General features: G+C 52.6%; 1 protein-coding gene and 1 long non-coding RNA gene across 4 annotated transcripts; one reads left to right on the top strand and one right to left on the bottom strand.

Moving 5' to 3' along the window:
- The first annotated feature begins 3,367 nt into the window (after nucleotides 1-3,367).
- Nucleotides 3,368-10,728, top strand: LOC130541148 (uncharacterized). Of its 2 annotated transcripts, none has more exons than XR_008955193.2 (2): nucleotides 3,368-9,736; nucleotides 10,402-10,728. It is a non-coding gene; the product is annotated as an uncharacterized LOC130541148 (long non-coding RNA). The 2 variants fall into 2 exon arrangements; XR_010111753.1 differs by having other exon boundaries at nucleotides 9,516-9,736; nucleotides 10,494-10,728.
- A 3,283-nt stretch (nucleotides 10,729-14,011) lies between these two features.
- FBLN1 (fibulin 1) lies at nucleotides 14,012-112,856 on the bottom strand. 2 transcript variants are annotated; one of them, XM_034948367.4, is made up of 17 exons: nucleotides 112,426-112,677; nucleotides 96,626-96,731; nucleotides 89,729-89,864; nucleotides 87,397-87,559; nucleotides 84,090-84,149; nucleotides 82,290-82,391; nucleotides 81,556-81,693; nucleotides 80,136-80,273; nucleotides 74,057-74,200; nucleotides 73,144-73,272; nucleotides 71,902-72,027; nucleotides 68,209-68,328; nucleotides 66,670-66,801; nucleotides 64,799-64,922; nucleotides 40,445-40,587; nucleotides 37,998-38,129; nucleotides 14,012-14,849 (listed from the first exon to the last, which is right to left on the bottom strand). In XM_034948367.4, exons 1-17 carry the CDS (start codon nucleotides 112,502-112,504, stop codon nucleotides 14,710-14,712), a joined length of 2,112 nt encoding a protein of 703 aa, XP_034804258.1. In that variant the 5' UTR covers nucleotides 112,505-112,677; the 3' UTR covers nucleotides 14,012-14,709. The 2 variants fall into 2 exon arrangements, with proteins under 2 accessions (XP_034804258.1, XP_034804259.1); XM_034948368.3 differs by lacking the exons at nucleotides 14,012-14,849; nucleotides 37,998-38,129; nucleotides 40,445-40,587 and adding an exon at nucleotides 52,079-52,529 and having other exon boundaries at nucleotides 112,426-112,856.
- Nucleotides 112,857-113,646: the final 790 nt, after the last annotated feature.

Here is a 113,646-nt window from a genome sequence, read left to right as displayed (position 1 = left end):
GCTGCTGTGTACTGCCACTTCAATCAAAACTGCTGTCTAACACCACCGGCTCACCCTCGAACTCTTTCCTGGATAAAATCAAAACCCTTCCTGGGCTAAGCCCCAATTTGGGGGCTCACCTGCCCTGCATCATTGCTACTGCACTCCAGCCTGGATGAAAGAGCAAGATGCTGTCTCAGGCCCAGTGTGGTGGCTGACACCTGTAATCTCAGCACTTTGGGAGGCCAAGGCGGGTGGATCACTTGAGGTCAGGAGTTCAAGACCAGCCTGGCCAACATGGCAAAACCTTGTCTCTACTAATAATACAAAAATTAGTCAGGCATGGTGGCACGTGTCTGTAATACCAGCTACTTGGAAGGCTGAAGTAGAAGAATCACTTGAACCCGGGAAGCAGAGGTTGCAGTGAGCTGAGATCGTGCCACTCCACTCCAGCCTGGGTGACAGAGCGAGACTCCGTCTCAAAAAAAAAAAAAAAAAAAAAAAGATGCTGTCTCAGCAAAAACGCTAAAGCTAAGACCCAAGTATAGAAATCACCTTTTAAAGAAATTTCGTAGCAAAAACAAACAAAGAAAAACAAACAAAAAACTTTCTATGAGGTTGAACAAGTGTTTTCTTAGCTTCCTGCATGCACTCTTGTGGGAGAACAGCTCTGTCCTGGCCTCTGCGTGTGTGCGACCCAGGTCACATGGGCTGGGTTTGAAACACAGCTGGCCTGAATCTTGGCTGGATGTCTTGGGGTCCTCCTGGACCATGAGAACTTGGGGGGCTTGTGAGGAGCTGCGACAAGACTGTTTCTCATTGGCTTCCCTCTCTACCAAGGAGGTTGTCATGAGACTCTGGATGTCTGGTTTCTCCCAGATTCAGAGGAGGTATGAGACTTTCTCCCTGGTCTCCCCACCCCTTGGGGTATAGCCAGAGGACCTGAAACCTCTTAGCTGCAGTCTCAATGGGCTCCTGCGCAGTGGAATACCCTGGCGTCTGTGCCATTGCCCTGCACAAGGGCCATGGGGAGCTGGCGCCTGCAGCTGCTCTTCCCTTCAGTCTCTGAGCAAGCAGTAAACCAAGGCCAAAGAGGACTATTTGCCCCTGTACTGCTGGTTCTGCCAGCCACTGGCCTCACCTTGCCTCATGCTTGACAGTTTGTTTTGTTTTTTTTTTCTGAGACGAAGTTTCACTCTTTTGCCCAGGCTGGAGTGTAGTGGTGTGATCTTGGCTCACTGCAATCTCAGCCTTCCAGTTTCCAGCAATTCTCCTGCCTCAGCCTCCCAAGTAGTTGGGATTAGAGGCACCCGCCATCACACCGGACTAATTTTTATATTTTTAGTAGAGACAGGGTTTCGCCATGTTGGCCAGGCTGGTCTCAAACTCCTAACCTTAAGTGATCCGCCCGCCTCGGCCTCCCAAAGTGCTGGGATTACAGGCGTGAGCCGCCGCGCACGGCCGTGCTTAACAGTTGTTATGCATGAAGTGGATTGTTCATATTCCAAAAGAAAAGGAGAGGTTAAGCCAGGCGACTGGCATCGGCTATGTGCTAACTGCGTACTGAACACTGCGGTAAGCATATACGTGTCACTGAGTTTACTTGTCACAGATTTGCCTTTAGTTATCTTGGATTGTGATCACTGGCCATCTCCATACTGCTTCACTCGCTTCGTTATCATCACTGCTGATTTTGGGGTCACGGCCTGCCATCCAGCAGAGACTAGATGGACAGAACACCCAGGCCATGTCCTTAGAAACTGGCCCTTCGGTGTCTGCAGGATGCCAGCCAGCACAGTTCTCAGAAGGAGACGGTGATCATTGTCCCTTTGAGGCTCCTTTCTCCATGAATGGAGGGAAGTGCAGAACCGGTCCGAATGGGCAGGATGGTGTCTGGAGTTTTGTTACCAAAACAGACAGGACTATTTTTCACCATAAGCTGAAGGGGAGGAGGATGGTGGACGGTGACCAAGCATCACCGAGCCCTCACTAGGTCTCGGGTACCATGCTAGGCGCTTCCACCGGTGCTGCCACCATATCCGTCTCAGAGAGGCTCAACAGCTCGCCCCCACCACGCAGCTTGTCAGTAGCAGAACTGGACTCCAATCCAGGCCATTCTGGCTCCCCGGTCCGAGTTCTTCCCACCACTGTGCTTTGGCTAGAAATGTACATCACTGTTGTTAGAGCCGGTTGCCACGGAAACGGTGTCTCTGCCCTGCATCAGGCTGGCCACAGTCACCTCCCGCTCAGGAAGCAGCCCACAGACCCACCGAGTCAGGCACCAGCCAACGGGCGGGCCTGGCCTCTGTCCACAACTGTGCTGTTTCTGGCTCTGAGGGCCCCTGAGACCGGGAAAAACAACAGCAAGTCCCCATGGGGTCCTGACCAGATGAAGTCTCCCACTTTGCCTCGTCTGTCACCAGCCACAGCTACGCGGCGGGCGCACCATCATGCAGCAGCCACCCTTCCTGTTTTCCTCCTTCCCCAGAGAAGGATTGCTTCTTTTTTCTTTCTTCCATGCCCCTGTATATTAATGGTAGCTCCCTCCCCGAGTGGTTGACAAGCACAATTGTGGCCGATGATATAATATGACTAATAATGGGGAAGCGGTGTGAATACCCAGAGGCGAAAGAGAAAATAAAACAGCGATGACAGTCGCTGCTACATTTACGGTATTTCTTTCCACCGAGGCCTGCGGGCTAGCCGCTGCTGGGGCGGGGGCCGGTCACGAGGAGTTGCTAGCAATAGGCTGCGTCCTGTTGTTGCACGAATGATCTCAACTCCTGCTCTGGGACAGGGGTTTGCTCGCTCATCACATTACAGCAGGCTTGTGTCGGCTGCAGCTGGTAGCCGGGCAGCATTTGCACTCTGGGTGCCTCCTGGGAGAAGCCTGGAGCGCAATTCACTTCAGTAGGAAGGGCGGTAGATGAAAACCTGGAAGCTGCGACAGGAGCCCTCTACTGAGAAAAAGAAATTGCAGAAATCGGCCTAGGGCAACTCTCCGTAAGACAGAAGTTTTACAATGTTCATTTTCAGGTGATTTCTTTTTTCTATTTTTGAGACAGAGTCTTGTTCTATTGCCCAGGCTGGCGTGCAGTGGCGTGATCTCGGCTCACCGCAACCCCCACCTCCTGGGTTCAAGCGATTCTCCTGCCTCAGCCTCCTGAGTAGCTGAGACTACAGGCGCCCGCCACCACGCCCAGCTAATTTTTGTTTTAGTGGAGACTGGGTTTCACCATGTTGGCCAGGCTGGTCTCGAACTCCTGACCTCAGGTGATCCTCCTACCTCGGCCTCCTAAAGTGCTGGGATTACAGGCATAAGCCACCTCATTCAGCCTTTTTTAAAAATTTATTTTTATTTATTACACATTTTTCAAAGTGGTAAAATATACATAAGATAAAATTGACCATTTTAATCATCTTTGAGCATATAATTCAGCAGCACTAAGTTCATTCATATCGTGGTACAGCCTTCACCACCATTCACCTCCAGAACTTTTCTCATTTTCCCTAAGTCCCCATTAAATACCAGCTCTCCATCCCCCTCGCCCCAGGCCCTGGCACCCACCATTCTATGAATGATTCCTGTCTCTACGAATTTGACTCCTCTAGATTCCTCATCTGAGTGGAATCATACAGTATTCGTCCTTTTGTGACTGCAACTCTTATTTCACTGAGCACAATGTCCTCAAGATTTATCCATCTTGCGGTCTGTGTCCGAATTTCCTTCCTTTTTAGGGCTGAATGATATTCCATTGTATGAACAGACCACATTTTGGGTTTGTTTGTTTGTTTTTCTTTTTTTGAAACGGAGTCTCACTCTGTCACCCAGGCTGGAGTGCAATGGCGCGATCTCGGCTTATTGCAGCCTCTGCCTCCCGGGATTCAAGTGATTCTCCTGCCTCAGCCTCCCAAGTAGCTGGAATTACAGGTGCATACCACCACACCTGGCTAATTTTTATATTTTTAGTAGAGATGGGGTTTCACCATGTTGCCCAGGCTGATCTTGAACTCCTGACCTCAAGTGATCTGCCTGCCTCGGCCTCCCAAAGTGCCGGGATTACAGGCAAGAGCCACCACGCTGGGTCTGGTTTTGTGTTTTTTTGAAATAGGGTCTTGCTCTGTTGCCCAGGCTGGAGTGCAGCTGCGTGATCTCAGCTCACTGCAACCTCCCACCCCCCAGGCTCAAGTGGTCCTCCCATCTCAGCCTTCTGAGTAGCTGGGACTATAGGCATGCACCACCACATCCAGCTAATTTTTTTTTTCTTTTTTGGTTGATATAGGATTTTGCCATGTTGCCCAGGCTGGGCTCAAACCCCTGGGCTCAAAAAATCTGCCATCCTTGGCCTCCCAGAATGCTGGGATTACAGACATGAGCCACTGCACCTGCCATAGATCACATTTCGTTTATCCGTTTGTCCATTGGTGAACATTTGGGTTGCTTCCGCCTTTTGGCTATTGTGTAGGGTGATTTCTATTATGATACTCTTTACCTTTTACAAAATTATTTGTATACTAAAAGCATAGGCTGCTTTTATTCAAGTTAGTGAAGTTAAATAATGGCCGACTTCATTGGACCCTGCTTCTAGAATTCATTTCTCTTATGAAATTGAAACGAGCTTTGTCTTAAACAGTTTGGTGCATTGAGAGAAAATTAAGAAAATACAAACGATGAAAACAAAATGTAGTAAAGTAAATTTACAATAAACAATGAAAGAAACTTGCTTTTACTGGGCCTGAAAGACCCCGTGCCAGCCTTCACGTTATCCTGCTGGTAAGTCGCGTAACCACCACTGCGTCTCATTCATCACTGTATCTCTGGGCCTGGCCCTGTACCTGGGTTATAGGAGACATGCCAAAAAAATTTTATTTTTTTAAAAAAGGAGAGTGAGGTGACATTTACTGAGAACTCACAAAGGCACGTGCCTGAGAAAGGAAGAGAAGAACTGGAACAGATATTTTCTGAGCTCCTCTTCCGGACCAGGCACTGTGCCCACGTTTTGTAGTCACCATCTTGCTTCATACTCCCCAAACTCCTGCAAGGTAGTAATTATTAGGCTCACTTTTCAGATGAGAGAACTGATACAGATGAAAAAACTCTCGGGAGCATCTTGAAAGAGTTGGTAAAAAGTGCTAGATATTGGGTTTGGTCCTACCAGGAGTAAGCGAGGAAAGGGCTCTTTTCCCCGGGGAGTTAATATCAGACTTGCCCCCTCCAGAATATTGGGAATGGTCTCCTCGGCTAAGTTGATTTAGTGTGTTCATGCCAAGCCCTTCCTAGGCCTTGTGTCCATGCCTGGTTATTGTTGTGTGTTGTTTTAATTTCATGCATATTTTATTTTTTAATTTTATTTCATGCATACAGGCATTTGCACATAATAAATGTTCAATAGAGATTCACCAAGTTGAACTGAATGTTGTTTGCAAGGAGGAAGGATTGGTTCCACAGTGTCAAAGTTTATCGAGACCTTAAACCAAAGGTAGCCTCTTCTTTCTGCTTGTCATGGAAAGAGCACAGGAGGCCGGAGGGTAAGAAACAGCTTGGCCGTGTCCTACTCTGGGGGAGTTTCTTCGTTTCTGAGGCTCACATTTGTCCTCTGCAAAATGGTAGTAATGATCTCAACCTGGCAGTGTTGTTTGGGGCTGGTGAAGGCCAAGTTGCTGCTGTTTCTCTAACGAAGGTCATCCTCGTCCAGCTGGAAATGTCCTTTCTTCTTCTTTCTTTTTTTTTTTTTTTTTTTTGAGATGGGGTCTCTCTCTGTCACCCAGGCTGGAGTGCAGTAGCGTGATCTCGGCTAACTACAACCTCTGCCTCCCAGGTTCAAGCGATTCTCCTGCCTCAGCCTCCTGAGTAGTTGGGACTACAGGCATGTGCCACCACGCCTGGCTAATTCTTGTATTTTTAGTGGAGGTGAGGTTTCACCATGTTGGCCAGGCTGGTCTCGAACTCCTGACCTCAGGTGATCCGCCCGCCTCGGCCTCCCAAAATGCTGGGATTACAGGAGTGAGCCACAGCGCCCGGCCAGAAGTGTCCTTTCTTTTTAATGTCTATTAGAAACAGGCTGTGCTTCTACCTCTGAGCTCCACATGCCTCTCTCCTCTCACCCCTACCCCACTCCTACCGTGCCTCTCACTGAACACCCAAGGTACCCATTCTCCAGGGCATTAGCCCACCAAGCTGGGCCTCACATCCAGCTGCAAAGATCACCCAAAGCTCTCTGTGCCATGATGAGCTGGCATTGGTCTCACTGTCGTATGACAAACAGGAAAGCTAGCAGGAAAGCCACAGACCGACCTAGTAAGCTTTCTCATGTTACCCTAGGTTAGTCATCGCTGCCAAGTTTTTGTGGCACAGAAAGAAAAAAATAAGCCCCCTCTTAAGCCCATGGAACTGAAGAAGACTGGAATGTGGAGAATGCCCAGTCCTCCTAAATCCCAATTGGAATAATCATGCTGGAATAGATTTCTTCTTGTTCACTCAAAACACTAAGGTTCTCAACAGCAAGTCACCATCACCACAGGCCAGAGTGGATTCACCCTGACCTCAGTGCCATTAGCATTCGGTCCTGGGATGCCAAAGGCTTTCTCTGCTGGGATCTGAGTTTGGGGGTTGAGGTGCTCAAGTTTCCAGGGCGATGCTTCCGGAGGGGTTTTACCAGTTTCTAATACCGAAGGCTCAGGGGAAGCAGTTTCAACTGGGGGCCTCTTTAATCTAGGGAGACAATGGAGAAATAGTTTCTTGTGTGCAAAGCCACTCTTCACACTGGGACGGGCTCTGCTCCCTAGAGCAAAAATTAAACACCTGCTGTGTATGCACAGGAAGGGATGTTCAAGAGAGTGCTTTCTGGGGAATCTGGAGATTTCTTCTCAGATCTGTCTGACTTTTCCTGCAAGAAATGCAGAAAAGGCTGTTGCCTTTTAGGAATGATCAGGAGCACTGTCTACTCCACCGGCTGACTTGAATAACTCACCCTCAAAGGTGCAGGAACCAGGACAAGGTGGCCAGGGTGTGGGACTCAGAGAGCTACAGTCTCACATGACGATAAAACGTCAGGTTCAAAGTGGCTGGCTCATGTTGCTGTCATATTTGGCTCTGCTAACTGCGTAGATTTCCCCATGTAGGATGTTAGGACTTGACTGTTTCCCACTGAGGACCTTAGAAGGGGTGTTCAATGGCCATTTCTGCTGCGACATTTCAATAGCTTCTGGGTCCCACCCTCCAGGCAACCTCTTCTTCCTCAGCCTAGTTCTGTGACCTTGTGCCCCCTGCCACTCCTCCATTCTTAGCTCCACATGGGGCACCCACATCTTCCCCCTCCCAGAGTCCCCTCCCCAACTTCCCACCCCTGTCTGTCCCGCTTTTTTTTTTTTTTTTTTTTTTTGAGACAGAGTCTCATTCTGTTGCCCAGGCTGGAGTGCAATGGCGCGATCTTGGCTCACTGCAAACTCCACCTCTCAGGTTCAAGCGATTCTCCTGCCTCAGCCTCCTGAGTAGCTGGGATCACAGGCACCCACCATCTCGCCTGGCTAATTTTTGTATTTTTTTTAGTAGAGATGGGGTTTCACCATGTTGGCCAGGTTGGTCTCCAACTCCTGACCTCAGGTGATCCGCCCGCCTCGGTTTCCCAAAGTGCTGGGATTACAGGCGTGAGCCACCACGCCCGGCCAGCTCTCTGCAGACACCATCTGGGCGTCCTACACTTCAGTTCAATTCTGACGCTGGCCACCCAGAGTTAGCACAGGCCCGAGAGGATATGGGCTCCGTCCTGCAAGACCATCCCTACTTCAGATGTCAGTTGCAAAGATTGGGCGCTCAGGTTACCCACACTTCCGTCTGACTTGGCTACACATCAGGGGTCCCCAGAACGCCCTCCTCGGGTTTGGTAATTGGCTAAAATGGCTCACAGAACTCAGGGAAACACTTTGGTTACATGTATAGGTTTCTAAGACCTTATACAAACTGGGCCCATTAGTCTTTGCTCCCTGATACTATCTGATACCATCTGGTCTCATTCCTTCCTGAATGGAATAATTCCTTCCTCATTCATTATTACAAGGACAATAATGTCCTTGTAAAGGACATTATTGATGATACAGATGAACAGGCAGACGAAGAGGCACACAGGGCGAGCTCTGGTAGGGCCCGGGCACAGGAGCTTCTGTCCCCGTGGAGTTGGGGGGCGCCACCCTCCCAGCATGAGGATGTGTCCACCAGCCCAGAAGCTCTCTGGATCCTGTAGTTCAAGGATTTTTACGGAGGCTTCATCACTTACGCGTGATGGATTATTAGCTCAATCTCCAGCCCCTCTCCCTTTCCTGGAGGGTGGGGGTGGAGCCAAAAGCTCCAGGCTCCTCGTCGAATCTGGGTCTTTCTGGTGCTCAGCCCCCAACCCCACCCAGGAGCCACTGAGAGTCACCTCATTAAACCAAAGACAAGGGATTAGGAGCTTTGTGTCAGGAACCCGGAAAGAGACCAAATAGAAGTGAATGTTTCTTATTATGTCACACAGCCACACCACGAGGTTGGTGCAGGAGCCCTTGAAGGCAGCCCTTGGAGGATCTGAGACCAAGAGGGCCTGATCAGATCGGAGTTTTGGAAACGTAACCTGGCAGCCTAGGGGAGGACTGGACAGAGTGGGGAGGACAGAGGGGAACTGATTCACCAGAGGGAGGGTGTGAAGTGAGTGAATGAATGAGTGAACCAATGAATGAACAAGATGGGAAGGAAGGAATGAGACCAGATGGTATCAGATAGTATCAGGGAGCAAAGACTAACGGGCCCAGTTTGTATAAGGTCTTAGAAACCAGATCAAGGAGGTAGGATCAACAGTGCCTTCCTCTAAAGAAGCACATTTCCGGCCGGGCGCGGTGGCTCACACCTGTAGCCCCAGCACTTTGGGAGGCCGAGGCGGGTGGATCACCTGAGGTCAGGAGTTTGAGACCAGCCTGGCCAACATGGTGAAAACCCATCTCTACTAAAAATACAAAAATTAGCTAGGTATGGTGGGAGGTGCCTGTAATCCACACTACACAGGAGGCTGAGGCAGAGAGCATGGTTTGAACCCCCGGGAGGCAGAGATTGCAGTGAGCTGAGATCACGCCACTGCACTCCAGCCTGGGTGACAGAGCGAGATCCTGTCTCAAAAAAAAAAAAAAAAAAAAGAAGAAGCAGCAAATTTCCAGGAAGAAGCAGGCTATGGAGATCAGGGCAGGCAAAGGACAGAATTAGGTTAGTGCATCAACTGGGTCCAACCAGGAAGACACATGTGTTTATCTCCTGCAGCACCAAAAACCACCCAGAAGACAGCTCAGTGGACCCTAGCAGTGGATTCTACATGTCTGCAGAAAATGAGCAGAAAACAAGCCAGAGTTACAGCTATCTGCAGAGAGACTACATCCAGGAGGTCTGATGACTCAAAGTAATCACTGCAGTCTGACTTCTACCACTGACACCCTTCCCATACATAATTTAAATGTGTAATTATAATACCATTGCTTAGTTAATGGACACCAATTCATGCAGTAGCTGCCACAAACAGTAATAAACCAGCTGTGTTAGAAATGGATCACTTATCAGTGCGTGCCCAAGCCTCCTAATGCCTCATGATGTTTAATAATTAAATTGTGACACCTTGAACTTGCAGCTGACACCATGAATCACAGTGGAATTCTCCAAATGGAATGCAGCCACACCTCAGCTTCTGTGCTGCGTGCTGCCACTGAGGACGTTCGATACCATTGAAGCCGTCAGATAGAGGTGGGTTATTTCCCTGTGCCCTGCACCTCCCTTCTGGCAAGTCCCTGGGAAGCAGTGGCCACAGATGAGCTGCTGCTCTCTTAAAGACTGAGATCAGGCCGGGCGCGGTGGCTCATGCCTGTAATCCCAGCACTTTGGGAGGCCAAGGCAGGGAGATCACCTGAGGTTGGGAGTTCGAGACCAGCCTGGCCAACATGACGAAACCCCGTCTCTACTAAAAAATACAAAAAATATTAGCTGGGTGTGGTGGTACGTGCTTGTAATCCCAGCTACTTGGGAGGCTGAGGCACAAGAATTTCTTGAACCCAAGAGGCAGAGGTTATATGGAGTCTCGCTCTGTCACCCAAGCTGGAGTGCAGTGGCTCATTCTCGGCTCACTGCAACCTCATTTCAGGAGATGAGACCGGCATCCTTGTGGGAGAAGATGGCCCTGAGCTGGGCATGGCAGAGGGGCTGCAGAGTGTGTGTGTGTGTGTGTGTGTGTGTGTGTGTGTGTGTGTGTGTGTGTGCGCGCGCGCGCACATGCGCACATGTGAGTGTGTGTGAGAGAATGTGTGTGTTGGAGATGATTACTGAAGCCTTCCTGGCACATAGTAGGTCTTTTTTCCCACAAAGAGTAATGTGATTATTGGTAGTAATGGTGACTGTCACCGTGCTTCTCACAGGCCATATTTCAAAAGGTCTACGGTGGCTCCGTTTCTTCTCTGAGACTTCAAAAGTCCTTCAAGAGTGAGTTCCCCTCTCATTCTATGTCCAGGATGAAGACGGATGGCCTCTTGGCACCCATCTCTTTGGCATGAACGATGTGGGGAAACGTGAACGGAAATGGGGAACTGTTGCTGGCACCCAGAAGTCATCCGGTCCGGATGAAGCCAAGTCACACGGAAGTGCCTCCAATTATTCTTCATAAATTCCTCTGAGGTTTCACTTCTTGTCCACACAAGACTTTAATAAAATGTGGCATCTAACTGAATAAAGACTATCCTTTCGGGTGTGTGTGTCATGACAGTACTGTTTATGGAGGCCCTCCTGTGTAGCCGTTCTTGCACTGTTTTACGTAATCATCCCCTTTCATCCTAACAATCACTCCTGTGAAGTATGTGTCCTTATTTTCATTTCGTTGTAGAGAAAACCAAGGCTCTGAGACATTAAGCAATGTGCCCAAGGACACACAGCTAGCAAGTGGCTGGATTTGAGCGCAAGCCTACAAGAAACTGTAAGTTTCTTATTTGTATTTATTAATTCATCATATTGTCATTTCTTCAAAATGCAACTCAATCTCATAAAAGGTCAGTGGCAGAATCTAGGTGGAAGGTGCCCTGGTATTCACTGTAAAATTCCTTCAACTCGGCTGTATATTTGAAAATTTTCATGTTACAATATTAGGAAAAAAACCCTTGATTTCCAGGTGTTTTTTCACCTGGACAAACTTGAGAACTTTGGAAAAGCTGGCTTCCCTCCTCCAATTCTAGTTGGCTGGCTTGGCTGGGTTGGCTGGGTGGGCCCTGGCACCCTCCACTCAACGCCCACCTGCATGTTAAAACGGGTCCTGCTAGGACCCTGGGTAGCCCAGGCACTTCTGACACATGCCACAGACTTCCTCTGTACAGTAGAATAGATGTCCCTTAGGAATAAAAAAAACCAGGCAGCTTTCTGGTCGAATACCACTCTATGAGACCTTCTGGGACCTTCCCTCCAAGTTTCTTCTACCAGATCAACAAGAAGGATTCAACTTGGTGTCTCTGTGTGTTTTGCTGTCTCATGCTGCTTATAAACTGCTTTGCCTTTAGCAATTTCCCTCAGTTATCTTGTTCTAAGGCTACAATTAAGAAGGAATCACTGTTGTGGAGGAACTCAGAGGCACCTCCAGCTCCCATTAGCTGGTCCCTTAATGCCGCTGATGCGAGGCTCTAACAGTAATTACTTTGCAAGTATAATGAGATACTTATGGGTCCCTCAGGTGCCCAACCCATAGCACGATATGAAATACGAAGAGTTAAGCTGGTGGGTAATTTACACAACTGTCTACCAAGTCTCTCCACGATGATTAAGAAAAGGAAATGCCGGATTGAAAAGATGCCAAGCTTCCAGAGCGCATTCACGTGGCTCGATTGACAGTGGCAACCATTATCATCATCACCGTCATCGCTGCTTTTAACGGTTAATGATAATAAGCCTTCACACACGAATGCAGCGCTTTGCAATGCACAAAGCCCTCTTGCACTCATGCTCTCCAGCGCTCCTCACTGCCATCTGGGAATCTCCACTTTGCAGATGTGGAAACTGAAGCTCGGACGATGGCAGTGACTCGCCCTGCTAGCCCTGCCGCGAGAGGTCTGCCTTTGCCTCCCTGATTCTGAATCAGATAGGGTCAGGACTCCCTCTCTTCCCCTGGGCTCCTCAACCTGGCGCCCTCACCGCTCACTTGCGGGCCCCTCCTGCCCTCTTCTGCTCCAGACGGACACGCCCTCTGAGGCAGGACTCTGATTGGACAGCTTGGATCATGTGCTCATTCAAAAACCCAATCAGCAGCAGGGGGCTTGGCTCTGCATTCACCCTCCCCATGGCAGCTGCCCTAACGTTTTTTTTTTTTTTTTTTTGAGACAGAGTCTCATTCCTGTGCCCCGGCTGGAGTGGATCTCAGCTCAATGCAACCTCCGCCTCCTGGGTTCATGTGATTCTCCTGCCTCAGCCTCTCGAATAGCTGGGACTACAGGCGCCCGCCACCATGCCCAGCTAATTTTTGTATTTTTAATAGAGAGGAGGTTTCACCATGTTGGCCAGGCTGGTCTGGAACTCCTGACCTCAAGTGATCTACCCGCCTTGGCCTGCCAAAGTTCTGGGATTACAGGTGTGAGGCACTGCGCCTGGCCTGCCCTAACTCCCGTTAGGAGTATGGGAAACTCTTTTCCCAAAGCAGCCTGCACCTCGGTCTTCCCACCCCACCCTACTGAAGAAGGCTCCCAGAAACCAGCTTTGCTGAACGGCCTGGCTCTGGCGGATTTGCCCCCAGGCTGCAAGTGGGCGGCAGCACTCCCCCTACATGTCCCTTTCTATTTCCTGCCCCTCGCCCTGAGGCTTCCTTTCATTCTTGCAGCCAGCTCCCAGCCCTGCTTCCCTGCCAGGACCCCAATTCCCTAATTCCCTGGCATCAAGAGCTGCATGGATGTTCCCTGCACTTGTTTTGTCCCCGGATGTGGCTCCTTGGACCGTCCAGCCCCACACCTGGCCTCTTCTTTCCCACCAGCTACAGCGGCCAAGCCTCCAGCAGGCCTTGTACTTGGCTGGCCCAGGCTTGGCTTTGATGGACCAGTGACCCAAATAAGTGACCTTGGAAAGGTCTTCCTAAAGGTGGCGGAGACCATGTTCTTGAGAGTTGGAGTGGTGTTGGCTTGAGTGTGGGGCTGAGATCTCACCCAGTGCTAGAGTCCAGGCTGCGAAATGAGGCATAGGATGGGAGAGGTTCTGAGCCACAAATGGGGTCCATACCTAAGAGGATGGGATCAACCTAGGGAAGGATTTGGAGGAGAGGCGTGTGTGGAAACAGAGCCTGGATGCTGAGTCCCTGGAGGCCGGAGTGGGTCCTGGGGCACAGGGAGCCCCTGGCCCCGCCACTGATGCCAATTGGGGTGTCAGTCCCCCAACAAATTCAGTCTGTCCATATCTATTGCTGACACAGGGTTTAGAGAGGGCTTAAATTCAGATAAATGGAATTTGAATTCCCTCTTTGTCTCTCAAATGTGTGAATTTTGGCAGCCGAGTTCCTCTCTCTGAGCCCAGTTTGTCCATCTCAAGATCGTGTGTGATCATACCCACCGCACTGGGCCACCAGGAGGAATGAGCGAAGCACCTCATGTCAAATGCCTGGCCCAGGCCTGTGTCTGGCAGGGACTCATGGCTGCGGATGGGTCATTATTTCCCCCCAGGGATTTCTAGAGAGGATCAGGATGCCACGAGGGATGCTATTGGAAGCAAGTCACACAGAAGCCAGAGCCCTGGGCTTTCCTAGCAGCACCGGACATGGGGCAGGGAACAAACCCGAGCCGCACTTCTCAGAGGGTGGGCATGGCATTGAAAACGACGTGTGTAGGAAGCTTTTCCAATACACAAGCTGGGCCCCGCCCCAGAACCTTGAGGGGCAGGAGGAGCATTGAGACAACCTTGGGCGGGGTGACGCAGGGGGACGGCGGGGGGAGATTTCCAGTCCCTTAGCTGGCGGAAGACTCCTGAGCTGGCAGAGAGCCCTCTTCTTGAAAGACTCTCATGCACAGGCCATCAGGAGGATCACAAAGTTGTTTATTTTCCCACCTATAAGAAAAGATGGATGATGCAGAGTGCTGAGAAATTCCAGCCATTCCCCTGGTGAACATACTGGAGGCCCACATGAGCCTAACAGGCTGTGTCTTTACCAAGGGATTTTCCTCTATTTCAACAGAACTGCAATTTCCCTTCCAAGTGCTCCCCGAGGCATTCTGTCATGCTGCTTCTGGGGATAATTTATCGTCCACGTCTGTGCTATTCTACAGCAGCCATGTCCTTAGAACATAGAAAATCTGATTGGCCAAAAAAAAAAAAAAAAAAAAAAAGTACCAAAATGTCAAATTTCATACAATCAGGACAAGAACTGGTCTTCTTTTGGCATTTGGACTGGCTGCCCCCTAAAAAATGTCTTTCTTTCCTTGGCCCTTAGCCAGGCCCAGCCCAGAGGCAGAGAAAGGGGGTGACACTTAGCCTTCGCATTAAAAAATGAGCAAGGTTTTCAACCAAACAGTTGAGCAATTGGACTCATTTTTTAAACACCGAAAATACATCAGATGGACTTATTCATCTGGCTCAGCTTAATACATGTTGGCCTAATGCTACAAATACCTAACATTAAAAAAGTCTGAGGGTATAAACAAGTACAGGCCACAGTCACTGGCAGCAATGATTTGGCCTGGAGGTGCACCTGCGGCTGTGCGGCAGACCAGCCCTCAGAACCAGTACTCAGAGACGAAGATGTGGACGTTGACAACATTTCGGTGGGAGACCACGCCCCCGACCACATAGTTCATCTCCAGCTTCAGGACGGCATGAAATGGGCCCACGATGGGCCGCACCTGGCGCACGACACCTGCGGAGAGAGCAGAAGGTGTGCCGGAAGTTAGAAGGGACTGCAGCAACGTAGAGATCTGGGAAATGGTTTCCCTCGAGGAGTTTCAGAGCTAGAAGGAGGCGTAGACCTCATGGAGTCCCATCCTACGCCAGATGCTCGAGTCCCCTGAATAACGTCCCCTTCCAAGTGGTCAGCTCAGGCTCTGCTCCTGCCTCCAGGGAGTGGTGAAAGTGAACTCACTACTTGCTGGGACAGCCTTTCCATCATGCACTGCCCAACCTGGAGGAAAGTTGCGGGTGTGAGCTTTGGAACTGGATGGCTCTGGGGTCAATGCCAGCATCTGAGCCCAGGTTTTATGCTCTACCACCATTTACCTGACAGGTGTTTTTTGTTTGTTTGTTTTTTGTTTTTGCGACAGAGTTTCACTCTTGTTGCCCAGGCTGGAGTGCAATGGCATGATCTCGGCTCATTGCAACCTCCACCTCCCGGGTTCAAGCCATTCTCCTGCCTCAGCCTCCCGAGTAGCTGGGATTACAGGCATGCGCCACCATGCCTGGCTCATTTTATATTTTCAGTAGAGATGGGGTTTCTCCATGTCGATCAGGCTAGTCTCAAACTCCTGACCTCAGGTGATCCACCCGCTTTGGCCTCCCAATGTGCTGGGATTACAGGCATGAGCCACCGTGACCGGCCTACCTGAAAGGTTTTAAGGGAGCCTAGAAGAGGGCCTGGCATGCAGTGGGTACCTGATAGACATCTTTCTCCCTCCTTCCAACCCCCTGTGCCCAGTTCTGACCCCTGAGAAGAAATGAAGCAGGCATATCCTCTCCCCCAGAACATCTGAGGATTGTAGTGGGCCCTGGATCCTCCTGCAAGCAGAGCACCCCCAGTTCTCCATGGTGCATGCCTCCGGACCCCTTGCTGTGCATGCCTCTGTGGAGGGTGACACCTGAGCTCACTGTTCAGTGTTTGTGATAACAGGGAAGCAAGAGGTGGCTGGAGTGACAGAGGATCAGAGCAGCAGTGGCATCCCCAGGGCAGTCAAAAGGAGGATGGGTGGTGCAGGGAGACTGGTGTCAGTTCTGGGGAAACAGCTGGGGGTTGCAGGGAGCTCTGCCTGTACCAGGATAGGGATCAGGCAAAGACTGTGGCCAGAGGACAGGGCACAGACAAAGCTTAGCCACGGCAGGGTAGAAGAGGAGCAACCCCAGGCATTCTGAAGATTCCAGGGGATCAGGGTTGGTGGGTAAGGGAGTGGGTGCCACAAGTCCTCCCCAGCCTGGGCCCGCCATCTCCATGGCCCCCGACCAGGCCCAGCTGGCACTGCCTTCCCTCTGCAGGGCACCCAAAGCCTCACAGAGACTCTCCCATACTCTGTACGTGGTGAGAATATGGGACAGTCCTCACTGCACTGTGGAGAGGCTGAGGCCCTTTCGAGGCCTAGGTTCCCCAGCAACAAACGGTGCCATGCCCCTGTGCTCCTGCACTGCACGATTCAGATGCCCAGCATCTGCCAAGGCATCAGCTCCAGCTGTGCAGAGCGGCCTTCCCACCAGAGCAGAGCACTCAGCAGATCCCCTTCGCATGCACACATGTGCTCAACAGGCGCTGGGACAGTTCCCAGGGTTCCAGACATCATGAACAGGATGCTGGTTTCAAAGCTGGTGGGAGATCTAGGATGAAAGGTATGCACCATGCTCTGATGAAGGGTGTGCATTGTCCAGCGGGGGCGAGAATGGAGGTGGGGAGGGCTGGGGAGTCAGGACCGGTTTCTTGGAGGAGGCACCCCTCCTGCAGAGGAAGCTGCACAAGCCAAGGCTGCAGGCTGCTCCCCAGTGTCTGCGGCCAAACAGGCACAGACCTATGGGTGCTGACATTTATGAATGAACCGCCAAGGTCCCTTCTCCGTTCCACATGTTCTGACAGTAGGATTTGTCTAAGGTGGTGTTGAGGGTGGGGATGTGGGGTAACTATCTAACAGGTGGCTCTCTGGTCGTACCATCGGCCAATTTCTATGGCCAATTTCTGGTACCACGTGGCATCACTGAAAGTGACTTGTGGAGAGATGTGTACAAGCAGCTCTCCAGAGCTGGTGTGAGCGGTGTAAACGGTGTGAGCTGGCACTGAGACACCTGCTTGGATGCTCTGTGAAGAGCGAATATGGAGCCTGCAGCTTCACAACCACACGTTGAGAAATAGCTACTGTTTGCCACAAACGGCTGATTCCAGGCTGGATTCTGTGAACAGTTCCTCTGCAGGTTTAGGAAACGTGCACGGGGACAGCCTATCTCCAGCTCTTGGTGCCCAGGACACAGCAAAGGCTCAGGGGAGAACTGAAGGGTCAGGAAGGCCTTCGGTACGAGTGGCTGGTTCCTGGTCAGGAACATCAAGTTCACGCTCAGAAAGAGAATCTGGGCACAACGTTCCCCCCTTTCGCTCTCTAGGCTTATGTTTCAAAAGTGAAAGGCCCAGCAGCTGGGGTGGAATTTCAGGCTGTTCCCTAAGCAAACATGGGCTTTAGCTCCGATGGAGAGATAAGCACAGGCTTCTGCAGGCTGTCAGCACCCTTGCTCTGCCTGCTACCTGGTGATGACATTGAAGCTTTGTCCTGCTTGAAAGCCCATGAACATCTTCAGCTCCCGGCAAAAGACGTGGGCCTGTCACCACCCTGGGCTTGCCAGCAGGCCCTGATGACCGGGTCACTCCTGCCTGCCCCTCCCTGGGCTGGGTCTGCCCACCAGGGTCAGTGTGGGCTTACAGGGCTGAACCTAACACACCCCCGTGGGCCCCCTGTATGTCATATTTTTCTCTCCCCAGGCCCGAGGCCAACAATGGTGCCCCCGCTAGCCACAGTGACCTGCCAACTTTACTGGTACTAGGCACAGAGACACTTTTTACCACCCTTCCTGGCATTCAGAGGTTTGGGGCTTGAAGGAGGAGGAGGAGAGGCTGGGTGAGCCTTGTGAATCACTGTAGGGAGGAATGGCAGGCACCTCCACAAGCAACAGTCAGATATGTCTTTGTTTCAGCTGGGTGCAGTGGCTCACGCTTGTAATCCCAGCACTTCGGGAGGCTTAGGCGGGCAGATCACAAGCCCATGAGTTCGAGACCAGCGTGGGCAACGTGGCAAAACCCCGTCTCTACAAAAAATACAAAAATTAGCCAGGCATGGTGGTGTGTGCTTGTAGTCCCAGCTACTCAGGAGGCTGAGGTGGCAGGATTGTTTGAGCCCGGTAAGGTCAAGGTTGCAATGAGCCAAGATTGTGCCACTGCATTCTAGCCCGGGTGACAGAGCAAGATCCTGTTTCCAAAAAAAAGAGATCTATTTCTGTTATTATTATATTTCTGTATATTATATAGTTTCATATATGATATATAACTATTATACATATAAAACAATATATTATTAAAAATATATCTTATAATGTCAAATTTATATAACTGTATTTTAAATAGTTTAAAGTGTATTTTATAAATTTACATATAAATTTATATAATTATTAATTATATTTACACCTAAGTGTATTTATATATAAATATAATTATATATAAATATCCATATTTGTTCATATAAAATGTTTACATTTACTCTAAAATTTATATATAAAATACAAACATGATAAATATATAATTATCATATTATGTTGATATATGTATATAATTATATTATGTTGATATATGTATATAATAATTATCATATTATGTTGATATATGTATATAATAATTATCATATTCTTATGTTGATATATGTATATATTTACCTTAAAAGTCTATATTTAAATACACACTCCTGGTGCATGTGGGACCATTAATATTATCAACAATTCCAATGCACAGAGGGTCTGCGCATGCTACGTGTGCCTGGCACTGGCTAAATAAGAATGTAGAGAAACTGAAGGTCTGTCCTCAGGGGTCAGTCTGGGGACAGAGAAAGAAGAAGTGCTCATGCAGTGAGCTCCATGTGGGACAGGGACCTGCCACAGACGTTCTAAGTAGGCCCTTTGAGACCTGCAGGATACGAACTGACCTGGCTCCGTGGTAGGACCCCCAGATGGGTTATTTGACCTTCCTGAGTCTCAATTTCCTCTTCTATGAACAGGGATTAAAAACAGCAAACTTTGTCCGGGCGTAGTGGCTCACGCCTGTGATCCCGGCACTTTGGGAGGCCGAGGCGGGCGGATCACAAGGTCAGGAGCTCAAGACCATCCTGGCTAACACGGTGAAACCCCGTCTCTACTAAAAATACAAAAAATTAGCCGGGCGTGGTGGGGCACGCCTGCAGTCCCAGCTACTCAGGAGGCTGAGGCAGGAGAATCACTTGAATCCAGGAGGCGGAGGTTGTAGTGAGCTGAGATCGCGCCATTGCACTCCAGCCTGGGCGACAGAGCAAGACTCTGTCTCAAAAAACAAAACCAAAAACAAAACAAAAAAAAACCCCAGCAACCTTCAAAATCAGAAACAAATCAAACTCGATGTCATCCTTTTTCTTTCCACTGAGAAATGACCACTGGCTATCAAAAAGCATTCTAATATTTAAAGTGATCTGACTCCCAGCCAAAGCGTGGCTGAATTCTTAGAAACATACAGCAGGTGTTAAGTATTTCTCTTGGACTGATTTATGAGAGAGGAAAGCCCTGAACATATAGAAAATGATTGTCCCTAAATACATTGCACCAGAGTACTTCACGAGGTTTGGTCTCTACAATGGCTGAAGACCGGAGCTCCAAGCTGATTGTAAACAGCTGCGTGGTGAGACGAGTGACTCGAAAGGAAGTAAAGGACCACACTAGGGAAAAGGGTGCTGTGAAGGGGAAGGGAGGCGCTAGGCTGAATCACTGATGGTCAGATTCGGGGCCTGGATTTTCTCAGGTTCTTTGCATTTAACACGAAAAGTTATTAAGGTAGAAGAAGTAGGGATGCTGCGAGGGTCGAACAACAGACTGTACGGCTGCACACAGCAGGCGCTCAAGGAATGTGCACCCCTTCCTGCCCTTCCCAAATCCGCTTCTCTATCCCTCCCCTCTGACCTGAAGTCCACACTGCATCTCCCAGTCTGTGCACAACCCCACTCAACCCAGGACCCCCTTTCCCAGGCCATGCCCTGTCAGCGGACCTGCCCACACTGCTCCAGCCTAGCCACATTTTCCTGGGCTCTGGTTTGGGGAACAGGTTTCCTCCATCTCCAGGCTAGTTCAAGCATGACTTCCACCTCCTTGCCCTCACCTCGACTGAACCCAGGCCAGTGGCTGGGGAGGACTTCATGAAAGAGGACCTAAACAGTTCAGCTGGTCCTCAGTTCCTGGCACATAATAGATGCCAAATAAATGCCTGCAGAATCAAGATTCTGATACCACTTTTCTTCATAGCTTCCTAACTACCCATCAACCCATCCATCCACTCACCAATCCATCTATCCATCCATCCATCCATCCACCCACCCACTCACCAATCCATCAACTCACCTACCCATGGATCCAACCATCCATCCATTCACCCACCCATCAACCCAACCATCCACTCATCCATCCATCCATCCACTCACCCATCCATCCATCCATCCATCCGTCCGTCCATCCATCCATCCATCCATCCATCTATCCATCCAACCATCCATCCATCCATCCATCCATCCATCCATCCATCCATCCATCCACTCACCTACCCATGGATCCAACCATCCATCCATTCACCCACCAATCAACCCATCTGTCCATCCACCCACACACCCACCCATGGATCCACCCACCCATCCATTAGATGCTACCCACCCATGAATCCACCCACCCATCCATTAGAGGCTACTCTGCACAGAGGAGCTTTAAACAGGAAGCTTTAAATTGGGTTTTGAGGAATAAATATGAGCGAAGAAAGCAGGAAGGACAAGTGCAAAGCCCAAAAATATGAAGGTTCAGGCCGGTTCTGGGAACGGTGTCAATCTTGGGGAGAGGCAGGCAGATGAGGCTGAGCCATGTGCCTCATCTGGTGGGGACTGCCCCAGGACCTCACTTCGTCAGTCTCAGAGAACCAAGAAGCTGGGCCATTTCCTGGCTGCCTCCCCAACACCAATTCTACACCACTGTTCTTTCAGAACCACCACCAACTTCTCTAACACAGGGAGGCAAGGGAAGGAGGAAGTAGCAGCAAGGAACACTCGCTGCCCACATGCAGCATCGCAAACATGAGACAGCTGCCACCAGGGGCCTGGTTCCATCCATCCACTTGATCCTACAGACTCTGATTTGCCATGTCTCATGTGCCAGACACTGGGACCAGCTGGACTGCTTCATAGAAGTCTTCACAGAAGTCTTCCCTGGACCCCCTATGTCACCTGACACCTGGTCTCTTTCCACTGCAACACTGCACCTGCTCATTGCAGGGGACGCTCACAGTCGGCCTCCTTGTTCAGGGACAGTGTCAGCTCATTTCTGCCCCACCATCCCCAACCCAGGCCCTGGCAGGCCCATGGCAGGCCTTCTGCCATGATCACGTCGTAAGATGAAGGCAGAAGAAGAACAAGAGAGAGTGAAGGAAGGAGAGAAGGAAGAAGGAAAATCAGTCCCTGAAGCCTCACAATCTAGGAACGAAGACAACACTTTGTCCTGAAGGAAAGGGGAGCCACCGAAGGCTCCGGGCGAGAGCAGTTTCATTTGGAAGGACCACCCCAGCAGTAAAAGGCAGGACAAAGAGGTGCATTTCCATCACGCCTGGCTTGTCTGTCTTACCTGCCAGGGTGTTTGCCTCCTACCTTTCCGAAGCCCCAGAAAGAAAAAAAAGGCCACAGTGCTGAGTTCAATTGTGTTAATCTTCCAAATCCTCATCCCTGGCATTTCTGCTTCAGGTCTCAGACGCTGCTGGTATCCCTTGGCGTGTCTGTGCCTCTTAAAGATATAATTAAGCACTTTTTTCTCCCTGTTGAAAAATGTAGGTCCCCTCGGGCGCTTCACTTTCATGTCTTGGCTCTGCTCTGTAAGTTGCAGCTGATGTGCTGGGGATCCAGGATCCTGAACACGAAGTGCTCGGGTCCAGTGGGGAGACCTTCGCTGCCTCTTGGGCTCTGTGGTCCACATTCTCGGCCCCATCTCGAAGCCATCTTTCAGCTCCTGCTATTTGATGTTGCACTTGATTGTCTCTCCATTGTTTGAAATGATGAAAGTCAGTGGTGGGGGGTGCGGGGCGGGGGGGTCTCTCTGCCTGAGTCTCATGTCTCTGACTCTAGACACTGGTTTATAAAGAGACCTAGAGTTACAGCCTCGAGTTCCTAGGTGGCTCTGCATCGACCAGCTGTGTGACCTTGGGCGCGTCATCTTCCCTTCTAAAGTGCAGCCTCCAACGTGAGGCTTGTGATTCTAGCTGACAAAGTGTAATGGAGTGTGCAGGGCTGTCAAAGAGCATTTTAGCAAACCAGATGATGAATCAAGAGACTGCACAATATCTCATACCAGTGCAAATTAACTGTGGCCACCATGTGGGGCCAGCCATGAGCAGAAAGGAAGGGAAGTGTAGGGCTGTGTGGACAAGGTGCTGAAACAGAGAGGCCAGGAGCTCAGAGGAGACCCAAGCAGGCTTGCCCATCACAAGCACCGCAGGCAACTGCGAAGAAGCAAACAATCACCAGCCCTCAGTAAATTCACCCCAAGAGGCTCCCCAGTTCCTGCAGGCGAGGACGAGCAGCACAGACCAATGGCAAAGAGGAAACGTTGAGAATATGTGCGGCCAGGCGTGGTGACTCACGCCTATCATCCCAGCACTTTGGGAGGCCAAGGTGGGTGGATCATCTGAGATCAGGAGTTCGAGACCAGCCTGGCCAACATGTCGAAACCCTGTCTCTACTAAAAATACAAAAATTAGCTGGGCATGGTGGCAGGCGCCTATAATCCCAGCTACTCGGGAGGCTGAGGCAGGGAGAATCACCTGAACACGGGAGGCAGAGGTTGCAGTGAGCCGAGATCACGCCACCACACTCCAGCCTCGGTGACTGAGCGAGACTCTGTCTCAAAAAAGAAAACACAAAAAAGCACATGGAAGTACTGTCAGCACTCACAAAGCCACCAACTAGAGTGTGGATGGGCTGGAAAGAGGCCACACAGCAGGAGACATGGGTGGAGACAGAGAGACCCTATGTGCCCACAGCCGCATTCAGCCCCCATCGCAGTTAGGGATGAGACACGGTCGCCCTCCTTCTCCTGGGGAGAAAAATGAGGCGCTACTAGTAGCACCTTCCAGATCACGGAGCTAACAGGGCCGCAGGTTTCCGTCCAGCTGGGACTGACCTCAGAGCCCAGATCTTCCCATCCCACTGCATCCCCTTCCTCCTGTCTGCAAAATGGCGCGCAGGACACTTCCTTCCTCCTGTCTGCAAAATGGCGCGCAGGACACTTCCTTCCTCCTGTCTGCAAAATGGCGCGCAGGACACTTCCTTCCTCCTGTCTGCAAAATGGCGCGCAGGACACTTCCCGACTGTACTGCCCTTAGCTGACTCATAAACACACGGCAAAAACAGCAGAAAGCAATTAGAGAGAATCGCATCAGAAGCTGGTGGTGCAGTCGAAGGGACTGAGCTCCCGAAACCTGGTCTCTGCTTGGCTGAGAAACGCCATAAAAGCCGGGAAGCAAGGGGGACAGGTGTCTGGGCTGCATATTTAAAATACCAAGTGTCAGTCAACATGTCTCAGCAAAACTCATCATCCGTATTTCTTGATGGTTATAAATGTGCTCCTTCCGCAGGTCTCCCGTGAGCTAAATCAGACAGTTTGGAGGGGACAGCTGAAGGTAGCTGAACGAAAGAGACAGCTCCCAGGGTGCACCTTTCCCCTTCGGGAAAAATATGAAGGGAAATGTCAGCTTTGGACTAAAGCCCTTCAGCCTTCACCTGTGGCGAGGGAACTAACATTTCTGCAGTGCTCCGTCATCACAGAGCTCACTCACATCGACTGTCTCTCCTCTCATCGCAAACGCAGGCAGCGGGGGCTCACCGGGGAGAAAATTTGGCTCTGTGTGGTTACGTGAGTTGCTGACAATCACACGGCCAGCAAGCAGTAAACCAGAACTGGAGCCCAGGCCCTGGGCCACTGCCCCTTCCACCAAGCTCTGTGGCCTTGCCAAAGGAAGACAAGGTCTGGGAGAGTTCTGGAAGGATCTGCTGTCTGAGGCACCTCCTTTTAGGAGAAATGAACTTGTGACTGAGACTAGAGGGATAAGAAATCATGTCCCCTCCCTCCGTGTGTCTCCTGAGCCGACCTCAGCCTCCACCCACCTACCTGCTGGGTGGGGTCCTCCTGGGCCCCCGACCCAAACTCGGAGTCCACTCCAATCTCTCCAGACGCCCCTCCCAGATGGACAATTCAAATCCAAGCACGCCAAACACTGACCCACCCTCCTCCCCTAAACCCACTTCCCTTCCTCCCCTACCCCTCACTCTCCAGGCAGGTACCCCCAAGCCAGGAACTTGGAGTCGCCCTCGACAGGCCCCTTACTCCCATCCCTCAGGTTAAACCATCACTGACGCCAATGGATTCTATTCTTAAAGGTCTCCAGACTCTCCTCCCTTCTCTCCCCACAACCCCACCTGGCCTCAGTTCCGGCCTCATCGCATCTACCTGAACACGTGTACCACCTTCCTTTTCACCCCTCCCATGCCCCTTCCCACTGTGCTCAGAGCCAGGAGGTAAATCCAACCGTGGGGGCCCACTGTAGCTCTGCAGCGGGCTCTTCTCACCCTACCCCCACCCGGGCTCACAGCAGGTGAGACACTTCTTGCTGAGGCCCATGGCCCCGTCCAGCCCAGCTCTCAGCACACTGCCCCAGCCACACTGAACCCCTCGCAATCCCCCAAGGTGAGGGGGCCACGAAGGGCAGGACGAGTTCAAGTCTTGCCAACTTCACTCAAAGACCTGGGCACACCAGAGGGGCCAAGTCCTGCCCTCTGCCTTCCGGAGTGAAGGCTACTCTGCCTCCTTCTACAGATGCAATGAAGGTCTGGAGGGATGGGGGGAAGAGAGGCTGGCCCGGCGGGCAGCCCTTGAGTGCAGAGAGGGGGTCCTGAGCCCCAGGCCTGCAGGTCAGAGCAGAGCCCTCTCTTCTCTATCTGACAAGCACAGAGCGCTTGCTGTGGGTGGCTGCAGTGCTGGGTGCTGGGGTTACCAACATCACCTGGCCCTGGTCTGGCTCTTCATGCGGCTCTCAGCCACTGGGAGAGCAGGCACAGGGGATTGGGGCAGCAGAGGCTGATAAAGGTAAGCAAAGCTCCTTTGGGAGAGCTTCGGAGAAATACACACCCCAAACCGGGAACTGGTGTCATGGAAGCTTCCCCAACGGGTTAACCTTGAACTGACTTTGAAGAACGAGGTGCCCAACAAGAAAAGGGCGATGGGAGGGTGCTCTGCGGGGAGGGTGGAGACATGAGGCAGCTTGGTGCTCTCAGTTTTCCTGAGCAGATGAGAGTAAAGGAGGGAGGGCGAGGGGAGAGGCTGATGAGAGGGGCAGGCCAGTCATGCCCCTTCTCTCTCCTGGAGCCATGGGAGCCGCTGCTGGAGTTCAGCAGGAGGGGACAGGTGAAGTTGGTGGAGAACCATCACTTTCTTCTCCTTTACTCCTGAGAGGCGCCATGAATGAGCCAATTCAGGGCAAAAAGGGGCCCCCTGCTTCAGGGCCATGGCACAGAGTCCCCCCAGGCTGGAGCAAGGCCACGTCCTCAATGTCCCTTTTCCAGGCCATCATCCCAGAGGCTCGCGAATCTGCAGATGACTGTCTGCGCTGCCATGGACTGAACATTTACGATACACCTACGCTATGGACCGTGCTCCATGTTGTCAGGATGCAGAAGTGACAACTGAGATTTCAGGACCGGGTCAGGCCTCAAAGAGTAGAACTCTGCCCTCCCCAAGGTCGCTGGGGAAAGTCATGACAGCAGGAACCCCACAGAGTCCCAGCATGATGTGTGCATTCTTAATTCATGTCACCTGAGCCTGGAAGCTCCTGTGTGCCTCAGTTTCCTCATCTGGAAAATGGGAATAATGATCTACAGGGTTGCTATGAGGAGCAAGTTATATATAAAAAATATATTTTTATATATTTTATATATATAAAAAATATATTTTTATATATTTTTATATATAAATATATTTTTATATATTTTTATATATAAAAATATATTTTTATATATTTTTATATATTTTTATATATATAAAAAATATATTTTTATATATTTTTATATATATAAAAAATATATTTTTATATATTTTTTATATATATAAAAATATTTTTATATATATAAAAAATACATATATATGCCCAGAAGAGTGCCTGGCACACCACAAGGGCCACACAGGGTTTGCTGTTAATTTGAGGACTGCGATAGCCTTGGCCACAGATGGAATGTTCCTAGCAGAGTCCGCCTGGAAGCACCTGACATCCTCCCGGTGCTGGCTGGGTAATGGCGGGCACTGAGATCCTTTCACAGATTTAAAGACGGTCAGGAGAGGCCACCAAAAGATTCATATCATCGTCATTCCTTTTTTTTTTTTTTTTTTTTTTTTTTGCTAATATTGCACAACATGCCTCTACTGCTGTTTGGCTAAAACATTTCATTTTTAAAAAAGAATAATTTATGAATGTGCCCAGTGATATTAAAGGCTTTTCAGAAGGTGCAGACCAGCAGCCTAAGAGGGTCACAAATCATTCCTGCGGGAGGCTCTGGAGACTAAGAGGCTGTTCCCAGCCCCTTTTAACCCCTTGGTGACTCTGGAAGTCAGCAGGTGTGTGGGATCCTGCGGCCAGTTATGGGCAACTGCTGGGGGCTGGGTTGGGGTGACCCCAGTGGGTGCATCTGTTCTGTGTGTGTGTAAGAAGCAAGGACAAACAGGGTGACAGAGGGTAGCCTTGCACGAATAAACCCCTGGAGGCTCTTCCGTCTAGGAATTGTTTGGTGGAATTGAAAGTCAAGTGAAGAAACTCCCAATGCCACAACTCCTGGTGTTTCCCTTTTCACGACACCCCTCTCCCCAGCACAAGCATTTCTCTGCTCTGGTTCATGACAGACTTTCCAGAAGGAGTGCCCCAGGCATGGCCACTCCGGCGCTCTGCCATTCCCTCTGCCTGGAGCCCTCTTCCTCCAGATCTCTGTGTGGGTCACTTCCTCAGCTCCTGAGTCTTTGACAAATGTCACTGACCACCAGATTTAAAGCTGTACCGCCATGCTGCACCCCGCCTCCCCATTCCCCTCCCCTGCTCTGCACAGCCCTCACTACCATCTGACCGTGTATATATTATGCTTGTTTCTCGTCTGCTCCTACCCTCTGGGATAAAAAGTGTATGAGAGAGGCGTTCATGTCTGCCTTAGTCACTGCTGCATTCCTCAGAGCAGGACCTGCCCCCAGGGATACACACATTACTCGTTGGGAGAATGAGTATGAGGAGAGTTGCAAAAGGGGCTCATCTGGGGCCACTGGAGCACAAAAGAAGGAGCTGCACACTCTGCATGTGGAGCATGTGGAGGGCATCCAAGAGGAGGTGACAGCTGACATCAGCTTTGAGGGATGAATAGGAGTTCACCAAAAGGAGAAGGAAGTGAATGTCACGGCTACAGTCCAGGAGAGGAGAGAGGCCATGGAATATTTGGGGTCTGAGGCCTGGGCTGGAGTGGCTAAAGCAGAGTGGAGGGAAGAGGAAGGAGTAAGATGCAAGCGGCTCTGCAGAGCCGGAAGGCCAGTTGGTAGATCTGGGTGCTTCTCTCCAGCCTGGAGCCCAGGCATCCTTGAGCGCTGGGCCCCCAGGGGTAAGCCCCACTCTAAAAGATACAGCAGTGACCACAACTGACAGACAAGCACAGATTCCCTACCTCGTACACATTTTATTCTGGAGGGTAGGAGCAGGCGAGGGAGGTACGAAGCTCTGGGCTGAGGACGTCTCTCTGGCCTGGCAGCGGGGATGGATGTGAAAAGTTCTGGGCTGAGGACGTCTCTCTGGCCGGGCAGCGGGGATGGATGTGAAAAGTGGGGCTTAGAACACAGACACTGCAGTCACAACAACGCCGGCTGTGGGTGTGGGGAGTGGGTTCGTGCCTTCCAGCATCAGGAACCAGTGGCCAGGCACATTTTGCCATGATGCGCACGTACATTACGAGGGGAGAGGCTCCGTGACGTGCTCGTGAACCTCACATCCCATTGACAACATCTGGGAGGCGGGGTACCCGCAGGTCTGAGAAGCAGCCCACATGCCTCGCAGGAGTCCCCCAGAAGCTCACGAGAACAGCAGCATGTCAAGGTCCCAGAATAGGGACCTCTGTCCCTGTACTGTCCGTAGACCCTGTCCACATGGCCTGGCCCAGCCCTTTCTGCTGGCTCCCGGTGCTGTGGATGGCCTGATGTCACCCACCGACAGGCATCACTAGGACCGCATCCTGCCTGGGCCCTCGGGCTGACTCCAGGGTGAATGGATGCGGCCCTTTCCCACGTGGCCCCATTCCGGGCCCTCCTCTCCTCCTTCCGAAACACTTGCTCACCCCCCACCACCTTTCACCTGCTCAGTGTGTGTCCCTGTCTTCCCACCCCTGTGATTCGCAGTCCCTGATGGCTCAGGCATGTGTCCGTGGGGACCAAGCAGGCACGGGAGATGGAAATTTTCAGATGCCCGCCAGGTGCTAAGTCTTCCAGCCCAAACCTTGACGAGCACCACTGCCTTTGTGCAAGGCAGACGTCTCAAGTTTGGCTTCCTTCCACCCTTCCGCTGGGACCATGACGGTCCCGTCCACGGTGACACCGCACATGTGGAGCTGTGTAATCTCCCAACCTCTCTGGCTGCATCGTCTCACCTGCGCTACACCAAAAAGGCCTGTAGAGAGGGGTGTAGCCGACCCCTGGGGGTTCAGCAGGGCAAGACAGTCCCCTCTCCCCACCATGCTGTCTCTTCCTGCAGAGGCGGCCACGGCAGGGGGTGCTGAGCGGGCTGTACCCCGCCAACCCTTCCTAGCCAGGTCCTGGGCTGGAAAACCAATCTCGGATGTGCAGTGCGGCACTCACATGGACAGGGCGTCTCCTGGGGCTGAGGCCTTGAGCTCTGAATGAATGCTGTCCACGTTACTGCAGGTCCAGCCCAGGCTGTCCAGGGGCCACCCACTGAGCAGGGAGGTTTCCGGGACTGGTCCCTGGGGCCCCCTGTGTGTCTCACTGAAGTAGGCTCAAAAGCAGAGACTGTACCCCATTAAATGCTACCAAGCCCTCTGAGGGGTCTGGCCTGAGCCCAGGAGCTGCTGCAGGGAGGGTCACCAGCTTTGTGACGGGGGTGACTTCTGAGAGTTTTGGTATCTGGGGAATTGGGGGGCTGATAACCTCAAGGAGGGATAACAGCAGCTGTTTCGGGGGACTACGCGCCATCACGCAGGGCACAGGGCCTGATGCCTCAGAGCCCATCTCTGCCCCATGGGGTCACGACATAGGGAGCAGAAAAGGTGTGTGTTCTCCTTCCATCTCCCAGTCTCTGAGAGATCCTCATCCCCATGCCCTCCACCTCCTGGAACCCTCGGTGACACCCCCAGCTCAAGATGGAGTCAGGCCGCAGCTGATCCCAGCCCAGAGGAGGCCAGGCCCAGCACCCTGGGAAAGAACTTGGCTGCCGGCCAGGGTGTGGCCCCCGGGGTGACAGGGCTGTGTCTCCCAGAAAAGAGAAAGCGCGTCATCCCTGGGATTTGCTGTGAAAGCCAGGACAGGGCAATCACTCATCGTCGGGCAGGGACGGCTGCGCTGTTGTTTTTAGGTGGAATTTCTGAATCTCATTTGTAATGTGTACTGATCCCGGGCAAAACTCTCCACATGGGCTGCAGGACGCGGTTAGCGGCACACATTTAACCCCTTAAGAGGTAATAATTTTAACGAGGTGATCTGGGCCCTGCTGGCTGGGACAATGGATGGTCTCAAGCCTTGACTGAGGCCTTGCCTGGCCAGGGGGAGAGGTACAGCTAGGTAGATATCTCCATTCATAAGCCCTCGTACCGGGGCTGCTGCATACAGTTGAGCAGGTTGTGTACTGCAAATAGACTCACCGGTGGATGGTGCTGCCTAGATTTTGCAGTGCACAACACATTCAACTGTACATAGCAGCCCTGCCACACGCCACTTCTCTCTCTCTCAGACATGAACTGGGATGACACCAACCCCTAAACCACAAGCACTTTCAGCTGTGGGAACTCTGGCAGGATGCTATGGATGCTGGTGGGGAGCTTCTTAAAAGCAGGATGCGTAGCTTGGATGTAGATTTGTTCTCCAATACCCAGTGCAGGGCCTGGCATAGAACAGTACCCCAGGATGTTCTTGTTGAATGAATAAGATAATTCAAGGATGATAGGACTTGGGAGGCCTGCTTGCTGACTTGCTTCCGGCCAGGCCAGCCTCACCAGCCCAGGCCGCGAGAGCTGCCTATTAAGTAGGTCCTGGGCAGTTGGAGCCACTTTGGGCTGGACGGTCCTGGCCCTGTCCCATCATCCTTGATCTGGCCTGTTGTCCCCTAAGAAGGCTCCGGGCTCCCACCAGCCCTTCATTTCCAAACTTCTTCCTCCCAGCGGCTCATTTATCCTCCAGACTAGACCACTCTTATGTTAAAATAGGCACAAACCTCAGTCCCTATTACCCTGCAGGGCAAATATTATTATGGCAATTTTACTGAGAAGAAAGCTGAGGCTCAGACAGGTTATGAAACTTGCCTAAAGTCACACAGCTGGAAACAGAGAACAAAGCCGCGAGCCCAGAGCAGTTTGCCGCAGCCACACAGACCCAATCACGCTTTGCCTAAAAGGGGCCCCTCACGCCATTGCTATTTTTCAAACGGTAAACTTGAAATTGGGTAATAATCCTTATACACCCACAGATGGAATTTAAAATGCGATTTCAAAACATAAACTGTGGTAGTTCCCTTTAAGGGGGGGTGTGAGTGCTGCAGGAGCGTGTTGACACACTGGCAAAACTCAGAGGCTCCCACGACTCAACACAGACAATGTGGGAAAGCGGCTGTCAAGTTCACTTTCATGGAAAAGCCAGGGTGTTGTGCCGGCTTCTCATCCTATGTTGCCTCGGCACGCATTCTGAATGTGCGTTTAACTCTCACACCAGAGCAGGGCTCAGTCACCCTTGCTGCGGGTTCCAGTTCTCCACCTCCTCCCAGTTCCTCAAGGCGGTTGACCCAGAGGACTGCCTTATACCACCACCTCCTGGGGGCCCCTGCCTTATGGGACAGCTGGATACAACCCAAAGACCCTCACACCTACATCGACAGTGCAGGCCTATGCAGAAGTGACTCCCATCCGCCACCGCATGACCTCAGGGAACTCCTGCCTGCTCCAAGCCCCCCAATTAGAATTCCTCACGGGAAACCTGCCTGGATAACACCCTGGACCCCAGTAAAGGCTTTGGTCCCACAGGTCTCTCTCTGTCTCTCTCTCTCATTCTCTCTCTCTCTCATGCTGCAGGCGCTTCCCCTTCCCATTGGCCCTGCAAGGGGTGCTCCCCACCTCTCTAGGACCTGTGAGTAACAAGCTGCTTCTGTTACTTCCTGTGTTGATTGTGCTGTCTTCTCTGCGTCTCACCTGACTGGCACACCAAAACCCAGCTTCCTTCCTGATCAGGGCTAGGAGGTACAGCCACTCTCAAGAGAGACGGCAAGGCCAAATTAGGAAGAACTGATATTTACAGAACATTTAGGTTTCCATCAGTATTTACATCCTGTGCACCCACTGTGTGCCAGGCACTGCTGGGAGCTTTCACATACATCGTTTCATCTGATTCCATTAATGAGACGCAGAGTCTCCAATTAGGGCGTTTCCTTCCTAAATGTAATATAGGTGACCATGTCTAAGGTGAGCAGCTGGTCATCCACCCTTCGATCATGTGGACTTCATCACTGCCATGCTGCTTGGCAAGCCTTGCCCCTGCCAGGAGCTGAGGATCCAAACCCTTCAGCTTCTCTAAGGAATCCTGCAGCAGCTGAGCCCTTAGAGCTGCCTAGGGGGCTGAGGGGCTTGGGGGACAACAGAGAGCTGACTTAAGGACCTGCTTGGGAAGTGCAGCTCCAACTCGCTGGCTGTGGGACCCTGGGCCAGCACTTCCTTTTTTTTCTTACATAAATGGTGATACCAGCCCCAGGGTGGCTGTCCCACAAGGCTGCTCGAGGATCTAACAGCATATGGTGCTTGCGAAGGGGCTCTGGGCACAGGACGGGTGGACGTACAGGGAGGCACCAGGTGATTCCAACGCAAAACTGCCAGCAAAGTCTCCAAATACTGTCCCTGGGCCCAGGGCAGCCTTGGGCTGGGGACACAAGGTCTGGTCTTGATACTACAGGACTGTCCTTTCTCCAAGCCAGAGAGTATAAAACATCTCAGAGATCAAACCCTGTGCATACGCACTCACCACTCACACGCACCCACACACACACACACACACTCCACACCCAGCCACACATGCACTAAATCATATCAGAGGGCTTGCCCAGAAACAACTGTGCAGAGTGGAGCGGGTCTGAATGTCTCCTAAGACGCGTAGGTTTTCATTAAAGCCCATTCCCAGCCGTGAAGCTCCTGCCCCAGCCTAGAAAGATCCTCCCTAAATTGCAGCCAGCCCCAGCATCTATCTGCACCGGGTGCGGCTGTGGCTGTCACTGGGGAATCATTGAGGCTGGGAGGGGTCCTGGAAAGGAGGCAGGTCTGGGGGTCCCAGGGAGCAGCATGATGGGTCGCCTGTGTGACCAAGGATGAGTGGGCCCTCGGCAGGTAAAGAGCCGGAGAGAGACCCTCCAGGACCTCGCCATTCTGCAGCATGGTGACATCTGAACCTCATCTTTTGACTGCCTGGACATACAGGGAGGTCTTTCCTCATCAAGGGCTGGCCCAGGACCCAAGATCCCATGGCCGGGAGCACTGTGACTGTGTGAAAGGAGGTGCTTCACTACTTATCCTCTCCCGCTGGGACTCAGACTCAACCACTGCTGACAGATGCCAGCCAGTGTAGATACCAGCTAGTATAGACCAGAAAAAATAATCAGGGCTTAACATAGGCCATGGGGATGGGGAGTCCCGGATCTGGGCAGTTCAGGTCTAAGCTCTATCCTCGAACACTTCCTAGCTGGGAGATCCTGGGGACTTGGCTCCTCCGGCCTCAGTCTTCTTACCTACTGAGTGGGTACAACCTCAACCGCAACCTCAAGCTGCAGGAGGCCCAGTGGGTTAAATAAAGCAGCGGGATCTGGAAGCTCCATGGGCAGCACAGACCTCCCGTGGCTCCCGTGGTCCCCAGGACAGCATCCACCAAGGCCTGGCCCTGCAGCCCCTTTCGGCCTCCCCTCGACCCTCCCTGCACCCTGGGTGCTCCAGCAGCCCCAAACCGCAGGCTGTGCCCTCCCTTCCTGGCTCCCTGCCTCTCATCGCGCTGTTCATGGGCCAGCCACAGACGTGGCTGTGAGTTTGGGTGTCCCACTTGTCTGGCTCACCCCTCAGCCTCAAGACCCAGAATGTGTGTGACCTCTTCCAAGAAGCCTCCCCTGACTGCCCCATGGTCATGCCCGTGCGACAGGAGGGGCTGGCCTGCAAAAAACTACAAAGACAACTCCGTAGCTCCCTGCAACCCAGGAGGCCCAAGGGTCAGGAGGTCCACATGCAAAATTCGTCCGTAGGCCAAAGAATTACTTCACCTGCAGGCTCTCTAGCTCCTGTTGGCATTGGCAGGGTTTTAACAGAAATGTGGCCACAACCAAGCCTCATAGCACACAGATTTCCCTCCCTGGAGAAATAGGGAGGGTGTATTTGCAGGCCAGGCCCTCCTATCACACAGCCATGACCCTGGAGCAGTCAGGGGAGGCTTCTTGGAAGTGGTCACACACATGCTGGGTCTTGAGGCTGAGTGGAGTGAGCCAGACAGACACAGATGTGGCTGGCCTTAGAGTTAAAAGGAAGTGGTGATCTGGAGGCTGGAGGGGAAGTCTGAGGCTCAGACAGCAGCCACAGCCCAGGGGCCCGGGGAGCCCGGGTGGCCTCGAGTTGCCTTTCTGTCTCTCTCATCCGCACGCTGATGATACACAGCCTGCCCCTGCTGCAGCCAGGGCTCCCCCATTAGTCATCACTCAGGAGATACTACCTGAAAGATCTCTTCCCAGAGCACCCCGGATTACAGGCTGCAGAGCTGAGAATGAATCCAGAGCCAGATAAGGAAAGCTTTGTAGTGGCCTGAGAATCCCTCGGGCATTAATGGAGCATTTTTGCACAGGGTGAAAACGCATTCTTCATTTTTCTTTGACAGCCGGTTAAAGAGGAATGCAAGGGGGCTTTACAAAGACAACGGCGCGGGCCCTGCTGCGGGCTCCTCCATCCCCGCTAAGAACGGGTCTTTCAAGGCTACATGAGAGGAAGACCCGGCCCTTGCAGGTTCTTAGTGGACTTGGGGCATTTCTCCCTCTTCTTCTGTTACTCTGGGAGGACTGAACACGGCGAGCCCCGGGGCCTGTGCGCTGATTGTTTCTCTGGGACACCCAAACTCACGGCAACTTAGCCCACCACAGCAGCAGTCAACCCTGGGCTCCGGCTCTGGGTGGGTGTGGTGTTTGGGGAAGACCGGGCTCCAGGTCCGCTCTGGCCCCAGCTCTGAGTGGCCTCGGGCAAATCTCTTGCCCTCTCTGGCTCTCGCTCTTTCCTTTGTTAGAGGAGATAATCCCACCGTGTCACAGGGTCCTGGCGATGATGAAACCCTGGCTCCTGGTCATCACAGGTCCTCACTAAGTGTCACTCCCTCACATGCAAGGACACTCAGCTCGGGCCTCACCTCCCCCAGGAAGCCCTCCTGATCCGGTGCCCAGTGTCCACACAGGGCATGGCCTAGAACAGACAGGTGTAGAACACCTAGAACAGGTGAGTAGAACAGGTGTGTCTACTCACACCTAGAACACCGTGAGTAGGCGGCGTTCCCTGCCGTGTGCTGCAGGCAGCACAGAGCTGCACGGGGCTTCCCAGGAGGCTCAAGAGCCTCCCACGCTCCCCACCAGGAGCAGCGGCCCTGGAAGCCGCTTTCTTTCTCTCTACCACCGTGAAGGGTTTCTGCCTAAGTCACTGCTTGAAATCAGAACTGCACTGCTAAAAACAAGTCTGAAAACATCCCAGGCCCTGCGGTTTTTCAGTTGCACAGTCTCAGGCGGTCATTTAACTCAGCTCCCTCCTTTGCCCAAGGGAGACAATCATGACCCGTCGCTGGCAGTGTCTGTGAGGACTGGGGAATGCGGGGGTGAAGGTGCCCAGCAACGGTAAGGAGCCGGCGAGGGTTCAACCCCATGTTTTCAGGGCTGCTTCAGGCTGGGCTCGAGTCCAACGGTGGAAGCATCTATTACCAGGTGGACAGGCCAGGAGCCGTGTGCTGGGATGGCTGCCCCTAGGGACCAGGAAGCTCCCAGGATGTATGGAAGTTATTCTGGGCAGAAGAGGAGGGAGAAGGAAATAGGGATATGGAAGCCCAAGGACGAGATCTCAGACAGAGAAATAAGATCAGCACAGTGGGGACAGAGACAGGAGCCAGCCAGCAACGCAGCCTAGGTCCCAACACGCAGGGCTTGCCTCCCTGGTCTCAGTCCTCCACCTGAGATGACATGGGCACCAGGTCAACTCCAGGAGCCCAGCCAGGTGGGGCATCCTGCACACAGACCGAGGTGTGGAAGAGGCAGGGGCCTCCCCAGCACACAGGGCTACAGGCACGACAATTCCAAGGGCCAGGCTGGGGCCCTCCCCCACGCAGCCCCGGCCCAGAATTCCAAAGACCAGGGCACCCGTGACCAACTGTGCCGGGGGAAGCCGCTGGGTCCTTGTGGCCTCATCCACATTCTGTTCCCAGAAGCCCGCTGCCGGGACGGCACCTGTGGTCATCTCTCATACCCTGGGACTCCTTTCCATTGCCCACTGTGTCCCTGATTCACTGTGAGAAGACTGGCAAGCCCCCTCGCCCTTCTGGGCCTCGGTTTCCCCTCCTACGAAAGAAGGAAGGGATGGTCTCTAGGAGCCTCCAGGCTCTGACATGCCAGGATTTTCTGCCCCAGTGGATGGGAAGCTGAGAAACAGACACTCCCAGGTTGGTTCTGTCTGGAGCAGATGCAGCCAGAGAAAGGCGCTGGTGGGTGCTGGTTCTAGGCCCAGCAGCTGCCCAACCTCTTGGCTTGGGTCACCCCAGGAAGGATGTAGGTGGGAACTAAAGACATAAAACCTGCCAGGAGACTTCCCCTGAGAGAGCCTCCACAGGCCATCAAGGCCCATCTCTGTGCATGCCTATTTCGACATCATATTTTGATGATCTGATACGGGGTGGCTTCTCCCTGCTGCTGAGATGCAAAGTCCTCAGGGGCTACGTGGCATTTATCCATCTCTGTATCTGCAAGGCTCAGCCCAGGGTCAGGCACAGGTAGGGGCTCAAGAAGGGTTCAGAAACGGAAAGAATGAGTGAGTGAACTAGAAGGTCCTAGGATTCCAAACTCCCATGTTCCAAGATCTAGAAATCACCAGAGGGCCATGTCCCAGCCACACCTGCAGGCCCAGCATCAAGCACAGGGCTGGCCCCTTTGGTTGCAGGGCCGCACGGCGGCGGCTGTGGGCCAGTGTCAGGGTGCATACCCCACCCACCCAGTAGGACAGGACAAAGCCCTGACCCAACCCCCTCCCTGCCTGCCCTCCTGCACAGGGGCCTGAAGGACCTCAAGGCTGTCTTCATCTAAACTCTCATTTCACGATGGGGGAAACTGAGGCCCAGAGTGGTGAGTGACTCAAGGGCAAGCAGCAAGTTTCACAACTGCCCACAACCAAACCATGTGCCTTCCCCTTGGAATCACGCGAGGGCTAGTGCACCATTAATTGTAATTAACTAATTATTCCTGCTGCCAGCTAGCGCAGGAGGAGGCTGGGGTGGGGAGCCCCCCAGTGACTCAGTCATGTTTACAACATGCAAACCCATTTAAAAGCTTGTAAAGGTGCTATAAATGGCTCTTTGGCAAGACGGGAATAACGATTCCCTTTCTCCAGCTGCCAGTTTTAACAACCGTCGGGTTTGAGGCGCAGACTGAGCTTCCAAGGTCCAACAGCGCCACCTGGAGGCCAGGCTCCAAAACGCTCTGCGCTGTGCGCACCGCACGCTCGTGGGTTCTGGTTAGGACCTCCCGGAATCCAGCGCCTAAGGGACTAGGAAGCCCACTCCTCCCAGTTCACAATGGGGAAACTGAGGCCCAGGGGAGGTCAGGGACTGTCCGTCCGTTGCTCAGCTGCTTTGAAAGTGTTCAGAGTATAAATCCGAGTCCAAAATGGCAGATGCCACCGTTTTCATTTCCCATGACTGTAAATCTTTTAAAATGTGACAGTTCAGGAGAGGGGCTGTGAATGACAGAAACAAGCGTGCGGAATGGAGTGGGCCTGGATACTTTTTCACACGAGTAGGTTGTCATTAAAGCCCGTTCCTAGCCAGGGAGGGCCCTGCCCCCGCCTGTAAACATCTTCCCCAGCCTGCACCCACCAACAGGACTTCCACAGTCCCCTCATGCCCCAGTCTCCCTTCACGCTCCCCAAACACCGGATCTCCAGGGAGAAAGAGCAGTGAGCTCCCCATTCAGATGGGCTGTGCACACAGAGTGGCCTTGGTCCTCTTACCAACTGATGCGTGGGGAGGGGACGACTACTGCTCAAGGCCACACGGCGAATCCAGCTAGTTCCAAGGCTGAGAGACCAGAGCTCAGGCCCTCTGATTCCTACTTTGCTATCCCTCCCATTGCACCCCAAGAATAACAATCCCCTTAGCTCCCACCGACCGCGGGACTGTGCCAGCCCTCAGGACAAGCACTTTACTTGGGTGGTATCATTTGAAATTCATGGTTGTGAGGCGCAGCGCTCTCTGGAACCCACCCATGTTATAGGCAGGGAGACTGAGACCCAGAGGGGTCACCCAGAGAGCGGGTGGCACAGCTAGGGTCGGATCCCAGGCAGGATCCCCCACTCTGGCTGTTCCTCCGGCCGAGACCGATTGGGAGCTGTGGTGGCCTCGGCGCTGGGCCCTGAAGGTTGGGTGGGCTTGGATTTGGGGAGGGGACTCAGACGGGAGTTGGGCTGGGCCAGAGAGGGTTTGGGGGTGGAGGGGGAGGGGTGCCTGGATAGAGCTGATATTCCCAGCCACTCACCCACAGTCATGCCGTCCATGTAACGCTTGATGATGTCAAAAGAGTCCCGCAGGTTCCCTTCCGTGATGTCGAAGATGATGTTAGCCTGGCTGGCAGGATGCGGTGGCGTGATGGCCCGGAGGAAGATGATCTCTGCAGAGGCACAGCACGGACAAGGGCTCAGCACAGCCTGGCCCCAGCCCCAGTCCCAGCCTCGTCCCCAGGAACTCACCCTTGGGGAATGAAGACCTAACCCAGGGCCCTTTCATGAGACAACATCAATGAAGCCAGAGATCCCCTGTGTGGGGAGGGTGGAGGGGTCTGGATCTTCCTATATCATAGCCCATCCCTGTTTTATAGCAGGGGAAACTGAAGTCAGGAGAGATTTTGGATCTTCCTCGGGGACACAGAGCTAATCAGAGGAAGGGCTGGTGAGAAGTCATCAGTCACTGTGCATATTCATGAAGGTGGGGACCAGAGGAGGAAAGCGAGTGAGGGGACAGAGGGAGAGAGCAGAAAGGCCAGAGGGGTGGGCTCCTCTCCCATCTATAGTGCCACAGGTCAGGGGGGCCACCCTGAGCGGTGGCCTGGGTTCTCTGGGGGGGTGTGTCCATCTCCCAGATCAGACAGTGAAGCAGGGCAGCCCCAGCTCTGGGCTGTCTTGGGGGAGTCCTCTCTGTGGGCCTCAGTTTCCTCACCTGTAAGGTGAGGAAGGAAGCCAGCGGAGACCCACTAAAGGTCATTTCAGCACTTAAGCTCAGGGTGTGGATTTCCTGGGCCCAAGATGCTAACAGGTGTCCCAACGGCACTCGGCTCCCTGCGATAACCAACACTCAGATCGGGGCTGGCCGGAGAGGCCACAAAACCAGCCTCTGGGGATTTGGGAAGGATTTGTATGTGGTTTGGTGAAACCCCATCATTTTGCAAAAGGCAAATACCAGTTAGTTATTTTCTCTGACCCAAGTCTGTGCCACCCTGTGACGATTCAGCGCTATTCCTTTTCGGGAGGAGCAAGCCTAGGGGGACTGGGACTGGGGACGGCTCCTTGGGCAACCACGTGCTGGGGGAGCCTCTCCTCCCCCCACCCCCCCTGCATGGTTGTGTCATGGTGTAAACACTGGTGTCCTCGCGGCTGGCTCCGTTGCATGCCTCCCCTGAGAGGGTGGGAGGACCCCTTCTTATCACCATGTCCCTAGAGCCTGACACAGAGGGGCTCCGTCCATGGCTGCTGAATGAACTCATCATGGCATGCTTCTCCGCAGGCCAGGGATAGGGACTCCCTAGAGGGCGGGGGTGGTTGGGGACCGGGCACACGGGCAGCACAGCCAGGAAGCGAGGTGAACAGGACAATGCTCCATCCATAGCCTTCTGCCAGGCTTGGGAGCACGCAGCCCAGGCCCTGCTCCAGAGAAACGGTGCAGTGATGGCAGGTTACACAACATGACTACACTGCATGCCAGGAGCTTCCTAGAGAGCCAGGCTGGGGTGTGGGAGCACTGACTGGGTTATACCTGAGCTTCCTGCTCCCCGTCTGGCCCCTCCAGTTCACCTGGCCCTGGATCAACAGGATGATGTTTCTATATGCAAACCTCCTCCACTGCAACCTTCCGATGGTTCCCCCAAAGCCTGGGGGTTGAAGGCCCAACTCCAGTTTTAGCCTCCTGTTTATCCTTCCAGCCCACCTCTTGCCAAGCCTCTACCGCTCCAGCAGAAAACCTTGGCTCAGTTTCTCAAACGCCCACACCACCCCCCCCATACCTCCAGACCCTTCTGGCTATGTCCTGCTCCACTGGGCACCCTCCTCTCCGCTTCTCCCCCTTTCACTCAAATACCTCACCACTCAGGACCCAGCCTGGCCATCACTTCCTCCCGGAGGCCCTCCCTGATTCTCCAGTGCTAGTCACAGAATCAGCGCTTAATGGCTCTCTGCAGAACAACCATTACCCATAAGAAAAGACCACCTGAACGGAAAGCTGAGAATGGGCCAAATGCTGCTGTGCCAGGTGGGTGTGGGGGGGACACAGACACAAAGAAAGTTCTGCATGTCAAGTTGCTGGGCACGGTGGCTCATGCCTGTAATCCCAGCACTTTGGGAGGCTGAGGCAGGTGGATCATGAGGTCAGGAGATTGAGACCATCCTGGTGAACACGGTGAAACCCCGTCTTTACTAAAAATACAAAAAGATTAGCCAGGCGTGGTGGCGGGCGCCTGTAGTCCCAGCTACTCGGAAGGCTGAGGCAGGAGAATGGCGTGAACCCGGGAGGCGGAGCTTGCAGTGAGCCGAGATGGCGCCACTGCTCTCCAGCCCGGGCGACACAGCGAGACTCAGTCTCAAAAAAAAAAAGAAAGTTCTGCAATTCAAAGCCTGGGCCACATCTTACAAGGAGCGACTCCTGTAGGCCAAGCCCTCAGCTGAAGCCGAGGGAGGCCCTAGGGGGCCCTGGGACCCCCACACCCATTCCACTCACCTTCAGGGCGGGTGAACTCGCGGAAGGTAGGCAGCGAGATGACGGTGTGGGAGATGGTGTGCACGGGGTCGAACACGCATGTGACATCGTTGGGGCGGCAGGACTTGATGCAGCGGACTGTGTCTGTCTTCTCCTGCTGGAGCCTGAGGGGAACCACAGCACACGAGGCTGACGGGGAAGCTGGGACAGCAGCTCCCACAGGGGCCGAGGTCTAGGGAGGAGGAGCAGGTGGCCAGGGCAGGGGCATCTGTCCCAGAGACAGCTCCATCAGAGAACGACAGTGGTCTCTGCAGCCTGGCTGCTCTGTGGGGAGGCTTCATGGCCCTTCCTGCAAACTGGACCGGGACCTAAATGCCAGAAACACCCTCCAGCTTCCATGTGCCCTGGCGGATAAGCACAGCTTGGACATTTGTCATCAATTCGTCCAGCTTGGACGAATTGAGCATCAATAGCTACAATGGCAAAATAGAGTCACAGGTTCACTTGCCCAACAAATATGTTTTGAGTGCCAGGCGCCAGCTGCTAGGGACAGCAAAGTGAACAAGGGACACATGGTCCCGCCTTCTCAGAGCCCACAGTGAGGCTGGGCAGCAGCGTAATAAACGAAGGAGCAGATAGAAAGCGCCAAGCTCGGTGCCCAGCACAAGGCAGTCAATTCCACATCACCAGGTGACGGGGAGGCAGGAGAAGAGGCTACAGTCTCTCAGAGGTCTGGCTTCCAGGTACTATGCTAGACAGAGTTTTACAACCTCTTGATCATAAAATAAAACACGGATACAAAATTACACAAAATGAAAGTATAGTTTAACGAGTTATTACAAGGCAAACGCCTTTATAATCACCACCCAGGTCAAGAAAGAGAACTTGGCCAGCCACCAAAGGCCCCGCAACTGCCAGACAGAACTCAACCCCTCCTGCAACCCAACAGTGACCCCTAGCCTGAGTCCCACGGCAGTGCTCTACTTGGGTTTTTTTTTTTTTTTGAGACAGAGTCTCGCTCTGTCACCCAGACTGGAGTACAGTGACACAGTCTCAGCTCACTGCAACCTCCGCCTCCCAGGTTCAAGCGATTCTCCTGCCTCAGCCTCCTGAGTAGCTGGGATTACAGGCGCGTGCCACCATTTCCGGCTAATTTTTTTGTATTTTTTTTTTTAGTAGAGACAGGGTTTTACCATGTTGGTCAGGCTGGTCTTGAACTTCTGACCTTGTGATCCGCCCACCTCGGCCTCCCAAAGTGCTGGGATTACGGGCCTGAGCCACCGCACCCGGCCTACTTGGGTTTCTTTATAGTTTTCTCACATCAGTGTGCGTCTCTAGACACAATCATTCAGACTTGTCCATCAACAAGTTTTTGCTCTGCCTTTTAAGTCCATTTTAAGCTACAGGTTTCTTCTCTGTTCCTTTATTTTCTTTTCTATTTATTTATTTATTTCAGACGGAGTTTTGCTCGTCACCCAGGCTGGAGTACAATGGTGCAATCTCAGCTCACTGCAACCTCCGCCTCCTGGGTTCAAGCAATTCTCCTGCCTCAGCCTCCCAAGTAGCTGGGATTACAGGCATGCACCATCATGCCTGGCTAATTTTTTGTATTTAGTAGAGATGGGGCTTCACCATGTTGGTCGGGCTGGTCTTGAACTCCTGACCTCAGGTGACCCACCCACTTGGCCTCCCAAAGTGTTGGGATTACAGGTGTGAGCCGACGTGCCCGGCCTCCTTTATTTTCCATACAACTTATCTATTAAAGAACCTGAAGAATTTGAGCTGTTGTGTTTCCTACAGGCTGGACTTTGCTGATTGCATCCTCACGGTGCAGTTCAGCATGGTCCTCTGTCCACTGGATTTCTTGGACATTGGCAGCCAGATCCAGAGGCCTGATCCCATGCAGGCCCGGTCCCTTTGGCAAGATGGTAGGTGGTAGTGTGTCTTCAGTGAGAGCCACACAGTGACTGGCTGTCTCTGTGAGGACAGCATCTACTGATGCTCAAGGCCTACGCCCAATGATTCATCAAGGATTGCAAAATGCCGATAGTCTGGTTCTACCACTTCATTTCCATTTATTAGCTGGACTACTCCTGTAAACAGATGCTTCCCTTCATGTGCTCTTGTGATTTAATTACCAGGAAATAGCAGATCAATACTTGGTTCTTTCCTTGAATTTTCTAATTTTCAGGATAATAAGCTAACTAGTGTGCTATGATTCTCCAAAGGATTTTTGGGGAAAAAAAAATCAGTATGAACCCATGATTGAAGCCACTCCGATGAGGTTTGATCCTCTGCAATTTTTATCCTTTGTTGAAACTCAAATTTTCCCATCTCTTGCCAGAGGGAAAATGAAGTTGGCTCCTGGGTCCTTTTGGCCCAGCCCTTGTCGTCTTTCACAGCTTTCTTGCTATCTGATGTGACAAGATGATCCAGCCTCATTTTACACTTTTACTGCCCAAGACCTGGAATCAACCATTTCTGCAAGAAGTCCTGGATTTGTATTTCTGTTTTTGTTTTTCATTTATTTTTATTTTTATATATTTTTTGAGATGAGTCTTGCTCTGTCACCCAGGCTGGAGTGCTGTGGTGCGATATCGGCTCACTGCAACCTCCACCTCCCGGGTTCAAGTGATTCTCCTGCCTCAGCCTCCTGAGTAGCTGGGATTACAGGCAGGCACCACCACAACCAGCTAATTTTTGTATTTTTAGTAGAGATGGGGTTTCATCATGTTGGTCAGGCTAGTCTCGAACTCCTGACATTGTGATCTGCCTGCCTTGGCCTCCCATAGTGCTGGGATTACAGGTGTGAGTCACCGCGCCTGGCCTGTTTTTGTTTTTTAGTGAGAAATGGCTTATCAAGACCAGTCTGGATACTAAGGAGGCTCAGTGCTAGGGGGTTGGTCATTGTTTCTAGGCCTCTTCAGTGAACATTTAAAAACTAATATACACCAAGAGTTCATACTGATATCCAATTCAAAAGAAGGACCATATGGTTTTTTAATTAATCTCTTCTGTATTACAAAGGCATATTCTTTCTTCCATATCAGAATCCTGGTCCTCAAGGACATGCAGTATCCCATCATTATCCCACATTACCTACACAGTAGCCTCAGGATAACAATTCTAAAGTTACCATGACTAACATAATTATTGAAAATATTTTTTGATATGCTCTCCCTATTTGGCTCAGAGTTTAAAAATAAATGTGCTATGTCTACATTGTCTGAGCTATCCAGTAATTCATACTATACTCTTTTCCTTATAACACTCATTTAGTTGTAGTTTTAGAAGTAACTGAATGTTTAATGCTTGCATGGTCATAATAGTTTGTGCTTTTTGTACATGAAAGTCAGTTTTGCTAGGTATAAAATTCTGGGCTTAACTTTTCTTGAGTGTCCTTAATATGTTATTTATTTTCTTTTAGCATAAAGTGTTGCTGTCAAAGAGTCTGATGAGAACATTTTTTTTCCTTTATAAATCACTTACTGTTTTTGTTTAAATGTTCATAGTTTGTTTTTCCCTCCTTTTCTTTCTTTCTTTTTTTTTTTTTTTTTGAGACTCTTGTTGCCCAGGCTGGAATGCAGTGGCATGATCTCGGCTCCCTGCAACCTCCGCCTCCCAAGTTTAAGCGATTCTCCTGCCTCAGCCTCCTGAGCAGCTGAGATTACAGATGTGCACCACCATGCTATTTTTTTGTATTTTTAGTAGATATGGGGTTTCACCATGTTGGTCAAGCTGGTCTTGAAATCCTGACCTTGTGATCCGCCACCTTGGCCCCTAAAGTGCTGTGATTACAGGTATGAGCCACCACACCCGGCCTTCCTCCTTTTCTTTAAAGTACAATAATTTCACAAGAATGTGTTATGTGTCTTGGTGTTGGTTGTTCTTGTTGATATTCTCAGGTACGCTATGTGTTATTTCAATGTGGAATTTCAAATCTCTTTTTTAATTTATGGGAAGTTTTCTTGAGATCACGTATAGTACTTTCCCCCATGTATTCGGCTTCTTCTGCAGGGAGTCCTATTATCTAAATGTCAGATCTTCTTACAGATTTTGAATATTTGTCACTTTTTCTTCAAGCCTTTCATCTCATTATTTCTTTCTTGATTTTTAAAACTTGTTGTTCTTTTCAACTTCTATTTATCTGTTTATTCACTTTTGTGTTCCATCTAGTTTAGTATTTACATCTGAAATTTTTAACTTTTTGTTTCTTTGGTCTATTACTTCATTTCTCAGTTTTCTTCTAATTCTGACTCGATTTTTCTATTTTCCTTTCTTTCTTTCTTTTTCTCTTTTTCTTTTTTTTCTTTCTCTTTTTTTTCTTTCTTTCTTTCTTTTTTTTTTTTTTTTTTTGAGACAGTCTCGCTCTGTCACCCAGGCCAGAGGGCAATGGCACAATCTTGGCTCACTGCAACTTCCGCCTCCCTGGTTCAAGTGATTCTCCTGCCTCAGCCTCCTGAGTAGCTGGGATTACAGGCACCTGCCACCATGCCTGGCTAATTTTTGTATTTTTAGTAGAGATGGGGTTTCACCATGTTGGCCAGGGTGGTCTCGAACTCCTGACCTCAGGTGATCCACCTGTCTCAGCCTCCCAAAATGCCGGGATTACAGGGCACCCGGCCCCATTTTTCTTCTATGTTTTGTTTATTTTCTTAACACTTTTGGTTTCTTTCAAGATAGAATATTAGAATTTTCATTTAGTCTGGGCACGTCTTTCTGGTGTGCTTTCATTACCCAGAGGGATATCATTCTATCTCTTATTCTCTTTTTTGCTTATAATAGCTGTGCATTTGTTTGCTATACAACAGACTGGGTGGCCTAACCAACAGAAATGGATTGTCTCATGGTTCTGGAGGCTGAAAGTCCAAGATCAAGGTGTTGGCAGGTTTGGTTCTTTCTGAGGCCTCTCTCTTTGGCTTGTAGAAGTCTGACTTCTTCCTGTGTCCTCCTCACATGGTCTTCCCTCTGTGCATGTCTGTTTCCTAATCTCTTCTTCTTCTTCTTTTTTTTTGAGACAGAGTCTTGCCCTGTTGCCCAGGCTGGAGTACAGTGGCATGATCTCGGCTCACTGCAACCTCCATCTCCTGGGTTCAAGCGATTCTCCTGCCTCAGCCTCCCAAGTAGCTGAGATTACAGGCACATGCCACCACACCCAGCTAATTTTTGTATTCTTAGTAGAGGTGTGGTTTCACCATGTGGACCAGGCTGGTCTCAAACTCTTGACCTTGTGATCTGCCCACCTTGGCCTCCCAAAGTGCTGGGATTACAGGTGTGAGCCACCACACCTGGTCCCTAATCTCTTCTTATAAGAACTCCTGTTGTATTGGATTAGGGCCCATTCGTATGATCTCACTTTTACCTTAATTACCTCGTTGAATGTGACTGCATTTGGAGATAGGGACTTTAGAGGTATTAGGGATTAGGAATTCAACATATGAATTTGGAGGGGGACACAATTCAGCCCCTAACACTTTGTATGGGTGTCATGGTTTGCATTACATCCTTCCAAGAAAGATGGCAAAGTTCCATCCCCAGTACCTCAGAATGTGACCTTATTGGAAACTACGGTCATTGCAGATATAATTAGTTAAGATGAGGTCACACTGGAGTAGGGTGGGCCCTGATCCAAGATGACTGTCATCCTTATAAGAAGAGGGCTATGTGATGACAAAGACACACAAGATCATGTGATGACAAAGGCAGAGATTGCAGCGATGTAGCTGCGAGCCAAGGAACACCAATGATCACCAACAAACCACCAGTAGCTGGGACAAGTCATGCTCCTACAGAAGGAGCATTCTCCCACAGAAGAGGCATTCCCTTACAGAAGGAGCATTCCCCTACAGAAGGAGCAGTCCCCTACAGAAGGAGCATTCTCCTACAGAAGGAGCACTCCCCTACAGAAGAGGCATTCCCCTACAGAAAGAGCACTGCCCTACAGAAGGAGCACTCCCCTACAGAAGGAGCATGCCCTACAGAAGGAGCACTCCCCTACAGAAGAGACATTCCCCTACAGAAAGAGCACTCCCCTACAGAAGCAGCACTCCCCTACAGAATGAGCATTCCCCTACAGAAGGAGCACGCCCTACAGAAGGAGCATTCCCCTACAGAAGGAGCACTCCCCTACAGAAGGAGCATTCCCCTACAGAAGGAGCATTCCCCTACAGAAGGAGCACGCCTTACAGAAGGAGCACTCCCCTACAGAAGAGGCACTCCCCTACAGAAGGAGCATTCCCTTACAGAAGAGGCACTCCGCTACAGAAGGAGCACTCCCCTACATTAGGAGCATTCCCCTACAGAAGGAGCATTCCCCTACGGAAGGAGCACGCCTTACAGAAGGAGCACTCCCCTACAGAAGGAGCACTCCCCTACAGAAGGAGCATTCCCCTACAGAAAGAGCATTCCCCTACAGAAGAAGCACTCCCCTACAGAAGAGGCATTCCCCTACAGAAGGAGCACGCTCTACAGAAGGAGCACCCCCCTACAGAAGGAGCACTCCCCTACAGAAGGAGCACGCTCTACAGAAGGAGCACCCCCCTACAGAAGGAGCACTCCCCTACAGAAGGAGCACGCTCTACAGAAGGAGCATTCCCCTACAGAAGAGGCATTCCCCTAGAGGTTTCAGAGGAAGTGCAGCCCTGCTGACACCTTGATTTTGGACTTCTGGCCTCCAGAACCATGAAATAATACATTTCTATTATTTTAAGCCACCCTGTCTATGGTACTTTGTTATAGAAACTCATCCATGGAATTTGACCTTGATGCTTTTGGGTTGATCATCCTTAAAGGAAACTAGTTTTCCTGGAATTTGAGAACGAGTATCATTCACAGTTATCTTCCTGACTTTGCAGAGCTCACCTCCTGACATTCTTCCACATTTACCCGGACCTTCTCTTCCCACAGTCTCTATGGTCTCTTTGCTACACAATTTCTGTTCCATTTCCAGCAGTCTCTCCCTCGTGTGAGACTCTGACCTTAGGGAGAGCTGTGGTGGCTAAGTTTCAAAAGCTCCCAAGAGCAAGCCTGCGCCAGCCCCTTCCTCCCTCCCACTGGCTCTGTGCACACTCTGGTCCCTGGAGTGAGCAAAACGCCTCCCAGTTTCAGCTGCTGTTCCCCCAAAGCACCTAGTACACTTTCTGGGGATACCTGTTGATTATTTTGGGGTTCTGCCACTGTGTTTTCCTGCACAGATGCCAAAGTCATGCAGGTGGGCCTGAACTGCAGACAACCATACCTTGTTTCGTTTGTAAATGTTTTCCATGGAGTTTTATTTTCCTATCTAGTTGTCTGGGTGTTTTTTGGTTGGGATCTAAAGAGCTTCAGAAATAATGCATCTGCCTTTCCAGTCTCTATGCTACACGTTTTGCATATCTTTTTTCTGAGACAAAGTCTCACTCTATCGCCCAGGCTGGAGTGTGGTGGCACAATCTTGGCTCACTGGAATCTCTGTATTCCAGGTTCAAGCAGTTCTCCTGCCTCAGCCTCCTGAGTAGCTGAGATTACAGGTGTGTACCACCACGACCAGCTAATTGTTGTATTTTTGGTAAAGACGGGGTTTCATCATGTTGGCCAGGCTGGTCTTGAACTCCCAACCTTCAGTGGTCTGCCTGCCTTGGCCTCCCAAAGTGCTGGGATTACAGGCATGAGCCACCGCACCTGGCCCATTTTGCATATCTTATTTCATTCCAGCCTCATAGCCCTTTCCTCCTTACCACACTGCCTCCTCCTTTAGCTAATAAGATATCCTGTTTTGAGTTTGGGAATGGCAGAGTGGGCTCTGTGAGATGGGGCTGGAGCAACAGTCTCATTCATCCCAGGGATGCTGCCTCTCCCCAGTATTTGCTGCAGTGGAGGACAGGGGATCAGAGCACAGATCCCAGCCCAGGCTGCCTGCATCTGAATCCCAGTGCCACTGGAAACCAGCTGTGGAACTTTGGGCAAGTTCCTTCACCTTTCTGTGCCTCCCTGTCCTCACTGTGGAATGGGGATATTAGCACTGCTTGCTTCCCTAGGCTGCTGTGAGGAGTAAACGAATTACATGCTTGGAACAGTGCCTGTCTCACGATCAGCACTCTATGTGTTAGCTGTTGGAGTTGTTATTATTATCATTACAATAAAAATCACCCTTATTACTGTCTTTTCTCCTTGGGAGCTTGATTTACTAGTGACACAACCAGGAAAGCACAGGTTCTGAATCAAAAGTGATGTCAGCTCCACATATGACCTTGGATCCCTCCAAACTCTCTGAATCTTCATCCCCGTTTCAATGAAGAGCCACACGAACACCCAGTTACCTTCCAATGAATGAAGAAACCCACACTCACACCTATGGAGTGCCTACTCTGTATGAGGCGCTGCCTGCTGGACTATTTCAGGCCATCTTCAAAAATCAACCATGAGGTGGGCCTTGACGCTCTGAAAGGCTGACGACGTATCCAGGGTCACAGAACTAGTAAATGGCAAGAAGGAAATTCAACCTCCTGCTCTTAGTTTGCTTTTCCTGCATGGTGTCCTCTGTCAGCAGCATGAGCTGGGAACATGACTAAGGAGCCCCAAGGAGCTGCGGGACAGGGGTGAGCACTCAGGTCACTCAGCTGTCACTCCCACGGTGTACTCAGGCACACACGCAAACGTCGGTGGGATCCCAAAATGCAACGGGACCCCTCAGGAGGCAGGGAGTTCCACAAGCAAAGGAGAGTCCCTTGGTGGGAATGTTGCAGAGGAGCTTCTGGCAAGCTGTGGAAGGTCACTGGGTAGCCTCCAAAGCCCCTGAGAGGTTTCCCCCACCTCTTCACATTCCTACGCACATGAAGGCACAGGTGTTCCTTCCAGCTTGAGTAATCCCGCCCCTGACAAATGGAGGCCTGAATAGGACAAGAACCCCTGCTGTGGCTTGCTAGCTAAACAGAGGAGACAATTTTTACTTATTTTTTTGAGACAGAGTCTCACTCTTGTTGCCCAGGCTGGTGTGCAATAGTCCGATCTCAGCTCACTGCAATCTCTGCCTCCTGGGCTCAAGCAACTCTCCTGCCTCAGCCTCCTGAGTAGCTGGGATTACAGGTGCCTGCCACCATACCCAGCTAATTTTTGTATTTTTAGTAGAGACGGGGTTTCTCCATGTTGGCCAGGCTGGTCTCAAACTCCCGACCTCAGGTGATCTGCCTGCCTCGGCCTCCCAAAGTGCTAGGATTACAGGCGTGAGCCACCACACCTGGCTGAGGAGACGATATTTGAACTAAGCCTTAAAAATGCTATCCATCCATCCATCCATCCATCCATCCATCCATCCATCCATTGGTCTGTCCATTCATCCATCAACCCGCATGTTTATTCAGATGTTTACTGAGCTCCTTCTTCAAGCCAAACATTGCAAAGTTGCAGAGAATGCAGAAATTAACCAGACACAATCCCTGCCTTCAAAGAGCCTGGCTAGGGGGGATGTTAAGAAACAGCCACAACACAATGGGGTAAATGCTCTGATGGAGGCGCCTGGGGCCAGGGGAGCTCAGGCTAACTGCACTAAGGAGGTGACTTCTGAGCCAAGTCTGCAAGGAGAATGGCAGTCTGCAGGGGGACAGCATGGCACATGCTAAAGCCACAAGAAGGCAGATTCAGGGAAGGGCAAGCCTTCCCGTGGGGCCAGGGTACAAGCACATGGATGAGGTGGGGTGGGGTAGGTGCAGCTCAAAAGGTGGGCAGAGGCCAGATCAGGCCAGGCCTCCCATGCCATTCCAAGGAGGCTATGCTTCATCTGCTGGGAAAAGACAACCATGGAAGGTTCTAAGGAAGCTCAGACCATCGTAATCAGACTGGTCCTTCAGAGAGGCTCCTGGGCTGCATCTTGGAGAATGTACTACAACATGGGAGACTCGAGGCTGGTGCAAACCTGGCATGATCAGAGAGAGGGCCAGGAGACAGTGGCAAGGGCCGTGGGGAAAAGGGCTCATGCTCCCGTGGCACAATCACAGCTGCTCAGCGCAAGGTGTGGAGCTGACTGTCTGTCCAGGTCCATCTTCCTCACTAGGCATCAAGGTGGGTATCCCCCAACCCCTGCTTCCATGGAAGAACCCTGCAGTCCTCTTTACTTGATCCCGCTGGGGTGTTCTGCCTTCCCTTCTTGGATTTCTGCCTGGAAACAGTGTCAGCACAGTGTCACAGCCACAGAAATGCTAGTGACATAAGCCAGGGCTGGCAGAGTCATCTGTTCCCTGAACAGACATTGACAGAGCACCTTCTGCACGCGAGATGTCTGGCAAGGAGCTGGGAACACCGCACTGAATGAGACAGACCTGGTCCCTGCCTTCACAGAGCCTTCTGGAAGGTGCGGAAGACAAATGTGAAACGCGAGTCAACAGGAACCGCAGCCTGTTACAAGCACCATGAAGGAAAGGGGTCATGAGAAGGACGGACAGAGAAAACAGAAGCCAGGGGTGGCAGGGAAGGCCTCTCTGAGGCAGGCACATGAGCTGGAGTTTAAGCAACATTCAGGCCAAGGGTGCAAAGCACGTACCAAGGGCCCGAGGCAGCAGAGCTTGCAGCGTGGCTCAAGGGAAGTGGGCAAGGATAGAACAAGTTGAGGCCAGGCTGGAAATTGCATGCAAGGACTAAATTAGGCACGGCCTTCAGACATCTTGAGGATCTGGAGGCCTTAACCCAAATGGTAAGGAAGCCAGGAACGGTTTTAGGCAGAGGCTAAAAGATCACTCCAGCTGCTAAGCAAAGAATGAGCTGTAGGGGAGGTGAATGGACGCTGGGAGCAGCAGAGGGGGAGAGATGACTGGCTTGGCTGGACCATGGTGGAGGAGATGGAGGGAGGCAGGGGGTTAAGGCCCTCAGTGGAGGTATTCTGGCAGAACACAACAGCCAGATCTGTGGAGTCAGTAAACCAGGGCTCGGATACCAGCTGTGTGATCTTGGGCAAATCACTTGCCCTCTCTGAGTCTTCATGAGGATGACCACCTGCCTGGCAGGACTGGTGTAAGGCCTATGAAGGATCCCGTGAGTATCACATGTATTGTGTGGTCCTTTGCCTCCCCCCTGGCACAGGGCCAGGATCCTCAGTGGGGGCAAAACGACTTCACTGAGGCAAGAGCTGCATCCTAGGAGCCGCAACCGCATCCCGTGTTTCTGCACCACAGATTTGGGCTTCTGATCAAGACAAACAGAAGAGGAGGCTTGAATCTCAGGAGAGAGCTTTCTTGTCTCAGTGAAATGCTCACCTCCGGGGATACAGCAAAGAACCAGGCAGGGGCCAGCAGACCCGCTTCCTTGACCTGGCATGGCCACAGCAGGCCGGGCGACCCTGGCCAACCCTTCCCCTTCTCTCTGGGCCTCAGTTTCCACATCTGTAAAATGAGAGGGGACTGTGCTCAGCAATCTGAGGGCCCTTCTCCACCACCACCTTTATTCTTTGGGTTCAACACAAATGAAGACAAGTTAACACATGTGAAATGATGTACCCGGCCTGGCCTCCCTGTCGGCACAGACAGTGGGCTCTGTGAACAGGGACCCCCGAGCACACACCCTCTAGTGGGGAGCGCTCCTCAGTCAGCCCTCGGGGTTACCAGGCGGTGGCCAGTGCCCAGCTCACCCCCCAGGTAACAAGCAGCACAGACTCCCAACCATGCCAAATAAAACCAAGGCACGCGAGGCTCACTGTGTGGGACGCTTGCTAAGACTTTATTAACGCCCCGGAGGGCAGGGTTAGGAAAGCAACAGGAGGGAGACCCCGCGACGCGAAGCGAGTGCTCAGAGCTCTGCAGACACAAAGATGAAAAGCTTGGCCACAAAGGAGCTGACGGTGCCGTGGCGATAGAGATCCATCTTGACGGTCAGGAGCAAGTCCCTGGGCTCGGGGACAGGCTTGGTGAGGGCCACCACCCCACTGTGGGGGCTCACCTTCCGGGTGGTGAAAAAGCCCTCCTCATTGCCGCCGGTGATGGCCAGCTGCATGCTGTCCCCGGGGACAGCACTGGAGGGGCCCATGCGGAAAACCACCGCGGGCGCTTGGATGTTGGTGGGGAAAGAGAGGTGGTAGTAGGTTATTCTCAGAGGCAGCTTGGAGCACTCCCGATTCTCATGGCAAGGCAAGCGCTCACAGCGGCTGCAAGAAAAGTGGGCAGAGAGACAAGAAGAGGGTTAGGGCCGGTCCAGCAAGCGGAGAAACGGCAGAGCGCGGGGATGCGGGGCTGGCAGGCGGGGCCTCCCGCCGCCCCTCTGGCCGATTCAGCCAACACGAAGGGCACACCCCACTCACCTGCGGGAGGCGCCGTGGACCTCCAGGCTGCTGATTCAGGCACTAGCCTCTTCCAACACCATCTCGGGCGCTGGGTGGCCGGGGGCCAAAGGCTGTGCCCGGAGTGAGGTGCGTCCCCTGCTCACTGGCAGAGCCCCACCCCAGGGGCACTCCACAGGCACACCCTGCCCTTCCCAGGCCCTTGCCCAGACGGTGGCCAGGGCTACGCAGGGCTCTTGGTTGTGTCTCGGAGGTGACCCATGAAATGACTATCTCTGCCACTAGCAATCAGAGCTGCTGCCGTTTACCAAGTGCTCAGCTCTTCCTCACCACACACTCTCTAGTGTGATCACTGCCACCACCCCATGACAGTGGCTTCGGTGATATTTTTCACATGAGGACACTGAGGCTCAGAGAGAATGTGGCCTTCCCACTTCCCAAGGTCACAGAGTGAGTGAGGGAGCCATATCTCTACTCAGCCATTGAGGTCAGTTCCCAGTTCCTTGTCACTAAGCCCTTGTGTTCCAGGCTCAGTAACCCATCTGGGTCCACAGGGCCAGTTCAGGGCTTGGAATGGAAATGGGGACAGATCCCAACTTCCTGTGACAGAAAGAGAGACAGGTCCTAACTTCCTGGGTGGAGACAGGGATGGGTCCTAACTTCCTGCAGTGGAGACGGGGATGGGTCCTAACTTCCTGTGGTGAAGACAGGGACGGGTCCTGTGATGGTTAATAGTGTCAACTTGATTGGATTGAAGGACACAAAGTATTGATCCTGGGTGTGTCTGTGAGGGTGTTGCCAAAAGAGAGTCACATTTGAGTCAGTGGGCTGGGAAAGGCAGACCCACCCTTAATCTGGGTGGGCACAATCTAATCAGCTGCCAGCACGGCTAGAGCATAAGCAGGCAGAAAAATGTGATAAGAGAGACTGGCCTAGCCTCCCAGCCTACATCTTTCTCCGGTGCTGGATGCTTCCTGCCCTTGAACATCGGACTCCAAGTTCTTCAGTTTTGGGACTCGGACTGGCTCTCCTTGCTCCTCAGCCTTCAGATGGCCTATTGTGGGACCTTGTGATCGTGTGAGTTAATGCTTAATAAACTCTCCATTATACATATGTATTCCGTTAGTTCTGTCCCTCTAGAGAACCCTAACTACTACAGATTTTGGTACCAGGAGTGGTTCTAGAGAAAGAGAATATTAAAGATGGAGTTCTTTCATTGGTTTTGGGGTTTCTGGGGTTGGCTGGTTAACGATTAGATCCAAAAATGCTAAGGACTCCACTTCTAATAGTATGGAGAACACTGATAGTCCTTGGCATGAACTGTTTAGAGTTATGAAAAATAAACGCATTTGAAACTCCTGATTCATCGCTCATGAGGCAAGTTTAGTGACTCTATACATAATATCTTTGATCATATGTGGAGAACCAAGGAACATAATGAAGCTGGTTGGTTGCTCCTAAGTTTAGTGGACAAAGTGATGAAAGAAAATGATGAACTCAGGGATTCCATCTCCCAGCTTCAGAAGCAGATACTGAGCTTCAAATCTGCTAAGATTGCCCTGAGTGAGAGTCTTATCTCCTGTAGAGGAAGAGCTGAAATTGTGGAAAAACAGACACAAGCTCTTATCATGCGAGTGGCTGACCTGCAATGAAAGATGCATGCACAGCCTCGCCAGGTGTCTGCTGTTAAAGTGAGGGCATTGATTGGAAAAGAATAGGACCCTGCAACTTGGAATGGGGACATGTGGGAGGAGCCTGATGAAGCTGGGGACACTGAGTTTATAAACTCTGATGAATCTTTTTTGCCAGAAGAAACAGCTTAACAGCTTCCCCATCCCCAGTAGTGGCAACATCCCCGCCCCGACCCATCAGCCTTTCCACCTTTGTCTAAGGAGATAAACCCCACGCTGCCTAAGGCAACAGTGATGGCCTCCTGTGAGGCAGTTGCCAGGCAAGATAATGTTGATTCTCCTCAGGAGCCACCCCTAACACCCCTGTTTGCCTCTAGACCTATAACTAGACTAAAGTCCTGGCGGGCCCCTAGAGATGAGGTTGAGAGTGTGACCCATGAGGAAGTGAGCTACACTCGAAAAGAACTGCTTGAGTTTTCTAATTTATAGAAACAAATCTGGAGAACGGGCATGAGAATGGATATTAAGGGTGTCGGAGAATGGTGGAAGGCACATAGCGTTGGATTAGGCTGAATTTACAGATTTAGGCCCACTAAGCAGGGACTCTGCATTTAATGTTGCAACTCGGGGAGTTAAAAAAGGTTCTAATAGTTTATTTGCTGGTTTAGCTGAAATACGGATGAAGAGATGGCCCACTGTGAGCAAGCTGGAAATGCTTGGTCTTCCTTGGTTTAACGTAGAGGAACGAATCCAAAGACTTAGGGAGATTGGGATGGTGGAGTGGATTAGTCACTTTAGACCTACTCAACCAAGTTGGGAGGATTCAGAAGATATACCCTTGACCAATGTCTTTCGAAACAGATTTGTGAGGGCAGCACCTGCATCTTTGAAGAGCCCTGTAATTGCTCATCTTGGTATGTCAGATCTAACAGTGGGAACCACAGTCACTCAACTACAGAATTTAAATACAATGGAAATAATTGGATCCTGAGGTGGCAGTGGCCAAGTGACAGCACTCAACCATCAAAGGCAAGGTGGGTGTAGCTTCTGTAATGGACAGCAGAGGCAAAGCAGCAATCAGAATAGTCTGTCTCGTGTAGAGCTCTGGCATTGGCTAATTAATCACAGTGTTCCTAGAAGTGAAATTGATAGGAAGCCTACTGCATTCCTACTTGATTTGTATAAGCCGAAAACTTCTAGGTCAAGTGGACAAAAGACTAATTTGAATTACAAAAAAAGAGAATCACGGCCCCTCAATCAATTTCCATACTTGAACCAGTTTACAGACCCAGAACCCCTTGAATGAAGGGGAGGCCGGGTCCTCTTGAGGAAGGACCCCACTACATTACCGACAATTTATGCAGTGAATCTTTCTCCCATCCTTCCCCAAAGAGACCTCTGGCCTTTTACCAGAGTAACTGCACTGGGGAAAGGGAAATGATCAGACATTTTGGGGACTATTGGACACTGGTTCTGAGCTGAGGTTGATTCCAGGGGACCCAAAACGTCATTGTGGCCCTCCAGTTAAATAGGGGCTTAAGGAGGTCAGGTAATTAATGGAGTTTTAGCTCAGGTCTGACTTACAGTGGGTCCAGTGGGTCCCCGGACTCATCCTGTGGTCATTTTCCCAGTGCCAGAATGCAGAATTGGCAGAGACATACTTAGCAGCTGGCAGAACCCCCACACTGGCTCCCTGACTGGTAGGGTGAGGGCTCTTATGGTTGGTAAGGCCAAATGGAAGCCATGAGAGCTGCCTCTACCTAGAAAAACAGTAAATCAAAAACAATATCGTATTCCCGGAGGGATTGCAGAGATTAGTGTCACCATCAAAAACTTGAGACTCGGGGTGGTGATTCCCACCACGTCCCCGTTCAACTCTCCCATTTGGCCTGTGCAGAAGACAGATGGATCTTGGTGAACGGCAGCGGATTATCATAAGTTTAACCAAGTGGTGACTCCAATTTGCAGCTGCTGTACCAGATGTGGTTTCATTGCTTGAGCAAATTACCATATCTCTTGGTACCTGGTATGCAGCCACTGACTTGGCAAATGCCTTTTTCTCCATTCCTGTTCCAAGGCCCACCAGAAGCAATTTGTCTTCAGCTGGCAAGGCCAGCAATATACCTTCATTGTCATACCTCAGGGGTGTATCAACTCTCCGGCTTTGTGTCATAATCTTATTCATGTCATAATCTTATTCGGAGAGACCTTGATCGCATTTCGCTTCTGCAAGATATCACGCTGGTCCATTAAATTGGTGACATTATGCTGATTGGATCCAGTGAGTGAGAAGTAGCAAACACACTGGACTTATTAGTGAGACATTTGCATGCCAGAGGATGGAAAATAAATCCGATAATAAAATTCAGGGACCTTCTACCTCAGTAAAATTTCTAGGGGTCCAGTGGTTTGGGGCCTGTCGAGATATTCCAAGGTGAAGGATAAGTTGCCTGCATTTGGCCCCACCTACAACCAAGAAAGAGACACAACGCCTAGTGGGCCTATTGGATTTTGGAGGCAACACATTCCTCGTTTGAGTGTGTTACTCCAGCACATTTATCCAGTGACCTGAAAGGCTGCCAGTTTTGAGTGGCGTCCAGAACAGGAGAAAGCTCTATGACAGGTCCAGGCTGTTGTGCAAGCTGCTCTGCCACTTGGGCCATATGACCCAGCAGATCCAATGTTGCTTGAGGTGTCAGTGGCAGATAAGGATGCTGGCTGCAGCCTTTGGCAGGCCCCCATAGGTGAATCACAGTGGCGGTCTCTAGGCTTTCGGAGCAAGGCCCTGCCATCTTCTGCAGATAACTACTCTCCTTTTGAGAGACAGCTCTTGGCCTGTTACTGGGCTTTGGTGGAAACTGAATGTTTGACTCTGGGTCAAGTCACCATATGACCTGAACTGCCTATCATGAACTGGGTGCTTTCTCACCCATCTAGCCATAAAGTTGGTCATGCACAGCAGCATTCCATCATCAAATGGAAGTGGTATATACGTGATCGGGCTTGAGCAGGTCCTGAAGGCACAAGTTAAGTTACATGAGGAAGTGGCTCAAACGCCTGTGGTCTCTACTCCTGCCAACTTGCCTTCTCTTCTCCAGCCTGCACCGATGGCCTCATGCAGAGTTCCCTACGATCATCTGACAGAGGAAGAGAAGACTAGGGCCTGGTTCACAGATCATTCTGCATGATATGCAGGCACCACCCGAAAGTGGACAGCTGCAGCACTACTGCCCCTTTCTAGGACATCCCTGAAGGACAATGGCAAAGGGAAATCTTCCCAGTGGGCAGAACTTCAAGCAATGCACCTGGTTGTGCACTTTGCATGGAAGGAGAAATGACCAGATGTGCGATTATATACTGATTCATGGGCTGTGGCCAATGGTTTGGCTGGATGGTCAGGGACTTGGAAGAAGCATGATTGGAAAATTGATGACAATGAAATTTGGGGAAGAGGCATGTGGATAGACCTCTCTGAGTGGTCAAAAACTGTGAAGATATTTGTATCACATGAGAGTGCTCACCATATCACATAAGAGCTCAGCAGAGGAAGATTTTAATAATCAAGTGGATAGGATGATTCATTCTTGTGGACACCACTCGGCCTCTTTCCCCAGCCACCCCTGTCATTGCCCAATGGGCCCATGAACAAAGTGGCCATGGTGGCAGGGATGGAGGTTACACATGGGCTCAGCAACATGGACTTCCACTCACCAAGGCTGACCTGGATATGGCCACTGCTGAGTACCCAAGCTGCCAGTAGCAGAGACCAACATTGAGCCCTCGATGTGGCACCATTCCTCGGGGTGATCGGCCAGCTACCTGGTGGCAGGTTGATTATACTGGACCTCTTCCATCATGGAAAGGGCAGAGGTTTGTCCTCACCAGAATAGACACTTACTCTGGATATGGGTTTGCCTATCCTGCACACAATGTTTCTGCCAAGACTACCATCCGTGTGTTCACGGAATGCCTTATCCACCCTCATGGTATTCCACACGGCATTGCCTCTGACCAAGGCACTCACTTTATGGCTAAAGAGGTGTGGCAGTGGGCTTGTGCTCATGGAATTCACTGGTTTTATCATGTTCCCCATCGTCGTGAAGCAGGTAGATTGATAGGATAGTGGAATGGTCTTTTGAAGTCACAATTACAATGCCAACTAGGTGACAGTACTTTGCAGGGCTGGGACAAAGTTCTACAGAAGGCCATGTATGCTCTGAATCAGGGCCCAATATTATGGCACTGTTTCTCCCATAGCCAGGATTCACGGGTCCAGGAATCCAAGGGTGGAAATGGAAGTGGCACCACTCACCATCACCCCTAGTGATCCACTAGCAAAATTTTTGCTTCCTGTTCCTGCAACATTACGTTCTGCTGGCCTAGAGGTCTTAGTTCCAGAGGGAGGAACGCTGCCACCAGGAGACACAACAAGGATTCCATTAAACTGGAAATTAAGATTGCCACCTGGACACTTGGAGCTCCTCCTACCTTTAAGTCAACAGGCTAAGAAGGGAGTTACAGTGTTGGCTGGGGTGGCTGACCCAGACTATCAAGATGAAATCAGTCTACTACTCCAAAATGAAGATAAGTTAGAGTATGCATGGAATACAGGAGATCCATTAGGGCATCTCTTAGTATTACCATGCCCTGTGATTAAGGTCAATGGGAAACTACAACAGCCCAATCCAGGCAGGACTACAAATGACCCAGACCCTTCAGGAATGAAGGTTTGGGTCACTCCACCGGGAAAAAAAAAAAACAAGATCTGCCAAGGCGCTTGCTGCAGGCAAAGGGAATACAGAATGGGTAGTAGAAGAAGGCAGTCATCAATACCAGCTACGAGCCATGTGACCAGCTGCATAAACGAGGGCTGTAATTGTCGTGAGTATTTCCTCCTTCTTTTAAAAACATGGCCAGGTGCTGTGGCTCACGACTGTAATCCCAGCATTTTGGGAGGCCGAGGCGGGAGGATCACTTGAGGTCAGGAGCTCAAGACCAGCCTGACCCCCATGGTGAAACCCCATCTCTACTTAAAATAGAAAAATTAGCTGGGTTTGGTGGTGCACACCTGTAATCTCAGCTACTCAGGAGGCTGAGGCAGGATAATCACTTGAACTCGGGACGTGGAGGTTGCGGTGAGACAAAATCACACCACCACACTTCAGCCTCGGCAACAGAGGGAGACTCTGTCTTAAAAAACACACAAACAAAAAACAATCAAAAATGTTTGTGCATGTATACACTTGTACTAACAAAAATGACTGCATTTTATTTCCTTTCTCTTTTATCAAGTGACATAAGATTTATTGAATTCACATCAGCATTTAAGTATCGTTAACTTTATATAATAGTATTTGGGTTGGGGATTGGTGAGTTTCTGGTTGTATGAAGTATAGTTGTGTTAGGTGTAATTATGATCTTATTATTGTCTTTATTTGAAGATTATGTATGATCTCAGGAGATGTGCATGGGTTCAAGTTGACAAGGGGTGGACTTGTGATGGTTAATACTGAGTGTCAACTTGATTGGATTGAAGGATACAAAGTATTGATCCTGGGTGTGTCTGTGAGGGTGTTGCCAAAAAAGATTCACATTTGAGTCAGTGGGCTGGGAAAGGCAGATCCATCCTTAATCTGGGTGGGCACCAACTAATCAGCTGCCAGCACGGCTACAGCATAAGCAGGCAGAAAAACGTGAAAAGAGAGACTGGCCTAGCCTCCCAGCCTGCATCCTTCTCCTGTGCTGGATGCTTCCTGCCCTCAAACATTGGACTCATTTTTTCTTCATTTTTGGGACTCAGACTGCTCTCCTTGTTCCTCAGCCTGGAGATGGCCTATTGTGGGGCCTTGTGATCATGTGAGTTAATCCTTAATAAACTCCCCTTTATATATATATTCCATATATATATATTCCATTATATATATATATATATTCCATTTTATATATATATATATGTATATTCCATTAGTTCTGTCCCTCTAGAGAACCCTAATACAGGTCCAAACTTCTTGTGGTGGAGACAGAGACGGGTCCTAACTTCCTGCGGTGGAGACGGGGACGGGTCCTAACTTCCTGCGGTGGAGACGGGGACGGGTCCTAACTTCCTGTGGTGGAGATGGGGACAGGTCCTAACTTCCTGTATAGGATGAGCACAGATTCCAACTTCCTGTTACAGATTCTAACTTCCTGTGACAGGATGGAGATGGGTATTATCTTCCGCTACAGGATAGTAACAAGTTCTAATTTCTTGTCACAAGATGGGACAGGGGTCGTCTCCTGTGTACTGAACTCCTGGCCCATCATACTCTGAAGGTGGCTGCCTGAGGAAGCAGGGCCCAGGTGCGGAGCCCCAGAGGACCTGGCCCAGGTGCTCCAGGAAGCCCTGCCATCTGGGCTGTGTCTGGATTCTGAGGTCAGGAGCATCCTCTCGTCCTGGCCTTCTATCACATCTCCCTTTTGGCTTTTTAAGTTTCCATGTCTCGTGCTGGGTTACTTGGACTTGCTTGAGGCATTTATTGAGACTGGGGTCTCCTTTTACCTCCTCTTTCCAGGTTTGTCAGGACTGACAGGAGGCCTTGCATTTACTGGGCTAGTGATCATTCCAAGCTCTTAGAAAGGACTGGCCTGGGAGTCAGGGGCACTGAACGGGGGAGTCCTGCCTGGGAGGGGCCCAAAACAGAGGCAGGAAAGAAGGTGGGCACGGGTGCTGCTGGTGGTGGCCTGCCCCAGAGACGCCCAGGTCCAAGCCAAACGGGAGTGCTCCAGGCGATCTGAGAGCTCTCCCCCAGGGGGGCCTCTGAGGAGCTGCGACCAAAGCGTCCGTGAACTGGGGGAGGAGCGTGGGACCCATGAGCTGTGCTTCCGGGTGCAGGTGAACTGCGCTTCCGGGTGCAGGGAGCAGGCTGCAAGCAGCAGGCTTTCCTTCCACTCGCTCCCTCCACTGTCTCCCATCGTCCTCCCGCTCTACTGGCTGGAAGACAGACGCCCATTGAGGACGCAGAACTTGCTTATAGCTCCGTGGTGTGTAGTAAGGGGCAAGCTTGGCTTTCAAAGTCGGCCTGTCTTACTTCAAAGCTTTTACACACACAATGTATGCACACACACAAGCACGCGCACACGCACACACACCAGCAACTTCAGGGCCAGCCTGGATGGGGCTGGTCAGCAGGTGGCGCTAGAGTCGCCCTGGTGGGATTTCGGCTTCCCGCTTCTCTCAGCATGGCGGGTACTAACCAGGGATGGAATTTGTTTTGCCAGAGGGAAGCGTTCACCCAGCACGCTGGAGGAAAGCAATGGGAGGTGTGCGTGGTGTTCTGGTGCAGCTCCCGCCGTCATCACACACAGCGACTGGTCACTCCTCCCCTGGCGGCTCCCCCTCCGACCCCACACAGTCATTCCTCAGAGCACCCCAAAACCTTCTCCCCACTAGGAGTTTCTGGGCTGGCTCCTTCTGGACAAAGAGCAGGGCCTGGGGCACCCGCTATGTGCTTTGCAAATGACTAATGCACAAAAATAAACATGTCCTTGATTTTCCTGGTAAGTCCTGGCTTCAATGATCCTACTTCGCTCTACTCAAACTTTTTAAAACACCAGAAACATAACTGTCTGGCAAACTGCCTGTCAGACTGGGAACGGCCCAAAAATCCCTTTTAGCCAGTGTGTCTAGGTCAGGGACGGGTTGTCATCACTGAATGTATTACAGAGCAGGGCATAGGCGAGCCCGCCCCGTCCCCCCCTGCCACGCAGGCCCTGGTTTCCAGACATGTCCCCTCAGCAGGCCACGCATCCTGGGCCATGTCATGCGTTAGAGGACAATGTGCTCCAACTTGCCAGTTCAACACGTTTGACCCTAACACCTCAAGCTCTATGGAAATGATCCTAAGCCACCACACACCAGAGAAAAAAGGCCCTCTAGGCCCCCTCCTTCTCCTGGGAGCCACGGCAGTTCTGGCCACCCCAGGTGCTTGTGGATATCCCTGCCGGCATTTTCCTGGCTTTCACATGCTCGTCGTCCGGGAGACAAGCTCCAGGAACTGGCCAAGGCAGGGGGGCCATCGACGGCTCTATCTCCGCCACCGTCCACCGTGTTACACCCTCAGGCCCACAGCTGTTCACTCGTGTCCCATCCCCGGGAAGCGGCAACCAAGGCCACCCGGCTTTGCTCCAGCTTTCTAGACCACAGGCCATCAGGCGCCGGCCCCACTGAGGGGATAAAGAGGACGTGTCCGGCCCCATGAAAGGCTGTGGGACAGCTTTGCACACTTCCTCCTGCGGGCAGAAGGGAATTGTGTGGGCAGGACTGTAACAGCCTGGTCCTGTCCACAAGGCCGAGCCCTGTGGTTTGCGGCCCAGCTTCCTGGGTCATGCTCCAGTTACCAGCCCTCGGCCGCCGGGCTGTTCCCCAGATGGAAGCCGTGTGAGTGGAGAGAGAGAGAAAGCCACAGCAGCGGACTCTGCAGTCCTGTCTGTCAAGGCTCCCGAAGGAGGCGCTCTTGCTGAGTTGTTAACCACAGAAGCGCCGGCCATGGGTCCCTCCTAAATATGGCTCTTTTAGATTTTAAAAATTGCTTTCTGAAGCTTAGATGAAAAAACGTGTTAAGCAGCTTGGATTTTTGATGAGCAGGAAAAGGGGCTGTAAAATACAAAACTCCAGTCTGAGGGGTTAGCAGTGCCGAGAGGGGGTGGCCCCTCCTCACTATCAGTCCCGGGAGTCCAAGGGCTGGAACAAGCCAGGGGCCCAGCAGCTCAATCCCTTACTGCACAGCACACAGGGCCCAGGTTTCAGGCTGAACTCCCTATTTCACCGCACATGTGTCCATACTCCCGCCGCTTCTGCCTAATTCGCTCCCCCTTCCACCTCCATGCAGGCATGGCCCACTCCAGACAGCCCCCTGCCCACCCTCACGCCCAGCCAGGTGGGGGGCCCCTCCTCCCTCCTAGCACACACGCCGAAGGCGGAGCCAGTGCGGGGACGAAGCCCTCTGTGGGCTGTCTACCCAGGTGCCTGCACGCAGTAGGTCCAGGAAGAAATGACTTTCTCCAGCACTGAGGGGTGGCAGAGGCTTCCACAGCCAACAGGAGGGGTGGAGCTGGGTTCTGCTGATTTCAGCCATGACCTCAGCACACATGGCCAACCTGCCCACCCTCAGGCTTAGGAGGCGCCAGGGCCCCTGTGCAGGGCAGCCTCCCCCTCTTCGAAAGGTGGTTTCACGACTGTGTGCAAGTTAGAAATCGAGGTCACAACCACAGCCAGCCTCCCGGAATCCTCAAGCCCAGGCGCTGACAAAGGCTGGGGAGAGAGTGAACTTACAATGACAGACGGCTGCACAGCCTGCAGCCAAGGCCATGGAACTTTCTTAATGGCTCAGAGAAGCACTGTCACTGCCTGCCAGGCTGTTGCATAACCATGAGTTCTTCGGGATGCTACAGACTTGCAAACCCAGTTTTGGGGCAGCTTTTTCCTAACCCAAGCTCAGGAAGGAAACAAGATGTTGGGTTTTCAAGCAGACAGAAATCCGTGCTGGGAAACAGGGAAATGGCTGGGCCAGCCAATGAGAATCCCAAAGCCAGGAAGAATATGGAGGGCTGCCAGGGACAACGGGGCTGCTCGGGGACCCAGAAGCCTTGCTATGCCACAAGCCAGGGCAGCTGCCCCTAGGGTCAAGCGGTGGACACTACCACTGACCCTCAGGTCGCGGGGGCAGCTGGCCAAGAGCCCAAGGCAGGCTGAAGGTCAAGGGGCCAAGGCCTCGGAAACAGTTGGCTGCCTGCATCGTGCACTCAGAGTGCTGGGAGAGGTCACAAGTCCACAGTCCTGAGATCGGTCCCAGCATGGAGCTTTTCCTGAAGCAACTGACTGTGGCACTAAATGAGACGTTCTGAATACAATTAGGGGCAAGGGGGATAGGAAGTGGGAACCGTGGTCTCAAGTGGGCGCCATGATGGCCTAGGAGTGAGTGAGCTTACAAAGACATAGGGGCACGCAGCCCCAAGTTTAGGATGTGGAATCTTTGATGCTGTTCCCACAGTCACCAGGCTGGACGAATTCTGGCTTTCAGATGGGCACCTAACAACAACGTCCAACAGGTCACATCAGCTCGCTGGCTCTGGGCTGACATGGAGACATTGCTACCTATGCATCTAAGTCAGAGTACGTTCTGACATCTGCATGTTACAGATGAGGAAACTGAGGCCCAGAGAGCTTGCCCAAGGCTTCCACCCTAGGAAAAAAGAGGGCTGTGGTTTCTGCCTGGTTCTGTGCACAGCCTTGGCCTGAAAACATGACTATAGACCCCAGACTCATTTGCAGTTACTCCCTTGACTTTCTGAGACCAGTGTCACTAGCATTTAGGGGCTTGAGGGCCAGGGATCAGGTGATCTTTGAGTGCCCTGAGTCCCTCATGGGAGGACACCGAGGTCACAGCCTGATAACCCACCCACCCGGGAACTGGGTCACCAGGAAGGCCAACACAGACAGACGACGATGGCATGGTCCAAGGGACTTACGTGGCTGCGGAGCGGCGGTAGTTCTCAGGGCACTCGAAGGCCAGGCAGCGGAAGCCACCCTGGATGTTGAAGCAGGTCTCATTGATGGAGCAGTTGTGGATGCCAGTCACACACTCATCAATGTCTGCAAGAGACCCCACAGCAGCACAGTGAAGGCAGAGGCTGCAGGAGCCATCCCCATCTGGAGATGGAGGAGCCCAGGCCTCCCATCAACTAGGGTTAGGGGTGGCGATCAGGCCATCCCTGCCCTCCACTGGCTGATCTTCAGAGCAGCGTCCTGTGCCAGTTCTTACATTTATAGGGTATTTACATTTATAGAGTGTTAACTTATCATTCGCAATCCCTGGAGGGAGCGTGACGATGGTAAAAGTAAACACTACATGATGGGTCCTGGGAGTGCCTCGCAAGGATAAGTCACTGAATCCTCCTAAGAACTCAGTGAGGCAGATACTGTTATGATCCTCATTTTATGAGGAGCTCACAGAGCTTAAGAGACCTGCCTGAGGTCACACATTTTATAAATGTCAGAGCTGAGCTTTGAACCCGGGCAGGCTGGCATCAGAGTCCATACACTAACTAACCAGAGCCTCTCTGTGGCTCCCGAGGCTCAGCACCCTTACCCTAGGTGTGACTCAACCTCTTAGGAGAAAAGGGCAGGAGCTGCTAGCTCCACACAACAATGAGAAAAACAGCCTTCGAGGGATCATACATCTTGCCTGTGTGTTGGGGTTGGTGGCTATTCAGGGTGGACTGGAACCACCAGGTCTGGGACTCCTGGGATGGGGCCTGGGGCACCACACTGAGAGGCCCCTGGAGATGGGGGAGCAGCCCAACTCCCACAGACTCTGGAGCAGCCAAACAGTGGGGCTCAGGGGCTGTCACCAACCCTGGGAGACATCCATTAAGAGGTGCCAAATGCCTGAGCATCGGTGGCAAAAACAACACTCCCCAGCCTCAAAGGCCCGGCTCAGGAATGTGTTTATGCTGAGTCTGGGCGGGACCCCAGGCTGTGGTGAGGGAGCCTGGCCAGGAGAAAAGTCATTTGCTCCGTCAGAAATGCAGACACAACCAGCCTTCCATCCAGAGCCCAGGGCAAGCGGAGGGGGCCTCCCAGGAAACACCACAGCTCCTGCCTGCCTTTCATCAAAGTCATCTTCCTCATGACCAGAAGCTACATCTGTGGGACCCAGGGGGCTTCCAGAGCCCCAGGATCCACAGTCCTGTGTGGGGCTCCCGAGGAACTGGCTGGACAGCCCCACCTCCATGACTCAGCTTCTGGGCGCAGTGTGTACACTGAGGATCACGCGCTCACAAACATCTACTCAGCACCCGCTGTCAGTGATTGAATGGATGGTTATCGGATGGCTCTGGGGGACACACACTGCCCCCTAGAGCGTTCGTAGAAAAGGGGGCTAAATGCAGAACCAATGCCATTGGCCACCATTACTTAGCCCATGCTGGAGCTGACCCATAGCCATGAGTATCCCTGGGCCATCCCACACCAGGCCACGCCATCCCCTGGCCTGGACTGCTTCCTCCCTGGCGGGCATCTTCCTAAAGGCCTCTGTTCCAGCCTTTTCGGGGCTGCTGAGGGGAGGGGAGGAGGGCTGAAGTGTTCCTGCCGGATGCAGCCGCCACAGGCTCAGACAATCCAGAGGACAAGTGTGCTGGGGCCTGGGTGTAGGAGACCAGGGTGCTGCAGACCCCAGGACACCCCTTGGATGGGGTGGGCCTCCTTTTCCTGAATGCATTCCATCTGTGCTGTGGCCCTTGGGTTGGGGAAGCACAGCCCCCAAGCCCAGCCTCAGCCCCACGACATTGCAGGGCCCCAAGCAGAGCGTGAGGGACCCCAGGGCATCCCTCCTGCTCACCTTGGCAGTTGCGGCCGTTGGGGGCCAGCCTGTAGCCAGACGAGGGGCAGCTGCACTGGAAGCTTCCAGGGATGTTGATGCAGCGGTAGGAGCAGATGTGGCCCCCGGTGGGCAGGGCGCACTCGTCGATGTCTGCAACGGCAAAGCCCACCTCAGCCTCAGTGTCCTGGCACCTGGCCATGGCTGCTGGCCATGCTACATCACCCTGGGGGCTGCACTGGGGCCCGGGAGGGCAGCAGCACAGGACAAGCTGAACACAGGAAGCCTCAGAGACCCTCGTGCTCAGAGAGGCAATGGGACTAGCCTAGGGTCACACAGCAAGTTCATGGTGTGAAGTATGCATGTGGCGGGCAGGGGGAAATATGGACCACAGTTCAATAATAAGAAACACACCTCAGCTGGGTGTACTGGCTCATGCCTGGAATCCCAGGCATGGGAGGCTGAGGCGGGAGGATTACTTGAGCCCAGGAGTTCGAGACCAGCCTCGGCAACAAAGTGAGACCCTGTGTCTACAAAAAATCAAAAAAGTTAGCCAGGCATACTGGTGCATGCCTGTGGGCCCAGCTACTCAAGGAGGCAGAGGTGGGAGAATTGCTTGATCCCAGGAGATGGAGGCTGCAGTGAGCCGTGTTTGTACCACTGCCCTCCAACCTGGGTGACAGAGCTGTCTCTGTCTCAAAAACAAACAAGCAAACAAAATACACACACACCTTACATGAAAACGGTAATCATCGTAATTGCCCTTAATTGCCTGTAATTGCTGTCATCTAGTTTAATCCTCCAATGATCTGGTGAGGCTGAAGTTAATCATCATGTTACAGATGAAGAGTTAGAGCTCTGAGTCAGGGATATAGGTGGTCCCTGAGCCCCCTCCTTACCTCTCAGCCATGCACCACCACCAAGCCCTGAGATATGCGGCCCAAGGTCCCAGTGCATGTTGTAATTACCGCCGTGCACATTTATTAAAGAACAAGTCAGGAGTGGTTTGCTGCCTTCCCACCCTCACGCTTAAGGATGGGAAAAGTATATTAGAATTTCAGTTGGGGGCCAGGCACGGTGGCTCATGCCTGTAATCCCAGCAATTTGGGAGGCTGAAGCAAGAGGATCACTTGAGCCAAGGAGTTCGAGACCAGCCTGGGCAACACAGCAAGGCCCCATCTCTAATTTTTTAAAAATAAAAAATTAGCCAGACATGGTGGTATACACCTATGGTCCCAACTACTTGGGAGGCTGAGGTGGGAGGATCACTTGAGCCTGGGAAGCTGAGGCTGCAGTGAGCAGTGATTGCACCATATCACTCCAGCCTGGGCAACAGAGCAAGACCGTGTCTCAAAAAAAAAAAAAACAAACAAAAAAACCTCAGTTGGAGGGAAAACAGCAAACCACCCGCTTGCCTCCAAGGGTGGACATGGAAGGTTTGCCAGGTGAAGAAATCCCAGCAGGCTCTTCCCTGTGGATTTTGAAAGTCAGAGGCCGTGCTGCCGTGTCATGGCAAGGCCAGGGGGTGCTTTCCCCCTCAGCAGGCAGGGGCGTCCGCACCTTCACAGGTGACTCCATCCACATCGCTGAGCTGGTAGCCTCGCCGGCAGTAACACTGGTAGGAGCCGTAGACGTTGGCACACTCCTGGCTACAGGGGCTGCTGCTGCACTCATTGATGTCTGAAATACAAAGCGAGGGTCACCGCTCAGAGCATCACACGTCCCTGCCTCCACAGCAGCCCTCAGGGCCAGTGAACAGAAAATCTCCTCTCCACCTCCCTCAGGTTAACACACTCGGAGAGACAGAGGTCCCGGGGGGTGTGGCCGAGGGAGAGGCGTCATCGCTGGTGGCTCCGGACCCTCCATCCCTGCTCCTGCCTGCTTCGACCACAACTTCTCCTGCCAGGATGGCAGCGATAGCCTCCAGCCTTGGCCCCTGAAAGTCTGCCCCGACCTGGCTGCCAGAGTCCATTCTAGTTCTCAAATGGAAATCTGATCCTGTGCTCTCCACTTCACCTCCAAGATGGCATCCTACACAGATGACGGCACACAAGGAAGTCCTCGACCACCCAGCCCATACACCAGTACTCCTCATACTCCAATGCACAGAACTCACTGGGCCACTCAGCAACTCTGAACTACTGCTCAACTGTCCCCTTTACCTAGAGCAGAGGTCAGCGAATCATAGTCCATGGGCCAAATTCGTCCCAACACTTGTTTTTATAAATAAAGTTTTATTAGAACACAGCCCGGCAAGGCATGGTGGCTCATGCCTGTAATCCCAACACTTTGGGAGGCCGAGGTGGGCAGATCACGAGGTCAGGGGTTCAAGACCAGCCTGGCCAGCATGATGAAACCCATCTCTACTAAAAATACAAGAATTAGCCAGGCATGGTGGCATGCACCTGTAGTCACAACTTCTCGGGAGGCTGAAGCAGGAGAATTGCTTGAACAAGGAGGCAGAGGTTGCAGTAAGCCAAGATCACACCACTGCAGTCCAGCCTGGGCGACAGAGCGAGACTCCGTCTCAAAATAATAATAACAATAAAATAAAGAATACAGCCACATTCACTGTTTTTTTTTTTTTTTTTTTTTTTTTTGAGACAAAGTCTTTGTCTGTCGCCCAGGCTGGAGTACAAGTAGCTCAATCTCAGCTCACTGCAATCTCCACCTCCGGGAAGCTATTGTCCACTAAATGTAGATATGAATTCAAGCAGTTCTCCTGCCTCAGCCTTCTGAGTAGCTGGGGGATTACAGGTGTGTGCCACCATGCCGGCTAATTTTTGTATTTTTAGTAGACACAGGGTTTCACGATGTTGGCCATACTGGTCTCGAACTCCTGACCTCAAGTGATCCACCTGCCTCAGCCTCCCAAAGTGCTGGGATTACAGGTGTGAGCCACTGCGCCCTGCCACACTCATTCTTTTACCATGGTCCTCTGGCCACTTCTCTGCTACCACAGCAGAGTTCAGCGGTTGCAACAGAGATTGTGGCTGGAAAAGCCTTAAATCTATACTATGTGGCTGTCACAGAACATCCAATAGCTTTCCACCCCGTGTTTCATCTCTGTGGCCCCCACACACCAGGCCTGGCCTCCACCTGTCCAGTGTGGTCTCTCATCCCCCACTACAGACACTCCCCAGTGCAGGACCGAGTTCTTGCTACACACCCGGGGCAGGACCTTAACAAATGGTTAGTAAGGTCACATAGCAAGGCTGGCCAGGCTCTGGTTCTATATCCACAATATTGTCCACTAATGTGGATATGAATGCCGACTTTTCAGCAATTTATGAATGACTAGAGGAAGCACAAGCCAAGAATTCCACTACTTCTACTAAATAATAACAAAGCCAGCAGCCTCCATACCGCCAGCTCTTCATCCTGTGCTCGGCCCTGTGATAAGCTCTTCACATGCTTAATCTCGTTTCATCCTCACAACCCCCTATGGGGTTGGTCCTACTATGCCCGTTTTACAGATGAGGACACCATGGCCCAAGAAAGACTGAGTTACTTCTTCAAGGCCATGGAAATGGCAGAAGTCAGGTTTGAACACAAGCCTGAGAGACTCAACTCGTGAATCTTGTTCCTTGTCCATACGCGTTCTTGTGAACTAATCCCAGGACCCCCTCACACCGTCCGTCCTCCGATTTGAGAATTATGCACACCACAGCTCACCGTGGCATATCCAACCCCTGCGACCATCTCATCAGGAAGGAAAATTCTCATGGCAAAATGTTAGGACCTGCCATGTTTGAGTCAGGCTGCAGAAGCCGTCCTGTGAGCCAGTGCACTGCACCAAACAGGGTGTCATCGGCAATGTGGACGATTGTGGAGGGCCATCCAAAGCTCTCAGTGTCTGCTCAGCTCAGAACCTAATCCGTATACAAGACACGACATCTGCCAAGCACCTAGTATGTGCCAGGCCCTGGGCTGACATGCAGTTCATGTGACCTTCCCATCAGCCCAGGAGGTTGGTGTTATCTGAGAACCACAAGACTGTTGGCAGGAACAACTCTGTCCAACCCCCACATACCAAGAGACCTGACCCAACTTCAGCATGGCTGCCATTGGCCCAAGACCACGTATCCAGGATGCAGACCCAGCCCCCTTGGCATGCCTGTCTGAGAAAGATCAATGCTGCCAAAAGAATTTTCTCTTGGTTCCAGCCCAAACCTGACTACAGGCGCTGACCTCCATGTTCCTTAGAAGCATCTACTTTAGAAAAACTTGCAAATGTAAATGGTTTCTCTGTCCCTCTGAGATGTGCAACCAAGGAGTGTCTTTCTCAAGGGCTGGGGACATGCCTGGGGAATGTCGTCATCCGGAAGGCCAGGGTGCTTCTCCCTATCTCTGTGGGAGGGGAAAGCCTAACTCCAACACGAAGTTAGAGGCAGGCCGGGCGCGGTGGCTCACGCCTGTAATGCCAGCACTTTGGGAGGCCGAGGTGGGCGGATCATCTGGGGTCAGGAGTTCAAGACCAGCCTGGCCAACATGGTGAAACCTCATCTCTACTAAAAATACAAAAATTAGCTGGGCATGGTGGTGTGCACCTGTAATCCCAGCTATTCGGGAGGCTGAGGCAGGCGAATCGCTTGAACCCGGGAGGCGGAGGTTGCAGTGAGCCGAGATCGTAGCATTGCACTCCAGCCCGGGTGACAGAGCGAGACTCCGTCTCAAAAAAAAAAAAAGAAGTTAGAGGCAGGTGCACAGTGACCCACGCCCTAAGGGCCTCAGTACTTCCTCTCACAGCTCGTCATTTACAAAGCCTCCCTCCTTTTGTTTGGGTGACTGGAGATCAATGGACACAGAGGCCTGTCTCCCCTAGGCAGCATCTGATTAAAACCCACACACCGTCTTTGTGCAAAACAAGTGTCCAGTTTTCGCTGCTGTATCACACATCAACCCCTCTCCCCGGGGAGGACACGGAGGCAGGGAGAGGTCGGGCATAACCAAGGCCCTGTGACTTGTGGGTCTCATGCTCCAAGCCCCATAATCCTAGCCACATCCCACATGGCCTCTGCCGCAGCCTATGAACCCCGACACGGCCTCGGAGGGTGGATGTCATCAGGAGAAATCGGGTGGGCAGGCGGGCAGTCCTCTATGATGAACAATATTTTACAGGCACTTCCCCTGCTAACATGTCATTTAACAGGGAAACCATCGCAGATCTGCTGCAAACCGGTCTGCAGAAGGGTGGCTTCCCCAGGAGGAAGGTGACCTGGGGGAAGTGAGTGGATGGGGCCCCAGCCTCACCTTCACATGACCTGCCGTCCACAGAGAGCCGGAAGCCCACGGAACAGCTGCAGAGGTAGGAGCCCAGCGTGTTCTCGCACTTGTGGCCACACAGGCGCCCGGGGTAGCGCTGGCACTCGTTGACATCTGAAAGTGAGGGGTGGGCTAACTCAGGGCAATGTCCAACACAGTGGCGCCACACTCCACCCTCCTAGTAAGGCCAGCTCATGTCCTTTGTCCTCCACCTCCTCCAGCCTCATTTCTTTTTTTTCCTTCATCTTTGAGATGGCGTCTCGCTCTGTCTCCTAGGCTGGAGTGCAGTGGCATGATCTCAGCTCACTGCAACCTCCGCCTCCCAGTTCAAGTGATTCTCCTGCCTCAGCCTCCCAAGTAACAGGGATTACAGGCATGTGCCACCATGCCCGGCTAATTTTTGTATTTTCTGTAGAGACGGGGTTTTGTCATGTTGGCCAGGCTGGTCTCAAACTCCTGACCTCAAGTGATTCACCTGCCTTAGCCTCCCAAAGTGCTGGGATTACAGGCGTGAGCCATCGCGCCTGGCCTCCAGCCTCATTTCTCAGACAAGGAATGCAAAGTGACTTGTCCCGAGCATGCGGGAAGTCAGTGGGAGAGCCGGGACTGCCGCGGTGTGCCTGCCTGGTGGGCGAGCCTCGTGCTCCTTCTGTGGCAGCACATCTGAACTTGTGCCCTCCTGCCAGTCCTCCTCCCCAGGGCCCACAAGGAGGGTCTGCCAGGATCTAGCAAAGTGCCCACTTTGGGGGAGTGGGTGGCAGCTGCCAGGCTTCCCTGAGCACCTAGGTTTGGTGACAGCAGGCACTGGCTGGACAGGACCTGACCCCACTCCTGGTCAACTTTTCCCCTTGCTGCCCTGAGCTAAAGGCACATATCTCTAGCTCCTGGGGATCTACAGCTCAGCGGTGAATCTCCAGGAAATCGCTGATGCTGCCCACATGTGTAGACCTGGCTCATCAGCACTTGGAGGTCCTGGGTCAAGCAGAACCCCTTTCCACAGATGGGGAGCAGGCTCACACACAGGGGGGCGGTGCCAGTGGCCACCTGGCTGGGCAGCAGCAGAGCTGGGGCTAGAATGGGGTCTCCTGACTCAGGATCTTCTCTCGGGGTCTGCCTGCACTTGGGATTATCTGAGATGAGGATCAGACCACATCACTCGAGGTGCCACAGAATGTGTCCCTGGTGCCACGTGGCTGGGTTCCCCCGAGGCCTGCGGGGCCCCCCACGCACCCACACACATCCTGCTGATGCCGTCGAAATAGTAACCCGTCTTGCATTCGCAGCGGAAACTGCCGGGAGAGTTCACGCAGCGATGTCCCTTCCCACAGGGCTCAGCAGGTGGCGCGCACTCGTCCACATCTTGCAAAGGAGAAAGAAAGCCTGATGAAAACCTTTAGTTTGGGTTTTTTCCCCCCAAGATGATCAGAAAGGAAAGCAAGAAAGGAACACATGGAAACGGGCATTCCATTTCAACACGACTTCACAGAGCACCTACTGAGTGCCGGGCCCTGGACTGGGAAGACAGCTGACCCAGAGGCAGCCCTACCTGGCTGGCAGGACAGCAATGACTCTCATTAAGGTAGGAAGTGCCCAGGAACCCAGGGAGACACTGAAGAAGTGTCCTGGGGGTTATGCGAGGAAGGCTCCTTCCCTGGCGGGATCTAGGCAGGCTGGGTGCCCTGGATCCAAAGGAACGTAGGAGCAGGTGGGCAGAGGGAATGATGTGAGAGCAAACACCCACACAGAGAGGAAAGGACAGTGCTTGTGTGGGGAGTGGCAAGACCCACATTGCCTGAATTACAAGGTTTGTGGAGTTGGGTCAGCTCTCGGGGACTGGACTGTAAGCAGAGGCATCCGTCCTTTGTCACCAATGGGGAGCTGATGGAGCTGTAAACAGGGTGGGGTGCGAGAGCTTTGGGCTCAGGACAAGCCGGACAAGGCTGAGGCAGTAGACGGGCTGGTGCTCTACCGCACCAGTCCAGGCAAGACAATGAAGCCCCATGCTTGGGAATTGACAATGGGATGGATGGGCTGATAGAAATGGCTTTGCTTTGGGGATCAACTTTCTGCTTCCAGAGAAGGCAGGGTGTGTGCTGGAAGCAGACAGGAAAGTGGATTTCAGATTTGTTTTCTTAATACCAACCAACACAGCGCGTTCCCTCCTCGTTGAGATGGTAGCCACGGCCACAGTTGGGCACGTTCTTCTGGCACGTGTAGGAGCCCTCCGTGTTGATGCATGTATGCCCGATAGGGCACGGGGCACTGATACTCAAACACTCATTGATATCTACAGCGGGAAAAGACAGAGACCATGTGGTTAAACCTGGAGGGTGTCCCAGAACCCAAAAACTGGATCTCCAAAGAAACTCCCCTTCCCACCTCTTTGCAAAACCACAAATGGAGGGGCTCAACCCCCTCACTCTGGACCACACAGCCGCCTCCCAGCTGGCTCCCAAATTTTATCACTGCATACCGCCTCAAACACCACCTCTCTGGCCCTTCTTCCTGTCCCTAAATCTCCAGCACCTCCATCGTTTGCTGTGCCAAATCGGGACCTGCCTGCCTGGCTTCTCCTGCATTCATCTACTCCACACACTGGGCATGCTGTTAAGGAGACAGGTGACTGTCCACGTGGTGCCAGCAACTCTGACTCCCAGCGAGGCTCTAGGCCCCTCCGATGACCAGGCTTCACAGGGCCTATGCTGAGCCAGGCCCACCTGGGAGGTGCCATGGCTCCCTGAGCTCACTGCACGGCAGTCTCCTTCCTTGAGTGGACACACCTCTGACATGCGGACCGTGGGGCATTTACCTTTGATGACATACAATGAGCAAGTGTGAACCCATGAATGGTCCAGGAGGGCCATGCTACACAGGGATACCCTCCTTCTGCTCAAATTCGGAGGAAGAATACACAGATTGCACTTCCTGATAGAGGGAGTGGGAAAGGACCTAAGCATCTAAACATCACCTTGGAGAACCTTGCTCAGACACTTACAAAGCATCTGGTGTGGGGGAACAAAGAGAGGGAGTGATGGTGGAAGACCCCTGAGCATAAGTCAGAAAGGAGGACAGCTGTACCCCTCTCCCTGCCAGCCAAGTCCACCCTCCTCAGTCAAATGAGTCAGCCCTTTGTGCTGACCGTGCAGCAATTTACAGTTTACAAAAGCTTTTACATCCATGACCGCTCTCGAGCACCACAGCCAGCCTGCAAGTGAGGTGAGGCCAGTATCACTATCATTACTGCCTGCACTTTATAAACAGGAAACCAAGGTCCAGAGACTGAATGACTCTGGGCTCATGGCTGGAGTCAGGGGCCAACCAGGGCCTAGGTCTAGAACCAGGGTCTCCTGCTTTCCAGCTCCCTTAAATCAGTGGCCAGCAAATGATGGCCCTTGGTTCAAACCCGGCTTAAACCTCCTTTTGTAAATAAAGTTTTATTAGCGTGCAGCCAGGCCCACTCTGTTATGCATTGCTCAGGGGTGCTTTTACACTGCAAAAGGCAGAGTTGAGTGGTTGCCACAGAGACTGAAGTTGTTATTTACCATCTAGCCCTTTAGAGAAACAGCTGGGTGGCCCCTGCCCTGTAACAGGAATAAATGCAGCGTTTAGCAGAGTGGTGGCTGCCTTCCCCCTGGCGCTGCAGGCTCCTCACTCAGACTACATTCCCCAAACTCTGTTCCACAGAACAACTGTGTCCCTCAGAACATCGTGTGCTCCACAGGGGTAAGACCTGGCTATCAATGAATGAATGAATGAATGGGAATGAGTAAACAGACAGCAAATCAATGTAAAGCATCGGGTGATTTTGGGAACATGGTGCCCGATCTCTCCCTCTCAGGGATTCACATGGGAAAAGCCCAAGCTACCAAGGTCCCCGTTCACTTGGCTTCACCCAGTGCTTCCTAGATTCAGTGGAACCCCTTCCTGCCCCAGGACCTGCCGACGTCCCCAGGCAAGGTCAGCCAGGGTATGTGGGAAGCCCTGGCCCATTCCTTCCTCCCCACTCAAGAAGAAAGGAAGAGGCTGGGCGTGGTGGCTCACGCCTGCAATCCCAGCACTTTGGGAAGCCGAGGGGTGGATCACCTGAAGTCAAGAGCTCGAGACCAACCTGGCCAACACGGCAAAACCCCATCTCTACTGAAAATACAAAAATTAGCCAGGCATGGTTGTGGGCACCTGTAATCCCAGCTACTTGGGAGACTGAGACAGGAGAACTGCTTGAACCCAGAAGGGTGGAGGTTGCAGTGAGCCAAGATTGCACCACTGCACTCCAGCCTGGGTGACAGAGTGAGACTGTCTCAAAAAAAAAAAAAGAAGAAGAAGAAAAGAAGGAGGGAAAGGGGGAGGGGGGGAGGGAGAGAAGGGGAAGGGAAGGAGGGGGAGGAGGGAAGTGGGAGGGGAGGGGGAGGGGGAAGAGGAGGAGGGAGGGGGAGGATGGGAAGGGGAGGATGGGAAGGGGAGGATGGGAAGGGGAGGATGGGAGGGGGAGGGGGAAGAGGAAGAGGAGAAGGAGAAAGGAATACAGCAGCAGGAGGGGGGAATTTGAAGAAAAAGAGCAAAGAAAACCCGACAAAGCCATGCTGGTCTCAAAGCCCTCGGTGACCCAACCTTAAGGTCCTAGAAAATTCTCCATGCATGATAGGGGCAGAGACCTCCACTTTCTGGGACCCTGACCCATCCCTTGTACTAGCTCTGCAGGAAGAGCTCTTCTGCTACAGGCAGGAGGCTCGGATGGGCTCTTGGGGCCCCAGGATGGTTCTAGGAGCTCCAGGAAGATGGATTCTGGCTACACAAGGGAATCAACACTTCCCACCACGGACCATGCTGTTCCTGGGTGAGGGAGCGGGTACCATGGGCAGAGGTGTGGGAGCAGAGGACCCAGGTTGCGTGCTGGGGGACCAGGACCTGACATAGAACCTTTTCAGCCCTCTCCCAGACGGCCTGAAACTACCTTCTATCTTGATGTATTTTCTCCTTAGAAAGACGTATTTCTGCTGATGCAGTCATTTTTAAAAAGATAAAATAAAGGTGCTGACATGAAATGATTTCTAAATACCCTGTCAAGTGGGGGGAAACAGCAAGTGGCAGAACAGTCTGATCCCATTTTCATAAAAAAACAAAAAGTCTCAAGGGAGCAGAGCCCAGAAGGGCTCATGGACCCTGCCAAGAGGCGGGCAGGATTGGCCAGGGGAGGAGCGTTTACTTCCTACACTTAGGTTTTGTTTGCTGATTTATAAATCAAGACATACATAATTTTTGAAATAGAGATCTTTTAAAACAATGATTCCTGAGCTTGATTGCAAGGATTGAGAGCACATGAAAAGGGGAACCCCATCCTCATCCCAGCATCCCAAGCTAAGGGGACCCTGAGGGAGCTGAACATTTGGCTTTCGATGCTGTCACTGAGGACCCAGGGAGATGGCACGGAACAGCTCAGTGCCGCCAGGCTGGCCTTCAGCCCACAGCCTGCTTGCCAGTCCTGGAAGGACAGTGAGGGGATGGCTCCCGAGCCTCAGCCCATACACAGTGCTGCACCCTGTAGAGAGGAAAGTCAGGGCTAGGTTGAGACTTGCAAACGTTGCCTCTTTGTGGAAATCGGGGCTGATTTTGCCATGAGTCAGGGTTTCCATCCTCAGTCGACGCCAGCCTCCTCCGGACCCCCCTTTGAGCAGGCTGCAAGTCTGAGCAGGACTAACCTCCCCACTGGCCCCGGAGAGCCCATGGCTTCCCTGCTCACCATCCCCTGCGCTGAGCGACAACCACCCCTCCCTGCTGGCAAGGGACTGGCGAGGGGCCAACTGGCAGCCGAGCCACAGCCCCCCAGCTCAGAAGTCTCCCCCAGGCGATGACAGGGAAGCTGTAACAGAGGAAGGCTGGGGCAGGTTTCAGACAAGGCCCCTGTCCTAAGGGCTCACTGTTCCACTTGTCTTTTTATCTTTTTTTTTTTTTTTTTGACACAGAGTCTTGCTCTGTTGTCCAGGCTGGAGTGCAGTGGCACTATCTTGGCTCACTACAACCTCTGCCTCCTGGGTTCAAGCGATTCTCCTGCCTCAGCATCCTGAGCAGCTGGGATTACAAGGTGCTCACCACCACACCCGGCTAATTTTTGTATTTTTAGTAGAGACGGGGTTTCACCATATTGGTCAGGCTGGTCTCAAACTCCTGACCTCAGGTGATCCACCCGCCTTGGCCTCCCAAAGTACCAGAATTACAGGCGTGAGTCACTGTGCCCGGCCACATCCACTTATCTTTAAATATCTCAGTGGTTAAAAATAATGCAGTGGGGGAAGAGCTCTCTCTCCAAACCACTATTTCAAATAAATGATCAATACAGATTTCGCTAAGGAAAAGCTGAAATCGAAGCAAGATGGAAATGTATACCCCCTTGCTCATGGCAGGGGAGAGGTGATGGGGCCACCCCAGGTGGGGAGGTTCTGACTAGTGTGATCTGTAGCTGGGATTCCTCACCTCTTCTCCTAAAAAGTCTCTCTGACCTCAAAGGCAGGACCCAGGAGCGTCTGCCAAGCAGAGGCCGAGGGAGAGCCGGTGGATCAGGACTTAAGCGCTGACTGCAGTGGCCTAGCCAGGCAGTTAACCTGACAACGGCTGGGGAAAGCAGGACTCACCTCCTGTCTTTCCAGAACCAGTAACCCAGGCCGGCCAGCTCCCCGGCTGCCCCCCACACAGCTCCTCTAGCGTGAGTGGTCTTGCCCAGGCCTCCTAAATTCATACTAAGTTCACAAGGGATTCTCTCTTTTCATATTAGTATTTCTCTGATATCAGCAATTTCTTTTTTTTTTTTCATTTTTGAGATGGAGTCTCACTCTGTCACCCAGGCTGGAGTACAGTGGCGTGATCTCAGCTCACTGCAACCTCTGCCTCCCAGGCTCAAGCGATTCTGCTGCCTCAGCCTCCTAAGCAGCTGGGATTACAGGCGCCCATCACTACGCCCAGCTAATTTTTGTATTTTTAGTAGAGACGGGGTTTCACTATATTGGTCAGGCTGGTCTCAAACTCCTGACCTCAGGTGATCCACCCTCCTCGGCCTCCCAAAGTGCTGGGATTACAAGTGTAAGCCACCGTGCCTGGCCAGAGTTTCTTTTCTTATTGTGGTGAACTACATGTGAACTACAAATTTTATGTAACATAAAATCTGCCATCGTAACCATGTTAAGTAGACGGTTCAGGGGCATTACTGCATTCACACTGTCGTGCCACCATCACCCCCATCCATCTCCAGAACTTTTTCATCTTCTCAAACTGAAACTCTGCACCCAGGAAACACTCACTCCCCATCCCCCACCCTGCCCAGCCCCTGGCACCTTCCATTCTACTTTCTGTCTCTATGAATTCAAATACTAACACAGACTATTTTTTATTTTTATATTTTATTTTATTTTTGAGACAGGGTCTTGCTCTGTTGCCCAGACTGGAGTGCAGTAGCACCATCACAGCTCACTGCAGCCTCGACCTCCCTGCTCAAGGGATCCTCCCACCTCAGCCTCCCAAGTAGCTGGGACTGTAGGCATGCGCCACCACACCCAGCTAATTTTTTGTAGTGATGGGGTCTCACTATATTGCCCAGGCTGGCCTCAAGCAATCCTCCTGCCTTGGCCTCCCAAAAGTGCTAGGATTACAGGCGTGACCCACTGTGCCCAGCCAAGTATTTTTTAAAATAATTTTTTAATAGGCTAAATGCCTGTGGCAGGGAATCACCACTCACCGAGTGCTTCCTATGTACCAGGACTTCGCAAGTACTCGCCTAATCCTGGCCTCAAGTCTATAAGCCAGGTATTATGATTACTCCCATTTTATAGAGGAAAAAGTTAAAGCTCAGAAGTAATTTTCTTGGGTCACTAACTCCAAAACCCAAGCTCTTTAATCTAAACCCAGATCAGCAAACTGTGGCCCTTGGGCCAAATCCAGCCTGCTGCTTATTTTTGTAAATAAAGTTTTATTGGAACACAGCCACACCCATTTGTTTACAGATGGCCCTTGGCCGCTTTAGACTATAACAGCAGAGTTGACTATTACGACAGAGACCATATGGCCCACAACGGCTAAAGTTTTTGCTCTATTTGCTGTCCAGCCCTTTACACAAAAAGTTTGCCAACCCCTGTTCTGTATACCATGCGGCCCTGCAGATTCTAGAGGCCTGCCCCAAGGCTAGGTCGCTGACCCCTCCTGGAATAGCCCGCTAATCCTGGCAGCACACCTCTTACCAATACAGTTGCCTAGAGCATCTTGTATAAAGCCACTCTTGCACTGTAGCTTGGGTCGGCAGCGGAAGGATCCCAGAGTATTCTGACAGATAAAATCGGGGAGGCAGTTATGAATACCACTCTCACACTCGTCAATATCTGGTACATCATAAAAAAAGGAAATTGTTAGCAAGAGTCCTGCCAGAAGCATCTTACAACACTTTAAAATCATAAGAAAGCTTTTTTCTAATGTGCATTACTCAGACTATAACCCAAAACATTCTAATAGAGAAATCATACACAAAAAAGACTTCACTGAGCCAAATCGTGCTCCAGTTGCTAAAGACTTAAAAAGCTGACTTTTTTTCCCAAGGCTCTTATGAGGCAAACTGTCTGTTATAATAAATCACCCTGGCATTTTCCTGGCGGGTATATATATATTAGTATTCATTCAGGCTAAGTGTATGTTTAGTTTAGATCATAAAGCAATTATCTTAGTGGCAACAAACACAGTCTCTATAAACATATTCATTCTGAAGTCTTCACAATAATCCAAATATTAACAAGGGTTACAGTCATGATGGGATGTGATGGGCTGCCCTTCCCTTGAAGTTCATGGCTGTCAAATGGTCAAATGTGTATACTCAGCTGGCTCGGCCACTGGGCTCTAGGGGTCCAAACCACCCAGCTGGTGTGCGGGGGTGGGGAGGACAGAATTTGCTCTGTGGCCCTCAGATGTCAGAAGGGGTGTGCCATGCTTTGAAGTCACTCTCATGATACAGTGAGTGACATTTTTACACAAGTGGATTTGTCCTTCTGAAAGGCTTGAAACCCTCTGCAAAACTGTGTTCTAAACGATCCTCATCAGAGCCTCCCCATCTGCCAAATAACACCTAAGGCTTGGGGGGAAAGGCTGGCAGCCAGAAATGCCATGTGTTTATGCAGTGGAAGGGGATATGCTTTGAACTTCAAGGAAGCCTGGATTTGGATGGAAGGCAGCTGTTGTGCAAAAACAGTTGTGGGATTTTTGTTTTTTGCTTTTTTTTTTTTGTAGAAAGTACATGTGAGAACCTGAAATTCATCCCTGGTCTTGATTTTAAATAATCATGCACTGAGCCTTTTTAGAAACCCAAATCTGCCATCGTTTACTCTGCACCAAAAGAACGTAAATCTTTCCTAACAGAACTAGCTGGTACTGGGGCACTACTGTCAACTTTTTCAATGTTCTGAACATTATTGGCAAGCACTTTCACCTGCCATCCCACCCGTCCAGACACCCTGGTGGGTATAACCACCTCCCTCCTGCAGATGAGCAGGCAGTCGCCCAGGCAGCCACAGAGGGCGCAGGACTGCGGGAGCCCAGACCCCAGAGCTGCCCTTCCCACCGCGCCGTATCTACGCCTCGAAGACCAGGTTTGCAGACTCAGAGCGCATGCTGTACCTTTGCAGCTATTGTCCTCTGTGAGCTCATAGCCAGTCCCGCAGCTGCTGTCCCGCTGGCAGCGGAAAGAGCCCACTGTGTTGATGCAGGATTCTCCAAGACGGCAGCTGTGGCTGCCCGTGATGCATTCATTGACATCTAGGAGAGACCGAGGCAGTGCGGGGGTGACCAGCAAGAACGACCCATCCTAATACATCCTCAGAAGGAATGTGCCAAAGCCACGGTGGAAGTGCTTCCCTGCACCCTCGCAAACTGAGCTCAGGCCCACCATGTGCACATCCGGGCTGTGGACTGCACGGAGTCGAAAGCAGTGATTTCTCTCCCCTGCTAACGTTCATATCTACTGCTTTTTCTGAGACTGTAGTTATGTGGTCCTCAAGAACCCCATGGGGGGGCAGCATCTTCTCCATCTCCCCCATCTCACAGACGCGGGGGCCAGGAGAGGCTGAAGGACATGCCCAAGGCCACTCAGCAGATCCTGGATCTGGAACCTGGTTAGATGCCAACTCCATCCTCTTTCCCAACCCCAGTGCTTATATTGTCTTGGAGGGAAGTCTCGGCAGGGGCCTCTGCGCTGCAAACTCCAGGGAACACGAGAAAGCGAGACCTGGGCTGCTCTCCACCCCTGAATGGGGTCTGGGTTGTAGAAGGCAGGCCCTGGTCAGTCCTCCAGCACAGAGCTCCCAAGCACAGTGACCTGCCAGTCCTGCTGGCACCTGGGATAGGGACATTACCTTCACAGGAGACACCATCAGACAGCAGCTGGTAGCCCACGAAGCAGGAGCAGACCACCTCGTCACCCGTGTCTCGGCACTGCTGCTTGCAGGGCCCGCCTCCTGGAAGCACAGCGTGCATGAGCCAGGGATGGACGCACCCAGGCACCACCTGGTTTCTAGCTCCGTTCAGGCTGGGTCATAGAAAACGCCCTCTGAGCAGAAGAACCCAGGAAGGCAGGCTGACCTGGCTGGAGCCCACCTGCTGCCCTCCTGGGAGACCCCCAGGCTCTGGCTCTGGACACCCCCCAGGGGCTGCTGCTTCAGGTCCCAACCTCCCCGTCTGGAAAATCAGGTGGTGTGCAGGGTGCCCTTTGTAGGCTGGGGTGGACCTGGAAGGGGCGAGGCAGAGAAGAGCTCATTGCCGGTCACAGACATGGGGGTGTGGGCTCCACGTGGAAGGCCAGGCCCCAACTAGGCCTCATGTACCTGCTCCTCACTGAACTCTCGAGCTGTCCCGCTGCTCCAAGCCCACTACCATGGCCTCAGTTCCTGCAGCTGCCCACCTGGCTGCGGCCACAGCCTCCCACCTGGTCTTTCTGCATAGCCCAGAAGCACCCCACAACCTGTTCTTCCTATAGGGCGGCCAGAGTGATGCTCAGAGTGCAAATCTCATCAGGATAAGCCTCAACCAGGGAAAGATTCTACGAGATACACTTCTAACTGCTGCCAGCCTGCCTGTTTCTCGGGCCCCTCTCTCTGGCCCTCTAACCCCACCTCCTTCCCCAGCCCACTCCCTCCCAGTACCCCGCTACAGTGGGTCCGTGCCCTTTACAAGGCTTCAGGTGTCCCTGAGGACCGTTTCAGGGTTATTTTCCCAGCTAATCCCGCCTCCTCCTTGCAGACCAGCTCTCCCCTCCCCAGAAAGCTCCTCCCATAGCCCTGAGGCTTGCTGGGGCTCTAGGTCACTCCCTTCCTCCCTCCACCAGGCCCCTGGACCGCGCCCCTGGACCAACTGTCACTGTACACTGACTGCATCATTTGGGGATTAAACTGGCCCCTAATTAACACCCTAACCACAGAGCGAACCACTGAAAGAGCTTGTGAGGCAGATCTGCAGGTCTAGACATGCCAGAATGTTCCATGAAAGAAAAACAGTTTTATCATATGAAAAACAAACCTGCGAGGCCCTTAGTTAAATGTGCAGACATCTCCCTGTGAGGCAAATGAATATCACCAATGGTGACAGAACCGTGGCTGGGACTCCAGGCGCACAAAAGCAGGGAACACTGAGCCCCCTCCTCTCCCCTGAGAGCCTGAGGGAGGCCTCTGTCACCTTCACAAGGCCTGGGGGCTCGGTAATGTGCAGGCTTTCCACACCAGCCCTCACCAGGGCCCCTCCTTGGTAAGCCCACCCTTTCCCTCCCCAGCCAGCCCTAGATCTGGAAGGGGGAAGGGAAGGAGGAGCTGGGAGTCCAGGACTCCTCAGGGCGGAAGTGGCTCATGGCTGGCTCCCAGCCAAAGGGTACTTTGCAGGGTAAACCAAAGCAAAACCTGGATTCCAACTTCCAATGAGATCAGCACCGAGATTCCTTGGTTTTGTTTTTTGTTTGTTTTTTTGTTTTTGAGACGGGGTCCAGCTCTGTCGCCCAGGCTAGAGTGCAAAGGTGCAGTCATAGCTCACTGCAGCCACAACCTCCTGGGCTCATGGAATCCTCCTGCCTTGGCTTCCCAAAGTACTAGGATTACAGGCCTGAGACACCTTGCTGGCCCCTTGGGGTTTGTTTAAATGCCAACTGATGGGAGACGCCCGAGTCTCACCTCGGCAGCGGTCATTCAGATATGGGTCCTCTTGTTCCTCCTGGACATCAATGATCTTATCTAAGGGGGAAAAAGAGCAAGTCAGACATTTATCCAAACACCCATCTTATCTTAAAAGAAACTCCCAACATTCTCTCTTCTTGTCACTATCAGGCAGTAATGCCCATTTGAACATCTTATATAAACAGCTAAGTATTAACTTTATCCTCTTTAAGCTAGAATTACACTTGAAAATGTATAATTGATATCTGATCAATTATAGGGCAGGCGTGGTGGCAGGCACCTGTAATCCCAGCACTTTGGGAGGCCGAGGCGGGCGGATCACCTGACGTCAGGAGTTCAAGACCGTCCTGGCCAACACGGTAAAATGTTGTCTCTACTAAAAATACAAAAATTAGCCAGGTGTAGCGGCATGCGCCTGTAATCTCAGGTACTCAGGAGGTTGAGGCAGAAGAATCGCTTGAACTCAGGAGTCGGAGGTTGCAGTGAGTCAAGATCACACCATTGCACTCCAGCCTGGGCAACAAGAGCGAGACTCCGTTTCAAAAAAAAGGATCAGTTATAACAGAAAGACCACAGACACAAAGGCCTGTAATCACTGACTTCATGCTGGGTGATGTTCCCATAGTCCAAATTACTTGACCATCTCAGCAAATGCAGTCACGGCCTTGCTAACAACCAACACACGCCCTCCAAGTCTAAAGCGATGCACGCAGTAAAAACTTGAGTCTCCTGATTGATTCTATCAAATGCTATTATGTGTTTGAAAAGGGTTACTCTCCATTTCTGTACTTATTTGTCGCAGGCCAGCACTGGTCTGGGGACCTTCTGCATGGCCCCCAGGAAGCACACAGTGGGTCCATGGCACTGGTAGCAGTGGGAGGAAGGCGCGGCTGTGAAGACAGGGAGCCCTCCCAGAGGAGGGAGCATGCGAGCATAGTCTGGGGCAAGGACCGAAGCAGATAAAAGACGGAGAGATAAAACATCTAACATCTGGAGCTGCAGAAAAGCCCAGAGACTGCTCACGCTGCAGACATAAATCAGTGAAAATCCACCCCCGAGATGCAGGAGAAATCCTCCACCAGCAGGAATGGTTTGGGTTTGTTTAAAGTGAAAATGTCATCTCTGATTTCAAAAGCCAAGGAATGAGGCAGAATGCGGCCCCAATCCCTCTTGATGACTGTAACATCTGAAATCATCTCAGTGGCATCCATTGGGCCCTGGACTTGAAAAACTAAGAACAATAAGTGAAAGATGAGTCCCGGGTGACCGGGGTCCTCTGTGACCAGGGACCCTACAGCCTGGACTTGAAAACCTAAGAACAAGAAGCGAAAGGTTCCATGTCACCCAGGACCCTACAGCCATCAGCTTGACTTAGAGACTACAGGTCTGAGGGTTCTTCCCTTTTGCCCCTTCCGGCACCTCCCCACCTCTTTATTTATTTTATTATTTTTTTTGAGACTGAGTCTCGTTCTGTCACCCAGGCTGGAATGCAATGGCCCCATCTTGGCTCACTGCAACCTCCGCCTCCCGGGTTCAAGCGATTCTCCCTGCCTCAGCCTCCCAAGTAGCTGGGATTACAGGCGCCCGCCACCACGCCCAGCTAATTTTTGTATTTTTAGTAGAGACAGGGTTTCCCCATGTTGGCCAGGCTAGTCTCGAACTCCTGACCTCAGGTGATCCGCCTGCCTCGGCCTCCCAAAGTGCTGGGATTACAGGCGTAAGCCACCATGCCCAGCTCACGCCTCTTTTATTTTTTAAGAGAGTGGGGACAAAGCTCAGAGAGAGGAGGGAACAGGCCGAAAACTACACAGCAAGCTTGGCCCAGGCGGAGTCCTGCCTTCTTCCAGGTTAATTCTGTTACAGCACAAGAAACCATGGCCTAAGTGTAAGAGGCTACTGGACAGCCACGAAGTCTCCTGAACCCTGTAACTGAACCACACAGAAATGCAGGGCGAGGACACAGAACTGGGGGGCACACAGCTGAGAGCGCTCTTGAAGCTGCTCTTGGGGTCACATGCCCCTTTGCTGAGTAAGTGTCTATGATTTGACAGAGCATAGCCAGCTATTAGCCAGCGATGGCCCCCAGCTGCTCACCCATCAGCTCCAGATGGAGAGGGCACTGGCCAGGAGGTGGAAGGCCAGGGTCTCCCTCCTCCACGTGTCGGCCATGCGATCTTGAGCATCAGACCCTCACCCAAGAAGTGAGAGCAAGGCCAGCCACCCATGCTGCCCCGGGCAGCTGAAGGGACAAGGGGAGATGGTGAGGGCAGACATTTATGGGGCCAGGTGCTCTACCCAACCCTTGACACCCAATCTCGCACTCCATCCTCCCAGCACCTGATGAAGTAGGACTGCAACTATCCCCACTTCCCAGATGAGGGGACCAAGGTACACATTAGGACCCGGATGGGAGCACAGATTTGTCCGATCCCAGACTCCAAGCACTCAGCGTCACTCCAGGACAGCGGCTTCAGATAAGGTCACAAACATGAATGGCTCCGACAACCGGAGTCAGTCCGTGCTGAGTTAAGGCAATGGTGACACGGATGCACGTGTTACCTGTAATGGTTCATTTTAAGTGTCAATTTGGCTGGGGTATGGTACTCAAATATTTAGTCAAACACTAGCCTGGATGTTGCTGTGAAGCTATATTTTAGAGATTAATATTGGCCAGGCACGATGGCTCACACCTGTAATCCTAGCACTTTAGGAGGCCGAGGCAGGTGGATTACCTGAGGTCAGGAGTTCCAGATCAGCCTGGCCAACATGGTGAAACCCCACCCCTACTAAAAATACAAAAATTAGCCAGGTGTGGTAGCGTACACCTGTAATCCCAGCTACTCGGGAGGCTGAGGCACAAGAATCACTTGAACCCGGGAGGCGGAAGTTGCCGTGAGCCAAGATCACACCACTGCACTGCACTCCAGCCTGGGTGACAGAGCAAGATTCTGTCTCAAAAAAAAAAAGAGATTAACATGTAACTCTGTTGATGCTGAGAAAAGCAGATCATCTTCATACCGTGGGTGGGCCTCACTCAATCAGCAGAAGGCCTTCAGAGAAAAAAGACTGGCCTCCCCGGGGAAGGCGGCGTTCTGCCAGCACACTGCCTTTGAACTCCAGCTGCAATGCCCCTCCTTCCCTGGGGCTCCAGCCTGAAGGCCTGCCCTGCAGATTTTGGACTTGCCAGCCCCCACGATCACATGAGCCAAGTCCTTAAAATCTCTCTCTCTCCACTCTCGCTCTATATACACATCCCGGAGAACCTTAATACACTGCCCATTAGGGAAGGAAGGGGGAAAGTTACCCGTTTCTTGGAGGCCCCCGACATCCAAATCTCTGGTCTCCTGGCTCTTGACACAGCATGCCCGGAAGACCTGTCCACACTGGTAGCCGACCATGAGGCTGTACTCACAGCTCTGGCCCTGGGCCTGGGCCGCCCTCCCCAGCAGACAGCAATGGCAGCACCTCTGCAAACACAGGTGGAGATCCCAGATGGAGGAGCGGGCAGACAGCCCAGCAGGGTCCACGAGAGGCCTCACGGGAGGCGTCTCTGAGCCCCCTGTCCACACAACCTGTAGAGTGATGACTCAAGTCTGGCTTAGATACCACTACTAAATGTCAGCAACAAATAGCAAAGCAAGGCCATCCCCCTACTCCAAATCATCTAGGTCCCAGTTTTGAAAGGAAGCTTAAAGGGCCTGGCATCCACCTCCCCTCCCCACCCCAACATGCAATTGCACCCCTCAACATCCCTGCCCCGCCCAGCGACCACCCGGCTCTGCTCGCACACATCCAGGAAGAGGGAGCTTCTTATAGCACCATGCACCAGCTCCAAAGTTCTGTTCCTTTTGCATGGTCTGAGATTTCTCTACCATGCCCGGAAAAATGACACACATGCATGCTGCCTCTCCATTTTTGAGTTAGAGGGGTTCAGGCAGCAGGAATTGCACCGTGCATTTGAAAGCACAGGAACTTCAAGACGAGTCATCAAGCAAGGTCAAAGGACAGGGTGGCTGTCTGCCACCTGGGCCCAGGTCCCAATAGTTACTTCCAAGTCCCTGTGGCCTCACACCTGAGTCCCAGAAGCAACATTTGCCCTGACACACGAAAAGCCCTGCTTCAGTCTTTATTAAGTGGTTATCCTAAGAGGAGCACAGAACTTTCTAAACAGTCCCCAGCAGGAGCCAGGAGGTGTGGCTTTGCCTCAGTTATGTGGCACTGATGGGTCTTCCAGGCTGCTTATTCTACGCCCTCCGCTGCCAGAAAGTGTAGGGAGCATCAGTCACCTCATCCATCTTTTGGGGTGTGAGTAATCCTTCCCGGAAACACAAGTCGCTCATCTGCCAGAGCGATCTGTTCCCACTCCTGCTAGAATGTTCTGTGCTTTTTCCACACCTCTCAAGTCTGGGGACATGGGCACAGCTGTGTGCCGGACCGACGGCATCTGCAAGGCCCAGCCCTGCATTGGGTGTTGGGTGGGAGGGCGCGGGGGCAGTCATGAAACGCCCAAAGTCCTGGTTCCCAGGCACCCCCACCATCACCCCACCCAGCTCTCTCCTGGGCCAGAGCCCTGCCCTGTGAAAGCCCACACAGGCCAAGGTGGGCAGGGGACTCGGGACCCCCAACTCCTCCACACAGAGTCCCTCCACAGCCCAATCTATGTGGAGAATCCCCACAAAGGAGCTCCCACACCCTCTCCTGGAATCCAGACTTCATTCAGATTCTTGCTTCTTAAAATTATTCCATCACCTTCCTAACTAGGAACGGGAAGCTTCTTCCAGGGAATGCATTTTCGTCATCTGGCACCTCCAACAGAAGCCCAGCTTCCAAACCCGAGCTCCTCCAGGCCCAAGTTCCTCCTGGCCGGGCTTGTTTTCCTTGCTGGCTGGGTGGTAAGGGAGGGATGGCCTGGACACCTTGGGTTTACTGCCTGTAGGCAATGCTGTCAGGCACCTTTCCACCTCTTGCAAAAACACAACCCTTCCACGGCCATAGCGGTCCTGAGTGACCTGCTAGCACGTAGGGTCCTAGGAGCACTCAGGGAAGAGGACTATGCCATTTATTCACAGCTTACCTTCAGGGCAGGATCCCGTCTGGGTCCCTGACAGGACTGCAGAGAGGCCATTTTGGAGGGTGGGCCTCTCTGAACCTCAGTTTCCTCTTTTAGGGTCGTTATAGAGGTCAGATCTTATCAGAGGTCTTAGTGAGGGCCCATTTTTACCTCTGGACCCTGACGAGTCTGTGGGTAGAGAAGCCTGAGAGCCTCCTGGGTAGGGTGAGGGTGCCGACCCTGAATTGAGAAGAAGATTCTGGAAGCCCAGGAGGAGCCCTGCTTTGACTTCTGCATCTGCCCAATGCCTGGAGACAGGCGGTTCTCAGGGCAAGGCCAGCTCACTTCACCCCCCGGCCTCGTGGGAGACTCGGCCCCAGGTGTCCTCCGGGGTTTACGGCTACAGTGGAGGGGGAGAAACAGTGGGGTTTTCCACCTCCCTCCTGGCCCAGGAACCCCCAGCTGCTCACAAAGAAAGGTGGCCTGAGGCAGGGAGCGCTGACAGACAGTGCCGCTTGGCTGGGAGGGCCTGGGTCTGCCGACTAGTGGGGACGGGCAGCGACCCCACATGGTCTTTGGCTCTTACCTTCACAAATGTGGCCTCCAGGCTGGTGTTGTCACCGTGGGGCGTGGCACAGCGGTCCTGCTCGTTGGCCAGGCTGATGCCCGTGGCACAGTGCAGCTCCTCCAGCTGGCTGTGGCAGCACTGCTCCTGCACCATCCTGTGGGTGAGGGGTGGGCTGGGCCAAGGCTCTGCACAGGGGGCCCAGGGCACGAGATCCTCGGGGGTGGGGGTGCTCTCACCTTTGAGCCTCCCCTTCTCTGCTCCCACAGACACAGAGAGAGAAATACACAGTGCCCCAGTGGCATACAGAAGGAGCTCAATTAGCATTTAGTTAGAAAGGCTTGGCCGGGCACAGTGGTTCACACCAGTAATGCCAGCACATTGAGAGGATGAGGTGGGAAGACCAGTTGAGCCGAGGAATTCGAGACCAGTCTGGGCAACATGGTAAGACCCTCTTTCTTTCTTTTTCTCTCTTTCTTTCTCTCTTTCTCTTTCTCTCTCTCTCTCTTTCTCCCTTTCTCTCTCTCTTTCCTTCTCTTCCTCTTTCTTTCTCTTTCTCTCTGTTTCTCTTTCTTTCTCTCTCTCTCTCTCTTTCCCTTTCTCTCTTTCTCTCTTTCTTTCTTTAAGATGGAGTCAGGCTGGAGTGTAGTAGTGTGATCTCAGCTCACTGCAGCCTCTGCCTCTCGGGTTCAAGTGATTCTCCTGCCTCAGCCTCCCCAGTAGCTGGGACTACAGGCATGCGCCACCACACCTGGCTAATTTTTGTATTTTTGTAGAGATGGGGTTTCACTGTGTTGGCCAGGCTGGTCTGGAACTCCTGAGCTCAGGTGATCCCCCCGCCTCAGCCTCCCGAAGTGCTGGGATTACAGGCGTGAGCTACCGTGCCCGGCCTCTTTTTTTAAAAAAAGAAAGAAAGAATGTAGTATGGTGTCTGGAGTCAGAGTCAGGAGGCCCAATTTTGTCACCAGAGTGGCCGCGTCACTCCTCTGAGCACTAGGCTTCACCCACACAATGTTCCTGCTGATTTGAAAACCAAAAAGCGGCGGGGGGGCTGACTCTGGGCCCAACCTTCCACCCCTTTATCAGGTTGAGCTCTTCTCAGTGCTCGTTCCATCTTCCAGGCTCAGAGCAAACAGCTTCTGAGAGTCCTGTTGGGTAGCCTGCCCAAGGCCCCAGAGGGAGGGATGCCTAGCTGCAAAGCCCACACCTCCCAGCCCTGCCGGGGCTCTGGGGAGAGGTCCTCGACCTGCCAAAATCAGCTCCTCCAACACAACCATGAGGCTGTGACAGCTAGGGGCTGGCGTGGGCGGGCTCCAAAGGCAATGAGCAGGAGAGGAGTGTGTCACGGGTGGCCCCTGACCAGACCCAAAATAACCCCAGCTCCAGCCAAAGCCAGCAAGGGCAGGAAGAGCCACCCAACCCGTGCCTCCAGGAGAGAGGGTGGGGGCCTCCCCAGCTTCCCTGCACTGCCAGCCAGGCCACCTCTGCACAAAAATGGCAGCTGCCAGGGCACCTTCCCCCAACCTTCCCTGGGGGACTGGAGGTCTGAACCCGGCTGCCCGTGTGTCTCAAAACTGCCTTCAGGCTCCAGGATGGAATTACCGAGCTGAGCTAGCACACATTTCACTCATGCTTTCGGTGGATCTGCAAATAACGGCATTTCACTAAACTGCCAGAGCGAGCCACCAGACATGCGTGCATCCATTCAAAAACTATTGGCTAGCCAGAAAATCACAAGTGTTGGTGAGGATGTGGAGATGCTGGAACCCGTGTGCATTGCTGGTGGGAATGGAAAAGGGTGCAGCTGCTGTGGAGCACAGTTCCTCACAAAATTAAAAATAGAATAATCATAGGACCCAGCAATTCCACTTCTGGGTAAATATCCAAAGAACTGAAGCATGGTTTCAAACAGATACTTGCACGCCCATGTTCACAGCAGTTTGTTGTTGTTTTTTGTTTTGTTTTGTTTTGTTTTTGAGATGGAGTCTTGCTCTGTCACCCAGGCTGGAGTGCAATGTTGCGATCTGGGCTCACTGCAACTCCGCTTCCTGGGTTCAAGTGATTCTCCTGCCTCAGCCTCACGAGTAGCTGGGATTACAGGCACCTGCCACCATGCCCAGCTAATTTTTTATATTTTTAGGAGGGATGAGATCTTGCCATGTTGGCCAGGATGGTCTCAAACGCCTGACCTCAAGTGATCTGCCCGCCTCAGCCTCCCGAAGTGGTGGGATTATAGGCATGAGCCACTGCGCCCGGCCTCACAGCAATATTATTTACAACATCCAAAAGGTGGAAGCAATCAAGTGTCCCAGGCACCTCAGGGTGTCCAGCTGCCTCAGGCTCACCCCCAACACCCCAGCCTCTATCTCACGGCCCCCTCAGCCACCTGGTTACCCTTGTATCTGGTGCTTCCTCCCTGGGACTGGCCGTTGCTGGCGCCACTCCAGCCACCCTGGCCGCCTTGCCGTACACACCCTGTCCTCTGGGCTCTTGCGCTGGCTGTTCCCTCGGCCTGGGATGCTCTTCCCACTTTCCATACTGCCCACGCCCCATTCAGGTCCTGGCACAGTGAGGCCAACCCCACGGCTCTAAAATTATAAACCCACAATGAGCAGAAGCCCCTATGCCTCCCTGTTTCCCCCACGGCACATCCTGCCTTCCTACAAACCACCAGACGGACTTATTACTTTCTTTGCGTTCTGCATCCCCTGTAGAATGCCACCTCCACAAGGCCAGGGGACTTGCATATTTCGTTCACCGATTGATCCCCACTCACCAGAACGGAGCCTGGCACCTAGCAGGTCCTCAGTGAGATTTGCAAAATAAAGAAGGGGTTAGAGAAATGCTGGGCTGGAAAATGTCAGCTTGGGACTTGCTTTAGGTTTCACTGGATGTGTCCAAATTCCTCCAAAAGACGCTGAAGGACATGTGGGTTTAACCTAATCCAAGGTTTTAGGTGGATTTAGATCTGGATCCCAAGGAATGTCGGGCCTTGGTGGAGACCTAGAGTCAAGATGATTCGTGATGGGAAAACATCAAAGCTGCCATCTTCTGACCACCCCAAACATGTCCTTGTTGAAGCTGCAGGCTGCTTAACCCCTGCTTGGCTACAGCCCGTGGTTGCGGAGAGGTCGGCCTCTCCTTGCAGTCCTCTCTGAGCCTCTCACCCACTCAGGGAGCTGACACCCCCTCCTTTGGGCCCTATGGACCCTCAGGGCCTCACACCCTCGACTGCTGCCAGGAGGGCTGGCCTGGGCTTGCCTGCCTGCTCATGGCTTTCATCCTGCCTCTTCCTGAGCATCAAGAACCAATAAAGATTTGTTGAATGGACAAAAACTGATTTTACTTCAGCTGGTGAGCCTCACAGAAAGCCACTTCAAAAGAAGAGAATTTGCCTGGGTGCAGTGGCTCATGCCTGTAATCTCAGCATGTTGGGAGGCTGAGGCGTCCAATCACTTGAAGCCAGGAGTTCGAGACCAGCCTGGCCAACATGGTGAAACTCCCGTCTCTACTAAAAATACCAAAATTAGCCACGCATGGTGACAGGCACCTGTACTCCTAGCTACTCAGGAGGCTGAGGCAGGAGAATCGCTTGAACCCAGGAAGCGGAGGTTGCAGCAAGCTGAGATTGCGCCATTGCACTCCAGGCTGGGCGACAGGGCCAGACTCCATCTCAAAAAGAAAGAAAAAAAAAACAGCTGGCTAACACAACAGACAAACCAGGTGGTCAGTGATCCCTGTTTTTTGCATCTTTTAAATATCACTATTTAGAGGATCCTTGTAAATAAGATTTGATTTCTGATCTGCCCTATCCCTTCCCTGCCTTCATTAAAAATGAAAATCTGTACAAAACTCATTAGAAAATCCCTTCATTAGCATCACTGCACTGCTGGCCACACCCCGCATCCACAGCCCTTGCCTCAACCAGACAGGAGCTCTAACCTCCCCAGGTTGGGGAGGCTGGGGCGGGGTCCTGCTCACCCGAGGACCCCCACAGCCGCATCAGTGACTGCCTCCTGAACCCTTCTGTGGGCTCCGTCTCACTGTGACCTGGAGCCCAGGCTTGGCCTCTGATTGGCACAGGCTGCGTGGGGTTTGGACCCCAATGAGAACAGGGTAAAGGGGAAGCACACAGGAAGGGCTGGAGGGCAGCGGACAGCACCTGGGGCCACAGGGTAGTGACGCAGGCAGAGCCGGGCAGCTCAGTAGCTCACTTGAGAGGCAGCTTAGGACAGGTATGTGGCCCCTGGCCTGTGTGTCCACTGGGATGAGTCAATGGGCCTCCTGGGGCCTAAGTGACACAATGGGCCAGTCACTTGCATCTGGTGACCCTGGAGTGGTGTCCTGGGCATTGAGCCACATGTTTCAGGGACGCTGTCATATGGAAACTCACGATACCCAGGAGTCTGGACTTGCACCCGCACTTAAAGAGAGAAGGAATGCCCTCTCAGCCATTCTGATGGTATTTCTTACATTCCAGGAAATCTAATGTATGTCTGAAATTTCTAAGAAGGCAATGTGTTTGTCCTCTGGGACTCAATGGAGATTAAAGATAACCCCAAAATTGGCCGGGCGCAGTGGCTCATGCCCATAATCCCAGCACTTTAGGAGGCCAAGGCAGGAGGATCACCTGAGGTCAGGAGTTCGAGACCAGCCTGGCCAACACGGTGAAACTCTGCCTCCACTAAAAATACAAAAATTAGCCTGGTGTGGTAGTGTGTGCCTGTAATCTCAGGTACTCGAGAGGCTGAGGCAGGAGAATCGCCTGAATCTAGGAGGCGGAGGTTGCAGTGAGCCAAGATCAACATACTGCACCCCAGCCTGGGCAACAGAGCAAGACTGTTTCAAAAAATAAAGAAAAAAGATAACTCCAAAATTTATCAAAGACATTAGTGAGTAGAAGTCAGTAATACATTTGATAGTGACTAAAATCCCCATTCATAAGCAAGGCCCAGAGTGCTGCTGAATCTGCGGCCTCAGTTCCTCTGCCTGCACATTGAGGGGTTACACGGGCTGATGCCTCACTTTCTTTTATTTCAGTAAGTATTAATAGTAGTGGCTTCCTATCATGGGCTAAATTGTGTCTTCCCAAAATCTATCTGGTGAAGTCCTAACCCCCAGTATCTCAGAATGTGACTCTATTTGGAGACAGTGACTTTAAATGGGTGACACAGTTCAATGAGGTTGTTAGGGCAGGCTGTAATCCAAAGGACTGGTGTCCTTCGAGGAAGCGGTGAGCAGGACACAGACACATACAGAGGGAGGGCCGTGTGAGGACACAGGAAGAAGAGGGCATCTACAGGCCCAGGAGAGGAGCCTCAGAAGGAGCCCACCCTGCTGACACCTCGGTCTCAGACTTCTGGCCTCCGGAACTATGAGGAACCGGTGGTTGAGCCACCCTGCCCCTTATACTCTGCTCTGGCAGTCCTAGAAAACCAATACGTTGCCACAGCCTGGCTTTGTGGTGCTGATTTCATAGGTGATCTCTGATTTTTTTCTTCTGATGGTGGGGGCATGGAGTCTCACTCTGTCACCTAGGCTGGAGTACAATGAACGGTCTCAGCTCACTGCAACCTCCGCTTCCCGGGTTCAAGCGATTCTCCTGTCAAACTCCGGAGTAATCCCTCAGCTGGGATTACAGACGCCCGCCACCACAACCAGCTAATTTTTATATTTTTAGTAGAGACGGGGTTTCACCACGTTGGTCAGGCTGGTCTGGAACTCCTGACATCAGGTGATCCACCCGCCTTGGTCTCCCAAAGTGCTGGGATTACAGGGGTGAGCCACCGCGCCCGGGTGATCTCTGATCATTATAACAACCCCAAAAAGGAGGTATCATGGTGCCTTTGAGCTGGCTCAGGTCACCCAGCCAGAAACCCAACCAGGTTGGTCCACCTCCCCAGCCCTTGTCCTTCCCGGGGCCAGGCTGGCTGCTGTCCGTGCAGACGGTACACAGAAAGTAGGTGCTCCACACGGGCATTCTGGGGTTTTCACTATTATTTTTATGATGATGATCAGCATGACCTAATCTCATCATTTATTCCTTTTTTTTTTTTTTTGAGTTAGAGTTTCGCTGTTGTTGCCCAGACTGAAATGCAGTGGCGCGATCTCAGCTCACTGCAGCCTCCGCCTCCCAGGTTCAAGCGATTCTCTGGCCTCAGCCTCCCAAGTAGCTGGGATTACAGGCGCGTGCCACCACCCCCAGCTAATTTTTTTTGTATTTTTAGTAGAGACAGGATTTCACCATGTTGGCCAGGCTGGTCTCGAACTCCTGATCTCAGGTGATCCACCCACCTCGGCCTCCCAAAGTGCTGGGATTACAGGCGTAAGCCACCGCGCCCGGCTTCTCATTATTTATTCTAAGCTTACACGGTCTCAGAATTTTCAGAGAGCTGGAGTCAATGTAGGGAGAGAAGAATAAAAACGGTCGATCTAGATGTTGGCTGCTGCAGAAGCTGAAAAACCGGCTGGTGAAACGCTTCACTCTGCGCCGGCTCATTGGCATTTTTGGGGTCTGTAGGTGGTCCGTGTTTCCACTCGCAAAGCTCTTTAGTCACATCATCTCCTTTGCTCCCCCACAACTGTCCCCCCTTTTTTAAAAGAGAAAACTGACTTGCCCACAGCTGCCCAGCTGTGGCAGAGCAGCTGCAAGCCCAGATCTTCTTGCTCCCAGCCCAGTGAAAGAGACACATACCCTGACAATCACAGAGTGGCACAGGAAGGGTGAGCCAAGGCCCGGTGCCAGGCCGGTGCCAGGAGGGAGGCAGGAGTCACCCACTGCAGCACCCGCAGCCTGGATGGATCCGGGCCTGGGTGTCCAGCCTCTCCCGAGAGGTCTGGCATACACTGTCCCTTCCTCCCCCACTTTTCTCTAAAGGAACATTGTTCCAGTGAAACAGTGGCCACTGGCAAACGTACCTGCATTCTTTGGATTCCGTAGCATATGGCAGCGAGCAGTCCTTCTGATGAGTGGCCATCCGGTGTCCGTCCGCACAGCAGGCCTCCAGGAGGGCATCAGCGTCCACTGTGCAGGGAAGAGAACAAGCTGAGAGGTGGCTCACCACTCAGCGGGTGGAGGGCCCTCCCAGATGCACCACCAGGACACGCACATCCTTCTGTCTTGACGACAGCATCAGGCTGGGGGCACATCCCTTAGTCACTCTGCAAACCAGTACTGAAAACCCCACCAGACCCCAGCTGCGAGTCCACACCCCACTCCTTCCTAGAAGAAAGACCTGAATCCTCCCCCATCTGAATCCAACTTGGACAGGGCTGCGGCTCAGCCCCTGAGATCCAAGCACACATGGATCCCTGCTCCAGCCACATGCTGGAGATGCTGATGCGGTCCCTGTCCAGACAGGGTCCCTGCCTTCACAGTCCAGTAGGCAAGAAAGGCAGCCCCTGATGACAGAGGCACGGCCACGCTGCCGGCCAGCCCAGCCCAGCACGTCAGGGAACAGCCGACATGACTCTTTCCAGAGGAGAGACTGCAAACAGGGAGGGGGTTCAAAATGCAACGAGCTGAGTCAAGTAAGAAGGAAGAAAAAAAGAAAATTTTTTTTGAGACAGAGTCTCTGTCGCCCAGGCTGGAGTGCAATGGCGCGATCTGAGCTCACTGCAACCTCCAAATTCCCAGGTTCAAGTGATTCTCCTTCCTCAGCCTTCTGAGTAGCTGGGATTACAGGTGCCCACCACCATGCCTGGCTAATTTTTTGTGTTTTTAGTAGAGATGGGGTTTCACCATGTTGGCCAGGCTGGTCTGGAACTCCTGACCTTGCGTGATTGGCCAGCCATGGCCTCCCAAAGTGCTGGGATTACAGGCATAAGCCACCGCACCCAGCCTAAAAACCACCATTTCTAGACCAGCTTCTGTGACCCACATCCGTGTTTTCTCCTTTAATCTTGGGAGCAAAGGGGCAGGAGGGGGGACATAAGCCTCAAGCTACAGATTGAGGAAACCGAGGCTGGCGATGGTTTCTGCCCTTGACTTACCACAAGATCCCCTCTTCCACAGAAACGGGGACCTGTGAGAAGTCTGGTGAGGACAGGACTGGCAAAGCAGAGAGCACAGGTTCAGGAGTAACCGCAGCCTGGCCATCTTATCTCCCACTCGCAAAAAGGGCAGATGAAAGGATCACACTCCAAGCAGCTGGCCCACACCCTCAGAGCCAGGCCACAGCCCAAATGAGCTGGGCACACAGGCCCTTGTGCCCCATGCCCCAGCCCAGGCTACAGCCCCAGTGGGCACCCTCCCAGCCCCTCAGCTCACGGAAGGGAGAAGACCCCATTGTGCCCTGAGGGAGGAGCGGCCGGGTGCCAGGTGCCCACATACTTGGCCCTCATTCTAAAGGACTCACATGCCAGAAAGCATTAGCACGACAGCCCCAGCTGCTGGGCAGAAGGTCATCTCTCGGCAGGATGTTACAAAACTGGGCTTTAAGAAGCACCACTTTTCCTTCCTAATGGCTTTCCAGCCCCTAGAGGGTAAATCCCACTGGGCTTGGCAGCGTTTCCGCACACACAACTGTGGGTGCCCTGCCTGAATACATTCTTCTTCCAGGCTGGGCCCTCGGGGTGGCCCAGAGGGCGGCTGCTGTCTGCTGGGTGAGGCAGCACCTTGCTAAACCACCCTATCGGTCATCAGCCACTGTAAGCACTTCTAGACTATGCGTCCTTCAGATGCTCCATCCCGTTCTCAGCAGGGGAGGAGGGGAAACTTGCAGAAACATTCCAGAATGGATAAGGTCAGTGCACAAATGAGCTAGGGCTCAGCCAGGCCATTCCACAAGGCCAGGAGGAGGGGGGTCTCACCTAGAACCATGTCCCCCAGTGACAACTTCTGGGCTTTCCCTTTTCCCCAGGGCTTCCAGGAAACTCAGAGCTGCTTTCTGCAGTGCAAGGTAGACCCACCCTTCTGACTCTCACCCGGCTCCCCGAGGCTGGCAGGAGGAGTCCTGCAGTGGCGTGGGTAAGGGTGAAGGTTCGTGCCACAGCAAAGCCCAACAGTTTCCAGCAGCCTGACCACTTAGCCCCTCTCCCACCTCAGGTGTCCCCTCTCCAGCGATGCTGTTCGGTGAACGTGAGATTCACCAGGAGGCAGAGCTAATGTCAAGTTGTCCGGAGTTGCCTCCCAGCACCAGAGGAAAAGTCATCAGGAGTGACAACCATGTTATCATGGGGATAACCTTGAATGTTCCCATTCACTCATTCATTCATTCTTGCTCTAATTCATTAAGAAAAGCAAAAGCACTCACTAAGCCAAGGACCTTATCTGTTACAGACGAGACAGGCCGTGGTGCACTCCTGGATGAACACGATGTGATCCAGCCATGTGGCCTGACAGCGAGGCTGCTCTCCCCTGTGCAGCCAAGCCCAGTTCCCATCTGTCCCCATACCCCCTTCACCCTTTCTGCAGCCAACCCCGGTTCCCATGTCTGTCCCCACACTCCCTTCACCCCTTCTCTGGCCAGGCCCACTCAGCCCCCACCTGCAGTTTCACCCTCGTGTCTTCCGCAGCCCGTCTCCTATCCTAGCCCACCTCCCATGCCCTGTCACCCTCTCCTGGCCGCCTGCCTGCCCACCCTGCATAGCTCGGGTGCTCCTCTGCTCCCATATCACCCCGTGCCTGGCGCATGTCTCCCCATCCTCCAGAGCCCTGCCTGCCTGCCTTACCCTCATAGCCACAAATGTCTTGAGGGCAGGCTCTGTCTCCTGTCCTTGTATACCCCCGGCATCCATGCCAGCATGTGGCAGCTACAGAGTTGAGTAGAAACAGTGTAAGCTTTGGAGCCAAACAGCTTTTGGTTCCAATCCCAGCTCCAGCACTTTCTTGCTCTCTAACCCTGGGCAGGCAGCGTCGCCTCTCTGAATCACAGCTTCCCCAGTGGGAAAACGGGGCTTGCACTGTCTTCCCAGGGTTGCTGAGAAGAGGGATGCACTTTATAAAGTTCCAAGCACACAGAAAGTTCTCTGTAAACAGTTGCTGGAGGATTAAACCATCGAAGGGGATTGACTTATTGAGGCTCATAAGAAATGGGGGAGACACAGCGGGGTGCTGGTGTGCGGAATCCCCCGCAGGTGAGCTGTGGCCCCAGAGCCTCCTTCGGACTCTGAGAAAGGAAAACACAGGGAAGGGCAGGCTCCCGTAGCCCTGGGAATTTTGCACCCAGAGCTGCAGAAACGGTTTGGAAATGCTTCCTGCTGGGGAGTCTGGGTACTGTGAACCTCACTCTTAGCAGGACAATCAAATGTGAAGTCCTTTGGTCTTCCGGAAACTCAGAAGGCAGCTCCCATGTTCTGAGCAGCCCCAGAGCTGAACTCTGCAAAGCAGGGCTGTCTGGGGGCTGTGCCCGAGGGGAGCTGAGCTCACCCCGTCATTAGCCAAGGGAGAGCTGCTGCACAGCCCCATCAGGGAGTCCACAAAGAGCCGAGCAGGGACCATGGCCAGGCTGGATGGCGACGAGGCAGAGGCATGGGGAGGGGACCCCAAGAGGTGGACGATCATCCTCACTGTAACACTCACCAATCAATTGCCGGGCCCTGACCCACAAAGGCCTACAGACAAGGCCCCTCTCATTCACCGGCTCTCACTCCTCAACCCCTTCCACTCATTCTGCTATCATCCTGCCTGGGCTCCAAATGGAATTAAGAATAGAGGAAGCCGAAAAGCGTCAAGTCACCAGTGACATGAACATACATGTTAAGGTGTCCCTGCTCCCACCCAGGCTATGCTACACCCACAGCAAACCAGTGTGTGACCAGCTCCTCACAGGGCTCAGTGGACATTGGAGGCCCCCACGCCCTCCTGCCCAATGCTCTCACCCACGGCTCCTGGGCCCTGAGTTCTGGCATCAGGCTCAGTCCTGGCAGCCTCCAACACTGTTCTTTCTTGCTCCTCCTGAATTAAAACCTCCTTCGGGGCCAGGGATGGTGTCTTCCTCCTCTCACTGTCCATGTCGCACCTGCCCATGCCCAGCACAAACGTCACGGCTCAGTAAGCACCAGTTAAACAGAGCCAGAGCAAGGGGCCTGATCTGCAAGACCACTCTTGACATGCAAAGGCTGCTGGGGCAAGATCCTCTGCCCCCATAAACAAGCCTCCTCCTCCTCCATCGTCCCAGGGGGTGGAGGCAGTGACCCCCAGGAAAATCCCGAGGGGCTGGAGCCCACCCACACAAAATACGGGGCTGGTTAGAATTTCAGCAAAAGCCAGGGATGAGCTAGGGGTGGGGGAGTGGCTGAGGCTACAGAACTGCCAGTTTCTTAGCCTTGGAGATGTGCCTCGATTTTCCTAGTGGACTCAGCACTGGTTACCTCCCACCCATTAGAGGAAAACTGAGCTTCAGGGAGAAGAGGGGCCTGGCATCATGGCTCCAGATGCCAACAAAAGTACTATCTGCAGCAGGTTAAAGATGTGTGTAGCCCACACAAGAAAAGGTGTGTCATTAACTTGGGTTCCAAAACAAGGGCACCGACCTCTTTACAAGCTTACCTTGGGACAGGGCAGGAACAGGTTCCCTGAAGCACAAAACCACCTCCGCTCCCACCCCTCAGACATATCCTTTCCAAGACACATTCCGATTAGAAACGGAAAAAAGTTGTCTCTGTCCCCTTTTAAATAAACAAGCTTGGCCAGGTGTGGTGGCTCACGCCTGTAATCCCAGCAGGTCGAGGTGGGCGGATCATGAGGTCAGGAGTTCGAGACCAGCCTGACCAACATGGTGAAACCCTGTCTCTACTAAAAATATGAAAATTAGCCAGGCGTGTGGTGCACGCCTGTAATCCCAGCTACTCAGGAGGCTGAGACAGAAGAATCGCTTGAACCTGGGAGGCAGAGGTTGCAGTGAGCCAAGATCACGCCACTGCACTCCAGCCTGGGCGACAGAGCAAGACTCCGTCTCAAAATAAAATAAACAAGCTTTACTCTGGTTATGAAAAGAAAGGCCAGTAAGGCACGTATGGTGACCCAGGACAAGAGTACCTATGAGGTCCCTAGAGGAGTTAAATTTGTAGGGAATTTGTCAGAGACAGGAAGGAAAAGGATGGGTGCCACAGGCTGGTGGGGAGAGGACGGGGAGTTAGTATTTAACAGTTTGGGAATATGAAAAGTTCTGGAGATGGAGGGTGGTGATGATTGTACAATAATGTGACTGTATTTAATACCATTGGACCGTACACTTAGAAATGGTTAAAATGGGCCGGGCGCAGTGGCTCACGCCTGTAATCCCAGCTACAATTAGCCGGGTTTGGTGGGGTGAGCTTGCAATCCCAGCTACTCAGGAGGCTGAGAGGCAGGAGAATCACTAGAACCTGGGAGGTAAAGGTTGTAGTGAGCAGGGATTATGCCACTGCATTCCAGCCTGGGCGACAGAGTGAGACTACATCTCAAAAAAAAAAAAAAAAAAAAGGAAATGGTTAAAATGGCAAATCCCATGTGATGCATATTTTACCACAATAAAAAGTACATCTTTTAAGCAAAATAATTGAGCGTTTGTTGGTCATCTTATAACATCCTACAGTAGGAAAGCAATCGATGCTTTGCCCGTTGACTTACTTGCCTTCTTCAATCAATGTTGTTTTCATGCATAATCTGAACAGTGTCAAGCGAATTAATTTAGTAGATTGTATTTCAGAATGTTCTGTACAGCAGCTTGACAGTGTATGCAATGGTTTACATGGCAAGCTATGAAACTTCAAATGAGACTTAAAATGTTCAGTAAAAAATAGATTGCAACTTTGCAACCAAAATAAAGATGACTTAACAACAACAAAAGAACAACAACAACAAAAAGGCCAGGCATGGTGGCTCAAGCCTATGATCCCAGCACTTTGGAAGGCAGAGGTGGGAGGATTGCTTGAGCCCAGGAGTTCAAGCTTGCAGTGGGCCACGACTGCACCACTACACTCCAGCCTGGGGGACAGGGGGAGACCCTGTCTCAAAACAAAAAAACTAAAAACAAAAGAACACCCTGAGGATCACAGCTCTCCCGTGTGTCCTGTGAGGGTGGGGCGATGGGGGTGGGGAAGGGCCTGGGGTCCAGCCCCACCCTGGCTGTGCCTCCCGCATCCCTGCAGGGACTTCCAGCTGCTCATTTGCCTGGGGATCGGGTCACCTGTGGATATCCAAACACCGGGTGTCCTGAGCTTCGCTGCCCCATCACACAGGCTGGGGACCATCTGAGGCCCACAGAGGCACCTCCCACCTCACTGTCCTATCCACCTGCTCATCAAGTCCTACCCCATGTGTTGCCTTCTCAGTGCCTGCCCAGGACTCTCGGCCAGGCTGGGGTGGGGGCAAAAAGGGGACTGGGGCTAACAGATCCCCCACGCCAACTCCACGCCTCATGGGTACCAAGAGTTCTGCGGGGGTCGACAGCATCCAACCAACTGCCTGATCAGTCAGGCCCCCCACCTTCAGAAGGGTGTCAAATCAAGGCCATTTGTACACAAACCCTAGGGCAGCTGAGCAGCCCTGGAACACCATGAGTCAGGAGGGTAATGTGGGCCAACCGAAGCCACGCCTGCTTCTTCCATCCCAGACCACCAACAGCTGTGAGCAGCTCTGAGATCCAAAGATTACCTCTGACCAGTCCCACACTGGACACCCACCCAAGCAGAACAGGCACTCGCTGGTAACTCGACACTGGGCTGTGGGGGATCAAGAGAGAAGCAGGGCCTCAGGGGGCCTGGAATCTTCTCTCCCAGACCATTTCCTGTTGTTTCGGAGGAGTTTCAATCAACCAGTCTCAATCTGACCCCTGCACCTGACCATGTGAGTCAGATCCAAAGCATAATATTAGATATAAACCAAGAGCAAACTCTCGCAAAATCTCGTTCACCTTCAACTCGAATGTTCCCAGGGAAGGCAACGCTGCGGGTTAAAACTGCTCAGCCTTGAATCCAAGCTCCCTCCCTTACTAAGACTCAGGGAGGCTCACTTCCTTCATCTGTAAAAATGGGGGAAGAGGCCGGGAGCAGTGGCTCATGTGTGTAATCCCAGCCTTTGGGAGGCTGAAGTGGGCAGACATCACTTCAGGCCAGGAGTTCGAGACCAGCCTGGCCAACATGGTAAAACCCAGTCTCCACTAAAAATACGAAAATTAGCTGGGCATGGTAGCGGGCACCTGAAATCCCAGCTACTCAGGAGGCTGAGGTGAGAGAATCACTTGAACCCGGGAGGCAGAGGTTGCAGTGAGCCAAGATCGCGCCACTGTACTCCATCCTGGGTGACAGAGTGAGACTGTCTAAAAAAAAAAAAAAAAAAAAAAGCCAGGCATGGTGGCTCACGCCTGTAATCCCAGCACTTTGAGAGGCCGAGGCAGGTGGATCACCTGAGGTTGGGAGTTTGAGACCAGCCTGACCAACATGGAGAAACCCCGTCTCTACTAAAAATACAAAATTAACCAGGCATGGTGACGTATGCCTGTAATCCCAGATACTCGGGAGGCTGAGGCAGGAGAATCACTTGAACCCAGGAGGCAGAGGTTGCAGTGAGCTGAGATCATGCCATTGCACTCTAGCCTGGGCAACAAGAGCGAAACTCTGTCTCAAAAAAAAAAAAAAAATGGGGGAAGATTGATGAGATAATCCAGGAAAAGTGCTTACATTAGCACACTGACCACAGGAAAAAACAGAAGCTTCAAAATTAAACAAAAGGAAAAGTTATCACACCAGGATTGGGAGAACATTCTTTTTCAAAGGAACCACACACTCCTCCAGGCTGACACGGTGCCCGATGGCCAACACGCCACCACGTCCACCACCTCTCTTCAGGAGAGAGACATGCCTGTCGGAGTAACTGGTGCAGATGGATGGAGTTGGCTCAGTTCACAGGCCTCAGATACCGTTTGTTGCCTGGGACAGCTGCTAAAACTAAATTTTTTCCAGGTGAGTTAAACCTCCATAAAGATTATGGTGTAGATCAGCGGCATGCCCCATGTTCCAAGGCATGCAGAGAAACACAGGTCACATGGCCTGCGGGGACCATGCCCTGGACACCCGGGAAGGATATGGCCACGTGCTCTTTCTAAGACTACAGATGCTCAGAGAGATTCTGTACCACTCCTTGGGTGGAAGCTTCCAGAATGTCAGCCTGCTAGCTGTAAACATCGCAGAAGCTTTGGGCAATGCCTGATCCCATTCCCAGCAGCCTGTGAGCCACGAGGATCTTAATTCCCAGGTTGCTGATCAAGCAGACTGTCACAGAGGGGAGACTGGGGGCTGGGAACCGGGAGGCCTGTAGTCTGCTTCTGATCTCATGGTTGAGAGTTTTCCCACCTGGAGCAAGTCCGGGCCTCCGTTTTTTCATTTATAAACTGAATGGAGGATTTGGCCTGCAGTTAAGAGCAGGCTTCCCAAATCCCACCCTGTGTAAGGGCATTGCTCTGGCAAAATTTCCACTGGGTTGCAACAAAATAGGGTGAAAGCAAAGCAGGATCCAGGGACCTCTACGAAGCCGGCCCGATTCCATCTACAATACTGTCTACAATACAAGACCGTGTCCTTCCAAAATCCGGGGCATTAAAATGTCCCCTACCTCTGTGAAGTGGTGACGATATGAGATGGTGGTTGATTGGGTGTCTGTTTTTTATTTTAATATCCTCATCGGGCAAATGAGGATATTTTAAGTTGGCAAAGCTCTGTGAATAGCTAGGGATGAAGTAAAGGCCTGTGATCAGAAGCCAGCCTCAATTTCCTTGATTTCCTCTGCTCAAGCTCAAAAACTCAGAGGCAGCTGAGGGCGTCAGGAGTTTTGAAAAGTGAATGGGAGCTTGAGGCTTCATCCTGTGTGCCTCCTGGACTCACCACACAAAAGGATCATGCCCCCGCCCCACCTGCCCCATAGCATTGTCTAAAGCTACAGCAAAGAGTTGGAGTGGCCTCCGTGGTGTCCAGAACCAAGGAACCGAAAAGCCTGAAATGCAACAAGATGTCAACCACAGAGACCCTGATGGAAAGTTCCAACCAAACAGGACTGGGCGACTCCACCCAACCCCCACCCGCACCCTGCCCCTCCCGAGTAGCTGGGATTACAGGCGCCCACCACCACGCCCGGCTAATTTTTTGTATTTTTAGTAGAGACGGAGTTTTACTATGTTGTCTGGGAAGCCACCAGGGGTCCAGCCAGATTGGCCTATGTCCCTGCATCCCTTACAGTTCCAGGATGAGGACAGACTCGTGTCCCCTCTTCAAGACCACCTGGCCTCTGCAGGTGGAAGCAGGGCGAACTGGAGCCTGCTCTTAGGGCTCCTGGCCCCATCCCCAACACAAGACCTGACTGTGTCCACTGCTGAGCCTGTTCCCAGCATCTGTCATGGAGATGACAGGGGTCTTGGATGGTGAACCAGCCGGGAGGAGGCAGCAAGAGAGAAGGAGCAGAAGGTACCTCTCTGGGAAGGCGAGAAGCATTCTCCCCACAGTTCCCTCCAGGCAGCTCTGGCCCCGGCAGCAACTTCCTACATCAGCCCAGTGCACAGAGGGGCATCCTCATCCTTCTGCAACATCCCACCCTGCTCCAAGGGCCTCCTGGGCTTCCAGGACGCATCTCCCCTGGTGTTCCTCTCACCCCTCTGGCCACCTGTCATGCATCCTCTGCACCTGGCATTTGGAACCTGGAGCTTCAAAGGCTGGAGGGTCCCAGGACGCTTGCTCTCCTCAGGCCAGCTTCTTCATGCCACACCAGCTCAAAGGTCCCTTCCTCCAGGAAGTCCTCCCTAACTACCGCCAATGCACACACATATGCATATACACACGCATGCACATGGGACAAATATGTTTTCTTTCTTGCATGGTCTCTTCGTACTCTGAGCTTCCCAGCACTTAGCACAAATAATTAACTCTGTACTTAGTGCCATGAGTCTGAGCCAGACACTGTCTCATTCTGCCTCCTGCCCCCATGCCTGCCCTAAGCAGTCATTCAATAAATGTCCGTGAATGAGTGAACGCACAAATGATCTCACATGATCCTAGGTATTCTATAAAGTGGGGGCAAAGAGAGAATCACCAAGTTGCCCGAGGCCATGCAGCCTCTGCAGAGGCAAGCTTCAGATCCAGCTCTGACTGTAAAGCTCATACACACCCCACCATCACACTCCAAAGGAAACAGGCATCCCCCCCTGAACTAGACTTAAAGATTGAAGTCTTCTAAAGGTGCGTGAGGCTGGCTGGGCGCGGTGGCTCACGCCTGTAATTCCAGCACTTTGGGAGGCCAAGGTGAGCAGATCACGAGGTCAGGAGTTAGAGACCACTCTGGCCAACATAGTGAAACCCCGTCTCTACTAAGAATACAAAAAATTAGCCAGGCGTGGTGGCGGGCACCTGTAATCCCAGCTACTTGGGAGGCTGAGGCAGGAGGATTGCTTGAACCTGGGAGGCAGAGGTTGCAGTGAGCCAAGATCACGCCCGTGACAGTGCGAGACTCCGTCTCAAAAAAAAAAAAAAAAAAAAGATACGCGAGGCTGTCCAGTGTGCTGGTGAGGGGTATGACGTCAGGGCCAAGCTGCCCAAGCTCAAGTCCTGCTGCTGTCACTTAGCAGCTATGCACCCACAGTCTTGCTACCTGAACTCTCTGGGCCTCCATGTCCCCTCATTGATGAGGGGGACAATGACAGCACCTCCTTTGCAGGGCTAGGGTGAGGGTATAGCTAGGTAACACAGGTGAACTGGGGCAGGGGTGGGGCAGGAAGGTGCTCGAGTCCCCGTGCTGTGGGGAGACCATGCTGGGTGCACAGGTGTTGGATTTCCATCCTCAACCTACCGCACGCATCAGTGACTCTCAGAAATGGCACTGTGCAGGTCCACAGAGGAGCTCTAGGGCCAAAGCAAGAAGCCGGGCTTCATACCTAGGTAGCAAAACTCACAGGAGCTTTTCACTCCAGTGGGTAACAGGATCCAAAATGAAAACAGGGCCAGGCGCAGTGGCTCACGCCTGTAATCCCAACACTTTGGGAGGCCGAGACGGGTGGATCACTTGAGGTCAGGAGTTCAAGACCAGTCTGGCCAACATGGTGAAACTACATCTCTACTAAAAATACAAAAATTAGCCGGGTGTGGTGGCGCATGCCTGTAGTCCCAGCTACTCAGGAGACTGAGGCAGAAGAATGGTTTGAATGCAGGAGGTGGAGGTTACAGTGAGCCGAGATCACACTACTGCCCTCCAGCCTGGCCGGCAGAGTGAGACCCCGTCTCAAAAATAATAATAAAAAATAAAAATAGGTTCAAAACAACACTGGATCACCTATTTCGTAGGGCTGCTGAGAAGATGACATTCGTTACTAAATGTAAAGCATTTCACCTATAATAATTACCCAGAGGACACTCACATCTTATAGTGAAGGAAACAGAGGCAGAGAGTTTGTGGGTGTCATCGAGATCTCTCCAGACACTTTCAGAATCGGGACCAACACACAGCTTCCTAACCCCCTTCTCATGTTGGCTCCGCACAGTGTAGTAACCCGCAAATAACCTGTAGGAAGCTATGGCGACTGGTGCCTCGCTCCCTCCCACCCCAGCCTCTAGTTAGGACCACTGTGGGGTTAAAGCAGGTGGGGCCCAGCCCCAGCCCCGCTCCTCGCTGGGTGACTTGTGGCAGATGACTTAGCCAGCCCTGAGCTCCCCTCCAGCCTGAGGGGGTCTCCTATCCCAGGGAAGCTGACACAGTGGTTCCCCCCTCCCACCCTGTTTAGTTATAGGGCCACATGTGAGATCATCACAAGGAAACTGGAACCATATGGGGCCTACGAAAGGATTCATTCATCAAATTGTTATGATTTGCTATTCTGCAAAAGGAAAATCTTGTTGTATAAAATATGCTGGCAAAATAACTACATGCCCTCTTAGAACTGTTCTAATAAACTTCACCTGGAAGGCGGCCCTGACCAGGTGCCCAGTGCTCAGAGCCTGGGCTTAAAGTCTCACCAGGTCAGGGAAGCTGCTGGAGAAGTCTCTAGACAGCACAGTCTCCCCCAGTGGTGAGGAGGGGGTGGAACTGGAAGGAACTGGAAGTGGGTAGAAGGAGGGGGTTTCCCTGGAAGTCTCGTGTTTTCTCTTCCTTCCAGGTATTTGGCCCCGCCATTTCCCCTGCCAGGAACACCCTTTCCCCCATCCTCCCAGCCCTACCCACAGACTTAGCCACTGCCTTTTCCTCCTTAGGTTCCCAGTTTGCACGCCGCTTCCTCTGGGAAGTCTTCCCTGACTCTGCCAGTAGGGCTCAGTTCATTTTTCTGGATCTCCTAGTTGCATGAGGGGGAAAAACTGGGTCTCTCTCCTTTCCTGCCACATCCACAAGTTATAGAGCAGTGTCTGGCACTGAGCTGTCCCTTAGTGAATGAATGACTGAAGGGCTAAGAACACCACCTATCCTGACACGGGTTTGGCACTGACGACTACCAGTCCTATAGCCCCATGGGGCCTTCTGCTCAGCGCCTGGCTGGGAAATTCAGTAGTAGTAGAATGTTCAGAGGCATCTTGGGGAAAACAATTCTGGGGTATTGGCAGAATTGCGCTCTTCCCGCGCTCCCCTCACATCAAGCCCCATCTCCTCCAAGGAGCCGCCAGGGAGCCCCCAAGGGCTGCGAAGGCTCCTGGTGCCAACACTTCCTAGAGAAGGGGACAACAGGAATAATAGCTAACATTAATAACAGAGCTGCCAGCCGGCGCGGTGGCTCACACCTGTAATTCCAGCACTTTGGGAGGCCGAGGTAGGTGGATCACCTGAGGTCAGGAGTTCGAGACTAGCCTGGCCAAGATGGTGAAACCCCATCTCTACTAAAAATACAAAAATTAGCTGGGCGTGATGGGCGCCTGCAATCCCAGCTGCTGGGGAGGCTGAAGCAGGAGAATCGCTTCAACTCGGGAGGCGGAGGTTGCAGTGAGTCGAGATCATGCCATTGCACTCCAGCCTGGGCGACAAGAGCGAAACTCCGTCTCAAAAATAAAATAAAATAATAATAACAAGATAGCTGCCATGGTAGACACTATCCTATGTTCTCTCTCTTAATCCTCAAGACAACCTAAGTAGGCTTTTGTTCCCTTCATTTTATAAATGAGAAAACCACCAAACCATCTCATGGCTTTTTCTGATGCAAACTGATTTCTAGTCTCACGAGGCCCGTGGAGCCCTCCAGGACCTGAAGATGAGTCAGCCGCGTGCCCCTACTCCTGCCCTACACACCTAACAGAGGTGGCAAATGCAGCCCTGAGTAGGGGGGCCCTCAGCAGGGCCAGGAGCGGGGCGTGAGCCAGAGCTGTGGGTGCTGCAGGAGAGGCCCCAGCCCTGACCCCCATGGCACAGAGTCTCATCTTCATGCATTCAGTGCCCTGGCCCCCACCTCCTGACCGGGAAACTTCCAGGAGCGGCGGCACAGAGTCTCATCTTCATGCATTCAGTGCCCCGGCCCCCACCTCCTGACCGGGAAACTTCCAGGAGCGGCGGCACAGACCACATGTTCAAGCCAAATCCTCCCTGGCCTTTGTTCTCCCTCCCAACTTTCTTTTAATCAGTCGGAAACGCTGCCCGGCTGCAGCCAGAGGCCAAGAAAGCCTTGGAGAAAACACAATCGTCTGTTCCTAACACCTCCTCCTCTCCACTCCCTCCCACCCAGCTCTCAGTAAAGCCCAACGGGACGGACAGACACAGGACAGACAGGCGGCTCCTCTCGGCCGTTTGGCAAGAAAGATCAGCGCCCTTCTCCATTTAAGTGGCCGTCGCCAAAGGAGTTTCTGCAGATCAGCTAACAGGCTCACCATCTGCGCCCCCACAGCTTTCTGAGAGCAGGGGCGGTGCCACTTGTGGCCTTACATACAGGGCTTCGGGGGCCTCACAGCTGCAGATAGGGGCCAGGCAGTCTTCAAAAGCCCCTTCCCAAACTGTACCAAATTAAACCTGTTGAAACTCAAAGAGACTTCTCCCCAAAAGAAACAAAAGGCCCACAGGACATCCAGCTGCTTTTATCGAAGTGTGCAATTAGGAGGCTTTTTTAAACCCTTCCAATTACAAACTTCTCTGTGGCTCAGCAGTGAGCCACACTGGGCCCGCAAGTCCTGGGGTGTTCATTCAGTCACACACACATAGGGAGAAATTGTTCGCAAACCGTAGACAGAAAAGAACGGTGAGAGGGAACGCAGAGACTCCCGGGCCAGGGAGAGTTTTACCACGCCTTCTCTCAGGCCCTCAGCTTCCTCATCGACACAATCGGGGCCTCTGAGGCTCCTTCCTTTTCTAACAGGAGTCTCGGATGTCCCACCCACCCATCACCCAGGGCCCCTCGGGGTTTTCCCTCCAGCTGGCAGCCACCCGGCCTGCTGCTTGCTGGAATGCCCTCTTCCCGCGCTCCCCTTACATCAAGCTCCATCTCTTCTAAAGAGCCTCCAGGGAGCCCCCAGGGGCTGCGAAGGCTCCTGGTGCCAACACTGAGCTCTGCGCCTCCCCACACCGTCTCCAACCCCAGGAGGTGCCCAGGCCGTGCCCAGCACCGCCTGAACAATCAGAGCTCCACAGGGCTCTGCTGCAGCGAGCCAGTCAAGAAAGCTCTGTAGAGCTCAGCTCCCAGCCTCCCCTCCCCCTCCAGCCCCCTTCAGCCCCCTTCCTGGAATCCCCCAGTGAGCATTAGTTGGAACAAGTGACCTTTTGACTAACAAAGGCGGTCACCAGAGGTTAAAAGGAACTCAACTAAACCAGGGATTAAGACTCGGATTCTGAGGGTGGTCTAGGGCACTCCCCTGGACCTGGGCCACTGGAGAAACAAAGACGCCAGGACTGCCGGGCCTGGCTAGTGGCTCTGAGAAGCCACGGGTCAGCAGAGAGGTCACAGGTCATACCTCTGCCGCCCAGCAGCTGCTCTGATCAGAGGACCTCGTGGTAGTCCCCCCAGGGACCAGGCCTTGAGGGTTAGAGGGGAGAAAAGCGCAGGCTGGGTGGGCACTGTCCCGGAGCTGTCAGTCCCAGAGTTGGGGCCTAAGGTCTGGGCCATCCATCAGATCTGCTCTTGGAAAACTCCATCCCCCTTGCCATTGGTGGAAGTGACCAGTCCCCAGTCCCCGCTGAGCACCGAGCCCGGCAGAACCACTGCCTTGGGGCCTCTGTCCCGGGAGGGAGGCAGGGAGGAGGTGGCCAGGTCCGCATCCCCTCCATCCTCCCAGCTACGCCCCAAAAACCTCCAGGCTGCTCCCTGGCTTTCTCATTTCTTCCTCTCCAGCCCCTATCCCAGGACCGCTAGTGTCTCCTGGGGAAAAGACTGCTTCCCACCCTCCAGGCTCAAGTTTCACATCCGCAAGCTGGGTACAACAGCTCCTACCTGGGGGTGGAGGCGGGAAGCGGTGAGGAAAGATAGCCGAGGGCGCTTCCAGCGTCAAGTGCAAGGCGCCCTGGGCTCGGTAACCCCCAGCCAGCGTCCCCCAGCCCAGCCAGCGCCCCTGAACCCCCAGGGCCCGGGATGCGGCCCCCGGAGCCGGCTGGATTTGCTAGGACTGGGGTAGGACGGTGTGTTTGAGGGGTGGGGGAATCCAGTTTTGAAACAAGTCCCCAGGCCGGGGAGGAGATGAGGACCGGAGCTGGCCGTGGGGGAGGGGGGCGTCGCCGGGGCCTCGGCGGTGACAGTCCGGGGGCGCCGCGCAGGGCAACGCACGGACTCCGAGTCCCCGTGGTTCCGAAACTCGCAGGGAGCGCGAGGCCGAGGGGGTCGGGACCCTAAGCTGGGGCGGCGGACCCGGGACGCCCCTACCTCCGGCCGCCAGCAGCGCAAGGCCGCCGAGCAGCAGCAGCGGAAGCGGGACCCGGCGCGACGGCGCGGCGCGCTCCATGGGCGGCGGGCGACGGGCGGTGGGCGGCGGCGGACAAAGGCGCGGGCGCGGTCCTGGGGCAGCGGCGCGGGCTCCACGCTCCGGCCGAGCCTCGGCAGCCAACGCTGGGCCAGGGCCGCGCCGTTCAATTATCCCGCCCGGGAGGAGGGCGCGGCGGAGGCGGGGCCGCGGGTCTCCTGGTCCTCCCTCCCCGGCGCCCCCTGCCGGGACCCTCCCTCCCCGGACCCCGGCTGCGAGGGGCGCGCGCCCACGGCTGGGGGCGAGGGCCTGGATCCCAGACTTCCCCGGAGGGGGCACAGAGGGGGCGCCTTCGGGCCAGATGCCCCCAGTCCTATCCCCCAACACTCCGTGAAACCCGATCCCCTCCTCCCCCCACCCCCTCTCGAGGGGAGGGCTCAGGATCAAAGGTTATCCCCGCCCGACTCCGCGCGGAGGAGCGGGGACCCGGGCCTGCAGTCGGAGGCCTGGCTGCTGGGGGGGACTGGGGCAGGCCTTACCGCCAACCCCGCACCCTCGGCCGGGAGGCTGCAGGTCGGTGGCTAACCCCAGGCGTGTCCCGGGATGGGACCCGACTCTGCCCTCAGAGACAGGGACAGTCGGGCCAGGCCAACAACCAACCAAAATCCCAACGTGTGCTGGGCTCACCCGGGACACCAGGGCCGGAGGGAGAGACCCGGGAAGTCACCGAGGCTGCAGGGGAGGCAGCTTTGGCGCTGGGCCTGCGGGAGCCTCTTGTATAGGAATTCATGGCTACCGGGGTTACTGAGGATGAATTAGTCTTTGGAACCACAAGTAGATTTATTTTCCAAAGAAGAAAAATAAAATGGTGCAGGTGAAGATGCGGAGGAACTGGATGAGACGCATAGGAACGCCACTGAGCAGCTCAAAGCGGTGTCCCTGTGAGTTCACCATGGACCCCTTGAGCCACCAACGCCCCGCCCAGCCTTACACTCAGCAGAAACGCATACAACATGTGCTCCAAAAGACAGAAAGACATGTAGGAGAACGCCCATAGCCGCACATTCATAATTCCTCCAATCGGGAAGTCCAGCGTCATCAAGGCAGATGAATATGGTGGAGTATTCGGGCTTAGGAGCACGACAAACGGAACAGGAATGAATGATCCGCAACTCACATAACGG

The sequence above is a fragment of the Pan paniscus genome, chromosome 23 (assembly GCF_029289425.2).
Source record: "Pan paniscus chromosome 23, NHGRI_mPanPan1-v2.0_pri, whole genome shotgun sequence".
NCBI lineage: Eukaryota > Metazoa > Chordata > Mammalia > Primates > Hominidae > Pan > Pan paniscus.
Note: the sequence above shows the minus strand (reverse complement) of the source record. Positions and strands in the feature narration are given on the sequence as shown.

Coding starts and splice junctions, on each gene's coding strand:
- FBLN1 (XM_034948367.4), bottom strand. CDS start 112,504: ATGGAGCGCGCCGCGCCGTCGCGCCGGGTCCCGCTTCCGCTGCTGCTG. Junction 73,273..74,056: donor GGAGGGAACGCGCTGTGTTG/GTTGGTATTAAG, acceptor CTCCTTTGCAAG/ATGTGGACGAGTGCGCGCCA. Junction 38,130..40,444: donor CGAGTTCACCCGCCCTGAAG/GTGAGTGGAATG, acceptor GTGCCTCTGCAG/AGATCATCTTCCTCCGGGCC.